The 144179-nt window shown below is 44.1% G+C and overlaps 5 protein-coding genes and 3 long non-coding RNA genes across 15 annotated transcripts; 5 read left to right on the forward strand and 3 right to left on the reverse strand.

Annotated features, from left to right (window-relative positions):
* Window positions 1-9341: 9341 nt before the first annotated feature.
* LOC115177153 (1-acylglycerol-3-phosphate O-acyltransferase ABHD5) lies at window positions 9342-23884 on the reverse strand. 2 transcript variants are annotated; one of them, XM_029737711.1, is made up of 10 exons: window positions 23816-23867; window positions 15420-15518; window positions 14977-15074; window positions 14716-14885; window positions 13956-14158; window positions 12059-12213; window positions 11792-11903; window positions 11202-11388; window positions 10924-10992; window positions 9342-10745 (listed from the first exon to the last, which is right to left on the reverse strand). In XM_029737711.1, exons 1-10 carry the CDS (start codon window positions 23845-23847, stop codon window positions 10647-10649), a joined length of 1224 nt encoding a protein of 407 aa, XP_029593571.1. In that variant the 5' UTR covers window positions 23848-23867; the 3' UTR covers window positions 9342-10646. The 2 variants fall into 2 exon arrangements, with proteins under 2 accessions (XP_029593571.1, XP_029593573.1); XM_029737713.1 differs by lacking the exon at window positions 15420-15518 and having other exon boundaries at window positions 23816-23884.
* LOC115177155 (uncharacterized) lies at window positions 12139-13032 on the forward strand. The gene is made up of 2 exons (XR_003872359.1): window positions 12139-12629; window positions 12691-13032. It is a non-coding gene; the product is annotated as an uncharacterized LOC115177155 (long non-coding RNA).
* Window positions 23885-26159: 2275 nt separating the features above from the next.
* On the forward strand, window positions 26160-66162 carry LOC115177150 (anoctamin-10). Of its 2 annotated transcripts, none has more exons than XM_029737708.1 (13): window positions 26160-26257; window positions 28532-28691; window positions 29366-29563; window positions 29854-29988; window positions 31591-31710; window positions 31947-32516; window positions 32758-32813; window positions 32917-32991; window positions 34382-34564; window positions 35001-35192; window positions 35415-35543; window positions 48124-48240; window positions 63369-66162. In XM_029737708.1, exons 2-13 carry the CDS (start codon window positions 28553-28555, stop codon window positions 63408-63410), a joined length of 1956 nt encoding a protein of 651 aa, XP_029593568.1. In that variant the 5' UTR covers window positions 26160-26257; window positions 28532-28552; the 3' UTR covers window positions 63411-66162. The 2 variants fall into 2 exon arrangements, with proteins under 2 accessions (XP_029593568.1, XP_029593567.1); XM_029737707.1 differs by lacking the exon at window positions 26160-26257 and adding an exon at window positions 27236-27434.
* Window positions 45720-46445, forward strand: LOC115177157 (uncharacterized). Its single transcript, XR_003872361.1, has 2 exons — window positions 45720-45771; window positions 45938-46445. It is a non-coding gene; the product is annotated as an uncharacterized LOC115177157 (long non-coding RNA).
* Window positions 66163-74015: 7853 nt separating the features above from the next.
* Window positions 74016-131100, reverse strand: LOC115176614 (SNF-related serine/threonine-protein kinase-like). The gene is made up of 6 exons (XM_029736724.1): window positions 130857-131100; window positions 128883-129557; window positions 101830-101971; window positions 89681-89893; window positions 79024-79158; window positions 74016-75917 (listed from the first exon to the last, which is right to left on the reverse strand). Exons 2-6 carry the CDS (start codon window positions 129469-129471, stop codon window positions 74531-74533), a joined length of 2466 nt encoding a protein of 821 aa, XP_029592584.1. The 5' UTR covers window positions 129472-129557; window positions 130857-131100; the 3' UTR covers window positions 74016-74530.
* A 1265-nt stretch (window positions 131101-132365) lies between these two features.
* LOC115176702 (chromatin target of PRMT1 protein-like) lies at window positions 132366-137435 on the forward strand. Of its 5 annotated transcripts, none has more exons than XM_029736900.1 (7): window positions 132366-132452; window positions 132747-132824; window positions 133121-133205; window positions 134106-134253; window positions 135970-136068; window positions 136226-136366; window positions 136457-137435. In XM_029736900.1, the coding sequence occupies exons 1-7, from the start codon at window positions 132430-132432 to the stop codon at window positions 136645-136647; spliced, it is 765 nt and encodes a 254-aa protein (XP_029592760.1). In that variant the 5' UTR covers window positions 132366-132429; the 3' UTR covers window positions 136648-137435. The 5 variants fall into 5 exon arrangements, with proteins under 5 accessions (XP_029592760.1, XP_029592756.1, XP_029592758.1 ...); XM_029736896.1 differs by having other exon boundaries at window positions 132367-132452; window positions 133110-133205; window positions 135970-136156; XM_029736898.1 differs by having other exon boundaries at window positions 132367-132452; window positions 133110-133205; window positions 135970-136138.
* A 51-nt stretch (window positions 137436-137486) lies between these two features.
* Window positions 137487-139399, forward strand: LOC115176704 (protein JTB). Of its 2 annotated transcripts, XM_029736901.1 has the most exons (5): window positions 137487-137923; window positions 138028-138068; window positions 138184-138248; window positions 138359-138438; window positions 138542-139399. In XM_029736901.1, the coding sequence occupies exons 1-5, from the start codon at window positions 137862-137864 to the stop codon at window positions 138690-138692; spliced, it is 399 nt and encodes a 132-aa protein (XP_029592761.1). In that variant the 5' UTR covers window positions 137487-137861; the 3' UTR covers window positions 138693-139399. The 2 variants fall into 2 exon arrangements, with proteins under 2 accessions (XP_029592761.1, XP_029592762.1); XM_029736902.1 differs by lacking the exon at window positions 138184-138248 and having other exon boundaries at window positions 137497-137923.
* LOC115176705 (uncharacterized) lies at window positions 139395-141468 on the reverse strand. The gene is made up of 3 exons (XR_003872270.1): window positions 140995-141468; window positions 140702-140785; window positions 139395-140078 (listed from the first exon to the last, which is right to left on the reverse strand). It is a non-coding gene; the product is annotated as an uncharacterized LOC115176705 (long non-coding RNA).
* Between the last annotated feature and the right edge of the window lie 2711 nt (window positions 141469-144179).

A 144179-nucleotide genomic window follows, 5' to 3' on the forward strand; every position in this document is an offset into this window, starting at 1 on the left:
AGAGAGGGAAGATATGGAGTCTCCCAGTGTGGAAGACAACACAGGTAAAGAGAGGGAAGATATGGAGTCTCCCAGTGTGGAAGACAACACAGGTAAAGAGAGGGAAGATATGGAGTCTCCCAGTGTGGAAGACAACACAGGTAAAGAGAGGGAAGACATGGAGTGTGGAAGACAAGAGAAGACAAGACAGGCCTGCTGCGGCTGAGAGGCAGCATCTGCAGGGCTACAGACTGACAGTACTTTTCCACGGATAGAATACCTTTCATCTCCTTTTCACATGAATCCTTCAATGAAAAAACAAATAAGTTCTGGAAAGCAGTTTGTGTGGCAGGTGAACTAATTCATTAATCAGGATGACAGTTTTCTGGAAAATCAGCAGGTCTAACAGTAGTAGAGGAATGACAATGAGAGAAGAAGAGAGAGAGGACAGAGGAAGAGGTGGTTGCTCTGTTGAACAGTGACATTCTCTCGACGTCACCCTTCACTGTTCTTTTCCTAACTGTAAATTCTACTACCCCTCCCGCACGTCCTCCTTTACTGTCTCCGCCCATTTAGCTTTATTCCCCCCCCATCTCCAGAATTATCTCTCTGAAACACATCTGCCAAGTCATGCTTAGTCACATCTTCTTACATGGTCAAATAGTAGAGAAGACTTACTCTGAAAGAGGGCTTCTATAACCTCCTGCCAGACAAACAGAGATGTCCCTGCATTGCCCTCACATGCTTTTTACCTACGGTACATCACTTCTCTTGAAGTCAGTGTTGAAATCAGGTCATCTTACAGATATAGGACAGTGACACTGAGCTTATTGTGTTGAGGTAATGGCTACTCCCTTGATGACACAAACAAGTGCATTTCCCAGGAATCCACGAGTCTTCTCAGCAGTGGAATGCAGTGCTTCCTTAACTGACTTGTAGTTGTATTCACACTGCCAGATAACATCCCTATAGCCCCCGCTGGGAGGGAGCTTTCAAAGCCTCCGCGTCAAATGGATGTCATGCTCAAACTGTTATCACCATGGCTTTCATTGATCGTGACCTGTCCTGACCTATGAAGAGTGCAGCGACATCCTCTCCATTCTGAACGAGGAGAACGTTTCTAGATGTGGGTTCAATTTAGATATTCATCTGACGTTCCGTCTTCCTTTTGGTGTTTGTACTGGCTCAACAATTATAGAAAATCATAATAACTATTTGTATAACGCTTTGTTTCAAACTAAGTGCTTGACATAAAATAAAATAACGAAACAGACAGGAAGGATAATGAAACAAGATAGCTAATTAAAATCATACATTAAAAGCATTTTTATAAATGTGAGATGACATGAGATGATATAAGATGACATAAGGGTGAATATCGTACCAATCCTGTGATATCACCTGTCAAAACATATTGTGCTTGTATGCAGTGAATTGAAGGTTCCGTACACCTCGTACAGTACTTTACATATTGATGTAGAATGTCCATCTGCAAACAATATGTCAGTAGCATGTTTATTTAACTACCACCACATCCTTCTGGTGAATGAATGGATACTGCTTCATGGATCGTCTTCGTTTAGAGACAAAACAAATATTGACATTTAGAGAAAGTATTACTCACTAAGTGATGCAGGCGATAAGACTAGTGGTGCAGATTGGGTAGTCGTGTGATGCAACCTGGTGTCTAGACAGAGCGCAGATTTAAGCCCTGTAAGTCAGAGAAGGTCTTGCCTAAGGGTAGGACTCATGGTACCGTGTGTGTGAGAGATATGGGGGTGGCAGTGGAAATGCTAGCTGCTGCAGAGCCTTAGTGTACACTCTGTCTGTCAATGTAGTCCGAGAGGAAGGAGGGGGAGAGAGAGGGGGGGAGATGACGACTGGCAGAATATAATAAATTCGATCTAATATAGGCGCCACGCTGGTTTCCTAGCAACCACGCCCGCACCCCGTCTGGCCTGTGTGCTCTGTAAGCGGCCTCCTCTAGCCCCATGTCAGGTTCATACATACTGCACTGTAGCTACCCTACATAGTACTGCAGTTCTATACCCTTTACTGTAAATCAGGTTTATACATACTGCACTGTAGCTACCCTACATAGTACTGCAGTTCTATACCCTTTACTGTAAATCAGGTTTATACATACTGCACTGTAGCTACCCTACATAGTACTGCAGTTCTATACCCTTTACTGTAAATCAGGTTTATACATACTGCACTGTAGCTACCCTACATAGTACTGCAGTTCTATACCCTTTACTGTAAATCAGGTTTATACATACTGCACTGTAGCTACACTACATAGTACTGCAGTTCTATACCCTTTACTGTAAATCAGGTTCATACATACTGCACTGTAGCTACACTACATAGTACTGCAGTTCTAGACCCTTTACTGTAAACCAGGTTCATACATACTGCACTGTAGCTACACTACATAGTACTGCAGTTCTATACCCTTTACTGTAAATCAGGTTTATACATACTGCACTGTAGCTACACTACATAGTACTGCAGTTCTATACCCTTTACTGTAAACCAGGTTCATACATACTGCACTGTAGCTACACTACATAGTACTGCAGTTCTATACCCTTTACTGTAAACCAGGTTCATACATACTGCACTGTAGCTACACTACATAGTACTGCAGTTCTATACCCTTTACTGTAAATCAGGTTCATACATACTGCACTGTAGCTACACTACATAGTACTGCAGTTCTATACCCTTTACTGTAAACCAGGTTTATACATACTGCACTGTAGCTACACTACATAGTACTGCAGTTCTAGACCCTTTACTGTAAACCAGGTTTATACATGCTACACTACATAGTACTGCAGTTCTATACCCTTTACTGTAAACCAGGTTAATACATACTGCACTGTAGCTACACTACATAGTACTGCAGTTCTATACCCTTTACTGTAAACCAGGTTAATACATACTGCACTGTAGCTACACTACATAGTACTGCAGTTCTATACCCTTTACTGTAAATCAGGTTCATACATACTGCACTGTAGCTACACTACATAGTACTGCAGTTCTATACCCTTTACTGTAAACCAGGTTTATACATACTGCACTGTAGCTACACTACATAGTACTGCAGTTCTAGACCCTTTACTGTAAATCAGGTTAATACATTGCATTCAGGAAAGTATTCAGACCCCTTGACTTTTCAAAATGTTGTTACGTTATAGCCTTATTCTAAAATATATATATTTTTTAAATGTTCATCAATCTACACACAATATACCATAATGACAAAGCGAAAACAGGTAAAAAAATTTAATAAACATTTAAACAGAAATACCTTATTTACATACAGTACCAGTCAAAAGTTGGCAAACCTACAAGCTACTCATTCAATGTTTTTTATTTTATTTGACTATTTTCTACATTGTAGAATAATAGTGAAGACATCAAAACTATGAAATAACACATATGGAATCATGTAGTAACCAAAAAAGTGTTAAACAAATCAAAATATATTTTATATTTGAGATTCTTCTAATAGCCACCATTTGCCTTGATGACAGCTTTGCACACTCTTGGCATTCTCTCAACCAGCTTCATGAGGTAGTTACCTGGAATGCATTTCAATTAACAGGTACCTTGTTAAAAGTTAATTTGTGGAATTTCTTTCCTACTTAATGCGTTTGAGCCAATCAGTTGTGTTGTGACAAGGTGGGGTTGGTATACAGAAGATAGCCCTATTCGGTAAAATACCAGGTCCATATTATGGCAAGAACAGCTCAAATAAGCAAAGAGAATGATTGTATTGTCACATACAGGTGCAGTGAAATGTGTTGATTTACAGGATCAGCCATAGTAGTACAATGCCCCTGGAGCAAATTAGGGTTAAGTGCCTTGCTCAAGGGCACATCGACTGATTTTTCACCTTGTCAGCGCGGGCATTCGAACCAGCGACCTTTCGGTTACTGACCCAACGCTCTAACCGCTAGGCTACGTGCCGCCCTACACACACCCTGTATACATTACTGTAAGTGCACACTGCACCACTCTGCATCTTAGCTTTCACCTAAGGAAGTACAGTATCCTATACCAACAGCTCTTTCCTTAGAAGTCTAATATTTTCATACGAGTTTGCACATTTTCATACAGCATTCATGAACAATTGATCCAGGGCTGAACCGATAAGAATAAGATATCTATATCAACGACATCCTATCACTGTTAACATTGTAAACATCTTTGTCCAGAAACATTTTCAGCACCACATTCTACCCTCCTTTAGAGCTTCTGCCTCTCCCTTGTCCTAATTCGCCCTCACTGCAAGCAGGTTAGCGTTTTCATCATGAGTCTTGTTCTGGAGGCAGCTCTGCAGAGTGGTCACTAGCTGGCGCAGCCACAGTCATAACATCTGATTTTAAACCTAACGTTAAGCATACTGCTAACCTGAAATGAAGACCAAATAGCTCATTTTTGTTTTCATACATTTTTACAATATAGCCAATTTTGACTTTGCAGCTGGCCCATCGAGGAAATCTTTCAGTTGGGCCTCCAGGACAAGACTCATCCCAATAAACGTCAAACTGCTCACTGTAATGGAGCAAGTTGAAATTCAACGCTGCAGCCTTTTCTTCTTTAGCCTACGGCAGCCATATATAGACCCTACTGCAGAAAAAAATACCATTCTTCCTTTTACACAGCCTATTGATATTTTAAGTGGTCATAGGATGAGAAGCAGAACTGAATGATATAACATTGCCCTTGATGAGTCGCTAACTGCACTTCAGCAAGGCAGGCTCCCTCCCTCCCCTTCCTGATCTGAGGGAGGTTTCCCTCTAGTGGTCATGTACTGAAATACAAGGCCTGCCCTCATCACAGATACGAACCATTCCTCTTACTAAGCCACAGTTAGCAGCTCTGACATGTCAACGGGGTTGGGGGAAGTATTGACAAATGTTCACCTTTGCTTTGCTCCATTTTAGAGCACAATAACAAATAACCCAGAATGGTGTAAAGTCTACCCCTGACCGTCATACTGATGTCCATGTTGTAGTTTTGTACTTTTATGGGTACTAAAAAGCTTCCGTGTTCTTCCTCTTGAGCTCTGACGACCACATTCCACACAGTGGGACTCATATCTCTCAAAGTAACAATTCATAGGAACGAAAGCGGTTGAGATTAGCTCTCCTCTTTGAACAGAAATCAGTGTGGATAAAAAAATGCTTGATAAAGTCACCGTGACAACAGTGAATGGACACAGACTACACAATAGACACCACAAACAGACTAGAGGTCGACCGATTAATCAGAATGGCCGATTTCAAGTTTTCATAACAATCGGTGATTGGCATTTTGGGACACCGATCATGGCCGATTACATTGCACTCCACGAGGAGACTGCGTGGCAGGCTGACAACCTGTTATGCAGTGCAGCAAGGAGCCAAGGTATGGTGCTAGCTAGCATTAAACTTATCTTTTAAAAAACAATCTTAACATAATCACTAGTTAACTACACATGGTTGATGATATTACTAGTTTATCTAGCTTGTCCTGCGTTGCATATAATCGATGCGGTGCCTGTTAATTTATCATTGAATCACAGCCTACTTCGCCAAATGGGTGATTTAACAAGCACATTCGTGAAAAAAAGCACCTTTCTTAAAATCAATACACAACTATATATTTTTAAACCTGCATATTTAGTTAATATTGCCTGCTAACATGAACTTATTTTAACTAGGGAAATTGTGTCACTTCTCTTGCGTTCTGTGCAACAGAGTCAGGGTATATGCAGCAGTGGGCCACCTGGCTCGTTGCGAATTGTGAAGACTATTTCTTCCTAACAAAGAGAGCTGACTTCGCCAAACGGGGATGATTTAACAAAAGCGCATTTGCGAAAAAAGCACAATCGTTGCACGAATGTACCTAACCATAAATATCAATGCCTTTCTTAAAATCAATACACAGAAGTATATTTTTTTAAACCTGCATATTTAGTTAAGAAATTCATGTTAGCAGGCAATATTAAACTAGGGAAATTGTGTCACTTCTCTTGCGTTCATTCCACGCAGAGTCAGGGTATATGCAACAGTTTGGGCCGCCTGGCTCGTTGCGAACTAATTTGCCAGAATTTTACATAATTATGACATAACATTGAAGGTTGTGTAATGTAACAGGAATATTTAGACTTATGGATGCCACCCGTTAGATGAAATAAAGAACGGTTTCGTATTTCACTGAAAGAATAAACATTTTATTTTCGAAATGATAGTTTCCGGATTTTACCATATTAATGACCTAAGGCTCGTATTTCTGTGTTATTATTATGTTATAATTAAGTCTATCATTTGATAGAGCAGTCTGACGGTGGTAGGCAGCAGTCGGACTAGCGGTGGAAGGCAGCAGCAGGCTCGTAAGCCTTCATTCAAACAGCACTTTCGTGCGTTTGCCAGCAGCTCTTCGCAATGCTTCAAGCCTATCAACTCCCAAGATTAGGCTGGTGTAACCGATGTGAAATGGATAGCTAGTTAGCCGGGTGCGCACTAATAGCGTTTCAAACGTCACTCGCTCTGAGACTTGGAGTAGTTCCGCTTGCTCTGCGGCTTTTGTTTAGTGATGGGTAACGATGCTTCGAGGCTGGCTGTTGTCGACGTGTTCCTGGTTCGAGCCCAGGTAGGGGCGAGCAGAGGGACGGAAGCTATACTGTTACACTGGCAATACTAAAGTGCCTATAGGAACATCCAATAGTCAAAGGTATATGAAATACAAATAGAGAGAAATAGTCCTATAATTCCAATAATAACTACAACCTAAAACTTCTTACCTGGGAATATTGAAGACTCATGTTAAAAGGAACCACCAGCTTTCATATGTTCTGAGCAAGAAACTTAAACGTTAGCTTTTTTACATGGTGTAACCGATGTGAAATGGCTAGTTAGTTAGCGGTGGTGCGCGCTAATAACGTTTCAATCGGTGACGTCACTCGCTCTGAGACTTGAAGTAGGGTTTCCCCTTGCGTCGCAAGGGCCGTGGCTCTTGTGGCGCGATGGGTAGCGATGCTTCGGTGGGTGTCAGTTGTTGATGTGTGCAAGGGTCCCTGGTTCGAGTCCGGGTTGGGGCGAAGAGAGGGACGGAACCTACACTGTTACAATGGCACATATCTGCCTCTAACCCTAGGAAGCTCTTTGCTACCTTCTCCTCCCTCCTGAATCCTCCTCCCCCTCCTCCCTCTCTGCGGATGACTTCGTTAACCATTTTGAAAAGAAGGTTGATGACATCCGATCCTCGTTTGCTAAGTCAAACGACACCGCTGGTCCTGCTCACACTGCCCCACCCTGTGCTTTGACCTCTTTCTCCCCTCTCTCTCCAGATGAAATCTCGCGTCTTGTGACGGCCGGCCGCCCAACAACCTGCCCACTTGACCCTATCCCCTCCTCTCTTCTCCTGACCATTTCCGGAGACCTTCTCCCCTACCTCACCTCGCTCATCAACATCCTTGACCGCTGGCTACGTCCCTTCCGTCTTCAAGAGAGCGAGAGTTGCACCCCTTCTGAAAAAACCTACACTCGATCCCTCCGATGTCAACAACTACAGACCAGTATCCCTTCTTTCTTTTCTCTCCAAAACTCTTGAACGTGCCGTCCTTGGCCAGCTCTCCTGCTATCTCTCTCAGAATTACCTTCTTGATCCTAATCAGTCAGGTTTCAAGACTGGGCATTCAACTGAGACTGCTCTTCTCTGTGTCACGGAGGCTCTCTGCACTGCTAAAGCTAACTCTCTCTCCTCTGCTCTGCTCTCATCCTTCTAGACCTATCTGCTGCCTTTGATACTGTGAACCATCAGATCCTCCTCTCCACCCTCTCCGAGCTGGGCATCCCCGGCGCGGCCCACGCTTGGATTGCGTCCTACCTGACAGGTCGCTCCTACCAGGTGGCGTGGCGAGAATCTGTCTCCGCACCACGTGCTCTCACCACTGGTGTCCCCCAGGGCTCTGTTCTAGGCCCTCTCCTATTCTCACTATACACCAAGTCACTTGGCTCTGTCATATCCTCACATGGTCTCTCCTATCATTGCTATGCAGACGACACACAATTAATCTTCTCCTTTCCCCCTTCTGATAACCAGGTGGCGAATCGCATCTCTGCATGTCTGGCAGACATATCAGTGTGGATGACGGATCACCACCTCAAGCTGAACCTCGGCAAGACGGAGCTGCTCTTCCTCCCGGGGAAGGACTGCCCGTTCCATGATCTCGCCATCACGGTTGACAACTCCCTTGTGTCCTCCTCCCAGAGTGCTAAGAACCTTGGCGTGACCCTGGACAACACCCTGTCGTTCTCCACTAACATCAAGGCGGTGACCCGATCCTGTAGGTTCATGCTCTACAACATTCGCAGAGTACGACCCTGCCTCACACAGGAAGCGGCGCAGGTCCTAGTCCAGGCACTTGTCATCTCCCGTCTGGATTACTGCAACTCGCTGTTGGCTGGGCTCCCTGCCTGTGCCATTAAACCCCTACAACTCATCCAGAACGCCGCAGCCCGTCTGGTGTTCAACCTTCCCAAGTTCTCTCACGTCACCCCGCTCCTCCGCTCTCTCCAATGGCTTCCAGTTGAAGCTCGCATCCGCTACAAGACCATGGTGCTTGCCTACGGAGCTGTGAGGGGAACGGCACCTCCGTACCTTCAGGCTCTGATCAGGCACTTTTACTTTCTTCTCCAACACTTTGTTTTTGCATTATTTAAACCAAATTGAACATGTTTCATTATTTATTTGAGGCCAAATTGATTTTATTAATGTATTAAGTTAAAATAAAAGTGTTAATTCAGTATTGTTGTAATTGTCATTATTACAAATAAATTAAAACATTTGTATTTTTTTTAAGTAAAATTATTTTTAAATCGGCATCGGCCTTTTTTGGCCTCCAATAATCCGCATTGAAAAATCATAATCGGTCGACCTCTAAAACAGAGAGCACACAATAGACACCACAAACAGACCGCACACAATAGAGTGAGCTACAAGCATGGTAGATGGGAATATATCCAGTGTGGCCTTAAGAAAATAAATTGCGGTGAGAGTGCAGGATAACTGCAGTAACAAATACTGCATCCAAAATAAGTTTTTTTACTGCAGTAATTTTGAAGTGTAACTGCAGTTACACTGCACTTTAACTGCAGTACACTTCAGTTGTTCTGCAATTACTGCGTCCAAAACAGCACAATCGACTGCAATTACTCCCCTTTTACTGCAATCTTTATTTGTAAAGGTGGTTCAGACAGAATGTCTGTAAGGATAGTAGTGTTTTACACTGAAATATTGGTGATCTTCACAACAACAAGTCTAGATATACATGTGTCACAAAACAAAGGCCACCAAAATCATAATATAATCTTTATTATTTACAGGTATTTTATAATACATGAATAGAGAGAAGCACCATTTGTTCTTCCCCACGGTAATTGGATTGTGATTGGAGACGTACAATGATATGAAGGACAACAATACAAAGGCATCCACATGTTCAGGAGTTAATCTAACCTTATCCTTGGGCTCAGCACATCTAGTAAACGGTGCTTTAGATAAAAAAAATGTTGCACTGGGTAAAGTGGCTGTAAAATTCTAAGCAACCCACCCAATCTGCAATGTCACACACAGAGATATTAGCTGAAGATGTCACCTATATGAAATAAGCAGACAGGCTGCTATAGCTATGCTAACTGATCTTAGACCTAGATACTGTGCTTTTCCAGACTCAGACCCTGGATAGGTGCCTAGTAATACTATCAAATACTGTTGCAATGAATGAATGGGATTTATTGAGGCCAAACCTACTTTCCCCACAAATGGCAGCTGAGGAGAATGGAGTAGTTATCTTCAATTACTAGATAATGATGCTTTGTTTCTCAAACCTGTTTCCTTCACCTGCACACGCTAGCTATTAATAACTGGATTATTTTAACACTAGACCACAACAAGAGCCAAAACACTATGAATGAGAACATAATTATAACATCTTGAAGTGAAAATGACCACTTGCAAAAGGACACATAAAAAGACAAGACCAAAAAGCAGCAGCAATGACTGTAGTCCCTGGTCACATACTAGGTCATTAAAAAGGCACTTCGGTTGTCATGGGGAAATCTTTTTATATTTGGTATTTATTTAACCTTGATTTAACGAGGCAAGTCAGTTAAGAAGAAATTCTTATTTGCAATGACGGCCTACCCCGGCCAAACCTTAACCCGGACGACGCTGGGCCAATTGTGCGCCGCCCTATGGGACTGCCAATCACGGTCGGTTGTGATACAGCCTGGAATTGAGAAGAAGCACTGGGATTAAGTGCCTCAGACCGCTACGCCACTCAGGAGCCCATCAGCAAAACCAGAGGTCTAAAAGTTCCACAATCATGTGTATTTAAATCAAATCTCTATGGTCCGTGGTCATATCTACATGAGCGCTTATGACGCAAATGAAACATCTCTAAATAATCTCACGAAGGATCTTTGACAGAATGAGAATAATCCACAAGTGGTCAAATTGTAGTCTGTATCGTTCTGAAAATCACATTTCTTGAAACAGCAGATTAAAAGCTGACACTCACTTATCACAGAATGACCAAAATCCCAACAAGCAGTAAAAACTATGAGCCATTCTCTTTTGTCAGTAGAATGAATACAAAAGTGTCAAACCAAACAATCCAGGAGAATCATCTTTTCAACACGGGGTCCTTCCCTAGTTAGCAGGCCTGCTGTGCTGGTGGTGGTAGGTCTACTACTGAGGACCTAAAGTGAGGATGATCCAGGTAAAAAAAAGCCCTATTGAGCTGTATGCCCAGTCCTCTCCTCTCTATACTTACAGATCACATGCTCACTGAGAGGACAAGCTATGGGCATGATGGGTATAACACGTCACTCTCCACAGGTTAACTAGTGCCCCCCCTCAGCCCAGCGCGTCACACACCTGAAGCACTCTGTGGTTGAAGTCCTCTGGCTGGTCAGCATAGACGTAGTGGCCCGCCCCTCTGATAGCCTGGGAGAGAGGAGGAATAGAAATATGAGATCAGATACACATTCAGGAGAATCATATTCATCTAGGATTTAACACGTCAATTCCCTTTTTTTCCTGCCACCTGCTGAATAAATGTGAATATAAAAGTTGAGCCAGCTGCCTCACGCATTACTAGACAACCACACACAGACAGCAGCTTAAGTGTTCAGCTTATAGGAATTGAAACGTACTATGATCTCCACATGAGAGTTTGGCCTCATTCCTTTGATAGCGTTGCCCGAGTTACCATCGATGCTGGAGCGTGACCCATATATCACAGTAATAGGGATGTCAGCATGGAGCAGGCCAATCCTCTGCAGCATAGGCCTCTTGGCCCACCCGTATGGGATGGTCATGTTCTTGAAGGCTGTCTCACCACTGCAACAGAGTAAACAAACATGATTATTACTAAAGAGGGTGAAGTACAGCAGTAAGGTATATGATAATCTGATCTTCTCAGAATAATCGTTAATAAGCAGCTACTTTGAACTCACCTCTACAACAGAGCAAATCTAACATTATCACTGAAGTAAGGGTGTGAGACAAATGAAAATCACAGCCTATATTAAAAAAGCATTTCAGAATTGAAGTGCTTCCTGTCCATATAATCATATTAATCTTAATCATAACATCTTCTTCATTATGGTCTAAGAGGAAAACATTGTCATGAACTGTATTGAAACTCACTCAGACTGAGACTGTAAATACAGGCCCAGAGTCAGTGGAGATAAAAAGCCAGTGAACTCAAACAGGAACTAAATAGAGAAAGAGTGGGACTAACCTGGGAGTCTGGACGTTCAGGTGATAGATATACTCTGTGACCGTGTCGTCGTTGAACATGGACAAGTATTTCTTCTTGAAGTCTGGTCTTAGAGTTGAAACAAGTGTGGGACCTTGAAGAACAAAGGAGGTGGGTTTGAAGGCTGGTAAAAACTCCATCCCATAAACAATGCAGTTATCCAGTCAGACAGGTATATAATTGAAATGTAATTTACAGTAGTATTTCTATGTCTGTCATCCATCTAGTCAGACAGGCTGCCAGTCTTACCCAGTGGCCCCACCAGACGTAGCCCTGCCAGGGGGTTGAAAGGGCTCACAATGGCTCCCAGGGCTTTGATCCACACGGGGATGGGCCTGTCCTGGTCTTCTGTGTCTGGACGCTCAGGTAAGCCCCACGGCTCAACCAACACCATGTGCTTTACCCTACAGGACAGTGAAGAGGAAAGGTCAGCCCCACGGCTCAACCAGCACCATGTGCTTTACCCTACAGGACAGTGAAGAGGAAAGGTCAGCCCCATGTGTTGCACCCTACAGGACAGTGAAGAGGAAAGGTCAGCCCCACGGCTCAACCAGCACCATGTGCTTTACCCTACAGGACAGTGAAGAGGAAAGGTCAGCCCCATGTGTTGCACCCTACAGGACAGTGAAGAGGAAAGGTCAGCCCCACGGCTCAACCAGCACCATGTGTTTTACCCTACAGGACAGTGAAGAGGAAAGGTCAGCCCCACGGCTCAACCAGCACCATGTGTTGCACCCTACAGGACAGTGAAGAGGAAAGGTCAGCCCCACGGCTCAACCAGCACCATGTGCTTTACCCTACAGGACAGTGAAGAGGAAAGGTCAGCCCCACGGCTCAACCAGCACCATGTGTTACACCCTACAGGACAGTGAAGAGGAAAGGTCAGCCCCATGTGTTGCACCCTACAGGACAGTGAAGAGGAAAGGTCAGCCCCATGTGTTGCACCCTACAGGACAGTGAAGAGGAAAGGTCAGCCCCATGTGTTGCACCCTACAGGACAGTGAAGAGGAAAGGTCAGCCCCATGTGTTGCACCCTACAGGACAGTGAAGAGGAAAGGTCAGCCCCACTGCACCATGTGTTGCACCCTACAGGACAGTGAAGAGGAAAGACCATACTCCTCCAACAAAACCAATCTGAACTAACTGAAACGCCTCTATGGTTGTGAACAAAATAAGTTGAGGTCGTATTGAAAGATCTGGAAAATAAATAATCTAAACCACTAGGGCACAGTTTATTAAGTGGTCTGTCCATCGGTGAACTGAACAGGAGAAATAAATTTGGCGTTTAGACTGCCAGACCAATTCTGATATTCTTTTCCCTAATTGGTCTTTTGATCAATCAGATCAGCTCTGAAAAAATTCTGATGTGAAAAGTTCAGTGGTCAAAAGACCAATTAGTGGAAAAATAATAACAGAATTGGGCTGCCTGTCTAAACATAGCCAAAGTGCCCCAGTCAGATTAAGAGCATTTTGTCCTTAATTCAGAGCCAATTAGGATACTCAGATAACATTACAAGGACAGGATGTGGCTGGCTGGCTGCTTTAATACTAGAGAAGGACAGGATGTGGCTGGCTGGCTGCTTTAATACTAGAAGGACAGGATGTGGCTGGCTGGCTGCTTTAATACTAGAAGGACAGGATGTGGCTGGCTGGCTGCTTTAATACTAGAAGGACAGGATGTGGCTGGCTGGCTGCTTTAATACTAGAAGGACAGGATGTGGCTGGCTGGCTGCTTTAATACTAGAAGGACAGGATGTGGCTGGCTGCTTTAAGGTGTTCTGATCTGAGTGTGATGAGGTTTTGGAGACATTTATCAAACAGCCATAATGAGTTAGGTTCCTGCTGAAATCTTAGCAACACAGTGAGAGAAGATGATTCAGTTGAGATACAGCACAGAGGGGACACTTTTTAAAGACATTCATGTTATCAGAGGTTAGCACCTGCATACCAACATACCGTGAGGTCTGGGGTGTACAGTATTAGTCAAGCATAGGAGGGCGAACCAAGGACTGCCTAAATACATGTAGTATTCTATCTTTAACCAATGAGGTGGCTAAATACTAAGGAATAAAACGGCCATTCATATTGAAACCTGTCTATGGTACTGAACTGAGGAAAGTGTTGGGTGGTCTCAGGTGATACTTGCCTGGTGGGATACTTGAGTGAATAAGCAGCTGCCAAATAACCTCCAAAGTTATGTCCCAGCATGACCATGGCTTCCAGGCCGACTTTAGCCCTCCACTGCTCGATGGAGTCCACAAACTGGGCCTCAGCCTCCTTGGCGTCGGAGCTGAAGTAGGGCCTGCTGCTCTGGCCGAAGCCCAGCAGGTCAAAGGCATAGACTGGCCTCTGTTATTAACAATAATAATAATGAAAATTCATTTTATTTATAAAGGCACTACACAACATGATAAAACGTACTAAAAATACAAGTCACAGTGTTAAAAAGAAAGCATACACAAAATATATAGCAGCCAGACAACATTTAGAGCTAGTTATATATAGCAGGTGTAGTTGACCATTTGACCTGTTGGTAGTTTCCTGTGACCATCCTTCCAAATCTCTTTTGGATGTCTGGAGAAATTCAGTATTGGATTTTTCATTTGATTGGCTGTGAGTAGAAATGAAGTTTCCCCTCAGAAGAGGCATTTCCTTGTTTTTCGTGTCTCTCTCTACCTTGTCGGACTACCTTTCTGTAGCCTGCACTGTTAGTTTGGTACCTTATTCATCCTTGCATAAACATCAGAAATATGCTTATAACAACCTGTTCAGAGCCCCAACCATGCAAAATACTTCAGTGGTTTGATATGTGGCAACGTGGACTAGTTTCTATCTAGACTCTGTCGTACTACACCCCTTTACATGGTCTCTCAGAGGAGAACTTCCTCAGTGCTTCAGAGACTAACCTGTTGGGCCAGGGCATCTAGGTTGAGGGCCCACAGGCCCACCCCTCCACCGAAGCCATGCAGCAGCACCAGGGGAGTCTGCTGCTTCATGTTTCCATTCAATGTGAGGGTCCACAGCATGTTACCATCCGAGATTGGGACATACTGCTGGGACACCTTGCCTGTGATGCCTGGGGATGAGACGGATCCACACATAATAATGCACAAATTGGCCATGGATGGAAATACAGTTTGAGGGTAAAGGAGAGAGGAATTCCTTACATTGCAGCATCTTCTCCTCTGCAGTCTTGAGCTGGTTCTGGGAGGTGGGGCACCAGGAGGGCAGCCAGCTGGTGATCCATGCTGTGGAAGTCCAGGACCTGCATAGACAGACACAACTCATCAACCAGCCTAGGCTATAGCCTCTACGGTCTGGGATTACATGGGTAGTCAGGAGTGATGTTGTTGACTGTTGGGATATTGCACAGCAAAAAGGAGACAAGACATTAATTGTAAAAAAAAGAACTGGTAAACATGCTTCGGGGATAGGTGAAAAGAAAATGACATGCAGGGTTTGTTAACTGATTGAACTGCCAGGGATGTTACTTCCTGCCTCAAGCACTGCATGCAGCAGGGAGTTAGAGCTGCACTAGCAGCATATGAGTGGGGTGCAGCCAGGGAGGTGGAGTTAGTCTGACAATCACACCGGTAGGTAGGTAGGTTACCTCAACGTTCTGTCCAGGAAAGTCAACAAATTGTAGAAAAGACTATGAATACCAAGAAACATCAGTATTCGCTGAGCCAGTCTGCAGCCAAAAAACAAACTAAAAAACAGAGTGGAAAAAGGGATGTTATATGCCAGGGACTACATGCAATAGCCTTATTAATTATATGTGCTTGTGTTAATTGAATGGAAAAATGCAGTTAGTGTTGGGGATTCGCTGCATTGGACTTAGTTACATCCAAAATAAAAAACAGATAAGAACGGTAAGGTATTGGATAATTGGTTCTTGAAAGTGGGTTGCAGTAGTAGAGAAGGTTGTAGTGTACTGGCCTATAGGCTTACAAAAACCCTTGAACAAAGCTTTCAAGCCTTCCTAAAACATTTTACTTTAGGCATTTTGGAGATTGTCAATATGGCATTTCCACGATAGCTGAATTACAATGTATGCCAATCAAAAAAATATTGATCTAGAAGTTTAACAAACCAACTCTATGCACAATGACTACTTTGAACAATTTACTGGAAAAACAGTGCAGATGCTAAGTTTGGTAACAGAATTACGGTAAAATCTCCCTGGGTTTTATTCTGTTACCAAACTTTGTATCTGCACCGTTCTTCCTGTATATTTTCTGTGGAAATTGTTAAGTCCTTTTGCATAGAGTTCTATGGTTTGTTACATTTTGAAATCCATGTTTTTTTGTTTGGTATACATTTTAAAGTGAAAAATCTGAGTCTGAGCATAATTTCATGACCATAGAATTTCTCAGGATAATTCCATTACCATGGAATTGTCCTAAATTAAGATCAGAAAATAGAAACACAGACATTTAAAAGGGCCTATAAGTAGTCTATGTACATGTAAACAACAACTAAAACATCTTGAGATATGACATTGTCAAAGACACCCTCCCCCCTCCCTCCCCCCATTAAAATGTATCTGTATCACGCTGAAACACTCCACCCTCCCCCCTCCCTCCCCCCATTAAAATGTATCTGTATCACGCTGAAACACTCCACCCTCCCCCCAAACCCCTCCCTCCCCCCATTAAAATGTATCTGTATCACGCTGAAACACTCCACCCTCCCTCCCCCCATTAAAATGTATCTGTATCACGCTGAAACACTCCACCCTCCCCCCAAAACCCTCCCTCCCCCCATTAAAATGTATCTGTATCACGCTGAAACACTCCACCCTCCCCCCATTAAAATGTATCTGTATCACGCTGAAACATTCCACCCTCCCCCCTCCCCCCAAACCCCTCCCTCCCCCCATTAAAATGTATCTGTATCACGCTGAAACACTCCACCCTCCCCCCAAAACCCTCCCTCACCCCATTAAAATGTATCTGTATCACGCTGAAACACTCCACCCTCCCCCCTCCCCCCAAACCCCTCCCTCACCCCATTAAAATGTATCTGTATCACGCTGAAACACTCCACCCTCCCCCCTCCCCCCAAAACCCTCCCTCACCCCATTAAAATGTATCTGTATCACGCTGAAACACTCCACCCTACCTCCTCCCCCCTGCCCCCTCCCTCCCCCCATTAAAATGTATCTGTGTCATGCTGAAACACTCCACCCTGCCCCCTCCCCCCAAAACCCTCCCTCCCCCCATTAAAATGTATCTGTATCACGCTGAAACACTCCACCCTCCCCCCAAACCCCTCCCTCCCCCCATTAAAATGTATCTGTATCATGCTGAAACACTCCACCCTCCCCCCTCCCCCCAAACCCCTCCCTAACCCCATTAAAATGTATCTGTATCATGCTGAAACATTCCACCCTCCCCCCTCCCCCCAAACCGCTCCCTCCCCCATTAAAATGTATCTGTATCACGCTGAAACACTCCACCCTCCCCCCTCCCCCAAACCCCTCCCTAACCCCATTAAAATGTATCTGTATCACGCTGAAACACTCCACCCTCCCCCCAAACCCCTCCCTAACCCCATTAAAATGTATCTGTATCATGCTGAAACACTCCACCCTGCCCCCTCCCCCCAAAACCCTCCCTCCCCCCATTAAAATGTATCTGTATCACGCTGAAACACTCCACCCTCCCCCCATTAAAATGTATCTGTATCATGCTGAAACACTCCACCCTCCCCCCTCCCCCCAAACCCCTCCCTCCCCCATTAAAATGTATCTGTATCACGCTGAAACACTCCACCCTCCCCCACCCCATTAAAATGTATCTGTATCACGCTGAAACACTCCACCCTCCCCCCTCCCTCACCCCATTAAAATGTATCTGTATCACGCTGAAACACTCCACCCTCCCCCCTCCCCCCAAACCCCTCCCTAACCCCATTAAAATGTATCAGTATCATGCTGAAACACTCCACCCTGCCCCCTCCCCCCTGCCCCCTCCCTCCCCCCATTAAAATGTATCTGTATCACGCTGAAACACTCCACCCTCCCCCCATTAAAATGTATCTGTATCATGCTGAAACACTCCACCCTCCCCCCAAACCCCTCCCTCCCCCCATTAAAATGTATCTGTATCACGCTGAAACACTCCACCCTCCCCCCATTAAAATGTATCTGTATCACGCTGAAACACTCCACCCTCCCCCCTCCCCCCAAACCCCTCCCTAACCCCATTAAAATGTATCTGTATCACACTGAAACACTCCACCCTCCCCCCTCCCCCCAAACCCCTCCCTAACCCCATTAAAATGTATCTGTATCACGCTGAAACACTCCACCCTCCCCCCTCCCCCCTCCCTCACCCCATTAAAATGTATCTGTATCACGCTGAAACACTCCACCCTCCCCCCAAACCCCTCCCTCACCCCATTAAAATGTATCTGTATCACGCTGAAACACTCCACCCTCCCCCCCCCCCCAAACCCCTCCCTCACCCCATTAAAATGTATCTGTATCACGCTGAAACACTCCACCCTCCCCCCTCCCCCCAAACCCCTCCCTCACCCCATTAAAATGTATCTGTATCACGCTGAAACACTCCACCCTCCCCCCAAACCCCTCCCTAACCCCATTAAAATGTATCTGTATCACGCTGAAACACTCCACCCTCCCCCCAAACCCCTCCCTCACCCCATTAAAATGTATCTGTATCACGCTGAAACACTCCACCCTCCCCTCATTAAAATGTATCTGTATCACGCTGAAACACTCCACCCTCCCCCCAAAACCCTCCCTCCCCCCATTAAAATGTATCTGTATCACGCTGAAACACTCCACCCTCCCCCCATTAAAATGTATCTGTATCACGCTGAAACATTCCACCCTCCCCCCTCCCCCCAAACCCCTCCCTCCCCCCATTAAAATGTATCTGTATCACGCTGAAACACTCCACCCTCCCCCCAAAACCCTCCCTCACCCCATTAAAATGTATCTGTATCACGCTGAAACACTCCACCCTCCCCCCTCCCCCCAAACCCCTCCCTCACCCCATTAAAATGTATCTGTATCACGCTGAAACACTCCACCCTCCCCCCTCCCCCCAAAACCCTCCCTCACCCCATTAAAATGTATCTGTATCACGCTGAAACACTCCACCCTACCTCCTCCCCCCTGCCCCCTCCCTCCCCCCATTAAAATGTATCTGTGTCATGCTGAAACACTCCACCCTGCCCCCTCCCCCCAAAACCCTCCCTCCCCCCATTAAAATGTATCTGTATCACGCTGAAACACTCCACCCTCCCCCCAAACCCCTCCCTCCCCCCATTAAAATGTATCTGTATCATGCTGAAACACTCCACCCTCCCCCCCCCCCCCAAACCCCTCCCTAACCCCATTAAAATGTATCTGTATCATGCTGAAACATTCCACCCTCCCCCCTCCCCCCAAACCGCTCCCTCCCCCATTAAAATGTATCTGTATCACGCTGAAACACTCCACCCTCCCCCCTCCCCCAAACCCCTCCCTAACCCCATTAAAATGTATCTGTATCACGCTGAAACACTCCACCCTCCCCCCAAACCCCTCCCTAACCCCATTAAAATGTATCTGTATCATGCTGAAACACTCCACCCTGCCCCCTCCCCCCAAAACCCTCCCTCCCCCCATTAAAATGTATCTGTATCACGCTGAAACACTCCACCCTCCCCCCATTAAAATGTATCTGTATCATGCTGAAACACTCCACCCTCCCCCCTCCCCCCAAACCCCTCCCTCCCCCATTAAAATGTATCTGTATCACGCTGAAACACTCCACCCTCCCCCACCCCATTAAAATGTATCTGTATCACGCTGAAACACTCCACCCTCCCCCCTCCCTCACCCCATTAAAATGTATCTGTATCACGCTGAAACACTCCACCCTCCCCCCTCCCCCCAAACCCCTCCCTAACCCCATTAAAATGTATCAGTATCATGCTGAAACACTCCACCCTGCCCCCTCCCCCCTGCCCCCTCCCTCCCCCCATTAAAATGTATCTGTATCACGCTGAAACACTCCACCCTCCCCCCATTAAAATGTATCTGTATCATGCTGAAACACTCCACCCTCCCCCCAAACCCCTCCCTCCCCCCATTAAAATGTATCTGTATCACGCTGAAACACTCCACCCTCCCCCCATTAAAATGTATCTGTATCACGCTGAAACACTCCACCCTCCCCCCTCCCCCCAAACCCCTCCCTAACCCCATTAAAATGTATCTGTATCACGCTGAAACACTCCACCCTCCCCCCCCCCCCCAAACCCCTCCCTAACCCCATTAAAATGTATCTGTATCACGCTGAAACACTCCACCCTCCCCCCCCCCCCCTCCCTCACCCCATTAAAATGTATCTGTATCACGCTGAAACACTCCACCCTCCCCCCAAACCCCTCCCTCACCCCATTAAAATGTATCTGTATCACGCTGAAACACTCCACCCTCCCCCCAAACCCCTCCCTCACCCCATTAAAATGTATCTGTATCACGCTGAAACACTCCACCCTCCCCCTCCCCCCAAACCCCTCCCTCACCCCATTAAAATGTATCTGTATCACGCTGAAACACTCCACCCTCCCCCCTCCCCCCAAACCCCTCCCTCACCCCATTAAAATGTATCTGTATCACGCTGAAACACTCCACCCTCCCCCCAAACCCCTCCCTAACCCCATTAAAATGTATCTGTATCACGCTGAAACACTCCACCCTCCCCCCAAACCCCTCCCTCACCCCATTAAAATGTATCTGTATCACGCTGAAACACTCCACCCTCCCCTCATTAAAATGTATCTGTATCACGCTGAAACACTCCACCCTCCCCCCAAAACCCTCCCTCCCCCCATTAAAATGTATCTGTATCACGCTGAAACACTCCACCCTCCCCCCATTAAAATGTATCTGTATCACGCTGAAACATTCCACCCTCCCCCCTCCCCCCAAACCCCTCCCTCCCCCCATTAAAATGTATCTGTATCACGCTGAAACACTCCACCCTCCCCCCAAACCCCTCCCTCACCCCATTAAAATGTATCTGTATCACGCTGAAACACTCCACCCTCCCCCCTCCCCCCAAACCCCTCCCTCACCCCATTAAAATGTATCTGTATCACGCTGAAACACTCCACCCTCCCCCCAAAACCCTCCCTCACCCCATTAAAATGTATCTGTATCACGCTGAAACACTCCACCCTACCTCCTCCCCCCTGCCCCCTCCCTCCCCCCATTAAAATGTATCTGTGTCATGCTGAAACACTCCACCCTGCCCCCTCCCCCCAAAACCCTCCCTCCCCCCATTAAAATGTATCTGTATCACGCTGAAACACTCCACCCTCCCCCCAAACCCCTCCCTCCCCCCATTAAAATGTATCTGTATCATGCTGAAACACTCCACCCTCCCCCCTCCCCCCAAACCCCTCCCTAACCCCATTAAAATGTATCTGTATCATGCTGAAACATTCCACCCTCCCCCCCCCCCCCAAACCGCTCCCTCCCCCATTAAAATGTATCTGTATCACGCTGAAACACTCCACCCTCCCCCCTCCCCCAAACCCCTCCCTAACCCCATTAAAATGTATCTGTATCACGCTGAAACACTCCACCCTCCCCCCTCCCCCCAAACCCCTCCCTAACCCCATTAAAATGTATCTGTATCATGCTGAAACACTCCACCCTGCCCCCTCCCCCCAAAACCCTCCCTCCCCCCATTAAAATGTATCTGTATCACGCTGAAACACTCCACCCTCCCCCCATTAAAATGTATCTGTATCATGCTGAAACACTCCACCCTCCCCCCCCCCCCCAAACCCCTCCCTCCCCCATTAAAATGTATCTGTATCACGCTGAAACACTCCACCCTCCCCCACCCCATTAAAATGTATCTGTATCACGCTGAAACACTCCACCCTCCCCCCTCCCTCACCCCATTAAAATGTATCTGTATCACGCTGAAACACTCCACCCTCCCCCCTCCCCCCAAACCCCTCCCTAACCCCATTAAAATGTATCAGTATCATGCTGAAACACTCCACCCTGCCCCCTCCCCCCTGCCCCCTCCCTCCCCCCATTAAAATGTATCTGTATCACGCTGAAACACTCCACCCTCCCCCCATTAAAATGTATCTGTATCATGCTGAAACACTCCACCCTCCCCCCAAACCCCTCCCTCCCCCCATTAAAATGTATCTGTATCACGCTGAAACACTCCACCCTCCCCCCATTAAAATGTATCTGTATCACGCTGAAACACTCCACCCTCCCCCCTCCCCCCAAACCCCTCCCTAACCCCATTAAAATGTATCTGTATCACACTGAAACACTCCACCCTCCCCCCCCCCCCCAAACCCCTCCCTAACCCCATTAAAATGTATCTGTATCACGCTGAAACACTCCACCCTCCCCCCTCCCCCCTCCCTCACCCCATTAAAATGTATCTGTATCACGCTGAAACACTCCACCCTCCCCCCAAACCCCTCCCTCACCCCATTAAAATGTATCTGTATCACGCTGAAACACTCCACCCTCCCCCTCCCCCCAAACCCCTCCCTCACCCCATTAAAATGTATCTGTATCACGCTGAAACACTCCACCCTCCCCCCTCCCCCCAAACCCCTCCCTCACCCCATTAAAATGTATCTGTATCACGCTGAAACACTCCACCCTCCCCCCAAACCCCTCCCTAACCCCATTAAAATGTATCTGTATCACGCTGAAACACTCCACCCTCCCCCCAAACCCCTCCCTCACCCCATTAAAATGTATCTGTATCACGCTGAAACACTCCACCCTCCCCTCATTAAAATGTATCTGTATCACGCTGAAACACTCCACCCTCACCCCATTAAAATGTATCTGTATCACGCTGAAACACTCCACTTTCTTTCCTTTATACTGAGCAGCTACATTCTTTGGCATTTAAAAAATTGCAGTGCATATGGGACAAATTCTCTAACATTGAAAGTAAGGAATCCGATCTGTACTTTTCTCAGCAAGACTTTATCAAATCTCAGCATCACTGATAAGCTTTCACTTCTTTAACCCTCTTTCCTACTGATCAACCTTTTGGCCTCAATCACTCTGCCTCCCTTCACATTGTCTTTAACATCATCTATGGACATAGATATTGGGATCCCAGTGATGACTCCCCTCAATCTAGCATAAGCACCAGGGACATGGCTTTTAATCTTCTTCCCATTTTCAGAATAGTCTCTTGCTGAGCCTGGCTACCACACTATATTAACAATCTACCATTTCCAATGAACCGAGCTAATTTCACTTCACCTACCTCTTTCTCTACGGCATTAGTTAGTCAGATAGGGCCTAACTTACACCCTGTGGTCTCATCAAACACTATCACCGCTTTCCACTCCAACACATCACTACTCTTGTTCCATACCTTGGCCCTCTTTATGCTTTCTTCACTAGACGCCTCACTGCTTTCTGTATCATGATCTCTCTTCATCCTATGTGTTTCCACTACCGACCATTCCCGTCGTCCTCCCGCTCCATACCGTCAGAACTGACACCCATATTGTTCGCATTCCAGCACAGCTGTTCATTTCAAGCTTTAAACCGCTCCGTCGGTTTCATGACGCGCGGACCAATGCCATTTTCACGTGCTAGTCGGAACTAGGAACCTCGGAAATGTCCGACTTTCTAACTTGTTGTTGTCAATCACCTGCCGCGTTCAACTAATTAGCAAGTAGTAATGTCTGAGTTTCCTAGCTCCGACTTGCGCCCGAGCCCGGCATAAACTATAAACAAGGCGACTGACACATGTCAAGTCATGAAATGGCAACAAAGTCAACTGAAAATTAACTTCAGTCTACAAGTGCTTGACGACAAACAAGAACGATCAACATGCTAGGACTAGCTAATAAGACAAACAAGGGAAACATATTGTATCATGATTAACTTTTTGTGGGTCGCTTTTATCAATATTGTTATATATAAAAGAGTGGTTCTAAGTTTGTTTATATTAAAAAAAACACACCCACCCTCTCTCAGTAGTCACAGCTTGGTCAGCCATTCTTCACAGACAAATCACATGATCCACAAAACATGACATCACCTGGCGTGTATTCATTAGGCGACTTCCGTTGCAAAACTTTTGCAATGGAAAACTTTTACCAAACAGAAGCAAACCAAATAGTGTCTATTGTATTGATAAGATTGTTAGAGCGGTCACTTGACTATCAAAACATATGTCCTCAAATATGGAAGGCAGGCAGGAGGTGAGATCAGGTGGGATCATTTAAAAAAAATGTAACCATTATTTAACTAGGCATGTCAGTTAAGAACAAATTCTTACGCGGCCGGTTGTGATACAGCCTGGAAACGAACCAGGGTCTGTAGTGACGCCTCTAGCACTGAGATGCAGTGCCTTAGACCACCGTGCCACTCAGGAGCCCATTTTAGCCAATGAGAGGGCAGATACGTGGGTGAACAACAGGCCATAGAGATGGAGGACTCATCTTTGTATTTGTGCCATTATAACGTCTGTGACAGTTTGGGCAGTCCCATTAAAGCTATCTCCATTTTAAAGTAGTAAATGTTTTTCTTCATTGGCTGATTGCTACCAACTCATAGAAATCCCCATCCAGTTGAATACTTATAAATGGTGGAAGCCCTCAATGGCAATGTCCATGCCAAATTGGGTAATATCCATGATGATTCCTCTTTCAATTCAATTCAAATGGCTTTATAGGCATGGGAAACATATGTTTACATTGCCAAAGCAAGTAAAATAGATAAACAAAAGTGAAATAAACAATCAGAAATTAACAGTAAACATTACACTGACAACATATTATGGCTACATACAGTGTTCTAATGATGTGCAAATAGTTAAAGTACAAAAGGGAAAATAAATTAACATAAATATGGGTTGTATTTACAATGGTGTTTGTTCTTCACTGGTTGCCCTTTTTTTTATGGCAACAGGTCACATCTTGCTGCTGTGATGGCACACTGTGGTATTTCACCTAATAGATATGGGAGTTTATCAAAATTTGATTTGTTTTTAAATTCTTTGTGGGTCTGTGTAATCTGAGGGAAATATGTTTATCAAACATGATCATACATTTGGCAGGAGGTTAGGAAGTGCAGCTCAATTTCCACCTCATTTAATGGGCAGTGTGCACATAGCCTATCTTCTCTTGAGAGCCAGGTCTGCCTTCGGCAGCCTTTCTCAATAGCAAGGCTATGCTCACTGAGTCTGTACAGTCAAAGCTTTCCTTCATTTTGGGTCAGTCATGGTAGCCAGGTATTCTGCCACTGTGTACTCTCTGTTTAGAGCCAAATAGCATTCCAGTTTACTCTGTTTTTTAGTTAATTCTTTCCAATGTGTCAAGAAATTATCTTTTTGTTTTCTCATGATTTGCTTAGATCTTGTGGTTTTGGGAATCACTTCCTTTTAGGTTGTTGTAGAATTTAACGGCTGTTTTCTTGATTTTGATAATTAGCGGGTATCATCTAATTTGCTCTGCATGCATTATTTGGTGTTTTACGTTGTACACAGAGAATGTTTTTTTCAGAATTCTGCATGCAGAATCTCAATTTTGTTTTTCCCCATTTTGTGAATTCTTGGTTGGTGAGCGCACCCCAAACCTCAACCATAAAGGCCAATTGGTTCTATAACTGATTCAAGTATTTTTTAGCCAGATCCTAATTGGGATGTCAAATTGTATGTTCCTTTTGATGGCGTAGAAGGCCCTTCTTGCCTTGTCTCTCAGATCGTTCAGAGCTTTTCGTAAGTTACCTTTGTTGCTGATGTTTAGGCCGTGGTAGGTATAGTTGTGTGTGCTCTAGGGCAACGGTGTCTAGATGGAATTTGTATTCATGGTCCTGAAACAGGACCTTTTATAGAACCATTATTTTTGTCTTACTGAGATTCACTGTCAAGGCCCAGGTCTGACAGAATCTGCGGAGAATATCTAGTTGTTGCTGTATGCCCTCCTTGGCTGGGGACAGAAGCTCTGACAACAGGCACAACTAAGATATAAAGTCATTTTTGCCGAAATGCCACGTGCGTCCACTTTTATATATTCATAACACCTAAGATTTACGAAACGTCTATTAAATCAAAAAAGCGTCAAGTAGAAAATTAGAAAGTATCATTTTTGTTTACCAAATTCGACACTCATTGACCTCCATTCAAAAATGATTTACTTAGTTGGTTTATTTTCGTGGCCAGATTTTGGGACGATTAAAACTTCGTCTCTTCCTCTGAGCGAACGAGACGGGGAGGGACCTACCTACATAACCTCCCAAATGTTGATAAACTTGTCCAATAAAGTCTCGTTTTCGTTGCAAAATGTTTTCCATTTGAAGTAAAGGGTTTCAGTAATACACCCCTGAAGAAGAACGCGACTTTTTACTGACGCTGTGGGACGTGATATTGCGGAAGATACACACCTCTCTGCCACAAATTAACTCTGGTATGGTCAAATACAATTATTTACACAAAAATTGGTAATCGTATTCGATAGACTCTAATGAGAGACAATGCAATGCTATGGATTCTGTGTTTTTATATGACAACCGCAATAGTAATAATAACCTAGCCAAACTAACAAGAACCAATACTTGTATCCTGGGAGCAAGACCATAATCATAATAACCCTCACCTGATTGTCTGGTGAGGTTTAGTCTAACCACTAGGCAGGTAACCACTAGAGCGTTGGACCAGTAACCGAAAGGTTGCTGGGTCGAATCCCGAGCTGACAAGGTAAAAATCTGTCGTTCTGCCCCTGAACAAGGCAGTTAACCCACTGTTCCCCGATAGGCAGTCATTGTATATGAGTTTGTTCTTTACTGACTTTCCTAGTTAAAGGTTAAAATAAAATTGTCAACATTATAACTACTGTATATTTTCCTCCATAATAAGACGTATGCCTGTCCTACTAGAAAAACGTGTTAGAATCCTATTCAAATGAGGAAGCCCCATAGAAAGTGTTCTTGTCGTGATTTACTTGCCTATGTTCCATAGAGATAGATAAAGGACTCTAGAGCTTGTCTAAGTATGGGCAGCGCCTTTGAAGACTTTCACTATTTTTTAGTAGTCATTGGGGTGGGACTTGTTATGGGTTAAGGAATTAACACATAATTCCATCCAGGTCATCAGGAGGGATCAGCCAATGAATTATACTTGTGAGCAAACATTCCATAACTGCAGGTGGCATTCAATCACCAACCTTGGCTTTGTACCTTTTCAAACAACACACTCCAGGTGGCAGTATGCACACTTTCAGTTTGTTTACTATCTCATAGAAGTAGCAGAAGAACAAAAGTGACAACACTGCCCATGCTCTCAGACGCCATAATAAGACAGATACAATGTTGCGTCCTCTAACTATCTCTATGCTATGTAGGCCTACACACACACACACACACACACACACACACAGCATAGCACGTTGGTGGGTGTGATAACTGCGGGCTGAAGTCTACAGCGGCGCTTGCCTGTCAGTGCCAGTGACGTGGAGAAGCAGAAGTCAAGCAACTCTTCTGATTTCTCAAGACAATAGACGATTCGAAATAGGTTTTTATTGTCGACTTGGCTTCGCGGGCAACCTTTAAAAGTGGTCGTTATTGCGCCAGCGAACGAAGGACGTGGTGAGTAGCCTTGTTTATAGAGATTTGATGTAAAAGGCCTACCGGTATCTACTTTTCCGATTTGCGTCAAATGTTTCCCAGTTGTACATGACAATGTTACGTCACAGCTCAACACATTTCTTCAGAGTAACGCAATCGTGAGTATACCTTGTAACAGTGTTTATAACCACCTATCGATACTGCCCCGCCCGCCCTCTCACACCAAAACACTCAGCTGTCACTGTCAGTAGACAGCTTTCGCTGATATTCACAATCAGATTTCGGAGCAAATTAAACTTGAACCTCTTTAATACATGGGAAATCTGTTTTTAAGCCGTTGTGATTCAACGTCTAAAGTAAACAGTCGAATGACATAAATCAGCTGGGCTGAACCCAAGCCATAATAAGGACTAAAAGAGAATGCGTTTTAGAATATGAAGGCATTCTTCAGAAGTTAACGACTTCAGACTGTAAAACGCTAGCCTGGGAAAGGTATAGGGGGATACCTAGTTAGTTGTGCAACTGAATCCAGTCAACTGAAATGTGTCTTCCGCATTTAACGCAACCCGTCTGAATCAGACCAGTCTCTTTAGCCCAAAAAACCCTACAAAACTTCATTCATTTTCCCATAAGCTTTGTCCAACGAACTATGGCGAACTAAGACGCCATTACTATTTCTCTCTATTGAACGTTGAGATTGCTGAAAGGCCAGCCTCTTTGGCAATGACAAGGAGTGGCAAGGAGTGGAATGTTAGCTAAAGAGACTGGTACTCAGACTAGTAAAACGCCTCAAGGCTGCACCCCTGAACATACCACACCTTGTTAGGTAATATAAGATTGTTTTAGGCCAGGTCAAGGTGCTGCAACTCACATTTGCACGAGGAGCAATAAGCAATTTGGTTACCTAGAGCAACATTTGAATGTGCAACAACTGTTATTTTATTTTATAGATTTAAATAGCCAATGTTGTTTATGTATTTAGGCTATATAAAACATACTGTTACTGTACACCGATACTTGGATGTTCAAAACTGAAGAATGATATTCTGGCCTTGTCATTTTGGTCCTTGTAGGCAGTCATGTTTAATTCATTTGTTTCCTATCTTGTCTCTCTCCAGGCTTCACAGGGAGAGGGGAAAATGCAAAAAAGCTTGTCAGTTTATGACAGTGATGGCTCAACATTTGCCCCTCTGGTGGTCATTGAGTTGGTTTCAGAAACCAAAGAGGAAGCCATCGCATGGTTACTAAACAGGGTCAGAGACAAGCAGCAAGATGGAGGTACAGTATATTGAGCTTAGCTTACCTACTGTATATTGGGAACAGAGATTTGAAGCTTCCCAACATTTGAAACAGTCTTCTCTCCATCGCTTTTCAATTTGCCTCTGCTTCCTCTCTTTTATACAAATGTTAGATTTGGCTTTCACTCTATCGTGCTCTCTGAAAGTGAGTGAAACTGATCCAATAACATATCTGGGCCCTTTTCCACAAAGCGTCTCAGAGTAGGAGTGCTGATCTAGGATCTGTTTCTAAAATATTATTATGATCTAAATAGCAAAACTCACCCTAGATCAGCACTCCTACTGTGAGATGCTTTATGAATACGGGCCCTGATGCCACCTGCGATAAGCTATGTGAAAACAAAGCAGGCTGACCTTATCGCTTATATCGTGAAATACTCACTGAAAAGAGCACGGTTCGGTACAATAGTGTGAAAGTCACTTTTAGTTACTGTATCTATTAACCAGTCAGTCTGGCTCTGTTGATACAATATGGTTGTCTTAGGCTACATCCTAAAATGGCACCCTATTCCCTACATGGTGCACTACTTTTGACCAGAGTCCTATGAGCCCTGGTCAAATGTAGTGCACTATAAAGGGAATAGGGTGTAATTTGGGACCAACACCTAGTCTATTGACACCTTCATACCTGTCCTGATTCCTCTGCTGTGTTAGGGGCTGAGCTGCTGGTGGAGCAGCTGACTCCAGGGGCCCAGGGCACGGAGAAGGACAACCCCAATGTATATGTGGTGGGGGCCTCCTGGCAAAGGCTCCTATACGGAGCTGAGGACGTGGGCCTCTTCAAGGAGTTCAAGGACGGCTCCATGAGAGGCTTCACGTATGCCAACAAGCACAACTTCAAAGAGTTCCAAGGTAATCTAGGGTACAGTACGTCACAAATGGCACCCTATTCCTTATCGCATAGGGTGCCATTAGTGATGCATACATAGTAAACTGTGAATGTACTATAGATGATGAATAGTATTTTAAATGTTCTGTATTATATTATTACAACTATATTACTATACAATGCAATACCTAGATTGATATGTAAATGCAATGTGTTGTTTAAGTAAACATCATTACTACACTAGTGTAAGAGCATGTTATTGTATTGTAAAGTGACTGTAACTGTGTTAATTGTCTGTGTCGCTATACTACAGGTGATGGGGATGGTTTTCTGAGCATGGCAGAGTGTCAATACATCATAAAACATGGACTGGACAACCTGAGGGCCAAGGATGAGGCCCACGTGCCTGGATATCCTAAAATGAAACTGTATCCAGGGAAGTCAGTCAGTAAGTACAGCACTGACCCTGTGACCTCAGCCACACTGAAACACTGTGTGCACAGTCATCAAACCTGGGTTCAAATAGTATACATTTTCTTTCAAATACTCTGAGCCTGCTGCCTGGATTGGAATGTCAGATGGGCAGGGTTTGCACTTTTGGGATTATTCCATTGTGCTAGGGAAGCTCAGAGCCATTAACACTGTGGGCAGTTTATTAGGTACACCACTCCGTTCACCAAAATAGTGCACTCCTACAGTCAGTGTGTCATGTGGCTTGCTATATAAAGCAGGCATCAAGGTATTCAGTTACTGATCAATTGAACGTTAGAATGGGCAAAGCGACTGAGCGTGGTATGATTGTCGGTGCCAGGTGCGCCGGTTCCAGTATATTTTCATACATGACAGTGTCAAGGGTTTACCGAGAATGGTACGACAAACAAGAAACATCCAGTCAGCGTCAGTCCTGTGGGCAAAAACGGCTTGTTGACGAGAGGTCGAAGGAGAATAGCAAGAATCATACAAGCTAACAGGCGGGCCACAAACAGGCAAATAACGGCACAGAACTTCATCTCTGAACCCACAAGTCGTCGGTCCTTGTCACGGATAGGCTATTGCAGCAGACAACCACACTGGGTTCCACTCCTATCAGCTAAAGACAAGAAGCAGCTCCAGTGGGGATGCAATCACCAATACTGGACAGTTGAGAAGTGTAAAAACATCACCTGGCCCAACGAATCCCTGTTGCATCATGCTGATGTCAGAGTCAGGTGTATAGATCTTATGCATGGCTCAGTCAAGTTCAGCACAAATGAAAACCAATACTACTTGAACCCAGGTCTGAAGCCAATACCATATTTGAAACATAACATACATAATCCTCACATTGTCTCCCCATCAGAGTCAGCAATAAGGACAATAAATATGCAAGTGTCAGTGGATTATTCAAATACGAGATAAGGAGTCAATGCTCTTGCTGAGCAGATAGACTGCTATTCAGCTTAACCAATTGTATAGAAAAATAATGCAACGTTTTGGAAATAATTTTGTCAAGAAATGGCATGAAATTAAAGCTTTTTATTTTGATACAAATATACTAGTACATTATATGTGGGTCCCCACCATTGTCTGTATGTTATTGTTTTAGAAAACTAAGCTTTCTCTCATTATGAGGAAAGTTAACAGTTCAAACTCAACTGTTTTCATTGCTCTCAAGTAGCCAATGGTCCTTTTTAGCACTTCAGCAACTTAACAAGGGAATTATCGTTCACCAAAAGAGCATAGGCCTGCATAGGCCAGCGTTTCCCAACTCCAGTGCTCCAGTATCCCCAACAGTACACATTTGTATTGTAGCTCTGGACAAGCACACCTGATTCAACTTGTCAACTAATCATCAAGCCCTCAATGAGTTGAATCAGGTGAGTTTGTCCGAGGCTGTAACAACATGTTCTGTTGGAGGTACTGGAGTTGGGGAAACACTAGCATGGGCCACTAGTTCAAGTTTCGTTATGTTTATCTAATAAAGATGGCTAGAATCACATGACAAATAGCGTCAGGAGACTGGGGGGGAAATGTGAATGGACTGACTCTTCTGTTTTTAATCTAATCTCAGTACGCAGAATGCAATCAAAGGGGATCCTTGTCCAAGTTTTCCCTCTGCATGAGAAGGAGGAACTCAAGAGGCTTTCCTTTTCCTGGTTCAAAAAGATCAAGTTGTCCTTCCAGCCTCTTGGTAAGTTACAGTTGCCATGGCTTGATCATTTTGCCCTTTGAATCCTAAGGCTACACTTGTCAAATGTATTGACTGCAGTATTATCTTAGTGTTATCCATCTCTTTCAATATGAACTTCACTGGAGTATATAAAATGATTAGCCTATCACCATGTACAAGACATGGAACATTCTAAGAACCTCCGAATAGCTTGTTTGTGACTAAATCCTCCCCATGATTCCCCATGGTCCATCCAGATGACATCAGGCACTACTTTGGTGAGGGTATGGCACTCTACTTTGGTTTCCTGGAGTACTTCACCTTGGCCCTGATCCCCATGGCCCTCATAGGGATACCATACTACCTCTTCGACTGGGAGGACTACGACAAGTTTACGGTGTTCGCCGGCTTCAACCTGGTGTGGTGCACGGTGATCCTAGAGTTGTGGAAGCGCCTCAGCGCTTCGCTGGCGTACGGCTGGGGCACCCTGAGCAGGAAGAAAGCGTTCGAGGAGCCGAGGCCGGGCTTCCACGGCGTCTTGGGCGTCAACCCCGTCACGGGGCGGGCGGAGCCACTCTACTCAAACGCCAAGCGTCAGCTGAGGATCTACCTGTTGTCTGTTCCCTTTGTGCTGCTGTGCCTCTACCTGTCTCTCTACGTCATGATGATCTACTTTGACATGGAGGGCTGGGCCTTGATGATCCATGATGAGGAGCCTACCTTCTGGACGGGACTGCTACTTTTTATCCCCAGTATTATCTACGCTGTGGTTATAGAGATCATGAACCTCATATACCGCTATGCTGCAGAGTTCCTCACTGGCTGGGGTGAGTGGGATTGGATGGGTGGGTGGATGAATGCATTTTAGCTCATATTTTATAATACATACAATGTTGTTTTAACAATGCAGAAAACAACAGAACACACAAATCATTGAGGCTAAAAATACTTTGTCTTAACGCTACAGTGGTGATTCCTGTGTTCCTCTTGTTCTTTTGCTGACTGTAGAGAGTTGTTGACTTGATAGAAGACAAACTGTTTCTGAAGTCAATGTTATTTTTGCTTTAGAAAACCACAGGCTTGAGTCAACATTTCAAAATCACCTGGTCCTTAAAGTATTGGTGGTGAGTCTTACAGGAAATTGGTTTGTTTCCATGATCATTTCAACTTACCATTGATTTTGAAAATCCTTTTGTTAACAGTTTACTTGTCATCTTCTCTCCCCAGTTCAACTTCTTCAACTGTTTTGCCTCCCTATTCTACATTGCCTTTGTGATGCAGGATATGGTGCTTCTCAGACAGGTGGGTCACTACCAATGATGTGTATATATACCCTGGATGACTAACAGGGGGCGCTGTATTGAAGCCACCGCGCAGCCATCTTGGTAATCCTCCTTCATTGTAAACAAGATTTTGGAAGCTATAGAAATGCATGTGTTAATGTCTACATTTTGTGTTTGACATGTGTATTCTATTACAGACACCTTAATGCATACTTTTATATTATATGTTAGCAAAACACAAAACAAAAGAAAGATATTTTTTTGTGTGTTATATATATTAGTTCTATTGTTACTGTTTCCACTACTACTACAACAAAACATCTTAAATACATCTAATTTTTTAATTGAAATACTGTAGAATTCCATTCATTCCTATGGAGGACTGCTCCCACTGGGGAGAGCCAATATGGCCGACCGGTGGCTTCAAAGCCTCTCAAATGGCCAATACAAATGGCCTATTCCTTATATAGTGCACTACTTTTGACCACAGCCCTTGGGGCCCTGGTGAAAGTTGTGCATTATAAAGGGAAAAGTGTACCATTTGGGATGCAACCAGTGTCGTTTGCTGTTGCTGCTACTTCTGTTGCTTCTGCTGCTACTGCAATCAATCAAATGTATTTATAAAGCCCTTCTTACATCAGCTGATGTCACAAAGTGCCATACAGAAACCCAGCCTAAAACCCCAAACAGAAAGCAATGCAGATGTAGAAGCACAGTGGCTAGGAAAAACTCCCTAGAAAGGCCAGAACCTAGGAAGAAACCTAGAGAGGAACTAGGCTATGAGGGGTGGCCAGTCCTCTTCTGGCTGTGCCGGGTTGAGATTAAAGCAATACATGGCCAAGATTTTCAAACGTTCATAGATGACCAGCAGGGTCTAATAATAATAATAATAATAATAATAATAATAATAATAATAATAATAATAATAATAATAATAATAATAATAATAATAATCACAGTGGTTGTCGAGGGTGCAACAGGTCAGCACCTCAGGAGTAAATGTCAGTTGGCTTTTCATAGCCGATCATTGAGTATCTCTACCGCTCCTGCTGTCTCTAGAGAGTTGGGGAAAAAAACGGGTCTGGGAGAGGTAGCACGTCCGGTGAACAGGTCAGGGTTCCGCAGCAGCACGGCCAGGTGGACTGGGGACAGCAAGGAATCATCAGGCCAGGTTGACGAGGGAGGGAGGGAGGGAGAGACTGCTGCTTCTACTCATACTACTTCTGCTGCTGCTACTAATGCTACTGCTGCTACTAATACTACTGCTACTACTAATACTAATACTGCTACTACTAATACTACTACTACTGCTACTACTCATACTACTGCTACTACTCATACTACTGCTGCTACTCATACTACTGCTGCTACTACTATCTACTACCATATCCTCTTTTATTTATTTTCAGAGTCTGGCCACGCTGCTCATAACGTCTCAGATCCTGAACCAGATCATGGAGGCCTTCCTGCCCTACTGGCTCCAGAGGAGGAGGAACAAGAAGGCCCATAAGAGGATGATAAAAACCATGGAAGACAAGGAGCTGCCCCTCTCTGAGCAGGTCAAGCTGGAGGCAGACATGAGCACCTACCTGGTGAGTTGGAGGACTCAAGTTATGGGGGAATGAATGTGTAACTAGGAAGGTTGTGATGAATGATACTGCAACACACATGAAGGTATCTTTACATTACATTTGAGACATTTAGCAGACGCTCTCATCCAGAGCGACTTACAGGAGCAATTAGGGTTCATTCCTTGCTCAAGGGCACATCGACAGATTTTTCACCTAGTCGGATTGGGAATTTGAACCAGCCGACCTTTCGGTTTCTGGCCCAACGCTCTTAACCACTGTCTTGATTGGTCATGCTGTTATGCTTGCCTTATGCACAGAATACCCCCATCAAGTGAAATGTTACTGCAGTGTTTAGACAGACATAGATGAAGAGTCCAGTGGCTGAAGTGGGTATTGTAATGCTCTAGTGTAGTCTAACCTCCATGAATCTGTATAAACTCTGTTGTATTCTATTAAGGGAACATTTGATGACTACCTGGAGCTGTTCCTGCTGTTTGGCTATGTCAGTCTGTTCTCCTGTGTCTACCCTCTGGCTGCGGTGCTGGTGGTGCTCAACAACGTCACAGAGGTCTACTCGGATGCCTTCAAGATGTGCAAGGTGTTCAAAAGACCCTTTTCTGAGCCTGCAGCCAACATAGGGGTGTGGCAGGTAAGGCTGACCTAAGAGCTCTTTCTACTCTGTTTAGTTCTTTACAGTACATTTAGTGTGGTTGGTTGGTTTGATTGACTTTATTTGATAATTAAAGGAGATAAGATTTTTAAGGATAAAAAGGTTACTGTCCAACTGTGATGATTGTTTTGAACGGTGGTGGATAGGAAGGAAAGGGAGACCAGTCAGGGGGGAAAGTTCCTGTGTTTTCTTTTCTTCCAGCTTGCCTTTGAGGCCATGAGTGTGATCGCCGTGGTGACCAACTGTGCCTTGATTGGCATGTCCCCCCAAGTCAAGTCCTATTTCCCGGAGTCAGAGACACAGCTCATACTGTGGGTGGTGGGCTTCGAGGTACTGTCCCATTTTCACACCTCACTCTTCACACACACACAATCTGACTAGACATGTATGCTATCATTTCCTACTCATTTTAAAATCTAATTCAACTTCTTATTTCCAAGATTGTGTCTGTTTTGGTGCTTCTTGCGCCTAAATAGAGTTGAAGCAGGCTGGCCAGCAGAATAGAGTTGAAGCAGGCTGGCCAGCAGAATAGAGTTGAAGCAGGCTGGCCAGCAGAATAGAGTTGAAGCAGGCTGGCCAGCAGAATAGAGTTGAAGCAGGCTGGCCAGCAGAATAGAGTTGAAGCAGGCTGGCCAGCAGATGGTGCCAGAGAGTCATAGAATGAATGATCCATCATTGCTGCTTTGGTTTAGCATGTGTGAATATGATGATGACAGGGTGTTTATGTCCTGGCTGTACTGTAGGTCTTGTCTCCACTGTGTCTTTGAGTGCAGCTGTAAGCAGGTAAGAGTACAGAGGGTAGGCCAATAGATAGGACCTGTGTTAGTGGGGGAGATATGTGTGGATAATGCACTGTTAGAGCTTCCAGACCCAGAATAACTCCAGTCAGTCCACGTCTGTTAGGATCACAATTGGGGGAGCTCATTGTGCAACATCCTCCGCATGCACCTCCAGCCCTCGAGAGAAAATGCTTAAAATAACTAAGACAAAAACAGCAGAGGGGGGGCCTGAAGCAGAGGAGAGGTAGTTCATTAGAATATAATACACATTTATTGTATTAGTCCTTAGAGGCCATTCTAGTGTGTTTTATCTATATGCTAAACCACACTGTATTTTTACGGATTTGAAACGAGGTCATGGGTGCATGTTTGGTTGAAAATAGTTTTTGTATTTGTCTACAGAACTGCCGCAGAGCAAGTAAACCAGTTCCCTTAATACTGTGTATGACAACCCCTTTGCTGCGGTTCAAACATTTCAGATTTGTGCATTTATTGATTTCCTGTCTTTGCACCAGCTAATACAGACCAGCACCAATACAGACAGAATCATGGACATCCAGATAGGCAGCAGTAAATACAACACACTTGCTCCTGCACATACTGTATGTCTCCAGCGCCCACGGAGTTGCCCTGACCACCCTGTGAGAATGAAGAGCATGTGTGGCCTGTAAACTCTGTGCCTGGGCTCTGTGCTCGGCTGCTCAGGCCTTGATGCTGTGTGGTAATATAATGCCGTGACCTCTAACCTCGGTGGCTCAGAGGCTGAAGTTGTCACGGAGGTGAGCAGGGTGGATCAGGGCTTATTTTATCTGTCTGTCTGCAATCCACCTCACTCTGTAGAACATGTGATGTCACACAAATCTACAGCACAGGGGTTATCACACTGGATTACTGTCTGGTTGTCTGTGCGCATGAGAAAGAGAGATCGTGAGGGAGGGAGAAAGAAAAGGAGAGAAATAGGAGAGAGCACAAGGTTGCGAGAGAGGGAAAGTGAGAGGAGAAGTGAGGGTAGGAGCTGGGAGAGATGAACCTACCTCACTAGCTTATTGTACATCCAGGCACGTTTCACACTGCTGCCAAGCAGCACATTTCCTGTAGATCTGTGGGTTGGCGTCTCCCTGCCAGATCATTCAGTCCATTACAGACTGGAGCAGCAGAACCAGCTCTGCTATTCAGCATGCAGTGACAGGGTACACACACACACTGAACCTTTTCTGGATGCATTGTTTATGTATTCATTGAACGTTGTCAATACATAATCACCGCAAAATATCTGCCAGAAACGATTTGAGAAATATTCATGAATCACTGTTCCACATGATACGCTGTGGCAGAGGCTATGAATATCTAGATTCTATTCTATGAATATCTAGACTCTATTCTATGAATATCTAGACTCTATTCTATGAATATCTAGATTCTATTCTATGAATATCTAGATTCTATTCCATGAATATCTAGATTATATTCTATGAGTAGTGCTACTGAGGCAGTCAATGTTGTAGACATATAGCCTACATCCCAAATGGCACCCTATTCCATATACTCCCCTATGGGCCATGGTAAAATGTAGTGCACTATAGGGAAATAGGGTACCATTTAGAATGCTGACATAATAACCCAGCCAGTTACAGGAAGCAGAGCAGGATATGGCTATTAGGGCCTCTAGTGCCTTCTGTCAGGGATGTCAGTCCAGCTCTACGATACAGAGAACAGGTCTTTCTGAGTCAATCCAGCTCTACGATAGAGTGATATGTTGCTGCTGTACAATACCTCATTTCACCGTTGAGGTGCAGACAGTACTATAGTGCAGTGACTTATGTTGTTCCATCAATATGAACCTGTTAGTCTGATGTGGTGGGGAGGGAGGGCCCTGGCAGAATGGGGACCAGACGCCTGTGTCTCAACCCCACAGTGGGACCAGACCACCGGATCATATAGGAGGAAAGTGGGAAAAATACTGCCCCCCCCCCCAAAAAAAAAATCTGTAGCATCAAATGGCATTTTGAAAAAATATATATTGTGGAATTTGATTTCTTTACTACCATATAATGCCGCATTGATATATCACATTTATGGAAGTTAGCCTATCTTGCGTAAGTTTGTTTTTTAAAGGCCATGGACTCAGTCTAGTCAATGCGAAATGTTACAAGGGCCCTTCGGCTCTGTCTCTCTCGCTCTCCTGTCTAGCTGTTATTTCTCTCTCCTGTCTGTGATTGGCTGGGACAGGGCTCATTGTTGAGCAGGTGATACCTGGGTAATTACTGTACGGCATGGCATACTTCACAGAGCAGTAACCAGGCAACAGGGTAGCCAAGCCACAGACACAGAGACGGTCGGAAGGGAGGGAGAGAGAAGAGAAGGCTAAGGATCAGGAGTAATTGAAACACTTGATGATGCATTGGCCTTGGCAGCCAGGCCAGGCATTCTCTCCAACCTTGGCCTCTTTGATGCACTGATCCCAGTCTAAGCGGTCACCAGACATTGGATTGATGGAACATTCCTAGATGTAAAGATTATTATTATTATTATTATTATTATTATTATTACAAAGTTTGCACACACTAAAATGCTGTTGTCATTGTCAAGTTGAATGTGTTTGTACATTTGCACAGATTATGTAATAGAGTTATAGTTCATGCATTGTGAGATGTTAACCTACCCTTTCATGCATTATCCGTTGACAAAACCACAGACTATCTATACCTTTTTAAAATGAGATGGAATAAACATTCCACGGAACAAGGAGAAATCGGGAGGAAATATTTATATTTTACATCCTATTCCCAGATATAGCCTATACGATTTATGCTAGTAAAAACACATCAGTAGTCTTTGTTGTGTCACTTTCTCCATGAGGGTTATTTTAGGCAGGGAATCAGAGAGCCAATCCCATTTTAAGGTGGTTTTCAGATAATCAGATTAGAATCCAGCAGCAGGTTTGCCATGCCCCAGGCCCTGGGCACTGACAGTTGGCATTCCCTGTACCAACCAATCTAATCCCTATATAGCTAGTGCACTAGGTTTGGCAAGGGCCCATAGTGCTCTGGTCAAAAAGTAGTGCACTATGTAGGGAATAGGGTGACATTTGTGATGTGTCCTGTGTACCAACTTAATCCCTGAACACTGCATCTAGTGTGGCTTATACTTTGCTGTTTGATTTAAATATGTAAATATATTTTTCTCTATCAAACAGTGACACATTTTTTGAAAATGTTACCTAAGCTCGCTCTGTGTGTGTGTGTGTGTGTGTGTGTGTCAGGGTTTCCGTTATGAAAATGTTACCTAAGCTCTCTCTCTCTCTGTGTGTGTGTCAGGGTTTCTGTTATGAAAATGTTACCTAAGCTCTCTCTCTCTCTGTGTGTGTGTCAGGGTTTCTGTTATGAAAATGTTACCTAAGCTCTCTCTCTCTCTGTGTGTGTGTCAGGGTTTCTGTTATGAAAATGTGGTGCCAGACATTTGACCTACAGCATTTTCATTTAATTAACGGACATATGAGAAGTGTACTGGACCAATATGATTAGGGTGTCTGCCCACGGTGCTCAGAATGACAGAAATCACATGTTAGATTATGGTAATTCATTTTAACAGAACATGCAGGTCGAGGATGCAATGACGTGCGTCCTTAACGCACACTTTGAATACGTTAGAATAACTGTCCACATTTAACTTTTTCTCAGCCAACAAGACGACTGACCAACAGCAACATCCCTAGTATATGCATAGGCGGGCGTGAGTTTCATGTTCTGAAATAACAAGCTGAGCTCCTCAGTCATGTTTTCTTCGCCTCACATTGTCAACGAAGTCTGTTTTTTTTAACATCCATTGCGAAAGAGTTCCTCAGAATTTGAAAAATCTTTCCAACACTCCCGGCCTCGATAATCACCAAGCGTTGGTGTGAAAAAGCAAAATATCATGATCTGATGATCCCATATAGCTAGTGGAAACATAAAAAAAACAGCTGTCTGTCTCGAGTTCACTGGCACAGAAACTCCAAGGGGCTGGAATAGGCTCGTTGATAGTGTTGTAAGTTCGCTAGCAACAGCTTTTGGCCAGACCCAGTTGATGATTTGGTACAATGTTGCACTTCACTAGCAATAGCCTAAATCAAGACTGACTGAAAGGAAGGCAGACAGGCGGAGTAGAGATTAATGTGATTGAAAGAACCAGAATTTTAATCAGGATATTTTCTAATGTTTTTATTTGTCAGCTTCAGGCCTATGTATTGTACTTAGTTGATGATGGAAGATATAGGCCTACTGCTGCATTGGCCTATAGGCTATTTCTGAGTTCAATGCGCTCTTCTTTAGCCGCCAATGGATCAGTGTGTCCATGTGGCGGAGGCTGGCACTCTCGCCTTTTTTACATTTTTATCATTTTACTTCAGATTTCTATGATTAACCACGTGACAATTATTTTGAGAAACTACAACTGTATTATTGAAATGAAACTGTTCCATGAAAATGTGCATATAAAAATAACCAGAACTGTCACGCAGGTCGGTAGAAATGGTAGGATAGATTGTTTGCTTCCCCAAACTTGAAACTCAGGAGCTGCCTGTGTGCTTTACTATAACACGCATTAAACACATTTGTGAACGCGCAAGCGTGTGCAGACATAGGGGGGTCCCGTGCCCGCCCATGGCTGTCAAACGCCTTCCAACTGATTCGTTTTGGCGCCGGTGTTGTGCCGAAAATCTCCCCCTGCCAGAACACCCCCTTCTCTTGAACGCGCACACACTCAATTCTTCATTGCTGCGACTTGCTTGCTAGTTGAGATCTCTGATCACGTTCGGCTGCGTTTCATTCAATTTTTTTATGTCGGTTTGATCGCGGGGTAGGCTCTAGTAATATCTGCAGTCTTCGGTTTGGCTATTTGTTTTAAGTGTATTAGTCTTTTTAAAATAAATCTCTTTGCCAAAATTCGTCATCTCTCCCATGTCTTATTCGACTAGTAGTTGTTCTGAAATGTTTATGGCTTGACTACATTTTACTCCCTCTGTTCAATATATCACACATACATTAATTATTCATTTTGGTTGCCTATCCTGAGGTGAAGTTTGTTCTATAGAAAGTATTTGACTCGGAAGTGTGCCACAGAAAGCTTTTGACTCTAGCCACAACATTAAGGAAATTATATGTGTGTTATATTAAACATAGAAGAGGGAGTAAAATGTAGTCAAGCAATAAACATTTCAGAACAACTACTAGTCGAATAAGACATGGGAGAGATGACGAATTTTGGCAAAGAGATTTATTTATAGACTAATACACTTGAAACAAATAGCCAAACCGAAAACTGCAGATATTACTACAGCCTCCCCCGGGAACAAACCGACATGAAAAATAAAATGAAACGCAGCCGAACGTGATCAGAAATCTCAAGTCGCAGCAATGAAGAATTGAGTGTGTGCGTGTTCACGCGAAGAGGTGTGGGGGGGATTCTGTCAGGGGGGAGATTTTAGGCACAACACCGGCCCTGCTGGAGACCTCAGCAAAATCTTTTCTAATCAGACAAACTCTGCCGACACTGAGGAACAATCACTTAAAACGACGTTGTCCATATAATAGGTCTACTAGCAGGGGAGACACAAATATAATATGACGTCCATCTAAACTGGAGCAGGAAACTGTTGTCCAATAACTGAATTTAAAGTAGCACTGACCCAAGAAGGACAGCGTGAATATGCGCAGTGAGCACTCACCAGGTATATAGTGGTGCCAATAAGATGGGCTATAGGCCTACTGAAAATTGTCATTGTCTTCTCTTTACAGCAATAGCCATTTGCTTTCCAAACTATGTTTTCCTGCAATTTAATTGATAAATATTGCGATATGGCTTGCTGGTCTTATACTTTTCCTTGACAGTTGCAACTCAACAATCATTTATTTGATATTTGCAACGCGCACAGCCTAAATTGCGTGAGCTGCCTTTCCTTCTGACTTGTAGGCAATGAGATTTAAAACAAGACTAGGGGAAGCTAATGGTCCTCTGTGGCTAAATCGTGATTTAGTTGCCTATTTTGAATGATTTTATTTCTGTATAGACAGGAGTAGGCTAATTAGGCGATATCATTTTGGCAATTTATTTCAATTTACTTCCCCTAGCCTTATGGGCTCACTGCCTATGTCAATCTACTATCCCCCATAGTAAAAAGAAATTGACCTATTCTATTGGTCAGCTTGTCGAGAAACAAAATATCCCAAACAGACCCTGGGACAATTGTTGGACTATAGAAAAGAAAATGTTAAAAAGCAATGAATCTTCAGACCAGAACATTTAGCAGAAAAATGTAAAATTGGCCTTTCCAATTGAAAGCCAGCTATGACCTGCTAACAGAAACCTGTGTGTGGACAGAAACAGAGCATCCAGTGACAACTCTGAGGTTTGTCCTGTAATTCACAACCCAGGATGAAATACTAATGACCTGTCTGGGGGATGCATGGAGGATGTCTGGGAGAGGAGAGGACGGTCAGTCAGTCACTCGGTTTGCTCTGTCTGTCCTGGTGACACAGAGGAGAGAGGAAGGGGAGTTGTGATGTATGGTGGAGTAGTAAGTACCTCTGTCTGGACACAGAAGCTGGGCTGACACACCGCTGCTGCGGAGGTGAAGTGAAAGATAGCCGTTTAGCCTGCTGACGATCAAGGACGCAGGTGTAGACGACGACTTAAGATGGGACATAATGTGAATGTATGCACCCCAACTCTACTGCAGACTATGAATGAATGTCTTATTAGCCACTCTTACTGTGTCATTGGTGTAACAGCCAGAATAGCAGGATGATGTCACAGATCCATAACACTAGTGTGCTGACGATATCCCATCTGAATTGTGCCTCTGAAACCGTGCTGCAAAACCCCAGATGGTTGGTATTTCACAACATGAGTGATAATGAACGGGGGCATGTATCTACTGTAGGTGTGGGAGAGGGGCTATTATTTTCATGGTGATGAACTGAAATTGAACTTGCACTGTAGATAAAGTGGGCTTGATATTCACCTCCGTGTTAAGGGCCGTCCACACCTAGGACATTAACTGGAATGATAACTGTTATTTTATATTTGTATCTTGATAGTTTTTGTTATAGTCTTCGTCCTAGGTGTGGGCGGCCCTTAAAGATGGTTATCAGGAAGTGTTTAGTACTATGGCAGAGTCAAGAGATGTCAGAATGTATAGGGAGGACAGAGGTAAGCTAGTGGTTAAGAGCGTTGGACCAGTAACCGAAAGGTTGCTGGTTCGAATCCCCGAGCCAACTTGGTGAAAAATCTGTCGGTGCCCTTGAGCAAGGCACTTATCCAGAGCGACTTACAGGAGCAATTAGGGTTAAGAGCATCTGCTAAATGACAACAACAAAAAAGACCGTTCCTTAGCTGTCCCTTCTTGCCTTGGTCCTTGCCTTGGTCCTTGCCTTGGTCCTTGCCTTGGTCCTTGCCTTGGTCCTTGCCTTGGTCCTTGCCTTGGTCCTTGCCTTGGTCCTTTATAATGCTGAAATATAACACTGCCTGGTATAATGCAGCTGGCTTTATTTGTTTGGCTCCTAACAACGCTGTCTATCTTTCTCCCTCACGGTTTGTTTTGCCAAAGGGAAATCAGCCATTGTCCTCTGAAGCCACTGTGATGTGGTGTGTGTTGTTGAAGTCCAGAACCCTTTGTACCCAGTAACTGAATGTGTCTGATTGTGTCACCATGGTGGTGGTCTCCCTTTCTATTCTGTAGAGCACGATCAGCCTAGTGCTAGCTCTAGTCATATCTGTGCATTGTGCCATACTCTGCCCTGAATGGCACCATATTCCCTATTTAGTGCACTACTTTTGACCAGGGCCCAGAGGAACAGGTCTCACACCGACCTCGCGGTGCATCGAGGAACAGTAGAGGAAATAATACAGTACCTGCCTCGAGAGATCAATACACAGAAATTGGATCGAGCTGAAGTAACTTGATATGAATCATCTTGATGTAATCATTCATTCTCATGTGGGAGACGTGCCACCTCTTTCTGCATTAGTCTCGTATCCTTATAGAACACAGTCTGCTGCCAGACTCTGGCCTGTCACATTGTGTGAATGCACGGTGCTCCATGAGGCTCATTCTCACTCTGCAGTTGGCTGTCCCAAGGGTTACTGCAGAACCATGCATGTCTCAGCACCATGTCGAAGTGTTTATGGCAAGCCACCGATGTCCGCCTTTCAGACAAGATCTATTCATAAAACCCCGACGTGAAAAGTTAGATTAAGAAATTCTGTTCGTGCCGCTTCACAGAATAAATTATATAAAATGACTCCCGATCAAGGTGGATTGAAATGCTAATTTGCTAAATGAACAAGGCAGTGCAGTTCTGGCCCCAGCTACATGGGGTGAATACTGAGCAGAGGGGATTATGGTACGAAAGGCCACAGATTGCTATGCTAGCACTTACAGGTACTGTCTCAATTCACACTTATGCACTGTTTAGAGCATCATAGAGAAGTAGTTTGATATTGAGTCGGGGCCTCAAGATGAAATGTACCCCTTTCAACTAACATTTGCATTTATGTTAGTGTTCTTTGGTTTTCCAACGTGTGCCAAGCCAACCCTATCTCTCTAAATGCCCATAAACTCCTATTGTCAAGTACCAATCAGCTAAAAGGCTGTGGTGTTTTTAATGTTGCATTTCAATCAGTGCAACAACCTCAGTCAGCGCTGAGGCCAGACAGACTGGACTCCCTTCACCCTTTTTACATTCTAATACTGTAAAGTCTACTACTTAGCTCACATTTTCTGCATTGCCCTACATAGTGCACTACCACTGAGAGGCCCTGGTCAAAAGTAGTGTACTATAAAGGTATTATGTTGCCAATTGGGATACACAATTGTCTGTACTAAAGTACTCTATGGCTGAAGGACAGAGAGAGGGAGCACCACACACCTCCCCATCCTCTAGCCCAAACCACCCATCTGAACAACACTTTCCATAGGACAAAATAGCCTGTAATAACAGTATTTGGAAGTTTTCAGTCGACAACATTTGTCAGGCCTAACATATATGAAGCCTTTTACTGCGATGAAAGCAGTGGCTGAATCCGATGGAATTGTGGCTGTCACATACTGATGAGGTACAGTGTGTTGTGGCAGCTGTCAATTCTCCAGCAATGACAGACCTGCTTTGCATAGCAGTGTGTTGGCATCGATTCAGAGTGATAAAGCTGGTTTCTGGTCATGCAGTTCGAAGTACACTTCTCTTGGCCGTAAAAAATGTATTGAGAAAAAGATAATGTATGTGTTAGATATTGGTCAGGTTGCTACCTCTCACTCTCTCACACCTTACCTCACCTCACCTCAGAGGGGCTGTGAAGATAACAGGTGTGCTCTTTGCCACGAGTCGTCCTCCCCACCCCACTTCCCCTTTGTCTGCTGTTCATCTGTCTCCTCCAATCACCTCAACAGAGGGAGGAGGGTGGGCCAGTGTTGTACTGGGGGGCCTCTTTCTGTATTCACAGCACTCTCTTCTCTTTGCTTACAGTATTTCAAGACATATTCTTTGATTATCTGGTCCTTAGTTAAGAGGCGTGATCTCTTAAATGGTAACCCTTTCAGCATTATTATTCTATGGTTTGGCGTGTTTATGGTTGTACTGGTTCATTCGTACTTTTACCTGACGCAGGATTGGCTCATACATTGACCTGACGCAGGTTTCATGTGAAAACACGAGTCAATGGATTGGCTCATACATTGACCTGATCTGTAGGTTTCATGTGAAAACACGAGTCAATGGATTGGCTCATACATTGACCTGACGCAGGTTTCATGTGAAAACACGAGTCAATGGATTGGCTCATACATTGACCTGATCTGTAGGTTTCATGTGAAAACACTAGTCAATGGATTGGCTCATACATTGACCTGATCTGCAGGTTTCATGTGAAAACACGAGTCAATGGATTGGCTCATACATTGACCTGACGCAGGTTTCATGTGACAACAGGACTGTTTTCAGACTGTGTGGGTCAGGTCAGCTGCTTGTTGTTAGCCACGCTCTGAGAAGGAATGAAGGTAGTTCTGAAAGAACAGGGAATGTTCTGCTTAACTTGACGGACGTTATTGTCCCATTGGGGAAACATTGTTGCAGTATCATGCACATGTTTAAATACAGTAGACTACAAATGACAATACAAAATTCAGAAGTTACATACAGCATATACAGATGAAAGAAGACCAGCCTGGTAGATACGAACATGAACCAGCTGTTTAGAGGGGTATCACACCAATGATTGTGTAGTTTTGTAAGGTCATGGATTGGACACCGGTCGGTGATGGTGTGTTTGTCTCCAGAGCAGTTTAGATTGTGTTGTGATGTTTCACTTCAGCAGCGTATCACGTCTGTTCAATCAGTTTAAACTATTCATTATATCAACTATACATGTTTCTGAATTCTACGATAATAGTAGAGAAATGTACACTGCTCAAAAAAATAAAGGGAACACTTAAACAACACAATGTAACTCCAAGTCAATCACACTTCTGTGAAATAAAACTGTCCACTTAGGAACCAACACTGATTGACAATAAATTTCACATGCTGTTGTGCAAATGGAATAGACAACAGGTGGAAATTATAGGCAATTAGCAAGACACCCCCAATAAAGGAGTGGTTCTGCAGGTGGTGACCACAGACCACTTCTCAGTTCCTATGCTTCCTGGCTGATGTTTTGGTCACTTTTGAATGCTGGCGGTGCTTTCACTCTAGTGGTAGCATGAGACGGAGTCTACAACCCACACAAGTGGCTCAGGTAGTGCAGCTCATCCAGGATGGCACATCAATGCGAGCTGTGGCAAGAAGGTTTGCTGTGTCTGTCAGCGTAGTGTCCAGAGCATGGAGGCGCTACCAGGAGACAGGCCAGTACATCAGGAGACGTGGAGGAGGCCGTAGGAGGGCAACAACCCAGCAGCAGGACCGCTACCTCCACCTTTGTGCAAGGAGGAGCAGGAGGAGCACTGCCAGAGCCCTGCAAAATGACCTCCAGCAGGCCACAAATGTGCATGTGTCTGCTCAAACGGTCAGAAACAGACTCCATGAGGGTGGTATGAGGGCCCGACGTCCACAGGTGGGGGTTGTGCTTACAGCCCAACACCGTGCAGGACGTTTGGCATTTGCCAGAGAACACCAAGATTGGCAAATTCGCCACTGGCGCCCTGTGCTCTTCACAGATGAAAGCAGGTTCACACTGAGCACATGTGACAGACGTGACAGAGTCTGGAGACGCCGTGGAGAACGTTTTGCTACCTGCAACATCCTTCAGCAAGACCGGTTTGGCGGTGGGTCAGTCATGGTGTGGGGTGGCATTTCTTTGGGGGGCCGCACAGCCCTCCATGTGCTCGCCAGAGGTAGCCTGACTGCCATTAGGTACCGAGATGAGATCCTCAGACCCCTTGTGAGACCATATGCTGGTGCGGTTGGCCCTGGGTTTCTCCTAATGCAAGACAATGCTTGACCTCATGTGGCTGGAGTGTGTCAGCAGTTCCTGCAAGAGGAAGGCATTGATGCTATGGACTGGCCCACCCGTTCCCCAGACCTGAATCCAATTGAGCACATCTGGGACATCATGTCTCGCTCCATCCACCAACGCCACGTTGCACCACAGACTGTCCAGGAGTTGGCGGATGCTTTAGTCCAGGTCTGGGAGGAGATCCCTCAAGAGACCATCCGCCACCTCATCAGGAGCATGCCCAGGCGTTGTAGGGAGGTCATACAGGCACGTGGAGGCCACACACTACTGAGCCTCATTTTGACTTGTTTTAAGGACATTACATCAAAGTTGGATCAGCCTGTAGTGTGGTTTTCCACTTTAATTTTGATTGTGACTCCAAATCCAGACCTCCATGGGTTGATAAATTGGATTTCCATTGATTATTTTTGTGTGATTTTGTTGTCAGCACATTCAACTATGTAAAGAAAAAAGTATTTCATAAGATTATTTCATTCATTCAGATCTAGGATGTGTTATTTTAGTGTTCCCTTTATTGTTTTGAGCAGTGTAGTTTATCCTATCTCAGTACAATATAACATCATAATACATGTCTACTTTTCCTGTTACATGTCCTAAAGTCTCCCCATACTTCCCTGTTGTTCCTCTGTCTGCTGCTGTTGTTGCAGCACTTCCTCTTGGCCTCCAAGTTCATCCTGACCTTTGTGATCCCAGACGTCCCCAAACACATCCAGATCAAACTGTCACGTCTGGAGTTTGAGTCCCTGGAGGCTCTAAAGAAAAGGGTAAGTTTGACTGACTGAACCCCTCAACTGTATGGTGTGTTGAATAACGCTAGCATGACATAGTGGTTTGACCTAACTTGAGTCTATCAAGTTGAAAAAAAAGCAGGTACCATCACTCAACCTTAAACTCAACTTTTTTGTGGTGTGTTAAACGATGAAGTTCGATGAAGTTCCCAAAAATAACATGAAGGGACTTCAAGGTGAATAAAATATATAAAGAAACCCTAGATGAAGGAAAGCCACAGACTTCTGTGTGGATAAGCTGGGTATATGAGGTGTACGGCTGACGTGACTGTCTCTCTGAGAGACCCATCAGGTTTATCATCTAGGTCTGATGGTTTAATGATCCATGTAGAAGGTTGTTCACGCTGCAGCGAACTAACAAACTGTGTGTGCGTGTGCAATATTGTAATGTGTTAATGAGGCTCTGCTGTTTTGGCAGATGTTTATCACCTTGCACGTAGCGCAGAAGTAGGTCACTCATATACACACACACGCACACACACACACACACACACACACACACACACACACACACACAGACACACACACACACACACAGACACAGACAGAGGACACAATCATCTGCTTTCCCAGCACCAGAAAGAACCTGTCTATAAACGGCTTACATACCGTGTATAATTAAGGACAAAACAACAGATTATTTAGCAGAATGCAGACCCATATCTCTCTCCATAACAGAATAATGCAGACCCATATCTCTCTCCATAACAGAATAATGCAGACCCATATTTCTCTCCATAACAGAATAAAGCAGACCCATATTTCTCTCCATAACAGAATAATGCAGACCCATATCTCTCTCCATAACAGAATAATGCAGACCCATATCTCTCTCCATAACACATGAATGCAGACCCATATTTCTCTCCATAACAGAATAATGCAGACCCATATTTCTCCCCATAACAGAATAATGCAGACCCATATTTCTCTCCATAACAGAATAATGCAGACCCATATTTCTCTCCATAACAGAATAATGCAGACCCATATCTCTCTCCATAACACATGAATGCAGACCCATATCTCTCTCCATAACACATGAATGCAGACCCATATCTCTCTCCATAACACATGAATGCAGACCCATATCTCTCTCCATAACACATGAATGCAGACCCATATCTTTCCATAACACATGAATGCTGACCCATCTCTCTCCCCATAACACATGAATGCTGACCCATCTCTCTCCCCATAACACATGAATGCTGACCCATCTCTCTCCCCATAACACATGAATGCTGACCCATCTCTCTCCCCATAACACATGAATGCTGACCCATCTCTCTCCCCATAACACATGAATGCTGACCCATCTCTCTCCCCATAACACATGAATGCTGACCCATATCTTTCCATAACACATGAATGTAGACCCATATCTTTCCATAACACCATAATGCAGACCCATATCTCTCTCCATAATACATTACCTCTCTGGGATCATTCGGGACGTGAGTGTCCCACCTCGCCAACAGCCAGTGAAATTGCAGGGCGCCAAATTCAAACAACAGAAATCTCATAATTAAAATTCCTCAAACATACAAGTATTATACACCATTTTAAAGATAAACGTCTTGTTAATCCAGCCACAGTGTCCGATTTCAAAATGGCTTTACGGCGAAAGCACACCATGCGATTATGTTAGGTCAGCGCCTAGCCACAGATAACCATACAGCCATTTTCCAAAGAAGGAGAGGTGTCACAAAAGTCAGAAATAGCGTTAAAATGAATCACTAACCTTTGATGATCTTCACCGGATGGCACACCCAGGTCTCCATGTTAGACAATAAATGTGTTTTGTTCGATAAAGTTCATCTTTAAGTCCAAAAACCTAATTTGAAATTGGTGCGTTATGTTCAGAAATGCATTGTCTCAAACAAACATCCGGTGAAATTGCAGAGAGCCACATCAAATTACAGAAATACTCATCATAAACATTGATGAAAGATACAAGTGTTATACATAGGATTAAAGATAAACTTCTTGTTAATCCAGCCGCTGTGTCCGATTTCAAAAAGGCTTTACGGCAAAAGCAAACCATGCTATTATCTGAGGACAGCACCCCATCAAACAAACACAGACAATCATATTTCATCCCGCCAGGCGCGACACAAAACTCAGAAATAACTATGTAATTCATGCCTTACCTTTGAAGATCTTCTTTTGTTGGCACTCCAATATGTCCCATAAACATCAAAGGGTACTTTTGTTCGATTAATTCCGTCGTTATATCTCCAAAATGTCAATCTTTTTATTTGGCGTGTTTGATCCAGAAAAACACCGGTTCCAACTCGCGCAACATGACTACAAAATATCTCATAAATTACCTGTGATCTTTGTCCAAACATTTCAAACAACTTTCCTAATACAACTTTAGGTATTTTTTTTACATAAATAATTGATCAAATTTAAGACGGGATAATCTGCTTTCAATACCGGACAAAAACAAAGTGGAGCGTGCTTTCAGTTCATGCACCTCTAACAAACAGTACACTTCACTCGACCCTCGTTCTGAACAGCAATACTTATTCATTACACAAAGGAAAAACATCAACCAATTTCTAAAGACTGTTGACATCCAGTGGAAGCGATAGGAACTAGAGGTCGACCGATTAATTGGGGCCGATTTCAAGTTTTCATAACAATCGTAAATCGGTATTTTTGGACGCCAATTTGTCCTATATTTTTTATTTTTTTAGACCTTTATTTAACTAGGCAAGTCAGTTAAGAACACATTCTTATTTTCAATGACGGCCTAGGAACGGTGGGTTAACTGCCTTGTTCAGGGGCAGAACGACATATTTTTAACTTGTCAGCTCGGGGATTCAATCTTGCAACCTTACGGTTAACTAGTCCAACGCTCTAACCAACTGCTTGACATTGCACTCCACGAGGAGCCTGCCTGTTACGCGAATGCAGTAAGAAGCCAAGGTAAGTTGCTAGCTAGCATTAAACTTATCTTATAAAAAATCAATCAATCATAATCACTAGTTAACTACACATCGTTGATGATATTGCTAGTTTATCTAGCCTGTCCTGCGTTGCATATAATCGCTTAGGTACACGTTGCTCCAACCATAAACATCAATGTCTTTCTTAAAATCAATACACAAGTATATATTTTTAAACCTGCATATTTAGTTAATATTGCCTGCTAACATGAACTTATTTTAACTAGGGAAAATGTGTCACTTCTCTTGCAAACAAAGTCTGGGTATATGCAGCAGTTTGGGCCGCCTGGCTCGTTGCGAACTGTGAAGACTATTTCTTCCTAACAAAGACAGCCGACTTCGCCAAACGGGGGATGATTTAACAAAAGCGAGTTTGCGAAAAAAGCACAATCGTTGCATGACTGTACCTAACCATAAACATCAATGCCTTTCTTAAAATCAATACACAGAAGTATATATTTTTAAACCTGCATATTTAGCTAAAAGAAATCCAGGTTAGCAGGCAATATTAACCAGGTGAAATTGTCACTTCTCTTGCGTTCATTGCATGCAGAGTCAGGGTATATGCAACAGATTGGGCCGCCTGGCTCGTTGCGAACTAATAGGAAAAAAGTTTTGTTTTCGAGATGATAGTTTCTGGATTCGACCATGTTAATGACCTAAGGCTCGTATTTCTGTGTGTTATTATGTTATAATTAAGTCTATGATTTGATAGAGCAGTCTGACTGAGCAATGGTAGGCAGCAGCAGGCTCGTAAGCATTCATTCAAACAGCACTTTCGTGCGTTTGCCAGCAGCCCTTCGCAATGCATTGCGCTGTTTATGACTTCAAGCCTGTCAACTCCCAAGATTAGGCTGGTGTAACTGATGTGAAATGGCTAGCTAGTTAGCCGGGTGTGCGCTAATAGCGTTTCAAACGTCACTCGCTCTGAGACTTGGTGTAGTTTTTCCCCTTGCTCTGCATGGGTAACGCTGCTTCGAGGGTGGCTGTTGTCGATGTGTTCCTGGTTCCAGCCCAGGTAGGAGTGAGGAGAGGGACGGAAACTATACTGTTACACTGGCAATACTAAAGTGCCTATAAGAACATCCAATAGTCAAAGGTATATGAAATACAAATCTTATAGAGAGAAATAGTCCTATAATTCCTATAACCTAAAACTTCTTACCTGGGAATATTGAAGACTCATGTTAAAAGGAACCACCAGCTTTCATATGTTCTCATGTTCTGAGCAAGGAACTTAAACGTTAGCTTTTTTACATGGCACTTATTGCACTTTTACTTTCTTCTCCAACACTTTGTTTTTGCATTATTTAAACCAAATTGAACATGTTTCATTATTTATTTGAGGCTAAATTGATTTTATTAAGTTAAAATAAGTGTTCATTCAGTATTGTTGTAATTGTCATTATTACAAATAAATAAAAATTAAAAAATCGGCCGATTTTAATCGGCAGCGACTTTTTTGGTCCTCCAATAATCGGTATCGGCGTTGAGAAATCATAATCGGTCGACCTCTAATAGGAACTGCAAGCTAGTGCCTTAGAAATCTAGATCTCTGTAGAAAACCCATTGAAAAGAGAGTGACCTCAGAAAAGTAAATCCTGGTTGGTTTGTCCTTGGGGTTTTGCCTGCCAAATAAATTCTGTTTTACTCACAGACATCATTCAAATAGTTTTAGAAACTTCAGAATGTTTTCTATCCAAATCTACTAATAATATGCATATCCTAGCTTCTGGGCCTGAGTAGTAGGCAGTTTACTTTGGGCACACTTTTCATCCGGACGTGAAAATACCGCCCCCTATCCCAGAGAGGTTTAAGGCATACCCATATCTCTCTCCATAACACCATAATGCAGACCCATATCTCTCTCCATAACACCATAATGCAGACCCATATCGCTCCATAACAGCTTCATGTAATGTATTCAGTCCCTCAGAGCACTTCAGTAAAGATAAATTACAGGAGTTAGGTTAATGGTATTGATATGAGTATGCTGCTGAGCAGTAGCTTGCCTCAGCTTGGCACTGCAGTCATTTACTGGATTAAGGCTGAGTGCTTCAGCAATTAGCTAGCATGCCTTAGCTAGCTATCATTTCTCTCAGCACTGCAGAAAGAAGGGCGGGGCCATGAAATGCATCACATTGATTGGTGGTATTTCTGATGCTTCTTGTTCTTGTCCAGCTGAATGTTGAATTTAAGCAGATTTGAACAGGATTGGTTGATTTCTTGGTTTGTTTGTGCAGAACCAGGTCCATGGGCGGTAAGTTGCTTTGGGTCGTCTGACTGAACTCTGCTATGCAGGTTGTGAGTTTGTCTGGTTATGGTTTGAATTGAAAGCTTCACCTATAATACCTAATGCCTGATATTAATCCTGTGAATAGAGATGGATAAGCTACTTAATCATGTCTACGTGTTTTGCCCAAGTTGGTCTTGTGGTGAGGTTTGTGTATGGTATGTGTTGTGATGATACTTGGTTACTACCTTGTGTTTAACTGACTGTGTTTTCAACCCAGTCCCAGAGTAGTGCCCCTGCTACCATGGCTATTGAACGTCTTGCCGTTTGTCTTTAATAACTCTTCTTCATAATTCATTCATTTGATTCTCCCTCTAACACTGTCCTTCTCCTCGTCCCATCCATCAAAACCCATTTGGCCGGGCGGGCATGCGGCCGGGCGGCTGGGCGGGCATGCGGCCGGGCGGCTGGGCAGTCAGGCGGCCAGGGCAGGCATTGAGTCTTTGAGGGACATGAGTTGATGGACCTTTCAGTCAACCCCAAAGTGTTGTATCATGTCAGGCCGGGCGGGCATTTGGGCCGGGCCGGGGCGGGCGGCCGACAGGGCGGGCGGGCGGGCAGAGCAGGCATTGAGTCTTTTGAGGGACAGGAGTTGATGGACCTTTCAGTCAACCCCAAAGTGTTGTATCAGGTAGTCAGTCAGAGCCACAGCCTTCCACTGGATATGTCATCATGCATCACCTTGTACTGCAGTCTCTACTGATGATGGAAAGAGAGCCTTCATTCCACTGGAGTTTTATTAGGATTAGAGCTGACGGAAAGAGAGCCTTCATTCCACTGGAGTTTTATTAGGATTAGAGCTGACGGAAAGAGAGCCTTCATTCCACTGGAGTTTTATTAGGAGTAGAGCTGACGGAAAGAGAGCCTTCGTTCCACTGGAGTTTTATTAGGAGTAGAGCTGACGGAAAGAGAGCCTTCATTCCACTGGAGTTTTATTAGGATTAGAGCTGACGGAAAGAGAGCCTTCATTCCACTGGAGTTTTATTAGGAGTAGAGCTGACGGAAAGAGAGCCTTCATTCCACTGGAGTTTTATTAGGATTAGAGCTGAGGGAAAGAGAGCCTTCATTCCACTGGAGTTTTATTAGAAGTAGAGCTGACGGAAAGAGAGCTTTCATTCCACTGGAGTTTTATTAGGAGTAGAGCTGAGGGAAAGAGAGCCTTCATTCCACTGGAGTTCTGTCCGGGTCAGTTGTGAGAGGAGGACGGAAGGACGGCCATCTTCCTGTGTTGCCACTTAAACTGCTGTGTCTGTCTGCATCTGGCCTAGTCAATCCAACGTTTTCCACCACTTCAGCAGGCAGAGGCGAATACGCTGTCTTGCCAGCCAATGGGCTATGTGGCCTGGGGAAAACTCTTTCCTTCCTCTGGCACAGGGGGAACTGATCAGAGCAGGTGCATCGGCTAAAATCCAGCATTTTCCACTGCTTCAGCAAGGGAAGCCATAGAGAGAGATGCATACTGTACAACTAGCTAAGTGTATCACTGAAGGGAGGAGCCAATGTCCTGGGGAAAATCCCTTCCTTCCTTTGGCACAGGAGGAATGTAGTAGTGATCAGAGCAGGTGCCTCACTGGTGGAAACCCCCTATCAACACCTTAGTCGCTGGCTGTCCACCAGCACTAGCCACCACTGCTAGAGGTGACAGTGACCCACTGGAGAGAAGGCCACAGAGACAGATGCTGTACTATACAGAGGAGAGGTCGACCGACTATGATTTTTCAGTGCCGATTATTGGAGGACCAAATAAAGCCGATACCGATTAATCGGACGATTTTTATATATTTGTAATAATGACAATTACAACAATACTGAATGAACACTTATTTTAACTTAATATAATACATCAATAAAATCAATTTCGTCTCAACTAAATAATGAAACGTTCAATTTGGTTTAAATAATGCAAAAACAAAGTGTTGGAGAAGAAAGTAAAAGTGCAATATGTGCCATGTAAGAAATCTAACATTTAAGTTCCTTGCTCAGAACATGAGAACATATGAAAGCTGGTGGTTCCTTTTAACATGAGTCTTCAATATTCCCAGGTAAGAAGTTTTAGGTTGTAGTTATTATAGGAATATTTCTCTACCATTTGTTTTTCATATACCTTTGACTATTGGATGTACTTATAGGCACTATAGTATTGCCAGCCTAATCTCGGGAGTCAATATGCTTGAAGTCATAAACAGCGCAATGCATTGCGAAGGGCTGCTGGCAAACGCACGAAAGTACTGTTTGAATGAACGCTTACGAGCCTGCTGCTGCCTACCACTGCTCAGTCAGACTGCTCTATCAAATCATAGACTTAATTATAACATAATAACACACAGAAATACGAGCCTTAAGTCATTAATATAGTCAAATCCGGAAACTATCATTTTGAAAACAAAATGTTTATTCTTTCAGTGAAATACGGAATCGTTACGCAAGATAAGTGACACAATTTCCATAGTTGAAAGAAATTGAAGGCAATATTAACTAAATATGCAGGTTTAAAAATATATACTTGTGTATTGATTTTAAAGAAAGGCATTGATGTTTATGGTTAGGTACAAATTGGTACAATGACAGTACTTTTTTCCACAAATGGGCTTGTTAAATCACCCGTTTGGCAAAGTATGCTGTGATTTGATGATAAATTAACAGGCACCACATCGATTATATGCAACGCTGGACAAGCTAGATAAACTAGTAATATCATCAACCATGTGTAGTTAACTAGTGATTATGTAAAGACTGACTTTTTTTTTATAAGATAAGTTTAATGCTAGCTAGCAACTTACCTTGGCTCCTTGCTGCACTCGCGTAACAGGTAGACAGCCTGCCACGCAGTCTCCTCGCAGAGTGCAATGTAATCGGCCATAATCGGTGTCCAAAAATGCCAATTACCGATTGTTATCGGCCATTCCGATTAATCGGTCGACCTCTAATACAGAGGAGAGACGGATGCTGTACTATATAGAGAGGAGATATAAACTCAGCAAAAAAGAAACGTCCTCTCACTGTCAACTGAGTTTATTTTCAGCAAACTTAACATGTGTAAATATTTGTATGAACATAAGATTCAACAATTGAGACACAATCTGAACAAGTTCCAGACATGTGACTAACAGAAATGGAATAATGTGTCCCTGAACAAAGGGAGGGTCAAAATCAAAAGTAACAGTCAGTGTCTGGTGTGGCCACCAGCTGCATTAAGTACTGCAGTGCATTTCCTCCTCATGGACTGCACCAGATTTGCCAGTTCTTGCTGTGAGATGTTACCCCACTCTTCCACCAAGGCACCTGCAAGATCCCAGACATTTCTGGGGGGAAATGGCCCTAGCCCTCACCCTCCGATCCAACAGGTCCCAGACGTGCTCAATGGGATTGAGATCCGGGCTTTTCGCTGGCCATGGCAGAACACTGGCATTCCTGTCTTGCAGGAAATCACCCACAGAATGAGCAGTATGGCTGGTGGTATTGTCATGCTGGAGGGTCATGACAGGATGAGCCTGCAGGAAGGGTACCACATGAAGGAGGAGGATGTCTTCCCTGTAGATTGCCTGCAATGACAACAAGCTCAGTCTGATGATGCTGTCACACACCACCCCAGACCATGACGGACCCTCCACCTCCAAATCGATCCCGCTCCAGAGTACAGGCCTCGGTGTAACGCTCATTCCTAAGACGATAAACACGAACCCGACCATCACCCCCAGTGAGACAAAACCGCGACTCGTCAGTGAAGAGCACTTTTTGCCAGTCCTGTCTGGTCCAGCGACGGTGGGTTTGTAGGTCACGTTGTTGCCAGTGATATCTGATGAAGACCTGCCTACAACAGACCTACAAGTCTTCTGTCCAGCCTCTCTCAGCCTATTGCGGACAGTCTGAGCGCTGATGGAGGGATTGTGCGTTCCTGGTGTAACTTGGGCAGTTGTTGCCATCCTGTACCTGTCCCGCAGGTGTGATGTTCGGATGTACCGATCCTGTGCAGGTGTTGTTACACGTGGTCTGCCACTGGGAGGACGATCAGCTGTCCACCCTGTATTCCTGTAGTGCTGTCTTAGGCATCTCATAGTACGGACATTGCAATGTATTGTCCTGGCCACATCTGCAGTCCTCATGCCTCCTTGCAGAGACCCTGGGCATCTTTCTTTTGGTGTTTTTCAGAGTCAGTAGAAAGGCCTCCTTAGTGTCCTAAGTTTTCATAACTGTGACCTTAATTGCCTACTGTCTGTAAGCTGTTGGTGTCTTAACAACCATTCCACAGGTGCATGTTAATTAATTGGTTATGGTTCATTGAACATTCATGGGTGTTAAAACCCTTTACAATGAAGATCTGTTAAGTTATTTGGATTTTTAGGAATTATCTTTGAATGACAGGGTCCTGAAAAGGGCCGTTTCTTTTTTTGCTTAGTTTATATACAGTGGCTTGCGAAAGTATTCACCCCCTTGGCATTTTTCCTATTTTGTTGGCCAAAAATAAAAAAAATTCTAGGTTGTATCATTTGATTTACACAACATGTCTACCACTTTGAATATGCAAAATATTTTTTGTGAAACAACCAAGAAATAAGACAGAACTTGAGTGTGCATAACTATTCACCCCCCCCCCACCTTTTGCAGCAATTACAGCTGCAAGTCTCTTGGGGTATGTCTCTATAAGCTTGGCACATCTAGCCACTGGGATTTTTGTCCATTCTTCAAGGCAAAACTGCTCCAGCTCCTTCAAGTTGGATGGGTTCCGCTGGTGTACAGCAATCTTTAAGTCATACCACAGATTCTCAATTGGATTTCAGTTCTGGGCTTTAACTAGGCCATTCTAAGACATTATAAATGTTTCCCCTTAAACAACCCGAGTGTTGCTTTAGCAGTGTGCTTAGGGTCATTGTCCTGCTGGAAGGTGAACCTCCGTCCCAGTCTCAAATCTCTGGATGACTGAAACAGGTTTCCCTCAAGAATTGCCCTGTATTTAGTGCCATTCTTTCAATTCCCAGTCCCTGCTGATGGAAAAATATCCCCACAGCATGATGTTGCCACCACCATGCTTCACTGTGGGGATAGAGTTCTAGGGGTGATGAGAGGTGTTGGGTTTGCGCCAGACGTAGCGTTCTCCTTGATGGTCAAAAAGCTCAATTTTAGTCTCATCTGACCAGAGTACCTTCTTCCATATGTTTGGGGAGTCTCTCACATGCCTTTTGGCGAACTCCAAACGTGTTTGCTTATTTCTTTCTTTAAGCAATGGCTTTTTCTGGCCACTCTTCCTTAAAGCCCAGCTCTGTGGAGTGTATGACTTAAAGTGGTCCTATGGACAGATACTCCGATCTCCACTGTGGAGCTTTGCAGCTCCTTCAGGGTTCTTTGGTCTCTTTGTTGCCTCTATTTATTTTATTTATTTATTTATTTCACCTTTTTATTTAACCAGGTAGGCCAGTTGAGAACAAGTTCTCAATTATAACTGCGACCTGGCCAAGATAAAGCAAAGTAGTGTGACACAAACAACAACAGAGTTACACAAACAAACGTACAGTCAACACAAAATAATAGAAAAATCTATGTACAGTGTGTGCAAATGTAGGGAGGTAGGCAATAAATAAATAGGACCTAGAGGTGAAAATAATTACAATTTAGCATTAATACTGGAGTGATAGGTGTGCAGATGATGATGTGCAAGTAGAGATACTGGGGTGCATAAGAGCAAGAGGGTAAGTAATAATATGGGGATGACGTAGTCGAGTAATTTTTTTCATTTCACTTAACAAATTTTGACTATTTTGTGTATGTCCATTACATGAAAATCAAATAAAAATCTATTTAAATTACAGGTTGTAATGCAACAAAATAGGAAAAACGGCAAGAGGGATGAATACTTTTGCAAGGCACTGTACGATAGAGAGACAGATACTGTACTATAGAAAGAGCGAGAGACAGATGCTGTACTATAGAGACAGGTGCTGTACTATAGAGACAGGTGCTGTACTATAGAGACAGGTGCTGTACTATAGAGACAGGTGCTGTACTATAGAGACAGGTGCTGTACAGAAGACCCTTAGTCCAGGCTTAGTCCAGGCCAGATTACCCTTAGTCCAGGGCAGAGCAGTGAATGTGTATTGTCAGTGAATGTGTATTTTGAGTGTGAGGAGTCCAGTGGTGGGTGGGTGTGTGTGTGTGTGTGTGTTGTGTTCCTGAGCCTGCTTGCATCTCTCTGTCTGGTGTGAGCCTGGCCAGGCATGATGTCACAGACACATGAGTGGTGATGTGGGATGATGGCTGAGTCATCGAGGACCTCTGTCACCTCAGAGAGACAGGCCAGCTCAGAGAGAAGCTGCTAGCTGCTGTCCAACTACACTTCTCTCTCTGTGGGATTGACTTGAAGTTCATCATCAGGAGAGAGGCTTGTTACTGCAGCCTGATAGTCCAGGGACGTTCATCATCAGGAGAGAGGCTTGTTACTGCAGCCTGATAGTCCAGGGACGTTCATCATCAGGAGAGAGGCTTGTTACTCAGCCTGATAGTCCAGGGACGTTCATCATCAGGAGAGAGGCTTGTTACTGCAGCCTGATAGTCCAGGGACGTTCATCATCAGGAGAGAGGCTTGTTACTGCAGCCTGATAGTCCAGGGACGTTCATCATCAGGAGAGAGGCTTGTTACTCAGCCTGATAGTCCAGGGACGTTCATCATCAGGAGAGAGGCTTGTTACTGCAGCCTGATAGTCCAGGGAAGTTCATCAGGAGAGAGGCTTGTTACTGCAGCCTGATAGTCCAGGGACGTTCATCATCAGGAGAAAGGCGTGTTACTGCAGCCTGATAGTCCAGGGAAGTTCATCAGGAGAGAGGCTTGTTACTGCAGCCTGATAGTCCAGGGACGTTCATCATCAGGAGAGAGGCTTGTTACTGCAGCCTGATAGTCCAGGGAAGTTCATCAGGAGAGAGGCTTGTTACTGCAGCCTGATAGTCCAGGGAAGTTCATCATCAGGAGAGAGGCTTGTTACTGCAGCCTGATAGTCCAGGGACGTTCATCATCAGGAGAGAGGCTTGTTACTGCAGCCTGATAGTCCAGGGAAGTTCATCATCAGGAGAGAGGCTTGTTACTGCAGCCTGATAGTCCAGGGAAGTTCATCATCAGGAGAGAGGCTTGTTACTGCAGCCTGATAGTCCAGGGAAGTTCATCATCAGGAGAGAGGCTTGTTACTGCAGCCTGATAGTCCAGGGAAGTTCATCATCAGGAGAGAGGCTTGTTACTGCAGCCTGATAGTCCAGGGACGTTCATCATCAGGAGAGAGGCTTGTTACTGCAGCCTGATAGTCCAGGGACGTTCATCATCATTAGAGAGGCTTGTTACTCAGCCTGATAGTCCAGGGAAGTTCATCATCATTAGAGAGGCTTGTTACTCAGCCTGATAGTCCAGGGAAGTTCATCATCAGGAGAGAGGCTTGTTACTGCAGCCTGATAGTCCAGGGAAGTTCCCCACAACCTGAGCAGTACAGTGTGAGAGAGAGGGCCCTGTCAATCTGCTGGGAATGCTTCATAAAGCCCTCTGCTTCAGCCTTCCTCCTACATGATCAATACTAACATGCCTAGGCAATTAGCTCAACATGCTGGAAAACCAGGGCATTAGTTGACTTACTAGTGTATACTACAGGGAGAGGGGCTGGCTGTAGGAGGGAGGGGTCTGTACAGTGCAGTGTGCTGGAGCTTTGTTACAACATGACCGTGGACTTCCCATCCCTCCTCTCTCTCTCTACCTCACTGCCGGCCCCTCTCCTCCCTCCTCTCTCTCTACCTCACTGCCTGCCCCTCTCCTCCCTCCTCTCTCTCTCTACCTCGCTGCCGGCCCCTCTCCTCCCTCCTCTCGCTACCTCACTGCCTGCCCCTCTCCTCCCTCCTCTCTCTCTCTACCTCGCTGCCGGCCCCTCTCCTCCCTCCTCTCGCTACCTCACTGCCTGCCCCTCTCCTCCCTCCTCTCTCTCGCTACCTCACTGCCTGCCACTCTCCTCTCTCTCTCTCCCTCTCTCTACCTCGCTGCCGGCCCCTCTCCTCCCTCCTCTCTCTCTCTCTACCTCTCTCTCTCTACCTCTCTCTCTCTACCTCTCTCTCTCTACCTCTCTCTCTCTCTCTCTCTCTCTCTACCTCTCTCTCTCTACCTGCCTACCTCGCTGCCGGACCCTCTCCTCTCTACCTCGCTGCCGGACCCTCTCCTCTCTACCTCGCTGCCGGACCCTCTCCTGTCTCCTTCTTCTCTGATAAGTGGTGTGAACTGTGAAGGCATTTATTGCCATGGGCTTCCCATGTCTCCCGACAGGATCCTGGCAGCCATTGAACAAGTCTCTGAGCAAGAGGAGTTTGATTTCTGTTACTGCTGTTGTTACAAATGAGATGAATGTGTATGTGTCTGTCTGTGTGTTTTTCGATGCACTGTAGTTATGGCGACTACAACAAGTGCAAACAAGTCTGTCAGAAGGACAACCTCAGAATGTTCCAGCAAGCGCAAACAGCATAAATACAGACTGCATTTACAGACCATGACACACTATTAATGTGACTGTCCGTTTGGTTTTCCAGAACAAGTAGCTGCAGTAGATTAGCCTGGGCTGGGTGTTGAGTACAATCCGCCACATTCTATCCCTGTGGGGAACCGTAGGTCTATGTATTTAACCCTGCTCTCCCCTTATGGAATCCACTATGAATAAAAAGACTTCCATCAGCAAAGAAACTCTCCCATTGATCCGTGTGTTGGATTGAAACGTTAATTGCACGTAACACATTTGAACCCAGAATGTAATTTGCTCGGGTGCGCTGGAGGCAGTGGAATGAATTGATTAAATGTAACTCAGCTGAGATTAGCGTCTGGGGAGAAGGCCTGTGTTGTAGAAAAGTATTCTATTTTAAAATAAGAACTCAATCTGGTGAAGATCTCCAAGTCTTGTTAAGGGTTTCCAGAACCACTGTAATTTGGAGATGTAATGCTGTTTTAAAGCTCTGGTTTCCTCCTCGGGAGGCTTAATGTCATTTAGAGAGAGAGGAGAGCTCTGTATATTTGTTAAAGCAAGCTAACAGTGTGCTTATGTTTGTTTTATTTTAAAAAGCTGCTCCAACACTGAAAAGCTTTCATATTTATATATAATAATTTATGCCATTTAGTAGACGCGTTTATCCAAAGCGACTTAGTCATGTGTGCATCCATTTTAAGTATGGATGGTCCCAGAGATGGAACCCACTACCTTGACGTTACAGTGACATGCGCTCCCTTATAGAAAAAGATTGCAATCGGAGTGCAGTATAACTGCAGTATGCTGCAAATACTGTGTCCAAAATTCTAGATCATTTTTTTACTGCAGTACTTTTGCATTGTAACTGCAGTTACGCTTCCAACACACCGACAGCCTCATTGAGCAGAATAGTACGCAGCATCATCTGGATATGTATGTAACAAAGTTCAACATTAACCTTCTGCTACCATTTCTGTCAAGCCGTCTACGCGGACAGATTGACTCATAAATCCAACTGATGCACCACACCGAACGCACTGCAACTGCCTCTGCAAGGCTGCAAGGCAAACGCAGCGTTTCCTTGGAAATGAAGGTTATTCTGGTGTACCAAAATGTAATGACGCTGTCGCTGTGATCGAAGCGTAGTACCCTGCAGTTAGTCTTGCAAATACTGCATCCAAAATACCACAGCCGACACAAGTTATTGCACTTTTACTGCCGTTTCAAAAGCTACCAACTGAGCTACAGAGGACAATGTATTCCTTCTATGGAGCGTGTATTCTGTTTGTATGACATCCCCAATAATAGGCCTAACAGCTAGCCTTTATTTCATGTGGCAGTTTGGTAGCACATAAGAAATATTAATCACATTTTACACTGTTACAGAAAATGCTGGAGGCCTCGGGGATCCCAAAAACTGCTAAGTGATGGAGAGAAGAGGCCGATCGTTCAGATACGGACAAGACGAAGATAGGCTAAACTCCAGATGGAAGATGCCCTCCAAACGAAGAAAGATTCACTTCAGATGGTTCAAATAGACTGTTTTCTTTACAACACCACAATTAGCTCAAAGCTTATTTATGCATAAAATATCAAAAAGTAGTTTTTTATATATAAATGGTTTTATGGTTTTATGCTCTTAGCCTCTGCCCTGTTGCCAGGTATTTCTGTTTGTTTTGCGGAGTGTAGTGTATTACCTGCAGATGTCTATAGAACATTACTGTATGTGATTGTTTTAATCATGAAGACTGGCCTCTAAAGATTCAGATCAGACCAGAGAACAAGACTTTATGTTAATGTCCTCCGTAAACATACATTTGGTACGTAGCAATGTATTTATAAGGCAGGGCTTGACATTCAGGTCAATTTGCCAACGCACACTGGGCCGAATGAAAGAAATACTGGCACGTTTCAACATCTGGCAGGCAAGCGAATGATGTGCGCATAAATTCAAGAGCTAGTGATTTTATCTTTCATTTGGGCTGAGCAAGTAGCCTACAGGATTCAGACAGACTTTGGGAAGTCAAATTCAAAGATTTTTTTTCAAGGACCTACATTTTTATATTGAATTGTCATAGCCTATAGAAAAAAAATCCCCCAAACATGTAAGCAAAAAAGTATGCATAACAACTTAGAATAATGCATGTTTTATTGAGCCTTCCAAATGGAATTATGCAATGCCATAAAAATATTTGACATTCTAAAACATGTCAGAATAAAGCGGACATTGCCTGACTAAATAGACTGTATGTAGATGCTCCCAACACAAACACACTAATGAAGTCTGTGGCAGCTGGTCAGTCTCACCATTTGAAATGTTGAAGAGTTATTGAGGGGTTAATGTATCATGTTTTAAAACAAAGTGAGCAAAAATCGGGTTCCCTTTGTAACGGAACGATTTGTATGGAAGGTGAAGCCAGCGTTCCACTGGTTTTCCTGCTCATAGTAACTGCACGTGGTTTTACCGCAAAGAGAGCAACAGACTAGCGCGAAAAACAAATGAAAGCGGATAGATCTCTCACAAAAACTGATCAGAAATGATAATGATATAATTATATTGCAGTAAAACTTGTAAATCGGCTACCTTCAAGGACTTTTCTAGGACCAAATAGCCCCGAAAAAATGTCTGATTATCAAGTTTGGCTATTCTATGATGACAATTGCGCACAGCAAATATTCTACCAAGACGGAACTTTTTATTCCTGGTTTGCATACCCATTCTTGCTTTAGCATTTATTGGTATTTATCATAACTTTGAAGATGTTTCCTACAGCTATCGGTCTTCAGTGAGCTGCTCCACACAACAATCTCAAGCTCGGCTTAATGTGTAGTTTATGGCGCGCGTGGGATAAATAATCAACATAACGAACTCACAGCTTCAGGAATTCTTTATTACATAGCCTAGATTAAATATAGCATTTTTACAATATTTTTTTTCACTGGCCCAAGTGGCCACTGACCGGGATGATCAACTGTCCCGGAGGGTTTCCAAAACCAACCCGGACCAGCGGCCAGCCCTGAACGTCAGGCCCTGGTTAAGGCGTTGAATAATAGGTCATTGAAGGTGTATGGATGCGGTTGAGGGTATGCTGTGTTACATAGACTTTTCATGTTCATATGGCTATAATGGAATTGGTGGAGGCGGTTCAGTTTGAGATAGATGGCCTATGGTAATTATATCCAGACAGTATTCCACCAACAGATGACATGAATTACTTTTCAAAAATAGGTTTTCACATTAGACAGAGTTTTAGACCAACAGCTTTGCTTAAAAGCCACTATAGTCAGTTAGGGGAAGGGCTACATCCAGTATCAGTAGGTCTGTCAGAGACGTTAAGTAGAACTACTTTCAAAATGGAGGACTAAACACGTGAAAGTCTTAGGAATTCTGGCATAATGATGTGCTCTATAGCATTGAGGTCCTTGAAACGTTTACATAGTATTGCCAGAGTATAATATATGCCATTAAGCAGACACTTTTATCCAAATTGACTTAGTCATGCATACATTTTAGTATGTGTGTCCCCAGCAGGAATCATACCCACGATCCTTGGCGTTGCAAGCGCCATGCTCTACCGCCTGAGCCACACCTCCAGGGTATTATCTGATCCATAGTGATACTACACATGGAGATAGGAAAGATGTAATTATCTATGGTGATGCTTCAGTATGCTACAGAGAAATTGTAAAGACTGGAATGGAATTAATGGAACATATTGAACACATGGAAACCATGTCTGATTCCGTTTAACTGATTCTATATCAATGAGCCCGTCCTCCTATAGCTCCTCCCACCAGCCTCCTCTGTATCATACTGAAGCATGGTATGCTACATAATGTTAAATACTCCTCACAGCCTGCAACTATCATGGTCATTGTTACTCAGTCTAATCAATGACTGTCAATCAGAAGTAGTGATACTTAATTGAAATTAATTGATTTCTTTAAGTTGTTTATGCTATTAGTCCATACGCTCTTGAAGACCCCCTCAGAGCGGGCTTGTGCCTTTGACATGCGATGCTGTCAAGATTTGTTTTATATGCTATTTACTGTACATACACTCACTACAGTTTGCAATCACAATATCACCAAGTGTATAAAAATGGTTCAGAACAGCATTATTGAAACCAAACAAACCTAGCATCCCTTTCCTCAAATAAATCTATACAAAAATCTTTCACACGCTTACAAGTGTCTCCATTCTCTAGTTCAGGGTTTCCCCACCCATCTACACACAATACCCCATAATGACAAAGTGAAAACAAGTTTTTACAAATGTATTGAAAATGAAATACAGATACCTAATTTCTATAAGTATTCACACTCCTGAGTCAATACTTTGTACAAGCACCTTCGGCGGCTATTACACCTTGATCGTCGAGTATGTCTGTATCAGCTTTGCACATCTGGATTTGGAGATTCAAGTGTTTCCACAGATTTTAAATGGGATTCAAGTCTGGACTTTGGCTGGGCCACTCAAGGATGTTCACATTCTTGTTCTGAAGCCATTCCAGCATTGCTTTGGCTGTATGCTTGGGTCATTGTCCTGTTGGAACATAACTCTTCTCCCCAGTCTGTTATTTGCACTCTGAAGCAGATTCTCATCAAGGATTTGCCTGTATTTGGCTCCATTCATTGTTGCTGCCACCACCATGCTTCACGTTAGGGATGGTGTTAGGAAGGTGATGAGCTGTGCCTGGTTTTCTCCAGACATAGTGCTTTGCATTCAGGTCAAAGAGTTACATTTTTGTTTCATCAGACCACAGAATCTTTTGCATTATGCTCCGAGTCTTTCACATGCCTTTTAGCAGACTCCAGGTGCGCCGTTATGTGCCTTTTTCTTAGGAGTGGCTTACATCTAGCCACTCTCCCATAATGCCCAGATTGGTGAAGTGCTGTAGATACTGTTGTCCTTCTGGCAGGTTTTCCTATCCCAGCCAAGGAACTCTGTAGTTCTGTCAGTGTTCATTGGGTTCTTGGTCACGTCCCTGACCTTCTTGCCCAGTAGGTCAGTTTGGTCAGGCGGTCAGGTCTAGGCAGTTCCAATAGTTCCATATTTTTTCCATTTCCCAATTATGGAGACCACTGTGCTCTTGGAAACTTTCAACACTTTCTATGAATACTTTCTGAAGGCACTATCTTTTTTGTTGTACACAAGACTGTAAAAACATTAGGAAATCAGCTCCAAGTGATTTACATTTTAGAAATCTGTTCAAGTATTCCCAAGCATAATAGAGACATGATCGTAAACAAGGTTTGAAATGATTGTTTAGTCAAATATATCGGTTCTGGCTTCTAGCGGTAAATTTGCAGTCTGGAAATTATTTGTAATAATGTTCCGGCCCCCTGACCATCCACTCAAGAAAATTTGCAAATCAATTTAACATTTTTGACATGTGTTTTTCTGGATATTTTTGTTGTTATTCTGTCTCTCACTGTTCAAATAAACCTACCATTAAAATTCTAGACTGATCATTTCTTTGTCAGTGGGCAAACGTACAAAATCAGCAGGGGATCAAATACTTTTCCCCCCCACTGTATATAAGGTCCCACAGTTGACAGTGCAGAAACTATACAATAAAGTCCAAGGAACTGTCCGTACCTCACAGAGAGAATTTTGATGAAGCATATATCTGTGGAAGCGTATAAAACAAGTTCTAGAGTGTTGAAAGTTTCCAAGAGCAGTGGTCTCCATCATTGGGAAAAAAAAATAAATAAATGGAACTACCCAGACTCTGCCAAGAGCTGTCCGCCAACCAAACAGGCAAGAAGGACCTTGGTCAGGGAAGGGACCAAGAACCCAATGACCAATCAGACAGAACTACAGAGGTGTCCTTGGCTGAGATGGGAGAAGCTGCCAGAAGGACACGTCTCTACAGCACTTCACCAATCTGGGCTTTATGGGAGAGTGGCCAGAAGGAAGCCACTCCTGAGAAAAAGGCACATGACAGCATGCCAGGAGTTTTCAAAAAGGTACATTTTTTAACTCTTTGGCCTGAATGCAAAGCTCTGTCTGGATAAAACCAGGCACAGCTCATCACCAGTCTAACACCATCCCCATCGTGAAGCATGGTGGTGGCAGCATCATGCTATGGGGATGCTTTTCAGCAGTAGGGGACTGGGAGACTGTTGAGGATGGAGGGAACAATGAATGGCGCCAAATACAGGCAAATCCTTTATCAGAACACAAACAACCTTAGATTGGAGCAAAGATTTACGTCCCAACAGGACAATGACCCCAAGCATAAAGCCAAAGCAACACTGGAATGGCTTCAGAACAATGTGAAAGTCTGAGTGGCCCAGCCAAAGTCCAAACTTGAATACCATTGAAAATCTATGGAAAGACTTGAAGATTGCTGTTCACCGCCGCTCTCCATCTAACTTAACAGATCTTGAGAAAATTTGCAAGGAAGAATAGGAGAAAATCCCCAAATCGAGTTGTGCAAAGCTGATACAGACCTACCCAAGACGACTCAAAGCTGTAATCGTCGCCAAAGGCGGTTCTACAATGTATTGACTCAAGGGTTGTGAATACTTAAATGAGAAAATTCTGCATTTAATTTAATACATTTGATACCATTTAATACAATTATGGGGTATTGTATGTAGATGAGTGACAGAAAAAATATTGTATACATTTTGAATTCAGGCTGCAACACAAAATGGGTATGAATATTATCTGAAGGCACTGTAGGTGAAGGCTCTATATAAGTTGCTCTTCAGGGGTTACTGGTGTCTTCTGGCAGCAGCATAAGGAGTTGTAAATCCTGGCAGAATACCTTTCAGCAGAGGGGCTCTGTGGCCTGCATATTTAACTGGTCTCTACTCTGGAGGGAATAGTCTCTGGAGTCTGAACATGGTGATGCACCAAGATTGTTCTAATTAGAGTTCTAAGTCATGTGCCCCAACTGGCACCCTATTCCATATATAGTGCATTACTTTTGACCATGCAAACTAGTGCACTATATAGGGAATATGGTGCCATTTGGGACATTAACAGAGATTAGGGTGATGATTAATCTTAAAAGCAAGGCCACCAGGAAAACTACCAGCACACCGATCAGTGATCCACCTCTTGGATGAAGCTCTGAGGTAAAGAGTTGACAAGATAAGGTTATGGTTAAACAGTCATGGAGCAACATTTAGGATCGACACTGTACAGTGTAATGGATTATTTTCTGTCAATTCCTTTAGCGACAAGTGATCGAAGTTGCATCTGACAGAACACAGACACACTTGGGCGACAGGCGTGTCATCAACACATCACAAGCACAGAAAAGACAAGACTAATTTATAAGACGTCATTTTCCACAACATTTTATTTTGGATATTACCATAGCTATATGTAACATTTGACAACAGGTATCAACTACAGAATAATACATTTAATAATTCTGCCATTTCATATTTTCATTTTCTTTTAGCCAGTACATGGTTTGGTCCAGTAACATTCAGTGGATGGTTCTTCCTCTCTCCATGTCCTTGGATCGATAATGTTAAACATATAACACATGCACATGTCATTCACCTGTTTACATCTGGGTAAGACAACGGTCAGACTGACTGACATGAATAAAATCATGTTCTTTTCTTGGAGACACCCATTACTAATAAGGCTATACTTACAGCTATGGACCAAAAGGTTCACTCTGCTGTCGAAATATAGAGCACCATATTTACATCTCTATTTACAGATATTTTGTTTAAAAAGAAAAAGAAAAAAAAATACTCAAGATATCTTTCTCTGTTAGTTTTTAGTCCGAGGTGCCTTTCAATCTAAGGCTGTACAGGGTTGAAATATAAAACAAAAATATGTTCATTTACAGATAGCTGCAACGTAGCTTATTGCCAATGCCCTTAAAATATATCCCCACATCTCCCCCATACCCCATTTCTTTCCTTCTTTACTAAGCCCAGTCCTTTAAAGCTTACAGACAGGAATCTCTCCTGAAAGGTGCATGTGCTCTACTGAACCACTAATCCTGAATGTAAAACCTTCACCCTGCAGTGTCCAGTAAGGTGTGAGACACACTGCCATGTTAGTCCCCAACGAAAGACTCACGGGCCCACTTCAACACAGAATCATTTTTAAAACAGCAGATTGTTCAAAAATATAACTTTTTAAAACATATATACATACTCAACATATACCCTTTTAAAACAAACAAACAAACAAACAAACCAGGCTGCCAGAAGACCAGCCTGCCAGACCAGTCAGAAGACCAGCCTGCCAGACCAGTCAGAAGACCAGCCTGCCAGACGGTATGGTCTAAAGACCAGTCAGAAGACCAGCCTGCCAGACCAGTCAGAAGACCAGCCTGCCAGACCAGTCAGAAGACCAGCCTGCCAGACGGTATGGTCTAAAGACCAGTCAGAAGACCACCCTGCCAGGCCAGTCAGAAGACCAGCCTGCCAGACCAGTCAGAAGACCAGCCTGCCAGACCAGTCAGAAGACCACCCTGCCAGGCCAGTCAGAAGACCAGTCAGTTACAGTAACAGAAAGTAAAACAGTCTAACAAAGCAAACACGTGGGCGGGTGCACACGGGTCCACTGGAATACAGAGACCCAATGCAGTTTTCAATTAATTAGTACATTTTTCTTTTCAATTCTCATGCTCTTCTATTGATCTTAAAATGCATTTTCTAAGATCTTACTTCAACATGGCAGGTGGTCAACCAAGGACATGACCAACATATGAACAGGACCACATCAAATCAGTGTGGGTCTGCTTGCCTGCTTCCTTGAGGCCCAGCACAGGAAGAAAATACACTACTAGACTACCAGTGTACTTTACATTCAGTTTGACACGTTGTCATGAACTTTGAACCATTTCAGGAGGTTGCCCAATTTGCAAATGAACAGCAGTAATTCTAATTACAGATGAATGACCCTTTCTGTTAGAATAGTGTCTAAAAGATTGCAGCTTCTACCTGTATTCACTATACAATAGTAAGTATAGTAGTATTTGACCCAAATAGGTTGATTTATTCTGCCTCAAGACGAGTGCATTGAGATTGGAATAAAGACGGAGCTGAAGCCTTATTTCCCAGGTTACTGGCTCTCAGTAACACCAAAGTAAACCAGATGTGTTGAAGTAGCACTTATTCAACAGCGCTTTGGAAACAATAATTCATGTGGCCTTCAAAATCAATTCAGTGAGAGCTGTATAGCCATCTAAAATGCATCTTTAATTCCATACACTTAAAAAACACAAACATAAAACAGATTGTCTGTGTGCAATATCAAAGTGAAATAACGTTTCAGACAGTAGGTCACTGTCGCTGTAAAATTAGGTTAATCAATGAATCAAATTAAAACATCTCTAGAAGTGACCAAGTTTCTGTCTCAGTTGGTCGTTGTGTTTTAAGACTGCATGGCAGGAGCTTATATCAACATGAAGGTTACAGGTTACTTCCCTTCCTCCAGGACCATGTATGGTGACTGGTATCTCTGTCCTCCTCTACCTCTCCCAGCTGTATGGTGACTGGTATCTCTGTCCTCCTCTACCTCTCCCAGCTGTATGGTGACTGGTATCTCTGTCCTCCTCTACCTCTCCCAGCTGTATGGTGACAGGTATCTGTTCTCCTCTACCTCTCCCAGCTGTATGGTGACTGGTATCTGTTCTCCTCTACCTCTCCCAGCTGTATGGTGACTGGTATCTGTTCTCCTCTACCTCTCCCAGCTGTATGGTGACTGGTATCTGTTCTCCTCTACCTCTCCCAGCTGTATGGTGACTGGTATCTCTGTCCTCCTCTACCTCTCCCAGCTGTATGGTGACTGGTATCTGTTCTCCTCTACCTCTCCCAGCTGTATGGTGACTGGTATCTCTGTTCTCCTCTACCTCTCCCAGCTGTATGGTGACTGGTATCTCTGTTCTCCTCTACCTCTCTCAGCTGTATGGTGACTGGTATCTCTGTCCTGTTCTCCTCTACCTCTCCCAGCTGTATGGTGACTGGTATCTGTTCTCCTCTACCTCTCCCAGCTGTATGGTGACTGGTATCTCTGTCCTCCTCTACCTCTCCCAGCTGTATGGTGACTGGTATCTCTGTTCTCCTCTACCTCTCCCAGCTGTATGGTGACTGGTATCTGTTCTCCTCTACCTCTCCCAGCTGTATGGTGACTGGTATCTGTTCTTCTCTACCTCTCCCAGCTGTATGGTGACTGGTATCTGTTCTCCTCTACCTCTCCCAGCTGTATGGTGACTGGTATCTGTTCTCCTCTACCTCTCCCAGCTGTATGGTGACTGGTATCTGTTCTCCTCTACCTCTCCCAGCTGTATGGTGATTGGTATCTGTTCTCCTCTACCTCTCCCAGCTGTATGGTGACTGGTATCTGTTCTCCTCTACCTCTCCCAGCTGTATGGTGACTGGTATCTGTTCTCCTCTACCTCTCCCAGCTGTATGGTGACTGGTATCTGTTCTCCTCTACCTCTCCCAGCTGTATGGTGACTGGTATCTGTTCTCCTCTACCTCTCCCAGCTGTATGGTGACTGGTATCTCTGTTCTCCTCTACCTCTCCCAGCTGTATGGTGACTGGTATCTCTGTCCTCCTCTACCTCTCCCAGCTGTATGGTGACTGGTATCTCTGTCCTCCTCTACCTCTCCCAGCTGTATGGTGACTGGTATCTCTGTTCTCCTCTACCTCTCCCAGCTGTATGGTGACTGGTATCTCTGTTCTCCTCTACCTCTCCCAGCTGTATGGTGACTGGTATCTCTGTTCTCCTCTACCTCTCCCAGCTGTATGGTGACTGGTATCTGTTCTCCTCTACCTCTCCCAGCTGTATGGTGACTGGTATCTGTTCTCCTCTACCTCTCCCAGCTGTATGGTGACTGGTATCTGTTCTCCTCTACCTCTCCCAGCTGTATGGTGACTGGTATCTGTTCTCCTCTACCTCTCCCAGCTGTATGGTGACTGGTATCTCTGTTCTCCTCTACCTCTCCCAGCTGTATGGTGACTGGTATCTGTTCTCCTCTACCTCTCCCAGCTGTATGGTGACTGGTATCTGTTCTCCTCTACCTCTCCCAGCTGTATGGTGACTGGTATCTGTTCTCCTCTACCTCTCCCAGCTGTATGGTGACTGGTATCTGTTCTCCTCTACCTCTCCCAGCTGTATGGTGACTGGTATCTGTTCTCCTCTACCTCTCCCAGCTGTATGGTGACTGGTATCTCTGTTCTCCTCTACCTCTCCCAGCTGTATGGTGACTGGTATCTCTGTCCTCCTCTACCTCTCCCAGCTGTATGGTGACTGGTATCTCTGTCCTCCTCTACCTCTCCCAGCTGTATGGTGACTGGTATCTCTGTTCTCCTCTACCTCTCCCAGCTGTATGGTGACTGGTATCTCTGTTCTCCTCTACCTCTCCCAGCTGTATGGTGACTGGTATCTCTGTTCTCCTCTACCTCTCCCAGCTGTATGGTGACTGGTATCTGTTCTCCTCTACCTCTCCCAGCTGTATGGTGACTGGTATCTGTTCTCCTCTACCTCTCCCAGCTGTATGGTGACTGGTATCTCTGTTCTCCTCTACCTCTCCCAGCTGTATGGTGACTGGTATCTGTTCTCCTCTACCTCTCCCAGCTGTATGGTGACTGGTATCTGTTCTCCTCTACCTCTCCCAGCTGTATGGTGACTGGTATCTGTTCTCCTCTACCTCTCCCAGCTGTATGGTGACTGGTATCTGTTCTCCTCTACCTCTCCCAGCTGTATGGTGACTGGTATCTCTGTTCTCCTCTACCTCTCCCAGCTGTATGGTGACTGGTATCTGTTCTCCTCTACCTCTCCCAGCTGTATGGTGACTGGTATCTGTTCTCCTCTACCTCTCCCAGCTGTATGGTGACTGGTATCTGTTCTCCTCTACCTCTCCCAGCTGTATGGTGACTGGTATCTGTTCTCCTCTACCTCTCCCAGCTGTATGGTGACTGGTATCTGTTCTCCTCTACCTCTCCCAGCTGTATGGTGACTGGTATCTCTGTTCTCCTCTACCTCTCCCAGCTGTATGGTGACTGGTATCTGTTCTCCTCTACCTCTCCCAGCTGTATGGTGACTGGTATCTCTGTTCTCCTCTACCTCTCCCAGCATACCCTTTACATTCCACTGCTAGTGGGCATCAACATCAAGACTTGAATTGAACAATAGACCAATAATCTAATTTAAGTGCTTACCCTTTAACTATCACGTGCTACTACTTACCCACTTACAAGTTTGGTATTTTGTACCCCAAAATATAGTTAATCTAAAATCAAACCCACATCCATATTTATGTTTACATCAACACCCCAACTCACCTCAGAACTTAGTGAAGTTCTGTTACCTCAGCTCATTCCAGGGGGAGCTAGTGATAGTAGCAGAAACAAAACAAAATAATCCCCTGCAGCATGCAGCTCATAGGTCCTAGTGAACAAACAAAAACAAAAAGTGTAATCTTTTAAGATAACAGCAGAAGGCAGGTTTTGATGGTGAGGTGTTCTGAGGTCAGACGTATGCTACAGCGGTGACTGTGGTTGGACAGATTGGACTGGCAGAGTGGTGTCAGAGGGTGCCAGGAGGTGTGTGTCATATGACCTGGCAGCAGCTGGCCTGAGAGGTGCACAGGAGCCCTTCTCTAGGGCTGCGCTGGATGTTCACAGAGATGGTCTTTTCACACAGAGGTAGCTGGAGAACATTCTTTTTCAGGTTGTTCAGCTTGTTATTCTCCTTGGTGGCCAGGGCCAGTTCGCTAAGTGCTGCTGCCGTTTGGTCTGTGTATGCCCTTGGAGTGTTGACAGCGGTGGTGGGCAGAGCGATGGTGTCTAACTCCAGGTCCAAGCTGCCGTTGGAGCCGATGCACATCTTCCAAGAGGACCTCTCCTGTGTCTTGACGCTGCCAGCTGACAGGCTGCTTGACAGGTTCTGAGGGTCTATGATGAACTGGCCCATCCCCCCTGCCAGGCCGGGGCCTCCACTTCTCCCCCTGTGCTGTAACTGGGAGCTGAGACACAGGCTCAGGAGCTTCAGGCTCTCCACCAGCTCTGCAGCCCCGGGGCTGCGGGAGGCACAGTGTCTCCGCGTGGACCCTGAAGACGAGTGGTTACTGCTGCCGTTAGAACAACTTGAGGGGGAACCCTGTCCATTACCACCTCCTCCCCCACTACTACCACTCCCTCCATTGTCACTACTCCCCCCACCTCCACCTCCAGGAGGACTGCCCCTGTCTGGACCTGAGCTGCCCCCCTCCCCGGGGGGTTTACTCTGCCCTCCACTGCTCCCTCCACCATTTCCCCCTGAGTTCCCAGGTGGGCCCTCACTGCTGTCCCTGCGGTTCCAGCTGTAGGTGAAACCTGTGTCCTTGTCCAGACGCCGGCGGTGGCTCTCCGAGTCGTCGTCGCTGGTCTCGGAGCTGGAGCAGGACGAGCCGCGGCCTTGGCTCTTGCGGCGGTGATAGCGTTTCTGAGTGGTGCCCGGCGACCCTGCAGCGATGTTCATCTTTAGCCGGCTGAGTTTGGGCGGCAGCCCCTCGTCCATATGGAAGTCGTCGTCCGACTCACCCTCCTCCTCAAAGATCTGGTTGAGGAGCGGGGCGCTCTTCCTGGAAGTCAGCCGGTTGGTGATGGATGGAGCCCTGCGACGCAGGATCACTTGGGTGGACAGAGGGGACGGGTCCTCTTCCTCCTCTTCATCCTCCTCCACCCTGAACAGGCAGCTGCGCTGCTTGGCTGAGGTGGAGGGTGTGGGGGCTGTGGCCCCAGCTCTAGGGGGCCCAGAAACGGGGGCAGGGGCACCGGAGGCCCCTGCGTTGCTCTCGTCCCTGCGGAGCTCCAGCAGGCCTTTGGTGCGGTGTCCATTGAGAAGGTTCTCAGTGCTGCGGGCGGGGGACTGGGGACCGCCAGCGTGGCAGATGGAGGAGGCTGCCAGACTGTCCTCGATGTCCTGATGCATGTCAATCTTCGTCGGCCAGGACTGCCTGGAAGGGCAGAGAGCAGACCAGAGTTATTACCCTGGTTAGTATACGCTGCAATGACTTTACATAGAGTCAGAGGAGAAAATAAACCAAGATAAAATAAACAGTATGATCTTAGAATGAGGTCAGATGATTCATGTGTAATCCAGTACTGAACCTGACTAAACAGCTCAGTGAGTCAACATTCTTCTAATGTAGAAGGTCCTTGTTGACATGGCAGAGTGAGAAAACAAACAGAACAGAGCGCTGGGGATCCCTCTCGACGGAGCCCGGGCATGTCCCAGCGGCACGCAATCTAACACAGCCGGGTGCATGTGTAACCCAGCATGTGGGCTGGGTCGGGTCGCCACAGGCCCCTTACTGCTGCTCTGCTACCCTCCTAGTTAATTCAGCCAGGCTTTCAAAAGGCGTAAGGACAGTAGAATCTCTCAGACACACACCTCAGATTCCATTCACTCTCACAACCTCAGACGACCCTGACAGACTCCACAATCCCTGAAGCAAACTACCTGATGAAGCTCAGCTTCAGCCCACGATGGCACGGAGAGAGAGAGAGCGCGAGGGCACTATGGTAACACACCTAGCATTCGTCCTCTTGTCCAGGTCACTATTTTGGGCATATATAAACTGGCATGTGCATGCATGATACACAGTAGACTGTTGTTATTCCTAAAAATAATTTAACCACTATCAGAATGGTTTTTTTCTTTCTGTTATGTTGCCTGATGCCACACGCTGACAGTGTTTCTGTGTTAAAATACAGAACGGTACAACACTCAAAAACAACGTGTAGTGAACTGAGGAGCGCAGGCCAGTAGAAACAGTAGATGTGCAGTAGAAACCTGTACTGCTGCACCATACATTACAGTTGATTTGGCACACATTCTGCTCCTGCACCCAGGGGGCCACGACCCAGGAGCTAAAATTGGGCCTTCTCCCCATTTGGCAATGGGTTTCTGGCCAAATGGGTTATAGCGAGCAGGCCAGGAGGGAGCAGCTTTAGCCTGCATGCGTTTGATCTCTCCTCTCTTCTTCCTCCAAAAGGAGTGTCTTGCTCCCTCTCTCTGGCTTTGATATTCCAAGAGAGAAGCAGACTTCCCTTTTCTAGGTCACTCCAAAGCATTTACTGCAGTCAGCCTTAAAAACACATTTGTCACCACGTTGAGGGATCACATGACCGGAGGGGGCAGGATGGGAACCAGACCAAGAGGAAAGGACAGCATGGGTTCTCCTCCTAATGCCACGGTCAACGACGCCAAGCAGAGCAGCACCCACAGCTACTGAAGCATAACAGGTCAGTTACCGTCGGAGCCTTGGCTGCTTCCTCCTCCTTGTCACTGAGTCGTCGTCATTATGACAATCTGGATGGCCCCAATAAATGGATGAGTGTGTGTAGTAGGCTATTAAACAGGCATTAGTATTGCAGTTAGAATGGTTGGATCTGGTGGGTTTCATCTGGAGGGGATAGTTTTGGTGTTGTGTGTATGTGTCACACGTGTGTGTGTGTGTGTGTGTGTGTTGCATGTATATACAGTTGAATTCGGGAGTTTACATACACCTTAGCCAAATACATTTAAACTCAGTTTTTCACAATTCCTGACATTAAATCCTAGTAAAAATCCCTGTCTTAGGTCAGTTAGGATCATCACTTTATTTGAAGAATGTGAAATGTCAGAATAATAGTAGAGAGAATGACTTATTTCAGCTTTTATTTCTTTCATCACATTCCCAGTGGGTCAGAAGTTAACATACACTCAATTAGTATTTGGTAGCTTTGCCTTTAAATTTGTTTAACTTGGGTCAAACGTTTCGGGTAGCCTTCCACAAGCTTCCCACAATAAGTTGGGTGAATTTTGGCCCATTCCTCCTGACAGAGCTGGTGTAACTGAGTCAGGTTTGTAGGCCTCCTTGCTCGCACATGCTTTTTCAGTTCTTCCCACAAATTTTCTGTAGGATTGAGGTCAGGGCTTTGTGATGGCCACTCCAATACCTTGATTTCGTTGTCCTTAAACTTTGGAAGTATGCTTGGGGTCATTGTCCATTTGGGACCAAGCTTTAACTTCCTGACTGATGTCTTGAGATGTTGCTTCAATATATCCACATAATTTTCCTCCCTAATTTTCCTTCCTCCTTCTGCTGCAAAGCACCCCCACAACATGATGCTGCCACCCCCGTGCTTCATGGTTGGGATGGTGTTCTTCGGCTTGCAAGCATCCCCCTTTTTCCTCCAAACATAACGATGGTCATTATGGCCAAACAGTTCCATTTTTTTTTTTTTGATCAGACCAGAGGACATTTCTCCAAAAAGTACGATCTTTGTCCCCATGTGCAGTTGCAAACCGTAGTCTGACGGTTTTAGCGCAGTGGCTTCTTCCTTGCTGAGCGGCCTTTCAGGTTATGTTGATATAGGACTCGTTTTACTGTGGATATAGATACTTTTGTACCCGTTTCCTCCCGCATCTTCACAAGGTCCTTTGCTGTTGTTCTGGGATTGATTTGCAGTTTTCGCATCAAAGTACGTTCATCTCTAGGAGACAGAACGCATCTCCTTCCTGAGCGGTATGACGGCTGCGTGGTCCCATGGTGTTTATACTTGCGTATTATTGTTTGTACAGATGAACGTGGTACCTTCAGATGTTTGGAAATTGCTCCCAAGGATGAACCAGACTTGTGGAGGTGTACAATTTTTTTCTGGGGTCTTGGCTGATTTCCCCATGATGTCAAGCTAAGAGGCACTGAGTTTGAAGGTAGGCCTTGAAATACATCCACAGGTACACCTCCAATTGACACAAATTATGTCAATTAGACTATCAAAAGCTTCTAAAGCCATGACATAATTTTCTGGAATTTTCCAAGCTGTTTAAAGGCACAGTCAACTAGTGTATGTGAACTTCTGACCCACTGGAATTGCGATAGAGTGAATTATAAGTGAAATAATCTGTAAACAATTGTTGGGAAAATTCCTTGTGTCATGCACAAATTAGATGTCCTAACCGACTTGCCAAAACTATAGCTTGTTAACAAGAAATTTGAGGAGTTTTAATGACTCAAACCTAAGTGTATGTAAACTTCCAACTTCAACTGTATGTGTTGCATGTGTGTGTGTCACCTGAACTGGGCCTTGATGTTGCTGGGGCTGGAGGAGCGTGTCTGGACCTCCTTCTCCTGTTTCTCTCTCAGGATCCTCTCAGCCAGCAGGAAGTAGGTGGCAGTGATGTGGTTGTACTTGTTGGTCTCCAGGGCTCTGGAACAAACACCATGGACAGGACATGTTAGGACAGGCTGGGAGAGAAGGCCAAGAGAGGGTTACACACCCACGAGAGACAAGTACGGTATGTCAACAGACAAGTCATCGCAGAGCAAACCCAATCACATCGGCATTTAAAAGAATCCATTTGACGCATCTAAATATAAACAAAGCAACATAACAGGTTCTAAACTTTTGCTGCCCTCTAACCCCTCTGGAGTCAATGACAGTAGATGGCCAGTTCACATCCCTCTAACCCCTCTGGAGTCAATGACAGTAGATGGCCAGTTCACATCCCTCTAACCCCTCTGGAGTCAATGACAGTAGATGGCCAGTTCACATCCCTCTAACCCCTCTGGAGTCAATGACAGTAGATGGCTGGTTCACATCCCTCTAACCCCTCTGGAGTCAATGACAGTAGATGGCTGGTTCACATCCCTCGACAGCCTCTGGGATTACTCAACGCTGTGTTAATGAACAATCAAGTGAAATCCTCAGCCAAGTGCTGTGGTGTGTGTGTGTGAGAATGTAAATGTCTGTCAGGTGGGAGGTGGGGACTTCAGCGGGACAATAATCTCTTGAATGCCTGGGAAGCGGGGATAAATCCTCTGACGTAAAGGAGGGCTGCTGTTGGGTTCACATGCTACAGTTCAACACTCTGGTCTCTTATCTGCTGACGGAGTCCTCTCAGATGTTCAGGTTCAGTTCTATGTGTTGGTAGTACAGATGTTAGTGGTGAGCGTGACACAGAAACAAGTTTGGTGGGTTGCAGAACCCGCAATATGAAAAGGACAAATGAAGAGCAGACTTCAGAACATCATTCATGCCTCCACAGCAAATGGCACAGTCAGTCAATGCAAAATGCATTCTGTCAAATACCTTGTCACTTGCAGAAGATTAACGGCCATCTGCAATTGTGTGTGTGTAGGTTAGGTCTGTGGCGGTCATTCAATTTTGTCAGCTGGTGATTGTCATGCAAATAACTGTTGGACTCATGGTAACTGACCGTTAATTAACATAAACATGTTTAGCTGAATAAAATAGAAAGGATATTTTCTCCAAACTTTTCCAAGGGTGTGTGCTCATGGAGCTATTCTGTGTTGAGCGGTTAACAAAGAAAATGGTCCTGTTATATGCTTCATTTAGAGTTATTTATGCGACTTTAGCTGTCATACAAACATTAGGCTATATGTTTAGATTTTTTTATACATTTTAAGACTGCATGATGCGACTAATGATTTGAAAAAAGTTGCATGAAAGGCATGAGCTCTGTTCTGTTTCTTGCACAGGCTGCACACACTTCATCAGTCTCTCATTCACAATTTTACAAGTGCTTGATAAGATTCTCACCCATCAGACTATTCTCAATTTAATCTGGTCTTTACATACAGCCTACTAATATATGTGGAATTATTTTTGATTTAGAATGGCACACAAAAAACAAAATGTAATCCGTAGCCTGCACTGGAACAGCTGAATGGAGGTTACGTGTGGCGCGTCCATAAGGCTCGGGGAAGCTTTCTCTAAAGTAAATAGAATTGCCAAAACTATACTGCTCAAAAAAATAAAGGGAACACTTAAACAACACATCCTAGATCTGAATGAAAGAAATAATCTTATTAAATACTTTTTTCTTTACATAGTTCAATGTGCTGACAACAAAATCACAAAAATAATCAATGGAAATCCAATTTATCAACCCATGGAGGTCTGGATTTGGAGTCACACTCAAAATTAAAGTGGAAAACAACACTACAGGCTGATCCAACTTTGATGTAATGTCCTTAAAACAAGTCAAAATGAGGCTCAGTAGTGTGTGTGTGGCCTCCACGTGCCTGTATGACCTCCCTACAACGCCTGGGCATGCTCCTGAAGAGGTGGCGGATGGTCTCCTGAGGGATCTCCTCCCAGACCTGGACTAAAGCATCCGCCAACTCCTGGACAGTCTGTGGTGCAACATGGCGTTGGTGGATGGAGCGAGACATGATGTCCCAGATGTGCTCAATTGGATTCAGGTCTGGGGAACGGGTGGGCCAGTCCATAGCATCAATGCCTTTCTCTTGCAGGAACTGCTGACACACTCCAGCCACATGAGGTCTAGCATTGTCTTGCATTAGGAGGAACCCAGGGCCAACCGCACCAGCATATGGTCTCACAAGGGGTCTGAGGATCTCATCTCGGTACCTAATGGCAGTCAGGCTACCTCTGGCGAGCACATGGAGGGTTGTGCAGCCCCCCAAAGAAATGCCACCCTACACCATGACTGACCCACCGCCAAACCGGTCATGCTGGAGGATGTTGCAGGCAGCAGAACGTTCTCCACGGCGTCTCCAGACTCTGTCACGTCTGTCATGTGCTCAGTGTGAACCTGCTTTCATCTGTGAAGAGCACAGGGCGGCAGTGGCGAATTTGCCAATCTTGGTGTTCTCTGGCAAATGCCAAACGTCCTGCACGGTGTTGGGCTGTAAGCACAACCCCCACCTGTGGACGTCGGGCCCTCATACCACCCTCATGGAGTCTGTTTCTGACCGTTTGAGCAGACACATGCACATTTGTGGCCTGCTGGAGGTCATTTTGCAGGGCTCTGGCAGTGCTCCTCCTTGCACAAAGGTGGAGGTAGCGGTCCTGCTGCTGGGTTGTTGCCCTCCTACGGCCTCCTCCACGTCTCCTGATGTACTGGCCTGTCTCCTGGTAGCGCCTCCATGCTCTGGACACTATGCTGACAGACACAGCAAACCTTCTTGCCACAGCTCGCATTGATGTGCTATCCTGGATGAGCTGCACTACCTGAGCCACTTGTGTGGGTTGTAGACTCTGTCTCATGCTACCACTAGAGTGAAAGCACCACCAGCATTCAAAAGTGACCAAAACATCAGCCAGGAAGCATAGGAACTGAGAAGTGGTCTGTGGTCTCCACCTGCAGAACCACTCCTTTATTGGGGGTGTCTTGCTAATTGCCTATAATTTCCACCTGTTGTCTATTCCATTTCCACAACAGCATGTGAAATGTATTGTCAATCAGTGTTGCTTCCTAAGTGGACAGTTTGATTTCACAGAAGTGTGATTGACTTGGAGTTACATTGTGTTGTTGAAGTGTTCCCTTTATTTTTTTGAGCAGTGTATATAGCCTAATTAGCCTTACCTTGTCTATACAGAAATAAATAAAATCATTCAAAATAGGCTACTGTCGCACTGCTTTGGTTTATCTTGAGCAGGTCGCAGTTGTAAATGAGAACTTGTTATCAACTGGCCTACCTGGTTAAATAAAAGGCGAGAAAAAAAATAAAAATAAAATCATGATTCGGCCAAAGAGGATCATTAGCTTAAAAAAAAAAGGTGGATTGTTCTAAATCGCATTGCCTACAGTTGGAAGGAAAGGCAGCGTGCGCAATTTGGGCAGATTATTGTTGAGTTGCGACTGTCTGAAAAGTAGAGAGGCCAAGCCAGGCATATCGCAATATTCAAATCGCTGGAAAACAAATTGTTATTGCTGTAAAGAGAAGACGAGGAAAATACTCATTTGTCCTTTAGTTATCAAAATTCTCAACTTAACTGAGCGAACAACAGTATAGCCTATTTTATTGTCACCAGCAGAGATCAGAGCAATATGTCCGGTGAGCGCACATTGTGCAGATTGACTATTTATCATTGTCGGGTCAGTGCTACTTTAAATTCAGTTATTGGACAACAGTTTTCTACTCCAGTTTAGATGGACGTCATATTATATTTGTGTCTCCCCTGCTAGTAGACCTATTATATGGACAACGTCGTTTTAAGTGATTGTTCCTCAGTGTCAGCAGAATAGCCTACTCTGTAATTTGTCATATTAAAAAAGATTCTGCTAATGTCTCCAGTCATATAAAGTGTAATAAAATTGCATGAAATGTGTTTCTAAAAGACCACATTTTTCCCATACAAAGAAGAAACCTATCTGATATAGCCTAGGCCTACTCTACACTATATGCACTCAGCCACGCATTTAACCTTTGTCTTTTTTGCAAACAGTGATTGAGTTATATTATTAGCCTATGACTATCCAATCCACTCATCACATTATGAATAGTAGGCATCTTAGATAAGTCTGCAAATGCAATGATGCATGGAATGAAATCACATTTTTATTTGTGACATACACATGGTTAGCAGATGTTAGTGTGAGTGTAGCGAAATGCTTGTGCTTCTAGTTCCGACAATGCAGTAATATCTAACAAGTAATCTAACAATTTCACAACAACTACCTAATACAAGTGTAAAGGAATGAAGAATATGTACATAAAAATATATGAATGAGTGATGGTACAGAACGGCATAGGCAAGATGCAGTAGATGGTATCGAGTACAGTACATACATATGAGATGTGTAGGGTATGTTAACATATAAAAGTGGCATTGTTTAAAGTGGCTAGTGATACATTTTTCATACATTTTTACATTATTAAAGTGGCTGGAGTTGAGTCAGTATGTTGGCAGCAGCCACTCAATGTGGCTGTTTAACAGTCTGATGGCCTTGAGATAGAAGCTGTTTTTCAGTCTCTCGGTCCCTGCTTTGATGCACCTGTACTGACCGCGCCTTCTGGATGATAGCGGGGTGAACAGGCAGTGGCTCGGACGGTTGTTGTTCTTGATGATCCTTTTGGCCTTCCTGTGACATCGGGTGGTGTAGGTGTCCTGGAGGGCAGGTAGTTTGCCCATGGTGATGCATTGTGCAGACCTCACTACCCTCTGGAGAGCCTTACGGTTATGGGCGGAGCAGTTGCCGTACCAGGCGGTGATACACCGCGACAGGATGCTCTCGATTGTGCATCTGTAAAAGTTTGAGTGTGCTTTTGGTGACGAGCCGAATTTCTTCAGCCTCCTGAGGTTGAAGAGGTGCTACCGCACCTTCTTCACCACGCTGTGTGTGGGTGCACCAATTAAGTTTGTCCGTGATGTGTACGCCGAGGAACTTAAAACTTACTACCCTCTCCACGACTGTCCCGTCGACGTGGATGGGAGGTGCTCCCTCTGCTGTTTCCCGAAGTCCACGATTATCTCCTTTGTTTTGTTGACGTTGAGTGTGAGGTTATTTTCCTGCCCTCACCTCCTCCCTGTAAGCCGTCTCGCCGTTGTTGGTAATCAAGCCTACCTCTGTAGTGTCGTCTGCAAACTTGATGATTGAGTTGGAGGCGTGCATGGCCACGCATTCGTGGGTGAACAGGGAGTACAGGAGAGGGCTCAGAACGCACCCTTGTGGGGCCCCAGTGTTGAGGATCAGTGGGGTGGAGATGTTGTTACCTACCCTCACCACCTGGGGGCGGCCCGTCAGGAAGTCCAGGACCCAGTTGCACAGGGCGGGGTCGAGACCCGGGGTCTCGAGCTTGATGACGAGTTTGGAGGGTACTATGGTGTTAAATGCTGAGCTGTAGTCAATGAACAGCATTCTTACATAGGTATACCTCTTGTCCAGATGGGTTAGGGCAGTGTGGTTGCGATTGCGTCGTCTGTGGACCTATTTGGGCGGTAAGCAAATTGGAGTGGGTCTAGGGTGTCAGGTAGGGTGGAGGTGATATGGTCCTTGACTAGTCTCTCAAAGCACTTCATGATGACGGAAGTGAGTGCTACGGGGCGGTAGTCGTTTAGTTCAGTTACCTTAGCTTTCTTGGGAACAGGAACAATGGCGGCCTTCTTGAAGCATGTGGGAATAGCAGACTGGGATAAGGATTGATTGAATATGTCCGTAAACACACCAGTCAGCTGGTCTGCGCATGCTCTGAGGACGCGGCTGGGGATGCCGTCTGGGCCTGCAGCCTTGCGAGGGTTAACACGTTTAAATGTTTTACTCACGTCGGCTGCAGTGAAGGAGAGTCCGCAGGTTTTGGTAGCGGGCCGTGTCAGTGGCACTGTGTTGTCCTCAAAGCGAGCAAAGAAGTTGTTTAGTCTGTCTGGGAGCAAGACATCGTGGTCCGCGACGGGGCTGGTTTTCTTTTTGTAATCCGTGATTGACTGTAGACCCTGCCACATACCTCGTGTCTGAGCCGTTGAATTGCGACTCTACTTTGTCTCTATACTGACGCTTAGCTTGTTTGATTGCCTTGCGGAGGGAATAGCTACACTGTTTGTATTTGGTCATGTTTCTGGTCACCTTGCCCTGATTAAAAGCAGTGGTTCGCGCTTTCAGTTTCGCGCGAATGCTGCCATCAATCCACGGTTTCTGGTTTGGGAATGTTTTAATAGTTGCTGTGAGTACGACATCGCCAATGCACTTGCTAATAAACTCGCTCACCGAATCAGCGTATTCGTCAATGTTGTTGTTTGACGCAATGCGGAACATATCCCAGTCCACGTGATCGAAGCAATCTTGAAGCATGGAATCAGATTGGTCGGACCAGCGTTGAACAGACCTGAGCGCGGGAGCTTCCTGTTTTAGTTTCTGTCTATAGGCTGGGAGCAACAAAATGGAGTCGTGGTCAGCTTTTCCGAAAGGAGGGCGGGGGAGGGCCTTATATGTGTCGCGGAAGTTAGAATAACAACGATCCAGGGTTTTACCAGCCCCGGTTGCACAATCGATATGCTGATAGAATTTAGGGGAGTCTTGTTTTCAAATTAGCCTTGTTAAAATCCCCAGCTACAATGAATGCAGCCTCAGGATATGTGGTTTCCAGTTTACATAGAGTCAAATGAAGTTCGTTCAGGGCCATCGATGTGTCTGCTTAGGGGGGAATATATGCGGCTGTGATTATAATCGAAGAGAATTCTCTTGGTAGATAATGTGGTCGACATTTGATTGTGAAGAATTCTAAGTCAGGTGAACAGAAGGACTTGAGTTCCTGTATATTGTTATGATCACACCACGTCTGCTTTAGTATAAAGGTGCACTTTTATGGTGAAAATGTGCTACTCACACCACGCCTATGTATACCAGGTAGGCTACACCGGTTAGAAAGAGGATTAATGCGCTTCATTTTAAGAACTGAGCAATAAACCTAGCAGCAGGAGAAAGCTGGGATCTTCTTTTAAATAGTGGCCAGTCAAAACTGTTTTCACACACACGATTGCGCAATGACGGAGCTTATAAGAACACGTTTCACTAGGCTCTGTAGGCTATATGCTCACCAACCGTGTTGCAGGGATCCTAGGCCTATAGGCTAGGCTTAGAGCTATTTGGCCACGTTAGTTGTGATAAAAGCCTTATCAAAACATATAGGCCTATGGGCTTGGCTACATGATGCATGAGACTAGGATTTGAAAAAGTTGCATAAAGGCATGTGCTGTTTCTTGCCTTAGACGGCACACACTGGGTATCATTCACAAGTGATAATATTGTCACCCATCAGACTATTCTCAATTGAATCTTGTCTTTACATATACTAAATAATATAAGTAGGAAATTAATTTTGATTTAGAATGGGCCATTATCATGCACCTATCTGAAGACGGGGGGAGAATACATGTCATCACTTAAATAGCAAATGGAGGACGCTTTTCCCACGGTCCATTTTCATGCCAGCCAGGTAGGCTACTCCTGTTGTAAAGAGAAGCAATGTGCTTAATATCAGGGAAAGTTGAGAATTAAATATAGTAAGCCTATAGAAAGCTGATGGGATCCTCTTAACCTCTTACATCTAGACGTTCTGCTAGCGGAACACCTGCTCCAATAGCCAATGATGGGCGTGGCGCGAATGACAAATTCCTCAAAAATACAAAAACTTCCATTTTTTAAACATATGACTATTTTACACCATTTTAAAGACAAGACTCTCCTTTATCTAACCACACTGTCCGATTTCAAAAAGGCTTTACAACAAAAGCAAAACATTAGATTATGTCAGCAGAGTACCCAGCCAGAAATAATCAGACACCCATTTTTCAAGCTAGCATATAATGTCACATAAATCCAAACCACAGCTAAATGCAGCACTAACCTTTGATGATCTTCATCAGATGACACCCCTAGGACATTATGTTATACAATACATGCATTTTTTGTTCAATCAAGTTCATATTTATATCAAAAACCAGCTTTTTACATTAGCATGTAACATTCAGAACTAGCATACCCCCCGCAAACTTCCGGTGAATTTACTAAATTACTCACGATAAACGTTCACAAAAAACACAAATTATTTTAAGAATTATAGATACAGAACTCCTCTATGCACTCGCTATGTCCGATTTTAAAATAGCTTTTCGGTGAAAGCACATTTTGCAATATTCTCAGTAGATAGCCCAGCCATCACGGCTAGGTACTTAGACACCCACCAAGTTTAGCACTCACCAAAGTCAGATTTACTATAAGAAAAATGTTATTACCTTTGCTGTTCTTCGTCAGAATGCACTCCCAGGACTTCTACTTCAATAACAAATGTTGGTTTGGTCCTAAATAATCCATAGTTATATCCAAACAGCGGCGTTTTGTTCGTGCGTTCAAGACACTATCAGAATGGTAAAGAAAGGTGACGAGCACGACGCATTTCGTGACAAAAAAATTTGAAATATTCCATTACCGTACTTCGAAGCATGTCAACCGCTGTTTAAAATCAATTTTTATGCCATTTTTCTCGTAAAAAAAGCGATAATATTCCGACCGGCAAAGCGTGTTTACGTTCAGAGAGAGAGAAAGTAAAAGCATGGGATCCCCTCGTGCACAAGCCTCAGTCTGATGGCCCTCTGATCGACCACCATCCAAACGCGCTAAAGTTTTTCAGCCAGCGGCTGGAATTACATAATTCAGCTTTTTCCCGGGTTCTGAGAGCCTATGGGAGCCGTAGGAAGTGTCACGTTACAGCAAAGATCCTAAATTTTATTTAAACAGAGCCAAGAAGCTCAAGGAATGGTCAGAGAGGGTACTTCCTGTTTGGAATCTTCCGGTTTTTGCCTGCCATATGAGTTCTGTTATACTCACAGACACCATTCAAACAGTTTTAGAAACTTTACGGTGTTTTCTATCCAAAGCCAATAATTATATGCATATTCTAGTTTCTGGGCAGGAGTAATAATCAGATTAAATCGGGTACGTTTTTTATCCGGCCGTGAAAATACTGCCCCCTAGCCATAACAGGTTAAGAGGCCATCAAATCTCAGTTGGAATAGCCTATAGAAATGTTGCGCAACATGAGCTCATGATTTTCCATTGCATTTATGTCAGAGTGGTTAGAGGGACAAGAACCCTGAGTACCAGACCATTAGGACCTGATGAAGGGACAATAGAGCCCTGAGTACCAGGCCATTAGGACCTGATGGAGGGACAGTAGAGCCTTGAATACCAGGCCGTTAGCAAGTTTGGTAGGCTACTAATGACCAACAGCATCAGAGCACAGTTTTAGAGAAGCCTAGTTACTGAGACTCAATGGTCATGTGGAATTTGACTGCAGTCACAACTTGTGTCCGTTGGTGTGGCGGTAATACGGTCACCGTAACAGCCCTAGTATAGGTACATGTTTGTATACCTATACATAAACTCAGCAACGGACAGCTGATCGTCCTCGCAGTGGCAGACCACGTGTAACAATACCTGCACAGGATCGGTACATCCGAACATCACACCTGCGGGACAGGTACAGGATGGCAACAACAACTGCCTGAGTTACACCAGGAACGCACAATCCCTCCATCAGTGCTCAGACTGTCCGCAATAGGCTGAGAGAGGCTGGACTGAGGGCTTGTAGGCCTGTTGTAAGGCAGGTCCTCACAGTGTAGCACAAACCCACCGTCGCTGGACCAGACAGGACCGGCAAAAAGTGCTCTTCACTGACGAGTCGCGGTTTTGTCTCACCAGGGGCGATGTTCGGATTCTGGTTTTATCGTCAAAGGAATGAGCGTTACACCGAGGCCTGTACTCTGGAGCTGGATCGATTTGGAGGTGGAGGGTCCGTTATGGTCTGTGGCGGTGTGTCACAGCATCATCGGACTGAGCTTGCTGTCATTGCAGGCAATCTCAACGCTGTACATTACAGGGAAGACATCCTCCTCCCTCATGTGGTACTCTTCCTGCAGGCTCATCCTGAAATGACCCTCCAGCATGACAGTGCCACCGGCCATACTGCTCATTCTGTGCGTGATTTCCTGCAAGACAGGAATGTCAGTGTTCTGCCATGGCCAGCAAAGAGCCCGGATCTCAATCCCATTGAGCACGTCTGGGACCTGTTGGATCAGCGGGTGAGGGCTAGGGCCATTCCCCCCAGAAATGTCCGGGAACTTGCAGGTGCCTTGGTGGAAGAGTGGGGTAACATCTCACAGCAAGAAGTGGAAAATCTGGTGCAGTCCATGAAGAGGAGATGCACTGCAGTACTTAATGCTGCTGGTTGTCACACCAGATACTGACTGTTACTTTTGATTTTGACCCTCCCTTTGTTCAGGGACACATTATTCAATTTCTGTTAGTCACATGTCTGTGGAACTTGTTCAGATTGTGTCTCAATTGTTGAATCTTGTTATGTTCATACAAATATTTACACATGTTAAGTTTGCTGACAAACGCATTTGACAGTGAGAGGACATTTATTTTTTTGCTGAGTTTGTCCATGTATGCGTGTTAACTTACTCTACTATGGGCTCTCGGTCTGCGATGTCCCCCAGCACCATGCGCTGTATGATCCCGTTGTGCTCATCCTCAGACAGGCTCTTATGAGACACCAGGGGGGTGTTGAACTTGGTGGCTGGGGACGGGTCCACCCCCTGCAGCCAGGCATGGCTCTCTATCTCCTCCAGAGACGCACGGCCTTTTGGGTCCCGCTGCAGCATCCGGCCTACCAGACTAGAGAGAGGAAAAAGTATTGATTGTTTTTGTCATCATTGATTGAAATTGCTCTTATAGGTTTGCTCTGGTAATGTAAGATGATGTTTTATCATGCCAATAAAGCTAATTGAATTGCATTGAGAGAGAGAGAGAGAGAGAAACAGAGGCAAAAAGAGAAGGAACCATGTTAGTCACATTGCAAACGTCCACAGCATCCCCTGGGCTGGCACAACTACCATATAACCAACAGTTATGGATGAAGACAGTCATGATATACACCGAGTTCACAAAACATTCAGGACACCTTCCTAATATTGAGTTTACCCCCCCGTTTTGAGTTTTACCCCCCTCAAAACAGCCTCAATTCGTCAGGCATGTCAAAAGCGTTCCAAAGGGATGCTGACCCATGTTGACTCCAATGTTAACCACAGCTGTGTCAAGTTGGCTGGATGTCCTTTGGGTGGTGGACCATTCTTGATACACACGGGAAACTGTTGAGTGTGAAAAACCCAGCAGCGTTGCAGTTCTTGACACAAACCGGTGCGCCTGGCAACTACTACCATAACCTGTTCAACAGCACTTAAATATTTTGTCTCGTCCATTCCCCCTCTGAATGACACACATACATAATCCATGTCTCAAGGCTGAAAAATCCTTCTTTAACCTGTCTCCTCCCCTTCATCTACACTGATTTGAAGTGGATTTAATAAGTGACATCAATAAGGGATCATAGACTGACCAGGTGAAAGCTGTCATGGAAAGAACAGGTGTTCTTAATGTTTTCTACAGTATTCACACCCATTTACTTTTTCCACATTGCAATTGTGTCACTGGCCTACACACAATACCCCATAATGTCAAAGTGGAATTATGTTTTTAGAAATGTTCTACAAATTTCTAACAGACTCAACACCAGGGAGGTTTTCCAATGCCTCGCAAAGAAGGGCACCTATTGGTAGACAGGTAAAAATTCAAAAACAAACATTGAATATCCCTTGATCATGGTGAAGTTATTAATTCAACTTTGGATGGTGTATCAATACACCCAGTCACTACGAAGATACAGGTGTCCTTCCTAACTCAGTTGCCGGAGAGGAAGGAAACCGCTCAAGGATTGCACCATGAGGCCAATGGTGACTTTAAAAGAGTTTGAGTTTAATGGCTGTGACGGAAAAAACAGAGGATGGATCAACAACATTGTAGTTACTCCACAATACTAACCTAATTGACAGAGTGAAAAGAAGGAAGCCTGTACGGAATAAAAATATTTAAAAAAACATGAATCCTGTTGTTTGCAAAAAGGCACCAAAGTAATACTGTAAAAAATGTGGCAAAGAAATGAACTTTATGTCCTGAATACAAAGCGTTATGTTTGGGGCAAATCCAAAACATAACTGAGTACCACTGCATATTTTCAAGCATGGTGGTGGCTGCGTCATGTTTTGGGTATGCTTGCCATTGGCAAGGACTAGGGAGTTTAAGGATAAAAAAAATACATGGCATAGAGCTAAACACAGGCAAAATCCTGGTTCAGTCTGCTTTCCAACAGACACGAACAGAAATTCACCTTTCAGCAGGACAATAACCTAAAACCCAAGGTCAAATATACACTGGAGTTGCTTACCAAGATGACATTGAACGTTCCTGAGTGGCCTAGTTACAGTATTGACTTGGCTGTCAAGCAATGATCAACAAACAACTTGACAGAACTTGAAGAATTAAAAAAAAGAATGTGCAAATATTGTTCCATCCAGGTGTGCAAAGCTGTTTGAGACTTACTCAGGAAAAACTCACAGCTATAGTCGCTGCCAAAGGTGATTCTAACATGTATTGACTCAGGGGTATGAATACTTATGTAAATGTGATTGGATTTCATTTTCAATACATTTGCAAAAAGTTCTAAAAACATGTTTTCACTTTGTCATTATTGGGAATTTTATCCATTTTGAATTCAGGCTGTCACAACAAAATGTGGAATACTTTCTGAAGGCATTGTATATTGAACATTTTTTATCAACAGCTGAGACTGAAGATGGCAGCACATGCAGTCAGGAGCAAAGTAGAGGAGAACCGCGGTCATTTGGCTGGCCAATTACCATCATCCAAAATCCCATGACCGTCACAACCCTCCCTACCTACAGGCAGGTAGCCATGTTGTTCATTACAACACTTTACTGTACTATACTGCTGCCATGTGGCTCAGGGATCATCCAGGACACCATTTATTACTTCTAATCTCAGCCAACTAGGCTATTTAGATCTATCCATCTATCATCAATAAGGCCTGAGGGGGTGTGGTAGATGGCCAATATACTACGGCTAAGGGCTGTTCTTATGCACGATGCAATGCAGCCCTTAGCCGTGGTATATTGGCCATATACCACAAACCCCTGAGGTATCTTATTGCTATTATAAACTGGTTACAAACGTAATTAGAGCAGTAAAAATGTTTTGTCATACCCGTGGTATACGGTGTGATTATACCAAGGCTGTCAGCCAATCAGAATTCAGGGTTCAAACCACCCAGTTTTTAACACTCAGCAACGGTCCTCCATTACACCTCTATGCTGGAAAGCATCCACTGCTGTACAGTACATTTACTAACAGTCAAAGTGACTGTTATATTTTCTGTAAAATCACACTTAAAGCAGCAATCCGCAGTTTAAACAATAACAAAGCATTTTCCATGCACCTGTTTCAGTAAAAAGCCTAAGGATGGGGCTGAAAAAATGTAACCACTCAAATTCATAGAAAGCGCTATGGATGCAAGGACTGACCATGATAACAAATGTATAGTTTTAACCACCAGCACCACACGTTTAAACCTAATGACGACGACACCAACACCACACGTTTAAACCTAATGACGACACCAACACACGATAAACCTAATGGCGACGACACCACCACACGTTTAAACCTAATGACGACACCACCACACGTTTAAACCTAATGACGTCGACACCAGCACCACACATTTAAACCAAATGACACCACCACCAACACCACACGTTTAAACCTAATGACGACGACACCACCACCACACGTTTTAACCCAATGACGACACCACCACACGTTTAAACCTAATGGCGACGACACCACCATACGTTTAAACCTAATGACACCACCACACGTTTAAACCTAATGGCAACGACACCACCACCAACACCACACGTTTAAACCTAATGACACCACCACACGTTTAAACCTAATGGCAACGACACCACCACCAACACCACACGATAAACCTAACGACGACACCACCACACGTTTAAACCTAATGGCAACGACACCACCACCAACACCACACGATAAACCTAACGACGACACCACCACCACTATACGTTTAAACCTAATGACGACGCCTTCGCAACCAGCACCAGACGTTGAAACCTAGTGACGACAACACCACCACCACCACCACACGTTTAAACCTAATGATGACGACACCACCACCACTATACGTTTAAACCTAATGACGACGCCTTCGCAACCAGCACCAGACGTTGAAACCTAGTGACGACAACACCACCACCACTACACGTTTAAACCTAATGACGACAACACCGCCGCCACCACACGTTTAAACCTAATGACGACGACACCACACGTTTAAACCTAATGACGACGACACCGCCACCACACGTTTAAACCTAATGACGACGACACCGCCACCACACGTTTAAACCTAATGACGACAACACCGCCGCCACCACACGTTTAAACCTAATGACGACGACACTAGCACATGTTTAAACCTAATGACGACGACACCGCCACACGTTTAAACCTAATGACGACGACCCCGCCACACGTTTAAACCTAATGACGACGACACCGCCACACGTTTAAACCTAATGACGACGACACCGCCACACGTTTAAACCTAATGACGACGACGACACTACAGCGCGCGCACCCGGACGAGCTACAGCCTGCGCGCGCGCCCGGACGAGCTACAGCCTGCGCGCGCGCGCCCGGACGAGCTACAGCCTGCGCACGCGCGCCCGGACGAGCTACAGCCTGGGAGTGCATTCTGACGAAGACAGCAAAGGTAATAACATTTTTCTTATGGTAAATCTGACTTTGGTGAGTGCTAAACTTGCTGGGTGTCTAAATAGCTAGCCCTGTGATGCCGGGCTGTCTACTTAGAATATTGCAAAATGTGCTTTCACCGAAAAGCTATTTTAAAATCGGACATATCGAGTGCATAGAGGAGTTCTGTATCTATAATTCTTAAAATAATTGTTATGTTTTTTGTGAATGTTTATCGTGAGTAATTTAGTAAATTCACCGGAAGTGTTCGGTGGGAATGCTAGTCACATGCTAGTCACCTGCTAATGTAAAAAGCTGGTTTTTTATATAAATATTAACTTGATTGAACAGACATGCATGTATTGTATAACATAATGTCCTAAGATTGTCATCTGATGAAGATCATCAAAGGTTAGTGCTGCATTTAGCTGTGGTTTGGGTTTATGTGACATATGCTAGCTTGAAAAATGGGTGTCTGATTATTTATGGCTGGGTACTCTGCAGACATAATCTAATGTTTTGCTTTCGTTGTAAAGCCTTTTTGAAATCGGACAGTGTGGTTAGATTAACGAGAGTCTTGTCTTTAAAATGGTGTAAAATAGTCATATGTTTGAGAAATTGAAGTAATAGCATTTCTAAGGTATTTGAATAACGCGCCACGGGATTCAACTGGCTGTTGCAAGCGTCCCACCTTGCCCAGAGAGGTTAAGAGTCTGATGCATACCTACATGTATTATTTCACTCCCCCTGTCTCTACCCATTCCAGCCTCACCCCTCCTGCCTCACCCCTCCTGCCTCACCCCTCCTGCCTCACCCGGTCTCTACTCATTCCTTACTCAGTCCTCCAGCCTCCTGTCTCTACCCATTCCAGCCTCACCCCTCCAGCCTCACTCCTCCTGTCTCTCTCGATCTCTACTCATTCCTTACTCAGTCCTCCAGCCTCCTGTCTCTACCCATTCCAGCCTCACCCCTCCAGCCTCACTCCTCCTGTCTCTCTCGATCTCTACTCATTCCTTACTCAGTCCTCCAGCCTCCTGTCTCTACCCATTCCAGCCTCACCCCTCCAGCCTCACTCCTCCTGTCTCTCTCGATCTCTACTCATTCCTTACTCAGTCCTCCAGCCTCCTGTCTCTACCCATTCCAGCCTCACCCCTCCAGCCTCACTCCTCCTGTATCTCTCGATCTCTACTCATTCCTTACTCAGTCCTCCAGCCTCCTGTCTCTACCCATTCCAGCCTCACCCCTCCAGCCTCACTCCTCCTGTCTCTCTCGGACTCTACTGATTCCTTACTCAGTCCTCCAGCCTCCTGTCTCTACCCATTCCAGTCTCACTCTTCTCTCAGGGGAAGAAGACAGGAAAGTGCTATGGGGATATTTATAGTAACCTCCTAGTCATGCATGCTGTATCTCCTCTCTCCTGGAGAATGGAGGCTTGGCTACCGTACTCTAACAGCAGGCAGGCATGGAGAGAGAGGAGAAAGGGGGGAAGAGGACATGTGATAGAGCAACAGCAAGAGAGAAAGAAAAGAAAGCGGGAAGTGAGAGACCGAGAGAAAGAAGTGGTTTGGAAGTAATGTGCTGGTATGTCATTTTATTAATTGCACATTCCTCTGCATATGAAGAGGATATATATTATATAGGCTATAAAATTATAGCCTATATAATGTGACATCACGAGCAAACAAAGGCTAGGCCTAGTCTATTGAATAAAATGATAATGTTGCCATAGAAAAGAGATGAAGCACTTTACTTCATACTTGTAGAAAATGGTGATGATTTCAGCTCCACAAAAGACCGTTCCAGAGACACAACGTCTACTACTTTGGAGTTGGCCTGCAGTAGTAGGAAGGTACAACAGATAGCAATGTGATAGGAGTTGACGAGGACAGCAATCAAAGACTGAGTGAAATGGATTCCAGACAAACAGACAATGCACATGATCAATGAACAAAACAACTGAAAAGTCCAGTGTTCCATCCTCTGTGATTGGCTCAATATGAAGAGCATATCCATGTGATTGGCTCAATATGAAGAGCATTTCCACGTCATGCTGAGAAACTCAGCGTTTTAAAATCTAATCCCCTAAAAATATATATATATATATATATATATATATATTTATTAAAACCAGGAATGACAAAATCAAACAACTCAAGGGGATAAAATGCAAAAGACCTCCTGAATTATTAATTGTGGCAGGTAAAAACATTTTGGCAAAGCATGGAGGAAGAATGGAACGGAGACAAGAAATATGCTAATGAGGAAGAAGAAAAAACCCTGAATCTAGCAGCTTGGCAGTACAGCCCTGTCCCAGGTGGACCTGCTTATCTAGGAGGAATAACACTATTAACACTACCCAGGCCCAAATCCTCAACTGAAAAACACTATTAACACTACCCAGGCCCAAATCCTCAACTGAAAAACACTATTAACACTACCCAGGCCCAAATCCTCAACTGAAAAACACTACCCAGGCCCAAATCCTCAACTGAAAAACACTATTAACACTACCCAGGCCCAAATCCTCAACTGAAAAACACTATTAACACTACCCAGGCCCAAATCCTCAACTGAAAAACACTATTAACACTACCCAGGCCCAAATCCTCAACTGAAAAACACTATTAACACTACCCAGGCCCAAATCCTCAACTGAAAAACACTATTAACACTACCCAGGCCCAAATCCTCAACTGAAAGCCTCTTAGTGATCTCTTTCCATCAGGAGAGGAGTAGAGACGGGAGTGAGAGAGGGGAGAGGAGAGCAGACGGGAGTGAGAGAGAGGAGAGGAGTGCAGACGGGAGTGAGAGAGAGAGAGAGGAGTGCAGACGGGAGTGAGAGAGAGAGGAGAGAAGTGCAGACGGGAGTGAGAGAGAGGAGAGGAGTGCAGACGGGAGTGAGAGAGAGAGGAGTGCAGACGGGAGTGAGAGAGAGAGGAGTGCAGACGGGAGTGAGAGAGAGAGAGGAGTGCAGACGGGAGTGAGAGAGAGGAGAGGAGTGCAGACGGGAGTGAGAGAGAGGAGAGGAGTGCAGACGGGAGTGAGAGGAGAGGAGAGGAGTGCAGACGGGAGTGAGAGGAGAGGAGAGGAGTGCAGACGGGAGTGAGAGAGAGAGAGAGGAGTGCAGACGTGAGAGAGAGAGAGAGAGAGAGGAGTGCAGACGGGAGTGAGAGAGAGAGAGAGAGAGGAGTGCAGACGGGAGTGAGAGAGAGAGAGGAGTGCAGACGGGAGTGAGAGAGAGAGAGGAGTGCAGACAGGAGTGAGAGAGAGAGAGAGGAGAGAGATAGGGGCCTGACTGGCTGAGCCTAAATGAGCAAAAGGCTGTTTTGGTGGTTTCAGTCTCTCTTCCCGGACAACACCTGCTCCCCCTCTGACTGAGTCAGGCAGGGTCAACGTGGTGTAGTCTGCTGTGCTGAGCCCTGAAGCAACCAGCCTCCCCAGTCCAATCTCTTCCCTCTCCTCTCATCCTCCATAGGGGCAGCAACTCACAGAAAGGTCACTTGCCAACGGCTAATTCGCACAATGCTAACAGCCTGCCTCACCTATCAGGTCTGTTCATTAAAATCAGCCAACGCTGACTAACTTATTTTGTTGACCTCAGAAAGTTACACCTAGAATTATTTTTTTTATTTTACCTTTATTTAACAAGGCAAGTCAGTTAAGAACACATTCTTATTTACAATGACAGCCTAGGAACCCCTGAACTGCCTTGTTCAGGGGCAGAACGACAGATTTTTACCTTGTCAGCTCGGGGATTCGATCTTGCAACCTATCGGTTACTAGTCCAACGCTCTAACCACTAGGTTGGCTACCTGCCGACATATTATCAAATGTCAACTAAATCTGCTTTAGTCCATTAAAATGAGGTGTGGCTTGTCGTTGTTTTCTGTAGAGACCAAAGGTAAATGCATGACAGGCTATTCATCATAATAAACTCTCTGGTATGTAGAATGAGTACAACACACTGTACTGGTAACACGTGTATACAACTCATTGTGGATTTATTCATTCCTTGTGGTATTGTCTTTCTAGAATGTTTTAACATGTTCTCTCTGCATATTTGGAAAGGGCCCGTAAGTTCAGCATTTCACTGTTAGTCTATACCTGTTGTTTACAAAGCATGTGACAAAATTAGATTTGACACACAGAACGGCTAATGTCAACATGCAGGTTTGGTATGTGTGAATGTGCATAGTGAGAGAGCTGTATGAATGGCCCTGGTTAGATAGATGTCTACTCTGACTTCAGAGACATTCCTTGGTAAAAAGTCAAAAGACACTGAATATCAAAACACATTAGTCAAATGGTGACAAGTTGTAACAACGGTTTGTTTAGATAAACATGTGGATGCAATAGAAGATACATTAGGGCTGGTAACGCCAGGGACCTCTTGATACAATATAATTATGATACTTAGGGGCCGATACGATATGTATTGTGATTCTCATAATTCTATTGTATTACGATCCGATACTGCGATTCTAAACATATTGCTCACTATGTCTGTTGCAGAGAGACGAGAGAGAAAATACGTTTTGATCAGACATGGAAATAAAAGTTTGGAAAACTTGTTGGCTCACTGTTCAAAAAGGAGAACAAGCTATAGGTTGAAAAATACCTGAGTTTTGGCGCAAGTACAGCCGACGAGCGCTAGCTAACGCCACCTAGCAACAACAAAAAGTCTAAGTATCGATATAATATCTTCCAAAATAATATTGCGATATGTAACTATCGAATTTTCCTCCATCACGCCCCCGACACAATGATTTGAGGTTAACAAGTCAAATGCCTCCCACTCTTCACTAAGCATATGGAAAAAAGACAAAATGATACGCTGCAGTTTCCAATTCAATTCTAATGATAGGTAGCACAACTCTACAGACATGTTCCATATTCAATTCTAATGATAGGTAGCACAACTCTACAGACAACATGTTCCATATTCAATTCTAATGATAGGTAGCTCAACTCTACCGACAACATGTTCCATATTCAATTCTAATGATAGGTAGCTCAACTCTACAGACATGTTCCATATTCAATTCTAATGATAGGTAGCACAACTCTACAGACATGTTCCATATTCAATTCTAATGATAGGTAGCACAACTCTACAGACAACATGTTCCATATTCAATTCTAATGATAGGTAGCTCAACTCTACCGACAACATGTTCCATATTCAATTCTAATGATAGGTAGCTCAACTCTACAGACATGTTCCATATTCAATTCTAATGATAGGTAGCACAACTCTACAGACAACATGTTCCATATTCAATTCTAATGATAGGTAGCACAACTCTACAGACAACATGTTCCATATTCAATTCTAATGATAGGTAGCACAACTCTACAGACATGTTCCATATTCAATTCTAATGATAGGTAGCACAACTCTATAGACATGTTCCATATTCAATTCTAATGATAGGTAGCACAACTCTATAGACATGTTCCATATTCAATTCTAATGATAGGTAGCTCAACTCTACAGACATGTTCCATATTCAATTCTAATGATAGGTAGCACAACTCTATAGACAACATGTTCAATATTCAATTCTAATGATAGGTAGCACAACTCTATAGACAACATGTTCAATATTCAATTCTAATGATAGGTAGCACAACTCTATAGACATGTTCCATATTCAATTCTAATGATAGGTAGCACAACTCTATAGACATGTTCCATATTCAATTCTAATGATAGGTAGCACAACTCTATAGACAACATGTTCCATATTCAATTCTAATGATAGGTAGCACAACTCTATAGACAACATGTTCCATATTCAATTCTAATGATAGGTAGCACAACTCTATAGACAACATGTTCCATATTCAATTCTAATGATAGGTAGCACAACTCTATAGACAACATGTTCCATATTCAATTCTAATGATAGGTAGCTCAACTCTATAGACAACATGTTCCATATTCAATTCCATTTGGAGCTTGTGAGTGTTCTTTTCCCTCTCTGTTCATTTCATTTGACTGTGAAGATTGAATCAAGGCAGACATCTGAACAATCAAGGAAGGAGGACACTCATATAAACATTTAGTACAGCAGAGACGGGAGGAAAGGAACTGGATGTTCAAGGAGCCAAAATATCATCATCATCATCATCAGTCACGGCTTGACAAAACACACAGTCTGTTCTGCTGGGAAACACAGTACCGGGCCTGGTATTTACAGACCGTCTGTTCTGCTGGGAAACACAGTACCGGGCCTGGTCTTTACAGACCGTCTGTTCTGCTGGGAAACACAGTACCGGGCCTGGTCTTTACAGACGGTCTGTTCTGCTGGGAAACACAGTACCGGGCCTGGTATTTACAGACGGTCTGTGCTGCTGGGAAACACAGTACCGGGCCTGGTATTTACAGACGGTCTGTTCTGCTGGGAAACACAGTACCAGGCCTGGTATTTACAGACCGTCTGTTCTGCTGGGAAACACAGTACCAGGCCTGGTATTTACAGACCGTCTGTTCTGCTGGGAAACACAGTACCAGGCCTGGTATTTACAGACCGTCTGTTCTGCTGGGAAACACAGTACCAGGCCAGGTATGAACAGACGGTCTGTTCTGCTGGGAAACACAGTACCGGGCCTGGTCTTTACAGACGGTCTGTTCTGCTGGGAAACACAGTACCGGGCCTGGTCTTTACAGACGGTCTGTTCTGCTGGGAAACACAGTACCGGGCCTGGTATTTGCAGACTGTCTGTTCTGCTGGGAAACACAGTACCGGGCCTGGTATTTACAGACGGTCTGTTCTGCTGGGAAACACAGTACCAGGCCTGGTATTTACAGACCGTCTGTTCTGCTGGGAAACACAGTACCGGGCCTGGTATTTACAGACCGTCTGTTCTGCTGGGAAACACAGTACCGGGCCTGGTATTTACAGACCGTCTGTTCTGCTGGGAAACACAGAACCGGGCCTGGTATTTACAGACCGTCTGTTCTGCTGGGAAACACAGAACCGGGCCTGGTCTTCACAGACGGTCTGTTCTGCTGGGAAACACAGAACCGGGCCTGGTCTTTACAGACTGTCTGTTCTGCTGGGAAACACAGTACCGGGCCTGGTCTTTACAGACTGTCTGTTCTGCTGGGAAACACAGAACCGGGCCTGGTCTTTACAGACTGTCTGTTCTGCTGGGAAACACAGTACCGGGCCTGGTCTTTACAGACTGCGGTCTAGTTCAAACAGAGCAGATGGACTCTCCCCTACACTGTTACCATGTGCATATGACAAATAAACTGCTGTCATTCTTTGCTAGAAAGCGACAGTAAATTCAGAGAGTAAATGGAGGGCTGTCAGGCCTATATTCTATGTGGCTGTGCAGTCCTCATTTAGCCCACAGTATAAAATCACAGTAGATCATTTGTTCAGCTGAAAAAGATAGCAGCAGCACATTTCCTGAGTCTAAAAATACTGAGATGGAAAGATAAACAATGAGAGTAGCTAGTAGAGACATGACCTTTTACTGGAGTCAAACACTGGCTCTGTTTATTACCCCCCTCCCTGAATTCAACTAGAACTCAATCTAGAGCGATAAGCATCAACCCCGGGGTCAATCCAAAGCTATGGGAATAGCAGCAGACATATTTATCTGTCAGGACCATCCTGATTCAGGAAGCTCAGAGAAGTGCCTGAAGAAAAGTGAACTGCCAATGATTGGATGTGCACAGATCTGACTGGCAACCTTCCAGACCACAGAGTGTTGACTGGCGTCCAGACAGACGTTCAGGCTTAACACAAAGGAGAGATGTGGTCACAGGTCTGGCTCCTATTCAGATGTTTACAGCTCATCTGTTACATAACCAAGGCTGAAAGACAGAGGTCAGCATCTGTTCTGGAGAACACTTGTTAATTAGGATGCGTGTACATGTCTGCGTGTGTGTCTGCGGGACTCACTCTTTGCAGGCGTTGGAGACGTGGGTGGGTACAGTGTATTTACAGTCCATGATCATGGTGAGGGTCTCGCTGTCGTTGGCCTCCTGGAAGGGGGGCTGTCCACACACCAGCATGAACAGGATCACACCAAGACTCCAGATATCTAATAGGAGGAAGAGGAGAGAGAGAGAGAGAGAAGGTGAATGGATCATTCTGCTACACTATAACCTGGCTGGGTACTGTAGAACCATCTGTAGGTTCAGAGCACTGTGTTCTATCAGCCCTGGGATTCTGCTGGCCTGGGCTAAACAGTCTGGATTCCCCCTGCTGCAACTACCTTGGTGATTCAAAATCAAATTGTAGTGTGTGTGTGTGTGTGTGTGTGTGTGTGTGTGTGTGTGTGTGTGTGTGTGTGTGTGTGGGGGGGGGGGGATTAACCACGCAGACCCCAAACACCCCAGCTCAACCTTCACATCACACCACTGTGGTTACCCGCTCCAATTTGCATACCGCCCCAACAGATCCACAGATGATGCAAATCTCTATTGCACTCCACACTGCCCTTCCCCACCTGGACAAAAGGAACACCTATGTGAGAATGCTAATTCATAGACAATGGCTCAGCGTTTAACACCATAGTGCCCTCAAAGCTCATCAATAAGCTAAGGACCCTGGGACTAAACACCAACTGCAACCCGGACTTCCTGACGGGCCGCCCCCAGGTGGTAAGGGTAGGTAACAACACATCCACCACGCTGATCCTCAACACGGGGGCCCCTCAGGGGTGCGTGCTCAGCCCCCTCCTGTACTCCCTGTTCACTCATGACTGCGTGGCTGCGCACAACTCCAACACCATCATTAAGTTTACCGATGACACAACAGTGGTAGGCCTGATCACCGACAACGACGAGACAGCCTATAGGGAGGAGGTCAGAGACCTGGCTGTGTGGTGCCAGGACAACAACCTCTCCCTCAACTTGATCAATACAAAGGAGATGATTGTGGACTACAGGAAAAAGAGGACCGAGCACGTCCCCATTCTCATCGACGGGGCTGTAGTGGAGCAGGTTGAGAGCTTCAAGTTCCTTGGTGTCCACATCACCAACAAACTAACATGGTCCAAGCACACCAAGACAGTCGTGAAGAGGGCACGACAAAACTAATTCCCCCTCAGGAGACTGAAAAGATTTGGCATGGGTCCTCAGATCCTCAAAACTGTTCTATCTGCTACTGCACGGCAAGCGGTACCGGAGCGCCAAGTCTAGGTCCAAGAGGCTTCTAAAGAACTTCTACCCCCAAGACTCCTGAACATCTAGTCAAATGGCTACCAAGACTATTTGCAGTGCACCCCCCACCCCACCACTGCTACTCTGTTGTCATCTATGCATAGTCACTTTAATAACTCTACCTACATGTACATATTACCTCAAATAACCAGTGCCCACACACATTGACTCTGTACCGGTACCCCCCTGTATATATAGTCTCCACATTGACTGTGTACCGGTACCCCCCTGTATATATAGTCTCCACATTGACTGTGTACCGGTACCCCCCTGTATATAGTCTCCACATTGACTGTGTACCGGTACCCCCCTGTATATAGTCTCCACATTGACTGTGTACCGGTACCCCCCTGTATATATAGTCTCCACATTGACTGTGTACCGGTACCCCCCTGTATATATAGTCTCCACATTGACTGTGTACCGGTACCCCCCTGTATATAGTCTCCACATTGACTGTGTACCGGTACCCCCCTGTATATAGTCTCCACATTGACTGTGTGCCGGTACCCCCTGTATATAGTCTCCACATTGACTGTGTGCCGGTACCCCCTGTATATAGTCTCCACATTGACTGTGTGCCGGTACCCCCTGTATATAGTCTCCACATTGACTGTGTACCGGTACCTCCTGTATATAGTCTCCACATTGACTGTGTACCGGTACCTCCTGTATATAGTCTCCACATTGACTGTGTACCGGTACCTCCTGTATATAGTCTCACTATTGTTATTCACTGCTGCTCTTTAATTACTTGTATCTCTTATTCTTTTTAACTGCATTGTTGGTTAGGGGCTGGTTAGTAAGTATTTCACTGTAAGATCTACACCTATGGTATTCAGCGCATATGACTAATAAAATGTGATCACTAGCTAAATAAACCTGAACTAGAGTTCCAGATGTGTCGTCAGCTCTGCTAGGCAGCAGTAAACGTAGAGATGGCTTTCCAAATGACACTAGTCCCTATATAGTGTACTACTTTTGACCAGAGCCCTAGTCCCTATATAGTGTACTACTTTTGACTAGGGCCCATAGGGACTCCTGAAATCCACCTGTCATAGCTGATACTGAAGTCAGTTATTTAAGTGCAGCTGTGATTCAGCCCGACTCGGAATAAGGAATTCATTATTACATAAACACATACTCTATCTTTAATGCCCAGCTTGTCTCAGAATTAGTCAGTCAGATACTTGCAAAAAGCACTTAAAAACACAGATTACAATGAGGATTTTAAATAATTCTCATTAAGCCTAGATGCCCTCAAAAAATGAACTAAGTCGCAGCGTATAACCCGGCCCTCATTACACAAACAGTGCCAGTTAAAGATACAAAAATAAAAATATCTGTAGCTAGCCCACAAAACACTTTCAAATCCTCCTGGGGTCCAACAACCTGTTCATCGGAAGATTTGGAAAGTGTCATGTAAAGGACCTGTTAACTAGGTCCCAGGATGTAGGAATGTTGCAGAGGTCCATGTGCCACTGAGGGTTGACTGCCCAACAGTAAAAGGTGTCAGAGGCTACTTGTAGTTGTGTATCTGCTGGATCATTCACATCTCCTGTTGATGTCTGATGCCAGCAGCTCCAGGGAGGAAGGTGAAACTAGTCCACAGGGCTCCTCCTTATTTCTCAATGAGATGAGGGCCTGCCTCCCTGTTAAAGCTGCGGTCATATTATTACTGCTGCCTCTAGAGGGGCATCCAGGAGCTTCTATTCCACCTCAGCAAGCTGGAGGGAAGGAAGAGATGGGAGGGAAGGACGGACGGAAGGAGGAGACCGACGTACGGACGGTCGGAGATGAGGGATACAGTCTGCAGTAGCCATGATGCACATCAAGCCTCCATCCCCACCACGAGCCTGGCTGATGAAATATTACCATGGTGTTTTAAGGGGAAGGTCCCCACGATGTCAATGAGTACTCCGTGTTCCAATGGCATCCCCTGTGTCAACAAATCCTAAATCAAACGCTGCTTTGGGGTTCTCACAATGAGGAGGACTTGCTACATGGCAGCTAGTGTGCTTCATTAGACAGTGGAAACCTAATGTTGCAGGTGTACAATAAAACACCTGATCCCCTACATACTGCTACCGACAAATAAATAAAATAGATCTATTTTTAAACTGCTGAGAGGTTATCTAGTAAAATGTGGAGGAGTCAAGATGGACTGACGTCGCTGGCTGTCTTTTCCATTTCCCCTGAACAGCAGAACCTCTAGTTCAGGGGTGTCAAACGTCCGGCCCGCGGGCCGGATCAGGCCCGCAAAGGGGTTTAATCCGGCCCGCGAGATGGTTTTGTAAAGTATAAAAATGAGCTGCAATTTTTCAATAAAAGAAACTGCTGTTCCAATTGCGTCCACTGGATGGCGCAATAGCAATTGTGTTAAGCAAGCAAACCGTTTATAACGGAGCAGAGCAAGTAGGTCAAGCAAGTGCAGCCAGTCCAGATGAGCTACTTTGTTTTGCCCGCGATATTTATTACGGCTTCTACTTTTAACATTTTGTGCTTTGGCACCATCATTGCCCCAATATGTCTCTGTCAAAAAAGAGAAAAGTGGACACAGAGTGCAGAGTGTTCCAAGAAAAATGGTCATCCTCCTATTTATTCACGGAATTGAATGGGAAAGCTGTATGTTTGGTGTGTTCACAGCATGTTGCAGTGCTGAAAGAGTATAACCTTCGTCGCCACTATGTGAGTCTTCATGCCGACAAATATGACAACTTTCAAGGACAGCGGAGAAGAGAGAAGGTGAATGAACTGTTGGCGGGTCTGAAGAAACAGCAGTCTGTGTTTACTCACAGCCGAGACATCAGTGACGCTGCAGTGAAAGCTAGCTACCTCATTGCTAATGAAATCGCAGTGGCTTCAAAACCATTTAGTGAGGGTGAATTTGTAAAAACATGCATGATGAAGGCAGCGGAGATTGTGTGCCCTGAAAAGCGCCAGGCTTTTGCAAATATCAGCCTGACAAGAAACACAGTTGCAGACAGGATTTCCGATCTTTCAGTGGATTTGGACAGCCAGTTGAAGCAAAAAGTAAAGTCATTTATTGGGTTTTCAGTTGCAATTGATGAAAGTACGGACATTACAGATGTTGCACAACTGGCCATTTTCATCCGCGGAGTTGATGACACATTGACCATCACCGAGGAGTTCGTGGAGTTGGTGCCGATGACAGATACAACGACAGCAGCTGATATTTTCACCGCACTCGTCGGCGCGCTGGACAGGGTCGGAGTGGACTGGTCCCGCGCTGTCAGCCTGGCTACAGATGGTGCGCCCTCAATGATCGGGAAAAAAGCAGGCGTTGTGACAAAGTTCAGAGAGAAAGTGCAATCTGCAAATGGAGGACGTGATTTTTGGACTTTTCACTGTATTTTGCACCAGGAGGCTTTGTGTTGCAAGTCATTAAAGATGGATAACGTCATGAAGGTGGTCATCCAAACTGTTAATTTCATCCGATCCAGAAGCCTGAATCACCGTCAGTTTGACAGCCTTCTCAGAGAGAAAGACCACATCTATGGCCTGCCATACCACACTGAGGTAAGATGGTTAAGCCGAGGTGCTGTGCTTAGGCGTTTCTTTGATTTACGAGAAGAAATTGAACAGTTCATGGAAGAAAAGGGCAAACCAGTGTTAGAATTTCATTCCGCAGAATGGATGCAGGACCTTGCATTTATGGTGGATGTTACAGAGCACCTGAATAACTTGAACAAACAGCTGCAAGGGCGCAACAAAGTCGTCACGCAGTATTATGACAGCATACGTTCTTTCAAGTTGAAGCTGTCATTGTGGGAGACGCAACTCGCCGGTGGTGATGCAGCTCACTTCCCCTGTCTGAAAAATGTGTGCGCGACCCAACATGTGGCAGACATGAAGCGGTTCAAAGATAAAATAACGGCACTGTTACGGGAGTTTGAGCAACGCTTTCAGATTTTTGGTGAACTGGAGAAAGACTTCAACGTTTTTTGCTCGCCATTCACCGTGAATCCCACTGATCTGCCCGTCAGCATCCAACTTGAAATAATAGACTTGCAGTGTGATTCCGATATGAAGGGCAAATTTGCCGCAGCTGGCTTGGACACATTTTATCAGAATCTCTTGCCAGGTTACCCCAACTTGACAGCCCTCGCTGCAAAACTGTTGTGCATGTTTGGAACCACATATCTTTGTGAGCAAGTTTTCTCTGTAATGAGCATAAATAAAACAAAGCTGCGCTCAAGGCTCACGCACAAGCACTTGAATCACATCCTGAAGTTGGCTGCCACTCAGGATGTGACGCCTGATATTGATGCGCTGGTGAAAGCTAAAAGATGCCAGGTATCAGTAGTCAAATAAACTATGCAACCCCACTTAAAGTGCTGCATGAGACACCCTGATATAGTTCTGTGATCTGTGATATACTTTTGTGAATCACTGAGGCATTGTGTGTTTGTGTGTTCTTTTTCTTTAGAATTTTCAAATAAACTTGAGGTGTTTTATGATTAATAGTGATGTTGTGCTTGTACTATTGTGGACACACTGTCCTCAGGCTCCAGCTTTATGTTTTATGTTGATCGTATTAAAACAAAGAAAACAATCTGAAGTTGTTGTTTTTAAGTTATATATACCATGATTTTACCGGTCCGGCCCACTTGGGAATAGATTTTCCTTCATGTGGCCCCTGAGCTAAAATGAGTTTGACACCCCTGCTCTAGTTGTTGGGGACTGGGCGGAGCCTAGACGGTGGTGGTGTTGGCTCCCCATCCTCTAATAGGCTGGTGTACTACTCTCTCTCTACTTTGTTACCAAGGATATTGTTTTTCAGATTAAAAAATAAATAAAATACAAATCTGACAATAGCCTATATGCTAACCTAGCTTCAGCATATCTCTGTCATTCTGCATGCAACCCACTAGCCTGTGATTACATTTACTGTATAGTGAGAGAGAAAAAACAACCCTGACCCTTCTGGGGGCCTTGATGCCTCTGCCATGTTAATTTCTCTCTCTGTGTGTGTGTGAGATATATATATATATATATATATTAGTCGTGAGATGCGAGAACAGTAGCAACAGTGATGAGCTCCAATAGGTTTTGCAGGAAAGCAATGCATTGCAATCAGGAGGCCCATTGCTTCATTACAGCAAATAGAACACAACGTTCTAAAACCGTGCTTGGCTTCACATCATGCCAATCACACATGCAGTCAACTTTATTTTCCCATCATCAAAAGAGAATATTTCCATGCTGTGACCCAGATCAGACATCCTGAGCCCAGACTGAGCCCTGTACAGAAATAACTCCCTGCAACTCTCCCATCTCTGACCGTGGAGGAGCGCCAGATTCAATCTAACCTGCTGTGCCACTGTTTATACTGCCTGTCTACAAACTAGCTAGGACCCGCAGGAAGGCGCACACATTATTTTACCAAAAACTGTGGGTATCAGTACCTGTAGGAAGAGTACCTGGTATTTCCACAGTAACCAAAACCCTTCTGTGAATTTATTTTGACCATGGGGGAAAAAAAGCTAGTTCTATGTTTAGGCTACACACTAATTGTATAAATACTGCAATACGGGTTCAACTGAATGGAGTCAGGGAAGTTAAAACACAACCTTCTACCTAAGTCAGCATTTACTGTCTGTCTGCTACACATGCACACAAGGTGTCAACTGGAAGAACACTAGATTCAGTAGCACCCCTTCCCCTCCACTTCAAGACCAGTGACCCTGCTAGAAATGGACAAATCTAGAGCTGTTTCTGGCCCAGGTCTCTTACTGAGACACTTGAAGTCAGCCACAGCCTGCCAGGCTGTCCCTGCCACAATACCTCTCCTTGTCGTCTCCACTGTTTCCATATCAGGCTTCGGTCTCAAAAATAGCCATTCTAACACAGCCCTGTCTAAGGGGACTGTTGACATTAAAAACTCTAAAGAACAGGCCTAGTTGAATGTAGGCGGTCTGAAGAGACAGTGGGATTTTCAGTATTTGCATCTTGTCTTAGCCTAAGTATTGTCAATCAATAACCTTGAGAATTGTGCAAATATCCCCAGTCAGACAATCATTCAGTGTTGACAAGTGGCTCATTTTTATAGTGGCAGCAAGGTATGTGGACCTGTCCTTTAACACTGAAATAGGATACAGCGCTGCTGTATTGTGAAGCTCCTTATCAATGCTTTGTTCAAGTAGAGCAATGGTTCCAACTCCGGTCCTCCAGTACCTCCAACAGAACACATTGTTGTTGTAGCCCAGACAAACACACCTGATTCAACTCATTGAGGGCCTGATGATTAGTGACAAGTTAAATCAGGTGTGTTTGTCCGGGGCTACAATAACAAAATGTTTACTGTTGGGGATACTCGAGGACCGGGGTTGGGAACAACCCTCACATTTTTTACGGTCCTGAGAAAATTTCAGGTCTGCTGAGCGCAAACTTGAACATTGTGAAAATTCTGTGCAACTTCCAGCACGCGCTAACTGTGACACTGAGGCTGTCTCCACTTTAAGTTACAGTTTTAACAGTGGCCAAGTAGGCTACTGTGGTTATGTGATCATAATGTAGGTCTACCAGAGTGGCCTACCATCAGAAACAATGGAGAAAGTGCATCCTATAACATTTTAACATGGAAATAGCTGCTCTATCATTCAGCCTACAGTAGCAGCCAATGTGTGGTTAAATGTAGACCTACATTCCATGAGGCTTTTGATAAAAACATGCAGGGCTTGATATTAACCTGTTTATCCACTTGTCCTTCAGACAAGAAGGTGACTGAAAATGTTGTTGTTTGATGCAAGAAACCAGTTTACAAAATAAAATGCATTATTATTCACATACCATTATTACAGAGAATCAGACAAATTATGCTACCCTCTGCCTATTGGCTACTTAGCTTATTCAAGCCTGTATAGAAATACAACTATGCTCCTGAGTGGCGCAGCAGGCTATGGCACTGCATCTCAGTGCTAGATGCGTCACTACAGAACCTGGTTCGATTCCAGGAGTCCCATAGGGTGGCGTACAATTGGCCCAGCGTCATCCGGGTTTGGGTTTGGCCCTGTTATGCGGTCATTGTAAATAAGAAATTTGTTCTTAACTCACTTGCCTAGTTAAATAAAATAAAAAAATAAAAAACGGAAGACAAAAAAAAAAAAGAATAACTTTAAATCCTACTCGTTATTAAAGATGTCTAGAAATGTACACATTTTGTGCTCGTAGGAAGCAAATCACTCCCCTATTGCTGACTACAAATTCTCCTTAACTGGGCTAATAACTCACTAACTAGCAAAAGATATCAACAAAATGTGCACACGTGGCTATGTGCAGCTCTTGCTTTGATCTCAAAACAAGCACATCTACTCATGCCCACAGTCGTCAACACAGATCCATATATGGAAATGGTCTATTTGCATATAGGCCTACTGCAGATCTGATTGGTTATACCACACCGGTCTGTGTAGAGTACATGCTGAGTTGTGTCCAATAGAATCCTACTCCTACCTACAACAAAATCTCTTGCATAGTTAGTTTTGTTGCATTGAAAGTGGCTAATATTGCGCTGATTCAATCACAATTGCCACAGTAAAGGGAAACGTTGACAGCCACAGTAAAGGAAACGTTGACAGCCACAGTAAAGGGAAACGTTGACAGCCACAGTAAAGGGAAACGTTGACAGCCACAGTGAAGGGAAACGTTGACAGCCACAGTAAAGGGAAACGTTGACAGCCACAGTAAAGGGAAACGTTGACAGCCACAGTAAAGGGAAACGTTGACAGCCACAGTAAAGGGAAACGTTGACAGTGTTAACTCAACAGTAAAAGAGAAACGTTGATAGAGTTAACAGGGAAAACTCTAGAAAGTTGAGTGAAGTTCAATCTCGTGCTTGTCACTGTGGGCTGATATTTCTTCAGCGCTCTCCTGCTGCGTGCACACTCCCAGCTTAGAGGGAACATTGGTTGGGAACCACTGAAGTAGAACACATTCTCCTCGGTGCTCACAACTCAACTTGTTTATCTCAGGGTCATATGTGCATGCAGAGAGAGACGGGAGTGCAAAACTCAAGATGTGACATCTTTTGAAAATGTAGAAATGAAAAGGGCTGAGTTGCAAGTTCCAAGGGGAATTTCCCCCTCTCCTTACATGTCTCTGAAATGAGCAAATGATCCCATCCCCCCAGCACCGTACATACATGATGACTGGGATTGTCAGAACACGTCAGAGTCAGAGCTTTGAGGCAGACTAGTAGTAATCTTCACAAGATACACAAAGTAACAGAGCACACTGGATCTAAGATAATACTCAAATGTTTTGTGCCTTCAGTTACTGTATGGCTGTGTGCACACATACACACAGTTGTAGAGTAAAAAGACATGGCCTGGAACATAACCCCACTACTCAGTCTTCAGAGAGACTATATACAATGGATAACTTAAGCGCTCCCACCACCTAGGTTCTTCCACATTTTGATGCATTAAAAGTGGAATTGAAATGTATATAATAGTGATTTTTGTTTGTCACTGATCAACACAAATTACCTCAATGTCAAAGTGAAAAGAAAAAGTTATTTTTGTAAAAATGTGTATGGTTATATAAAAAGTATTCACCCCCTATTATGACAAGCCTAAATAAGTACAGGAGTACAAATCTGCTTGACGAATCACATAAGTTGCATGGACTCACTGTGTGCAATAATAGCATTTAACATGATTTTTGACTACCTCATCGCTGTACCCAACACACATAATTATCTGTAAGGTCCCTCAGTTGAGTAGTGCATTTCAAAACACAGATTCAACCAAAGACCAGGGTTCCCCCCCCCCCTCGCAGAGGGCACTTATTGGTAGATGGGTAAAAAAGCAGACATTGAATATCCATTTGAGCATGGTGAAGTTATTAATTACACTGTAGATGGTGTATCAATACACCCAGTCACTACAAAGACACAGGCGTCCTTCCTAACGGAGAAGCCAGCAGAGGAAGGAAACCGTTTAGGGATTTCACAATGAGGCCAGTGGTGATTTTAAAACATTAACAGATGGCTGTGAATGGTAGAAAACTGAGGATGGATCAACAACATTGTAGTTACTCCTCAATACTAACCTAAATGATTGAGTGAAAAGGAGGAAGTCTGTACAGAATAAAAAGCATCCCGTTTTCAACAAGGCACTAAACAAGTAATAATGCAAAACATTTGCCAAAATAAATGTACTTTGTTTGAATACAGCATGTTGTTTGGGGCAAATCCAACAACACATTCCTGATTATTACTCTCTATATAGTTCAAGCATGGTGGTGGCTGCATCATGTTATAGGTATGCTTGTCATTGGCAAGGACTAGGGATTTTTCAGGAATAAAACCCCCAGAATGAAACTAATCACAGGCAAAAATCCTAGAGGAAAACCTGGTTCAGACTGCTTTCCACCAGACAGTGGGAGATGAATTCACCTTTCAGCAGGAGAATAACCTAAAACACAAGGCCAAATTTACACTGCTGTTTCTTACCAACAGGGTGAAAGTTAATGTGTGGCCCAATTACAGTTGACTTAAATCTGCTTTAAAATCTATGTCAGGACTTGAAAATACCTGTCTAGTGATGATCAACAACCAACTTGACAGAGCTTGAAGAATTGAAGTCAAAATATTGTACAATCCAGGTATGCAGAGCTCTAAGAGAGACTAAACCCAAAAGATTCACAGCTGTAATACCTGCCAAAAGGTGTTTCTAACATGTATTGACTCAGGGGGGTGAATACTTAACTAATCAAGCTATATTAGTTTAGTGTTTAATTTTTCATATGTTAGAATTTGTCTTCCACTTTTACATGAGTATTTTAATGTAGATTGTTGACAAAAAAAATGACAATTAAACCCATTTTAATTCCACTTTGTAACAATAAAATGTGAAGAAATCCAAAGGGGATGAATACTTATATGTACTGTACATCTCCCTGGCTCCATTTCAACGTGATGATTGACAAGCACTCAAAAGGATTTAACACAACAAGGCACAGAAACAGCAGCAGGCAGTGATTATGGAGAGGATTTCTGTGCCAATGTTAATAGGGGCATTGGGGTGTGTAGTTGGCCTCCTGCAAGTGACATGAAGAGTAACAGATGTTGAAAGGAGTGAGGCAAAAAAAAAAAAAAAAAAAAAGAGCAACCTGATTAATGCAGACAGCCACGTGTATCTCTCTCTCACACACACACACACACACAGTGTTCAATCTCTGTAAAGCATGTAGATAATGAGTATGATGAGAGCGCAGAGACCCCAGGAGATGTAGAGATCTCACCACTTGTCTTGATGAGAGAGAGCAGAGACCCCAGGAGATGTGGAGATCTCACCACTTGTCTTGATGAGAGAGAGCAGAGACCCCAGGAGATGTGGAGATCTCACCACTTGTCTTGATGAGAGAGAGCAGAGACCCCAGGAGATGTGGAGATCTCACCACTTGTCTTGATGAGAGAGAGCAGAGACCCCAGGAGATGTGGAGATCTCACCACTTGTCTTGATGAGAGAGAGCAGAGACCCCAGGAGATGTGGAGATCTCACCACTTGTCTTGATGAGAGAGAGCAGAGACCCCAGGAGATGTGGAGATCTCACCACTTGTCTTGATGAGAGAGAGCAGAGACCCCAGGAGATGTGGAGAGCTCACCACTTGTCTTGATGAGAGAGCGCAGAGACCCCAGGAGATGTGGAGATCTCACCACTTGTCTTGATGAGAGAGAGCAGAGACCCCAGGAGATGTGGAGAGCTCACCACTTGTTTTGATGAGAGAGAGCAGAGACCCCAGGAGATGTGGAGAGCTCACCACTTGTCTTGAGAGAGAGCAGAGACCCCAGGAGATGTGGAGAGCTCACCACTTGTCTTGATGAGAGAGAGCAGAGACCCCAGGAGATGTGGAGATTACCACTTATCTTGAGCACAAATGTCCCTGGTGTATAACGTGGTGGTTGGTGTTTAAGTGCATCCAACTGAGTTGGCATAAAGACGACAAAATTGGCAAGTCATCACTGGCAGTGAGTAGAAGAATTAGGCTTGGGCGGTGAGAGCCTTGGGAGTCACTCACTGTTGTGCAGCATGCGCCAGGTGATTTAATTACATTATGGAGTTCCACCAGTGAAATGTTTGCCAGATAGATATCTTACAGCTATTAAGTTAATGGTCTAAAATGTGCTAAATGCTCTGCAGTTGTGCATTTGGTTTGCTAATTTATTAGCTAGTTAGCTTCTTCCAAAAATCAAGCATTCGCTTGGTAACAGCAGATAATCCCCTCCTGGATCAAGAGCCTTGCTAGCTAATATTTGTTTTGTGCGTGCAGCAAATTGAGAAGCATTTTTTTTGTTACTTGTATAGTTTAGGTCAGAAACTACTAAAATGTTCGCAATGCGCTGGTTAGCATTTAGTTAGTATTCTACTACATGGGATTTTACATGTACTTGTTAGCATTGCTAACCTTCAGATTAGTATCAGTGGGATTTTAAAACAGCGCCCCTTGTGTTCAGTGTCGGTATTACTGAATAGGATACCAAATATCAGAGTATGGCAGAAGGTCGGTATGAAGGTATGACAATCTGGATACCGCCCAAGCGTAAGAAGCACACAGATAACCTAAGACGTGAACAGCCACTATTAGCAGCCATGACTGAACTTCTCTCCCCGCCTCATCCCCTGTTAAGCAAGTCCATCAACCAACCAACCAGGCCCATCACCAAAGCAGGAGCTGCAGCTCGTGGACAGTGAGGTCAGTGAATCAAGCCTAGGGGCAGAGGTAACACTGACTAGGGTTGAATGGCGGGAACCCAGTCACTGAGATTTATCGCCAAAAACAACTCCCTTTTCCCGGGATAAATAGCAGAGAAGTGTATATGAACAGCATGGCGTGTAATGGAACTGTTAAATTATATGCGGTGACTAAATTTGGCTTCTCTGCGGCCTCCGCATGATGAATCAACAACGCTCAGGGTGGGAACAGACAGCCCATCTCAGTATGGAGTGCAGTTCACAATGCATGTAGACCTCATGGTAAGGTCTTTTGTCACAGGTAGGCCTACATTTGCTGCAGCATAGTCTATGCTACAGTAATATAAAGACTGAATCAGTGTCTAAATTTACCCATCCATTTCAGGGGTCACCTTATTTTTTTGTAAAGATTTTTTTATTTTTATTGCAGCTGCAGAGTTTTAAAAAACAGCCTCACTCGAATATTGTTGCTTTAAAATCAGTGCACGCGCTAGCACTCTCTCGCAGTCGCTCTCCCCGTTCAAAATTGCATCCAAAAGAGATAATCCTCTTCTAGATGTCCTAGCTTACCTATTTCAGGTAATACATTCAATGCAGTATTAGCCTTATATTTAGCTAATTAATGATGGGTTATGCATAATAAGCTTGTAATTTATAGCCTTTGTCTGTTGCTCGCACAGTACGCACGCACCTGTGCTCCCCCGGCCTCTCTCCTTAAAAAACACTCCTCAGCTCTTGGAGTCCCATGCAGGAAAAGCCAGACTAGAATAGCTCGCTGGACATCATTTTATAGCATTTCTTATACCAATAGACTATTTGAAGGAAGAGGGACGCAAGTTGGTTTGCTGAATGTTAAACACAGCATCGAATAGAACTCATGGGTAGTTTGAAAAAACAGCGAACGTGCGATGGCGATAAGCTATAGCAGTTATTTATTCACACCCATAACCATTCAATCTTCCTGAAGAGAAGTGAAAGCCTTCTGCATCTAATTCTAGTTCTATATTATACAAAGGATGTCATTAGTATGATGAAGATAAGGACAACAAAGCGTATTTAATTGAACTGTTGAAACCAAGGAAGGAATGAAGCAACACTAGAGAAAGAGGTAGGCTAATAACAGGTATTATGCGTCAGCCTACAAATTATACAAATAGGCCCTATTATATTTCTAAATTAAAATCTAATTCACTAGCCTATACTTGTAACTTTGTAGGCCACATTGTGCTGCACCAGAACCGCATGTTCTCTTCTGCTTTATTAGGTTTGAACAATGTGCATAATTCCAGTCCATAAAATACAATAGAGTAGTACAGTAACTGTTGACACTAAAAAAGATCAGCCTACTGGAGCTAGTTTCATGTATTTACCCAACAGAACATATAGCTACATCTATAGGCTTATGTTTTTCAGTCCTACGTAATGTACAGTATAGATATCAAATACATATGATATTTATTTCACCTTTATTTAACCAGGTAGGCAAGTTGAGAACAAGTTCTCATTTACAATTGCGACCTGGCCAAGATAAAGCAAGCAGTTTAACACATACAACAACACAGAGTTGCACACGGTGTAAAACAAACATACAGTCAATAATACAGTAGAAAAATAAGTCTATATACAATGTGAGCAAATGAGGTGAGATAAGGGAGGTAAAGGCAAAAAAGGCCACGGTGGCAAAGTAAATACAATATAGCAAGTAAAACACTGGAATGGTAGATTTGCAGTGGAAGAAAGTGCAAAGTAGAAATAATGGGGTGCAAAGGAGCAAAATAAATAAATACAGTAGGGGAAGGTGGTAGTTGTTTGGGCTAAATTATAGATGGGCTATGTAATGGTAGAATCATTTGGCCTTTTTTGGGCTAGGGCTCAAAATGTATTTAATGTAGGGCTCAAAGTATTTAATGTATGGCTCATCAGGCTCAGGTAGCGTCAGGCTTTCATTTTCGAACAAAGCTCTAATCAAATCCAGACATACACATAGGCCTATGCTTTATAATGCTATTGAATGACACTTCTGGTTTGGGCAAGAAATACCAGGTTAAAATCAGGAGAATAAATAATTTTTCTTCTCTGGATGGAACGCTTGTAAAACACTGACCCCCAGACTGACTGAGGGCCAAGGAAGACCCCGCCACGTCAGGTCACATCAGTCTGATCGGAGGTCTGAGCCATTAGAACGCACGCATTCCAAAACGGCACCCTATTCCCTACTAAGTGCACTATACTGGAAATATGGTGCCACAAGATGGAATCAGACTGTAAATAAGGTCTTCACAGGAGGAGAGCCTTCAGGGAACATAGGTAGTAAAAACTGAAAGTCTAGTGGGCTGGTAGTAACATAGGATCCTGCAGAAAGACAGAGCGTATATTAGCCAGAGGTAGCCAACCCTAAAGCCGGGCGTACACTGCACAATTTTCTTCCTGATTTAGCTGTCCCAGACAAGTTGAGATCGGAGACAAAATCCCCACGTTGTTGCCTACTCGGGGCGCGCGGACGTCACTGACCCTCGTTTAATGCGAGCTACCGATTCAGTCTTTGAGCAGTCCCAGATGTCCCGATATTTTCGACATGTTGGTTTTATCTGAACAAAATCTGCAATGCTCTTGTAGTGAGATGTGCATTGAGTAGTTTTTAGAACTTTGATCAGCAATAGCCAAATGAGAGCTTGCCAGAGAAAAAGCCAATGAAGACGCATTGTGTCACCCAGAATGTATAGACTCAAGCAGGAGCGATGAATACTACTAATATGCGTTTGTATTTGCCAAGAACCAAAACGTCAAATCATTACAGCTCTGAAGTTCACAAGCAATGTTATTCTATTCAAAATGTATTGGCTAGATAGTTGAAGTCTGTATGGCAAGCGTGAATGTCTGACTGAAAACGTTTAGGAGGCTGCTTTGAGCCACAGTTTGTTCTAGCTACGTTAACAAATCACATCACATTGTTTTCGCTAGACAGTGTGGTATCGAGAATCCTCACAACCTTCCTCATGGCCTTCTCTCATCCAGGGATGTACTGTACTCCCGTCTTGGTACACAAGGGGAGCTAAAAACAGAAAAAAAGCACATTGGTCGTCTATTACAAGAATGCTAACAAAACTAGCACAAACTAAGGCTTATAGCTAAATATGCTAACGAGAGCAAACGAAAATAAAACAAAATTGCAAAAACAGGCAATCCAGCTCATAAAGTTATGCAAGTATAAGCAGTGAATTTGGGCAGTGAGTGTTTATACTTTGAGAACTTGCTACCACTCTCCTGTGCGTATCAGACAGAGATCCTCTTAGAGATTATTCTGAACTGAAGACAGGTGTAACCATGTAAAGTCGTATCTTATTGTTGATAGAGTAAATGACTCTCATTATGTAATGTGCCATGCATCGCAAGTACACCAATTGTTTGAGTGTTAATTATTTTGTGACTAATAAATTATATTAGTTGAATTGAGTAAACACATTCCTCGTTTTACAGAGTAATTCTTTGACTATAAGTTTATAATTCAGGGCTATTAGTAGTTGTTATATACACTATGCATAGCACATGCTTGGGTACTACCTTGATATCTCTGATCGGCTTGCCTCAATAAATGAACACTAGAACATTGGTCACCAGAATTAGCTATTTGTATCTAGTCTATTAATAAATTGTATAAACGGTGCAAGTTAGACATGTTGATTATAGTCATACTGAAAGGTGATGTAAGGCTTGCTACATTGACTAGATTCCTCCAGAGGCATACAGGGCATGTTGCATTTATTCACATAATATTGGGAGTCAGATTGATGAACGCAGTTTATTATTATATTCAACATAATGGTGGAAAATGTACTCCTCTATAAATGGTGACCCCCTCAGTTGGAGATTCACAGGCTTATAGCTGATTCAGCTAAACAAGGTCCTGAGGTGCAGTTGAGCGCATCAGGAGTTATATTGTGGTAGATTAGTGAACTAACAAACTGCTACAGGAGGGCAGCTACCCAGGAGTTTAGCTTGGTATCCAAGCCTCGCTGGACAGGTTCACAAGAGGCCTTTTCAAACTGCATCTCATGACCAGACTAGACTGGCCCTGGGCTAGCTTAGCCTGTGTTCACACAAGCCTTTCTTAGCCCTGGGCTAAGGATTCACACTTGTATTCCAAGCACTGTACCAAAACGTGTATCTTGCCACTGTACAGAGAATGCTGAGCATGAACGAGAAACTTTTCTGATCCAGGCAAAATCACACAACAATATTATCAGCATCATGGATATATCCAATTAAAATGTAAATAAAAAGCTCTGAAAACAGACAAGTTTAGCGTTTGCTGCCCTTCCAGCTGTAGAGTTTGCAGCTTTAGTTGGCTAAATGAGAAGACGTTAGCCAGTCTGCTGCATAGCAACCATTTTTGTTAGGCATAGCAACAAATGCTTTTGCCCTGTTGAAAGCATTTTGTTGTTTTTTGTCCTCAAATGGAAGAATGAAATTGTATGAATTTACTTATCAAAATAATATTCAGAACAGATTACAGGCATCACAAGCATGTCAATTAAGTGACAGTGCAGCTTTTGTGATTGGACAGTGAGCATTCTAGGTGTTGTTCTTGACCCCGTTTCATACTGGCTATTTTGGCACCGTGTTTCTGGGGACGAACCCCGAAAAGTCGGTGCTAACCCAGCTAGTCCTAGGCTAAGATTGGTGCTAACCCAGTTTAGAATGTGCAAGTGTGATCTCAGCCCCAGGTTAAAATCTCTCTGAGCCCAGGGAAGCTCTTAGCCCTGGGCTAAGGTGCAGTGTGAACAGAGGGACAACAGGGAGATGTGGCTGTGGACAAAAATGGAGAAGTAATTTCCTTGCTTTGATCAAGTTATGGTAGGAATCTTTGGTTAATATAGATATTCAGTTGAGTGATTTACAGGACAGTAGAACACACTGCCTGCCTAATCTCAGCTCGACACCTGGGGGCCAGAAATCTTTCTGATTTGAGAGGGGGTGAAATACTTATTTCCCTCATTAAAATGCAAATCAATTTATAACATTTTTGACATGCGTTTTTCTGGATTTTTTTGGTTGTTATTCTGTCTCTCACTGCTCAAATAAACCTACCATTAAAATGATAGACTGATCATTTCTTTGTCAGTGGGCAAACGTACAAAGTCAGCAGGGGAGCAAATACAATGCTCAAAAAAACAAAGGGAACACTAAAATAACACTAGATCTGAAGAAATAAATAATCTTATTAAATACTTTTTTCTTTACATAGTTGAATGTGCTGACAACAAAATCACACAACAATAATCAATGGAAATCCAATTTATCAACCCATGGAGGTCTGGATTTGGAGTCACACTCAAGATTAAAGTGGAAAACCACACTACAGGCTGATCCAACTTTGATGTAATGTCCTTAAAACAAGTCAAAATGAGGCTCAGTAGTGTGTGTGGCCTCCACGTACCTGTATGACCTCCCTACAACGCCTGGGCATGCTCCTGATGAGGTGGCGGATGGTCTCCTGAGGGACCTCCTCCCAGACCTGGACTAAAGCATCCGCCAACTCCTGGACAGTCTGTGGTGCAACGTGGCGTTGGTGGATGGAGCGAGACATGATGTCCCAGATGTGCTCAATTGGATTCAGGTCTGGGGAACGGGCGGGCCAGTCCATAGCATCAATGCCTTCCTCTTGCAGGAACTGCTGAAACACTCCAGCCACGTGAGGTCTAGCATTGTCTTGCATTAGGAGGAACCCAGGGCCAACCGCACCAGCATATGGTCTCACAAGGGGTCTGAGGATCTCATCTCGGTACCTAATGGCAGTCAGGCTACCTCTGGTGAGCACATGGAGGGCTGTGCGGCCCCCCCAAAGAAATGCCACCCGACACCATGACTGACCCACCGCCAAACCGGTCATGCTGGAGGATGTTGCTGGCAGCAGAACGTTCTCCACGGCGTCTCCAGACTCTGTCACGTCTGTCACGTGCTCAGTGTGAACCTGCTTTCATCTGTGAAGAGCACAGGGCGCCAGTGGCGAATTTGCCAATCTTGGTGTTCTCTGGCAAATGCCAAACGTCCTGCACAGTGTTGGGCTGTAAGCACAACCCCCACCTGTGGACGTCGGGCCCTCATACCACCCTCATGGAGTCTGTTTCTGACCGTTTGAGCAGACACATGCACATTTGTGGCCTGCTGGAGATCATTTTGCAGGGCTCTGGCAGTGCTCCTCCTTGCACAAAGGTGGAGGTAGCGGTCCTGCTGCTGGGTTGTTGCCCTCCTACGGCCTCCTCCACGTCTCCTGATGTACTGGCCTATCTCCTGGTAGTGCCTCCATGCTCTGGACACTACGCTGACAGACACCGCAAACCTTCTTGCCACAGCTCGCATTGATGTGCCATCCTGGATGAGCGTCACTACCTGAGCCACTTGTGTGGGTTGTAGACTCCGTCTCATGCTACCACTAGAGTGAAAGCACCGCCAGCATTCAAAAGTGACCAAAACATCAGCCAGGTAGCATAGGAACTGAGAAGTGGTCTGTGGTCACCACCTGATGAACCACTCCTTTATTGGGGGTGTCTTGCTAATTGCCTATAATTCCCACCTGTTGTCTATTCCATTTGCACAACAGCATGTGAAATTTATTGTCAATCAGTGTTGCTTCCTGAGTGGACAGTTTGATTTCACAGAAGTGTGATTGACTTGGAGTTACATTGTGTTGTTTAAGTGTTCCCTTTATTTTTTTGAGCAGTGTACTTTTCCCCCTCACACAAGCCGTATCCACTAATTTGAAGGGGTGTCCACTTACTTTTGTATATATCGTATACTTCAGTCAATGGTCCCCATTAGGCTACATTTTACAGGACTTATTTTCACAAGTTAATGCATCACAAGTTACTTGGAGTAGGCAATGAATTAGTTTGGACATTTTTGTTTGGCATATGACAAGGAGTGGCAAGGAGTGGAATGACAGCAAACAGGTCTGGTATGCAGGCTGATAATACTACAGATACTGAGAGGAATGTCTAAACGTGAGACAGTATAAAAAACATTTATTGGTTTCCCACTACAAAACCCCAAAGTAATAGCATAATCAGTGTAGGCTATAACATTATGAATGCCCCCAACATAAGGCTCAATTCACATTGCCCATGACACATCACACAGTGCATAACACAGATTCAACAGAAGGTTCATCTGGAGGTCAAATGTGGGATTCACCACTGATAGAAAGAATCCATGGAAGCAGACGGACAGGCTGCGATTGGAAAGGGTTGCTGCTGGGCTTCATTCTTCAACGGGTGCATCCCAAATGGAACCCTATTCTCTTGAATAGTGCACTACTTATGACCAGAACCCTATGGGCCACGGTCGAAAGTAGTGCACTAAATAGGGAATAGGGTGCCATTTGGGATGCATCTAAAGTCATTCCCAGTCATTTCTCTCAGGTCAGTGAGAATAATAATTACTGTTAATCATCTGTATCCCTCCACCCCTCACTCTTCCCCTCCCTCCCTGTGCAATCACCGTGTGGAACTGGTTCAGTCAGTCAGCTGGGTATTCTTCTGGTCACACCAGGACAGCTTTCTTCCTCAGTTAATAACACAGAGCGAGAGAGAGGGTCATTTCCAACACCATACACTGAAATGCGTTTCATTAGTGACAATCATTAACCTGTTGGGGCTAGGTGGCAGTATTTGCACGGCCGGATAAAAAAAAACATACCCGATTTAAACTGGTTACTACTCTTGCCCAGAAACGAGAATATGCATATAATTAGTAGATTTGGATAGAAATCACTCTAAAGTTTCTAAAACTGTTTGAATGGTGTCTGAGTATAACAGAACTCATGTGGCAGGCCAAAACCTGAGAAGATTCCATACAGGAAGTGCCCTGTCTGACAATTTGTTGTCCTTCAGTTGCATCTCTATCGAAAATACAGCATCTCTGCTGTAACGTGACATTTTCTAAGGCTTCCATTGGCTCTCAGAAGGCACCAGAAAGTGTAATGGGGTGTCTGCAGTCTCTGGGCGAAGTACAGCAGCTCTGTTTGTGAGTGGTCAGCCTGGGAACAGTGAGACTGAGAAGCGCGTTCTCAGAATTCTCAATTTTTTTCTTTCAGCCTTTGAATGAATACAATGTCGCCCGGTTGGAATATTATCGCTATTTTACGAGAAAAATAGCATAAAAATGTATTTTAAACAGCGTTTGACATGCTTCGAAGTAGGGTAATGGAATATTTTGAATTTTTTTGTCACGAAATGGCTCGCGCGTCACCCTTCGGATAGTGACCTCAACACACGAACAAAACAGAGGTATTTGAATATAACTATGGATTATTTGGAACCAAAACAACATTTGTTGTTGAAGTAGAAGTCCTGGGAGTGCATTCTGACGAAGAACAGCAAAGGTAATAACATTTTTCTTATAGTAAATCTGAGTTTGGTGAGGGCCAAACTTGGTGGGTGTCAAATTAGCTAGCCGTGATGGCCGGGCTATGTGCTCAGAATATTGCAAAATGTGCTTTCGCCGAAAAGCTATTTTAAAATCTGACACTGCGATTGCATAAAGGAGTTCTGTATCTATAATTCTTAAAATAATTATGTATTTTGTGAACGTTTATCATGAGTAGTTTAGTAAATTCACTGGAAGTTTGCGGTGGGTATGCTAGTTCTGAACATCACAGGCTAATGTAAAAAGCTGGTTTTTGATATATGAACTTGATTGAACAAAACATGCATGTATTGTATAACATAATGTCCTAGGAGTGTCATCTGATGAAGATCAAAGGTTAGTGCTGCATTTAGCTGTGGTTTTGGTTTTTGTGACATATATGCTTGCTTTGAAAATGGCTGTGTGATTATTTTTGGCAGGGTACTCTCCTGACATAATCTAATGTTTTGCTTTCGCTGTAAAGCCTTTTTGAAATCGGACAATGTGGTTAGATTAACGAGAGTCTTGTCTTTAAAATTGTGTAAAATAGTCATATGTTTGAGAAATTGAAGTTATAGCATTTTTGAGGTATTTGTATTTCACGCCACGCGATTCCACTGGCTGTTGACTAGGTCCCACCTCGCCCAGGGAGGTTAATGTATGAAAATATGGATAGGCTGGGAATCTTCATGTAAGGTCAGTCGTGATTAGTGATGGGGAAATGGATCCAGTTACATATCGAAATATTAAAATGGACGATACTATAATCAATACCTTGACTTACAACTATCAATTTGTAAAATAAAAATCATAAAATCCATCTTTTTAAAGTGAGCCAACATGTTTTCAGCACTTTTATTTCCATGACTTCTCTCAAGCTCTCGGCTTAGACAAATAGTGAGCAATATGTCTGGAATATCAAATCACCATAAAATAAATAAATACATTTATTAAACGCAGTATCAAATCGCAATACATATAGAACGGTGAGAATCGCAATACATATAGAACGGTGAGAATCGCAATACATATAGAACGGTGAGAATCGCAATACATATAGAACCGTGAGAATCGCAATACATATAGAACCGTGAGAATCGCAATACATATAGAACCGTGAGAATCGCAATACATATAGAACCGTGAGAATCGTAATACATATAGAACCGTAATACATATAGAACCGTAATACATATAGAACCGTAATACATATAGAACCGTAATACATATAGAACCGTAATACATATAGAACCGTAATACATATAGAACCGTGAGAATCGTAATACATATAGAACCGTGAGAATCGCAAAACATATAGAACCGTGAGAATCGCAAAACATATAGAACCGTGAGAATCGTAATACATATCGTATCGCCACCTAAGTATCTTGACAGTACCGTGAAGTCCCTGGCAATTCCCAGCCCTAGTCATGATTGAATCAAAGTAGTAATACATTGCTTTTTAATAGGTAGCCTATAAGATGAAGTGGTGGAGGACTTAATTTAATGAGGCTTTTAATTGAGTAGCTATGTGGTTGGTACAGTAGAGACAGGGCCCAAAGTAGAGAGGCTGAACTTTTGGAAAAAGTCCCACAAATGTATTAATAGCAGAAGTGTCACATCCACAGCGGCAGGCAATGTGAACCTGAGCTGTCAAGTGGAGCGCTGCAGTGGAGCTGCCTGCTGAACGGATCACGGGGAGAGAGAAGCTGGGAACATTCACACCGGCTGGCGTTGAACAGTAACACTACACAGACACACAGAGAGAGAGAGACACCTCAAAGAGCTCTGTTCTTTCTGAGTTCTGGCATGGCTGCTCTCTGACCATTAGAGCTTTATAGATGGCTGGTCTGGTGGCTGGTCAGTTCTAGGTCTATATCCATCAAGCCATGACGTGTGTACTGGACAACCTGCCAACTTGGCCACACAGCCAGGCAGAATGGAGAGAGGGGTTGCTGCTCAGGGTCTCAGAGAGAAAGGTTACTGTCAAGGTTTTAGGAGGTGAGAAATACCATTGAACCTGAGACACTGACATAAATCAAGGCTCTACTTAGATCCAAGGGGTCAAAGCAAAGAGGGTACAGACCCACGGACCTGAAAATAGCTTGTAAGACGTGTAAGTCACTTGTATGACCTGACGCAGTGGTAACTGGGAAGCTCAATGTCAAGAACCTATTGACACACCGTGGTCTCGTTCTATACCGCTGGGCTTTCCAGATCATCCTGAGTAGAGCTGCTAGACTCCACCAGACCTGAAACTTCCTCACAGCATTAGTGGAACCTGCATTAATGGGATTAGAACAGGCTGAAAACATGCTGAGTGTGCGTCAGGGAGGGACCATAAACATTCTGATTATCACTCACACGATTTGTCCCTCTTCAGTCATAAAATTAAACAAGCCCGTTCCTCCACTTCACTGTGACTGGGCTCTGCACATTCATTGCATAGTAAGCATTCTCACAACATTTAGCGCATTTTTCAGGAGACGATATTTGCAGTGCATTGCCTTTCAAAGAGAGGTGGAACATAAATTCTCTCAGCTGATAAGTCACAGTAAATGTCTTTACATTTTTATGCAACAGGTTATTTCTGAGGAGCATTGTCTAACCATGAGTGGTACAAGGTCACCAACACCATCAGGTCAGCTTGTTCCATCAGATGCCTGGGCCAAATCCCACCCTACTATAGCCCCTACCATGTGGAATGCAGCATTGGTGTGGCATCATCCTCAGACTGGGCCTCCTTGACACCTCCAGCACCACAGTCACACAACACCCTATTCTGTCACTGACCTAATCCTCCTTGACAACTCCAGCACCACAGTCACACAACACCCTATTCTGTCAGACTGACCTAATCCTCCTTGACAACTCCAGCACCACAGTCACACAACACCCTATTCTGTCACTGACCTAATCCTCCTTGACAACTCCAGCACCACAGTCACACAACACCCTATTCTGTCAGACTGACCTAATCCTCCTTGACAACTCCAGCACCACAGTCACACAACACCCTATTCTGTCAGACTGACCTAATCCTCCTTGACAACTCCAGCACCACAGTCATACAACACCCTATTCTGTCACTGACCTAATCCTCCTTGACACCTCCAGTACCACAGTCACACAACACCCTATTCTGTCACTGACCTAATCCTCCTTGACACCTCCAGCACCACAGTCACACAACACCCTATTATGTCAGACTGACCTAATCCTCCTTGACAACTCCAGCACCACAGTCATACAACACCCTATTCTGTCACTGACCTAATCCTCCTTGACACCTCCAGCACCATGTTCTGTCAGACTGACCTAATCCTCCTTGACAACTCCAGCCCATACAACACCCTATTCTGCCAGACTGACCTAATCCTCCTTGACACCTCCAGCACCCTGTTCTCTCATTACATAGGAACAAACATGGCAGAGTGACAAACAGCCACAGGGCTGGCAGTAGACTGTAGTGTGTCTCTCTCTCATTGGTCACATTCCAAGAAAAGTGTTCATCATAACATACACCCACATGCCCAACAGTTTCCTCTCTTTTTGTACAATGACTCTTGCTCATTCACATTCCTGGCCTCATGCTACCTCTGGTCTTCTCTGAGCAGTTACAAAAACATCTGCGGCACACTGGCTGTGTCTCAAATAGCAACCTGTTCCCTATATTGTGCATAGAGCCCTATGGGATTTGGGTCAAAAGTAGTGCACAATATAGGGAATAGGATGCCATTTAGGATGCTCACTCTGCCTGGCCCTCCGTCACCAATCATAGGAGATGGAGGGCGAGGGGGTGAGAGAAGAGTTTGTTTTTTGCCACGCTCTCTCCCAGGAGTTCTGACTAATAGTCCCCAGACAAGAGTCACCTAAACGTAACAGTACGCAAGCCAAGAGCCCTGAGACAGTGGAGCAGAGCCCTGAGACAGTGGAGCGGAGCCCTGAGACAGTGGAGCGGAGCAGTGAGACAGTGGAGCAGAGCCCTGAGACAGTGGAGCAGAGCCCTGAGACAGTGGAGCAGAGCCCTGAGACAGTGGAGCGGAGCAGTGAGACAGTGGAGCAGAGCCCTGAGACAGTGGAGCAGAGCCCTGAGACAGTGGAGCAGAGCCATGGGTCATAGGTAAGCTCTACTCTCTCACACTTACACTCTGAGTGCTCATCCATCCCACCAGTCCAGGGCCAGGCAACACTGCTGCTGGCTCAATGTTTGTTCAGTGAGAGGGTGAATTGATGGCTTAGAGACAGTGAGATGGCCTGTGACACAGCTCTGGACAGAGAGGCTGCAGGATGGAATATTGATTTGGCAGGGCTATGCTGGAAACCATATAAATTGTGTATTTTAAATCAACCCCACAATGTCAATAGTAAAATGTTTAATCAGGGCTTAGGCACTAGATGTTCAGTACAAACAAAGGATGGATTAAGTGTTCTGCCTAGAGCCGGCGATTGTAACCAGGCTGCAATTAACAGCAGTCAGCCTTCTCTCTTCTCCTCTCTAGGGACCTTCATCTGACGCACAACCATGACAATTACAACACAACCCAGGCTGCACACAGCCCCAGACTTATTACTGTTAGATAAAATGCTCTGTCATTCTTTGCAAAGAAACCGTGTGTGTATGTGAGAGAGAGTGTGACCACAGTTTCCTCAGGTTACAGTTACACCCTACAAGTGTGACAGGCATAGTCAAATAGGGGAAGCAATAATTGCTAATCGAAAGGCATTATCATGCCTAGGGCCTATATTTAGAGATGTGCGTGTTTATAACATTGGAGTATTGCAGACTCTCCTTTCAAATGTCTGGGACAGTGAAATGTTAAAGAAATAGGTTGTATCATAGAATATATGTAATCATCTTACAAATGATTTGATATGTAAATGCCTGGTTGGGCACACGGGAGGTTATTGGAGAAGTCAGTGCTGCTGCTGTATGCACTACAGTCAGTCAGTCCACACAGGAAATCAATGAGCCAGTTAATGAAGTGCAATATAACACTCTAGGCACCAACACCAGGAGAACTGGCCTTGTGTATCATAGCAACACATAGCAGTAACTTGCTTCCCTAGCTACAACATAACCTTGCACTTCTGAAATTGCAAGTTCAAAACCAGCCTAAACCGTCATACATACACATAAGTAATCCTTTCTAGGCCACGGTAAGGCAATGTCAAAGGTCAGCGTACAACTCCATTTTTTAGACTCTGCGATCCTTAGCCCTCAAGTCCATGCAACAATCTCACAGAATCACCATGGCCCCATGACACAGGGTTCTGAGCTTGCTGATACGAGCCCATTACCTTGTGAAGGGTTTTCAACACATGCCTATTAGACTAAGTGCCAAAGATTACAGCCAGCCCAGGTCAATACAATCAAACTATGACTCTAAGAGATAGGCTATCTGGGGCTGCAGATAGCCTAGTGGTTAGAGCGTTGGGCCAGTAACCCGTAAGGTTGCTAGATTGAATCCCTGAGCTGACAAGGTAAAAACCTGTCATTGTACCCCTGAACAAGGCAGTTAACCCACTGTTCTTAGGCCGTCATTGTAAATAAGAATTTGTTCTTAACTGACTTGCCTAGTTAAATAAAGGTGAAATCAAAAATAATCTACGGCAGACAGCATCCATCTAATGTATCCAGGCCTACAAGCTTAGATGTCTTACCTACGGCCGGAGCATCGTACTCATCTCCCAGCAGGATCTCTGGGGCAGAGTAGGCCAGCGAGCCACAGCTGGTGGTGAGCTTCTTCCCTGGCTGAAACTTGTTGCTGAAGCCAAAGTCAGTGAGCTTCACCACTCCCTGCTTCTCAAAGAATACCACGTTCTCCGGCTTGAGGTCACGGTGCACCACATGCAGCCGGTGGCAGTAGGAGATGGCATGGACGATCTGGGCAAAGTACTTCTTGGCCAGCTCCTCGCTGAGACCCTCCTCATGCTTCATGATGTAATCGAACATGTCTCCACCGTCGCCCAGCTCCAGGATCAGGTAGAGCTTGGTCTGCGTGTCGATGACCTCGTAGAGCCGGACAATGTTGGGGTGCTGCACCAGCTTCATACAACGCACTTCCTGGAACAGGTGACCCGTGGCAACCGTGTCCAACTTGGTCTTGTCGATGACCTTGACCGCCACCTTCTCCCCCGTGAAGACGTGGCGCGCCAGTTTGACCACGGCGAAGTGGCCCCGGCCCAGTGTCTTGTCCAGGTCATAAAGCCCTGCAATCTTGCCATCATACCCTCGCTTGAAGCCTGCCATGGCTGGGGATGGGTTTTAAGCAGTCTCGTGGGTCCACTTTACTTCAACACGTTGGATGGTAATGTCGTGCCCATGATGTCCACTTCCTAAGAGTAACAATGAGAGAAAATCACATCAGAATATCAACAGAACAAAACTTCACTTAAAAGTGACTTGAAGGAAATAAGGCCTACCGCCTGACTCAAACCTTCATCGCGGAACATTCTCACAGATTTGTACTGGGGTGTAATCCTTACTTCAAACAGTTGCCAAACTTTCTGTTTTGCAACAGAAATGACAATTTCTATTGGGCAGCAAACAATTAGGGCCCTACCTGAATCTGTCCAGTAGAAACGCTAGTTTGAAGTAATGATTACACCCCTGAGTTTCTGTTGTTCAACAAAAACAAAGCCAAGGGTCTAGCAGTGAAGCTCGTAGATACATGAAGAAAAACACCAAAATAACTTAATAAATCAACCCTTTTGTATCTGTAACGTTTAGCCTTACAGACCAACTGTGTTTCAAAGTTGCAATGAATTATGACTGACAAGAGAATTTGGTTTAGCTTATTTGCAGGTTCAACTGGTAGGATTTAGTTAATACAGCCATTAACCCCACATGGGTTATATTCAAAGACACCCGGGCCTCAAAGACGTTCCATCATTCATAATCAATGGACGTTACAGTATTTCCTTCTTGAAAATGTCGCCATAACAAACACCACACATTACTAAATACCTAGCTAGCTACAATGACAATGTAGCTATGAACTGAAGCCAATACTGTACTACTAATGCATGCATACAGGGAACATAACTACTAGTTACATATAGGAAAGTATTTAGTTAAGTAACATTATTTTAACTACCACACAATTGCTAAATGGGATCAGGTCAGGTGATTTGGTTGTCATGACAAGATACAGTACAGTAGCTAGCTTACTAACTTAGCTAGCTAGTTAGCCAATTTCAAGAGGCTAAAAGTTAGTTAACTAGCTATTTGACAGATGATTATACTTGGCTAGCTAATGTTTAAGTTAGTTAGTCCATGAAAGCAGTTGGCTAGTTAGCTAACGCGTAAGCTTCCATCACATGAGACAGATAAACAACTTGATAGGCCTGTGTTAGCTACGTTACCGTACTAGTGCCTCGTTCATTCACCGAGTAACGCGTTAGCTATCTAACAACAGTAGCTAGCAAACGTTAGTTACTTAACTAGCTAGGTATTACTGCGTAACAACATATTTTGACGTCGGCGGCACCGATTTAATTGTAATTTCCTCAAATAATTGTATGAACGAACGTTGATTAACGTGAGTTTAGTTAACGTAACCTCAAATATACTGATAACTAACTAACTAACCCTAGCTACAAGCTAGCAAGCTAACAACGGCTGGTCGGACTCACCACTCTCTCTCCAGTAAACATCAAGCCGAAATCTTCAGCTAGCTAATAGACTGGATGATAAATAATGTCCTTCGTTCTTCCCCGATAAAGTTTATTATTAACGAATCTTATCCTCCTCGGTTGCTATTACCAATGACACTCACACGGTGCCTATGCCCAAACCTCATCAGTGAAACAAGGCATTGCAACGTTCCTGGGATTGAATTGCAGCCCTCATCGAAATCATTCTCCTCCCAGAAACGGTTGCGGCGGCGCCGTAAGTGTGTTGGGCACATAGAGATAGATAGAAGACTAATGTTTGTATCTGTGCCATTATAGGGTATGTGACAGCATGGGCATCACCATTGAAACTATCTCCATTTTAAAGTAGTCAGTTTCTTCTTCACGATTGACTGATCCCTCCTGGTGACCCTGTTGGAATAATTTCCATGAAGTTAGAAGTCCCACCCAGTAGAGTACATTAAAGTGGTGGAAGCCCTCAATGGCACTGCCCATGTTAATAAGGCCTTTTGGCCACTACTAGGCCTCTATCATTCTCTATGGTTGGGCATCAGCCGCATTCATTTCTGACGTCAAAGAAACGTAGCTAGCTGGAAAGAATCCCACAATGGTCCATACCAATGAAGAGGTCCGCAATAATAATTGTATTTCACCAAGGCAATATGTGAAAAAATACACATTAGTAGTTAAACACATCAAGCACAGTAACGCAATAATGAACCTCCAATTTCATGAAAATAACCAGGATAAAAAGCACGACAGCCAACATCATCATGAGGCTGTATGTATGGCTTGGATATTCTGTCCTTGTTATAGCTAGCTATAGTCCAAAACATGCATGCATACATACATACACATCTAATACATATAATACACATCGTATGACCATTGTCTTATGCATTTCTTGATCAGTGACATTTCTGCAAAATAAATCTGACATTACCGCCAATAACGGTAGATTTCCATGACTGGTGCTGCCCTCTAGTGGCTGACAGTTTTTTACTGTAATGTATTATTTTTGGTAGGCTACACAAAAGCCAGTTAGGCTTTGCATAGAAGAGTATATTGTCACTTTTTTCTCATTAGTATATATAAAAAATCCACAGCTTGTTTTATAGACTAATGGTGTTTTAGATCATCTGCTCTCTACACAAAGTGGATGCTTTGTTTCAAGTATGTGTTGCATTTACCTTATGGGAACTCAGAAGGGTAGTGTTGCACTTACAATAAATAAATACACCAGGCTAGAATATTAAGATAGCAGTAGGTGGATAGTTTATCAGGTACTTTACCAGGAAAAGGGGGGTTTCTTGTAAATTGTACCTCTGTCTCTCCCAGCTAGGCTATTCGGGCACACACTACTACATGGGTTGAATTTGAGTCACAAATGGCTCTCTGGTTAAAATAAGTGCACTAAATAGGGAACGGAGTCGCTTCATTACCATACTCTCTGGACACCTCTACCAGATAGCATAATACATCCGTACCTTCTGCACATGTGCTACTTTACACACACGTTTGTACATAGCTCCGGTTGCTCCATTGCTGCTTAGCCCTCTGTTCCTCAATTCCAATGTTATGCAGCAAAATATATGGGTACCGTTTTGAAATCTTACTTGGACAGTGTCCTAAACGTTCATATTTTTTACCCACTTTCAAAAAGTGATTGTGTATTTGGGGGTCTTAGTCAAATTAATGATCTATATACTGCAAAACTGCAACCTTTCATCAGTTCTTGATTTATAAACGTGCATTTGTGGTTTTCCGCATGTGTTCGAATCACTGTGCGAGTTTGATTGAATTCTTGCGTTTATATTTTGGGCGGTAACTACAGTATGAAACTTGAGGCTTTCCTTAGTTGAGAATAACTTTTTATTTTATGTTGTGCAGGTGCATCTTCGGTGCGGACAGTCAAGAGGGGGAGGCTAACCACATTTTTGCTAGCATCTTCCAGTGCTGTTCTAAAAAGTGAGTAAGAGTAACGTTAGCGTGCTCAAAACTTGATACAAAGCTAGTTAGTAGGTTTATCTAGTTTGAGGTTTAGCTACCATCTTACATAGCAGCAAAGCAAAAGTTTACCGACCAAGCCAGCATGTCAAACGAATGAACAGCTAGTTAGTAGCTAGTATGTGTTTGAAACTCATGTTAAGGTAGTTTCCTAGCCTAACATTAGGCCATTCTAAAATTGTCACTGTAGTTACCAACTAAAGTTATGCTTTTGTTCCATTGCAATATATCGGTCTCCCTATTGAGTCTCTCCTCAGGAATGTATCAGCAAACAGACGCAATGACTTCACCAACAGAGAAAATCGTGCTGAAAAGCACCTCAACAGTTTCCCTCAACGATCGGTGAGACTACCATTAGCCAGTGGTGATGAGTTTGCAGAGGCCACCTCCTGTACTCCATATCTTGCTCATTGCAAACCCTGTTATGACTAAGTGTCTTTTCTATTATCAGTCTTTCTTCCCCCTTGATACAACATCCAGAGTCCAAGGCCAAACCTGTCTGCTTGCTAGACCACTAGCTACAGCTGGATAATTGGGGGGACTTGATCCCATGTACACATGTGCATTGTATATAGAGGGCCTGATTGGTGTCAAACACACCTGACTCCAATAATCACCTAATCATGATCTTCAGTTTAGAATGCAATTTGATTTAATCAGCTGTGTTTGCTAGGGATGGGAAAAGTGACACCAATCAGGCCCTCGAGGACTGGAGTTGCCCAGCCCTGTTATAGGCAGTAAGTGGCAGGGCAGGGGAACGCAACTACATGGATACAGTAGTATGCTAAGCAGTATGTTCTTAATTAACACAGGCGTCTGCTGATGGGAGGACGGCTCATAACAATGTCTGGAACGGCGCAAATGGAATGGCATCAAATGCCTTGAAACCAGGTGTTTGCTGTATTTAGTACCATTTCACTAATTCCACTCCAGTCATTACCATAAGCCCGATCTCTCCAATTACGCTGCCAGCAGCCTCCTGTGGTTCTTAAACCCTCCAACCTCCTATATCACCCTATTCCACTGAGGGCCAAGTGTCTGCAGGTTCACTCCTCCCTTGTACTTGATCAAGTAAAGTCACTGATCAGTTAGGAACTCTCCTCACCTGGTTGTCTAGGTCTAAATTGGACACAAATTCAAAGGTAACGTACAAACCAGCGGATGCTTGGCCCTCCATGGAATGAGTTTGACACCCCTGCCCCGTTCTATCCTCCTTTATCCCTCAACCCCTGCTCCTCCAAGCTTCACGACCTTGCTGAACAACAAGCAGCTGGAGCCAGTGGCTGTACGAGTCAACATGCAGCAGCAGCAAGTGGCCAGTGTCCGCAACAGGAGACTGGCTCTGCAGATGGAGAACAGGACCTCTGTGCAGGCTGCCCTGCAGCCCAAGGTGTGGGAACTAACCATCCACTTTTCAACCTGTCTAGGTTACGTAATTAGATTCAGTGTCACTAATCCAGGGCTGCATTCAGTTCGATGCAACATTCCATGACAGTTTGTACTGAAGGGCACATTTCCCCAAAATGGTGTGACCATTTTGAAATCACAAAACTTGTGCCGCACACACCATCTGACCGTACAATCAAATTGTATTAGTCACATGCGCCGAATACATTAGGTGTAGACCTTACAGTGAAATGCTTACTTATGAGCTCCTAACCAACAATGCAGTTTAAAAAAAGAAATAAAAGTAACAAGGAATTAAAGAGCAGGAGTAAAATAACAATAGCGAGACTATATACAGGGGGGGTACTGGTAGAGTCAATATGGAGACTATATACAGGGGGGGTACTGGTAGAGTCAATATGGAGACTATATACAGGGGGGGGGTACTGGTAGAGTCAATATGGAGACTATATACAGGGGGGGTACTGGTAGAGTCAATATGGAGACTATATACAGGGGGGTACTGGTAGAGTCAATATGGAGACTATATACAGGGGGGGTACTGGTAGAGTCAATATGGAGACTATATACAGGGGGGGTACTGGTAGAGTCAATATGGAGACTATATACAGGGGGGGGGTACTGGTAGAGTCAATATGGAGACTATATACAGGGGGGGTACTGGTAGAGTCAATATGGAGACTATATACAGGGGGGGTACTGGTAGAGTCAATATGGAGACTATATACAGGGGGGGTACTGGTAGAGTCAATATGGAGACTATATACAGGGGGGGTACTGGTAGAGTCAATATGGAGACTATATACAGGGGGGGTACTGGTAGAGTCAATATGGAGACTATATACAGGGGGGGTACTGGTAGAGTCAATATGGAGACTATATACAGGGGGGTACTGGTAGAGTCAATATGGAGACTATATACAGGGGGGGTACTGGTAGAGTCAATATGGAGACTATATACAGGGGGGTACTGGTAGAGTCAATATGGAGACTATATACAGGGGGGGTACTGGTAGAGTCAATATGGAGACTATATACAGGGGGGGTACTGGTAGAGTCAATATGGAGACTATATACAGGGGGGGTACTGGTAGAGTCAATATGGAGACTATATACAGGGGGGGGTACTGGTAGAGTCAATATGGAGACTATATACAGGGGGGGTACTGGTAGAGTCAATATGGAGACTATATACAGGGGGGGGTACTGGTAGAGTCAATATGGAGACTATATACAGGGGGGGTACTGGTAGAGTCAATATGGAGACTATATACAGGGGGGGGTACTGGTAGAGTCAATATGGAGACTATATACAGGGGGGGTACTGGTAGAGTCAATATGGAGACTATATACAGGGGGGGTACTGGTAGAGTCAATATGCGGGGACACCGGTTAATTGAGGTAATATGTACATGTCTGTAGAGTTATCTCCCTCTGCGCCACCATAATCACACCGTTCTTCAACTTGTTCAGAATCGTTAACGTTTAATTAAAAGCTGAACGCACCCCAGTATCACTATTTATTTATTTCCTTTTTAAGAGACCAGAGAAATGAAGACATGGACTAGATTAGAAGCATTGAAAAGTTCATTTGAATTTTGAAACCAAGAGTGCCACCTCCTGGGCATGTCTTGACTTTCAGTTCATTATTGAAATGAATACACCCAAACTCTGTTGGTACGTTCCCAATGTCCCACAGAGCCTGAAGCAGCGCCTGGGGAAGGACGACGTCCTGGCAAGGCTAGGTCGGCCCATGGGGACCCTGATGCGGGGGGACACCAGAAGCCAAGGGTTTGCTGTAAGGGAACTGCGAGGGATGAACCGAGGAGGTTTCAGAGTGTGTGGAAACAGAAGGGGCTTTTTCAGAGGTGGCAATGCTTTCAGAGGTGGGTGTACTGTTTTTCAACGGTAACACAGTTGGAGCCAGTTTAACTTTGTATCCCTCTCTTGTTCAGGTGTGAATCAGATGCGTGCCCGGGGAGGGGTGACTAAGCTTAGGTTTCGTCAGGGCTTGAGGCTACAAGGTGGCCAGCTGAACAATGCTGGAGTGCTGGTTAGCTGCGGAGCCAGGAATGGACTGGGCCTGAGAGGAAGAGGTGAGAGAACTCTCTTGTACTCTCGTAACTGTGCATACTCTGCCCTCCCTTCTCCCACTGCCCTCGCTCATATCTTGTCATCCCTACCAGGCAGAGGAGCGGGTCCAGGCCTGCGGGGCCGGGGAGGGTTCCGGGGCCGAGGCATGGGCAAACCTAAAAAAATCCCCACCAAAGAGGAGCTGGACAACCAACTAGACAACTACATGTCAATGACCAAGAGTCACCTAGACGCAGAGCTGGATTCCTACATGGCCATGGCAGGCTCTGACTACATGGAGTAGAACCCAGCTGGAAGACGGGTAGGCAGCATCAAGAAATGCACTGAGGCTGTCCAGGGGTAATTCATTAGTAGAACTGCCCCTCACTGGAAACAGATGGATGTGACAACCAGGGTCTCTGGCTTACTCAGAACTATTGTTAGAAGCACTATTTGTAAACAAATATGTGGTGGTACACACAAGCCCAGAAGCATGTGTTATGTGGCTGAATTAGAGCTCTCTAGAGTCATACTTTAACTGTTTCACACACTTGAGCTGTTGTTCTTTTCATCATTTATTCATTTATAAGCTTAGCTCAGTGCTGAGCAGGGTGGTCTAAAACCTTGCCTAAGAAGTATGAAGGTCTGCAGGACTTGTCTAAGAAAATAATTACTTGTTCAGTAAAATCACAAGCAAGCTAACCAATTCTCTTTGCTCAGGTACATTATGGGTTTGTCCAAGACACTTCACACTATAGATTTCATGTGTTTGCTACAATGTATTGTTACTTTCAAAACAGTATTTTTTTTGTGAAAGACAACGGTGTGTACCTCAGCTAGCCAGGTTTGGCTGCATTGTGTATTTATATATAAATGTTGAAGATTTATTTTAGCAGAGAAATATTGCCACCATTTGTAGTAAGAGGACTAGTTATCCAACCGGTTCCTGTCAGAATGTTTTCTGAGAATGAAAGAATGGCTCAACTGTTACAAATGTTCTTGTTTTGATATGTTCATTGTTTTAATACAAATATTTAAAGGTGTTGCTACCCAATGATATAAACATTATCATGACATGTCAAGAAATAGAAACATGGCTGCAGTTCATTATTGACCTTCAGTAAAACTATAATTGTCACCCACAGCATAGACGAGCCAGAAAGTTACCAACTGATTTAAATGCCTACTTGTCACCGCTAGGGCTGGTGAGAGCACTTCAAGCATGTCACTCAGGTCAGGTGACATGGGGAGGAACTTCGAGGATTCAAGATGGCTGCAATTCTGCCAGAACGAAACATTTTATAATGGAATAACTTTAACATTTAAAGATGCTTACAGTGACACTTGAGTATTCCGTAGTGGGTTAGCTGCTGTAAATATACTTCTGGAACTCAACCGATAACTAACCTTAGCTAATATGTAGCTAGCTAGAAGCAAAACGTTACAGAAGCTACGTTATTTTGCCATCTCATTAGAAGTTACTGACAGTCTAGAGTTGGTGCCCCCATTACCAGCACAATGAGCGATTCCCGAATGTTCTCGATCTTAACACTGCTCCTGGTAGTACCTGCGTCACTTAGGTGAGTGTGCTGTGTAGCGTCCAGCCGTGTCACTGACTGAGCTGTCGTCAAACCTCTGACTTTTGTGAATGTGTTAACCAAACCATTCTATCATTTTCTTCCAGTGTCCATGGTGCTATTTCAGGAGAGGAATACCCTACTACAGGTAGACCCATAGCTAGTTAAATAACACTTAAATACAGATCGGGTAGCTATAATAGTTGACCTGTAGCTGTAGACCCTAACATTGAAGTTTCTAGCTATTGTAATCTATTTTGTAGAGATAAGCACAACATCCCTTCATTGCTGGCAAGAGGAGGAGTTTTCGATTTTGACAGTGTGCAAGGTGCAGCCCCTTTCAGATGATGAGGGTTAAAATAATTCCTATTTTCTGGAACACGGTAATACTGATCAATAACATCTTAATGATGGAATCCCTCACGTGTCTGTCTCCAGAAATCATGGGCGCCGTGCGCCCGAACTGGATTCATAGAAAAGATCAACTGTGCAAAGTCCAACAAAGTTGAATACAAGAGGTAGCCTACGCCCTTTTTTGCATATTTTTATTAGAGTATTTTCCTAAATTGATGCAACCGCCAATTCAGGTCCGACTACAATTCTATCTTTCTCTTTTCTCAGCTGCCGTTCCTCTCAGATGGATGAGAGACTATTCTGGAGGTTTGAGGGGATCATGATGTGCCTAACGGTAGTCTTGGTGGTTATAGCTCGTCAGAGAACCCTGGACCACCTGGCTTCTGAAATGGTCCGCAGGCAGATCCTGTCCATATAGAGACTGGGTGCTGTTGGCCGGCGCTTGACCACTCTCAAATGTTTAAAGGACTTGAACGGCAGAACTTGCACATTGGTATCTCTTTTGGATCACTATTTCCATTTTGATCCCATGTTTTGTTGTGGCCTTATTTGTGAAATGTCTATGTGTAAGTATGACCCATACACTGCACAATAGTTATTGGTTTGAACTAATCTTACAATATGTTCCAAGTCATTACTGCAGTATGGTTAATAATATTGCAGCACAGCATGTCTTTATGTTGTCATAGTTTATTGTTTCTGTGTCTGTGATTAGAGTATAGTCCTGCCTAACCATTCCATGTGTCAGTTTTGGGGATTTGAACATGTCAACTTGGTCTCACTTTCTGACATTGTCTTGCATTGTCACCATAATAACTGAGTTGGTCCAACCAGAGACGAATACTGCAAATATCTAGGCCTATGTGTTATTTTTGAAGATTTTCCTTTGAAGATTGTTTTCTGAAAAATGGTTATTACCAGCTACATTTAATGCGCTTACGATAGAGATGACATTTTTTGATCTGTGATCAATGTGCTTATGGTGTATTTACCAATGATTGGTCAATCACGTTTGTGTGTGAAATTCAGGTCTGTCTAAACTATACATATCTATTTATGGTGTAGTTTGACAAGCGTTTCCTTTTGGTTACACACTAGCTTAATAAAGAGCAGTGACACTATCAAGAGCAGTGTGCTGGTTTCTTCTTTTGTCTCATCTTATTCAACTGTTACCATACACCTGCAACAGAGATAGCTCAGATGTGCGAGTGCCTTTTCAATTTTGGTTACACACTATTCGTAAAAACATGGTTCTTCTGATTTCTTACAGTATTTATGTATTTTACAGCACTGTTAACACTATTCCTAATTATTACATTGCTGTAAGTGTGCAGCAAATTGTACAGTTTATTGCACTTTCTATTTATGACCAATACAAATAAACTGTTGTTAGGGTATGTGCACAATGTAGGTTTTTTGGTAGTAAATATAATTCAGCTTTTTTCTGCTTAAGTTGTGAAAGGAATTGGACAGTTTATTAATCAACATTTTTATAAAAAAAAGAGCCTCTATCATATTTACAGAGCTTGTGCTGAATGCACAACAAGCAGAATGGTAGAATGAGAGGCAAATTAAAGAACACATGGATGAAACAGGTCAGAAGAAGGATATATATTAGAAGTTAGCGAATCGAAATTTCAAAATCCTACTCTATTTCAGACAGAAATAAATGAACTAATACCATAACAAAAATAAATCACTAACACTTGAGGAAGAAGAGGTTGCACTTTGATCCTCTTGGACAGTCACATAGTTGGCCGTACCGTGGTCCCTTTTTCACTGTGCAGTAGTCACCAACAATACACTGGAAAGAAAATAGAACAAAAATCATATGGTAGAATTTTCCAAATGAGATATTCACAAGGAAGGAAAAGTTGACATCGTACTTTTAAGTACCTTGACCACTAGATGTCGTCATAAGACAGTACTTTTCCCATCACAATCCTTGTTGGCAGCCTACAAGATGGTCTGTCTTTTGCAGGCTTTTGCAACCGTACAACTCTTTCTATGAACTGCATAACATAAACAAAGCTCAAAGTTCCATCTGTTTATTACATTTATGTTTTATTCCTCATTTTATTGTTTATTCTACAGAATAGTATTCATTCAGAGGGAAAAACTCCATATGGGGTTAAATGTAGCCATTAGTTACTCAAAAGGCTGTGTATAATCTAAATCAGTTCTGAATAGAATCCTTTGAGACTTTGTTTCTTTAGTAGTTTCCAGTGGTCTTCAAAAAAAATGACACAGCATAAGCTTTTGGAGTGTTTATTTATTTTCCCCAGAACACGCTCTAGCAAGAATGTAGTCTTGACCCGCAATCCAAAAGGTGCCACCCACAACCCACCAGAGGGTCTGACCCACACATTTGGGAAATTGATCACCTATACAACTATTCACCTGTGGTGTCTGAAATAGTTTGCTTACACTAGGAAGGTGGCTTTGTCTTCTTTCCCACACAGCCATTCTTCTGTTTTGGAGTTTCTCTAGGACGTTATGAAGGACACCCAGCTGCAACACACACAGAGAAAAACACTGCTGTATTGAAATGGCCCTACATCAAATCTGTCGCCTCACAATAGACCATGTTTATTGGTTAATTGCAATGACTCACTATGAATGTACAGTACATTTGGCCTGTATGATCAAATAGTGTCAATAGCATTCCTTAATTGTATCGTAACCTCAACTAATATTTATTACTATAGCAGGTTACTCACCAGTTCCCTAGAGTCCTCTGTAACTTCAGCCTTTGGTAGCCTTTCGTCTGTCCATCCTGCAACCACATGGGCTGATTGAGATAGGATGTACAAAAAGGAAATGAACACCAGCAAGATAGCTGCTGATTTTGCCATGTCTGTTTCTAATTGTTGTGTTTTCCACCTAGGGCTAGGCGGAACGGATAATCTACTGTCCGGTCAAGAGAGAGGCAGATAACCTATGTACTGCGCTTGTAGTGGAAGGCGCTGTCCAAGGTGCTGAACAGAAACCCTCGGGTTGATTTAGTCATCAGGGTTTAGCCTCTTTATCAGACACCAGTCTAATAAAGAAGTCACACACACACACGTCCCTTTATGTCAGTAATCCCCATATAGCAGACTAGTAGGCTACAGAAATAAACCACGAGGAAGATGCGAGGACAACATGTTTGTTTTCATTCTGTGTCTTAGTTGTCTGAGTTAATTGGATTGCATGGATTTCCCAAAGGTAGACTCCTAATGACGAATAAGCATACATATGATCTGAAAGGCATGTTTTTAAACGTGTTGACAGAGACTTTTTGGCTCTTTGTGGTCCAACCCCACTGTGACCGCGGGAAAGTGGCACAATTTTGTGAATGAGATGACATTGCATTCGTCCCACTAAATACAGTATATCACCTTATTATTGCTGCAGGCCAGGGGCAGATTGGGATCAAAAATCGGCCCTGGAATTTCTAACACACTGGCCCATTCTTTTCCTTGAGCCCCCCACATCGTTCCATTCTTTTCCTTGAGCCCCCCACATCGGCCCATTCTTTTCCTTGAGCCCCCCACATTGGCCCATTCTTTTCCTTGAGCCCCCCACATCGGCCCCTATTATTAGCCAGATAATGATCATTTTGCACCAAAAAAAAACATGTTAGACAGGTCCACTGGGCTAAAAATGCTAGATGGCCAGTCTGCCTCTGCTGTAGTCCTGTTACATAATATGACAAAAAGACACGCCAGTTAATCTCTTGACTTCCCCTGATGTAATCTTTTCCTCATTTAGATGGATTAAATACCTCGGTAACGTCAGAGGGCGAGGATCTCGTACATGTATCATCCAAGGAGTTCCATGTCATTACGTCACAAAATTCCAGGTAAAATCTCTTTAGGGTTGGGAGAGAGAGAGAGAGAGCAAAGAGAGAGAGGACATACATCCAGACCACAGCACCACCAGCCACATCCACACCCTAACCCAGGGGCGCCGCCAGGGATTTTGGGCTCCATGAAAAGATATCACATTGGGCCCCACCACCACAGGCCACACCAACCATGCACAATTTCTGTAACCACACACCTCCAGAAGCCAATCAACCCATTCAAAGCTTTAAATAACTCTACCTTTGCAGGCTTGCAACTCTCTTGTAGTCCAATATTTACTGTACGATATTTACTGACAGTGAGCTGTGAAAATACAACACCGTGCAGACATGCATGCAACATTCTGCATACAGTGAAATTCACTATTTGATGCAGGACTGATACCCTCCATAAGAAATGTGCTAAAGGCCATCTTTTACAGACTAAATGTAATTTTAATGGTAAAATTCTTGAATGGAAAATTCTCTTAACATGAATGAATAATTTAAAATAAATACAACTTAAATATACATTAACCTCTTCAATTAAAATAAATTAACTTTATCTACAGAATGATACAACAGACAAAACAATAAAATCAGCAGCAGATTGTTGAACTAAGTATACATACCAACTAGAAAATAAGCAGCTGTAAAAGTGGAAATGGAAAATGGAAAACAACATGGAAATGGAAAGGCCTGATGGTGGCGGTAGAGGAAAGGTCAAGAGGTCACCAAATCAATAGGTTTTTTCCACTTGGGGTCTTGATTATGCACAACAAATTTTATGGCAATCCAGCCATTACTTTGAGATATATCTTGTTCTCAGTCTGTTCTCAGTCTTGTTCTCAGCCTGTGGGCATCATGTGTGTAGTGATCCAATATCCATAGCCATGCCATTTAACAGTTATCACTGGCCCTTGCTCAGCCTTACTCACCAAGAGCCCAGTGCCAAGCCTTCTTGCTAGCAAAGTCACTGATCAAGTCTGAAGTCCAGCTTTCTAGCTAACTGACTTTAAATGGACAGCATGGCAAGACTGCAAAGCCTGTCATGGGACATAGTGGACCTCAAATAGTTTTTTTAATCAGTTTTAGCTTACTGAAAGCTCTCTCGCCACCAGCAACAGTCACAAACAGTGTACAAAATATACGTAAAGCAATGCACACTTCTCCAAAAATGCTTTGCAGCTGCATCTTACAAATTGCATTCAGGAGACAAGAGGGGACAAGTTAGGGGGGAAAGTGGCAGCATATACAGTGTTCAGGTGTCTTACTCCATTCTGAAACTCAGGTGTAAGATCTCTGGAATACTTTATGATCAGTGGTTGGCACACAGAAGGGACTTTATCCTCACTAATCTGCCCAACTTTCAGAACAGCAAAAAATGATACAGTGAGGGAAAAAAGTATTTGACCCCCTGCTGATTTTGTACGTTTGCCCACTGACAAAGAAATGATCAGTCTATAATTTTAATGGTAGGTTTATTTGAACAGTGAGAGACAGAATAACAACAAAAAATCCAGAAAAACGCATGTCAAAAATGTTATAAATTGATTTGCATTTTAATGAGGGAAATAAGTATTTGACCCCTCTGCAAAACATGACTTAGTACTTGGTGGCAAAACCCTTGTTGGCAATCACAGAGGTCAGACGTTTTTTGTAGTTGGCCACCAGGTTTGCACACATCTCAGGAGGGATTTTGTCCCACTCCTCTGCAGATCTTCTCCAAGTCAGATGTGAGATGTGTGCAAACCTGGTGAAAAAAAACAAGGGTTTTGCCACCAAGTACTAAGTCATGTTTTGCAGAGGGGTCAAATACTTATTTCCCTCATTAAAATGCAAATCAATTTATAACATTTTTGACATGCGCTTTTCTGGATTTTTAGGTTGTTATTCTGTCTCTCACTGTTCAAATAAACCTACCATTAAAATTATAGACTGATCATTTCTTTGTCAGTGGTCAAACGTACAAAATCAGCAGGGGAGCAAATACTTTTTTCCCTCACTGTATAACAATTTTTGCAGTGGTGTGGAACCTAGTGTCCAAGTCACTTATGATGTTGTCCATAGCAGTAAAAA

Source organism: Salmo trutta, chromosome 37 (genome assembly GCF_901001165.1).
Source record: "Salmo trutta chromosome 37, fSalTru1.1, whole genome shotgun sequence".
In the NCBI taxonomy this organism is placed as follows: domain Eukaryota; kingdom Metazoa; phylum Chordata; class Actinopteri; order Salmoniformes; family Salmonidae; genus Salmo; species Salmo trutta.

Excerpts from the sequence above, each read along its gene's own strand:
- LOC115177153 (XM_029737711.1), bottom strand. The coding sequence starts at position 23,847 with ATGGCTGACCAAGCTGTGACTACTGAGAGAGG. Across the intron at positions 11,389-11,791 it reads CTGAACGTCCAGACTCCCAG|TGGTGAGACAGCCTTCAAGA; the intron begins GTTAGTCCCACT and ends ACTCTGTTGCAG. Across the intron at positions 10,993-11,201 it reads ACTCTCATGTGGAGATCATA|GCTATCAGAGGGGCGGGCCA; the intron begins GTACGTTTCAAT and ends CCTCTCTCCCAG.
- LOC115177150 (XM_029737708.1), top strand. The coding sequence starts at position 28,553 with ATGCAAAAAAGCTTGTCAGTTTATGACAGTGATGGCTCAACATTTGCC. Across the intron at positions 29,989-31,590 it reads GTATCCAGGGAAGTCAGTCA|TACGCAGAATGCAATCAAAG; the intron begins GTAAGTACAGCA and ends ATCTAATCTCAG. Across the intron at positions 35,193-35,414 it reads CCAACATAGGGGTGTGGCAG|CTTGCCTTTGAGGCCATGAG; the intron begins GTAAGGCTGACC and ends CTTTTCTTCCAG.
- LOC115176614 (XM_029736724.1), bottom strand. The coding sequence starts at position 129,471 with ATGGCAGGCTTCAAGCGAGGGTATGATGGCAAGATTGCAGGGCTTTAT. Across the intron at positions 79,159-89,680 it reads GACCGAGAGCCCATAGTAGA|AGCCCTGGAGACCAACAAGT; the intron begins GTAAGTTAACAC and ends TGTTTGTTCCAG. Across the intron at positions 75,918-79,023 it reads AACATCAAGGCCCAGTTCAG|GCAGTCCTGGCCGACGAAGA; the intron begins GTGACACACACA and ends CTGCCCTTCCAG.
- LOC115176702 (XM_029736896.1), top strand. The coding sequence starts at position 132,430 with ATGTTATGCAGCAAAATATATGG. Across the intron at positions 132,453-132,746 it reads TTATGCAGCAAAATATATGG|GTGCATCTTCGGTGCGGACA; the intron begins GTACCGTTTTGA and ends TATGTTGTGCAG. Across the intron at positions 136,367-136,456 it reads ACTGGGCCTGAGAGGAAGAG|GCAGAGGAGCGGGTCCAGGC; the intron begins GTGAGAGAACTC and ends CATCCCTACCAG.
- LOC115176704 (XM_029736901.1), top strand. The coding sequence starts at position 137,862 with ATGAGCGATTCCCGAATGTTCTCGATCTTAACACTGCTCCTGGTAGTA. Across the intron at positions 137,924-138,027 it reads GTAGTACCTGCGTCACTTAG|TGTCCATGGTGCTATTTCAG; the intron begins GTGAGTGTGCTG and ends ATTTTCTTCCAG. Across the intron at positions 138,069-138,183 it reads AGAGGAATACCCTACTACAG|AGATAAGCACAACATCCCTT; the intron begins GTAGACCCATAG and ends TCTATTTTGTAG.